The 117,091-nt window shown below is 40.6% G+C and overlaps 2 protein-coding genes across 2 annotated transcripts; one reads left to right on the forward strand and one right to left on the reverse strand.

The window, feature by feature from the left end:
- Positions 1-10,397: 10,397 nt before the first annotated feature.
- APOO (apolipoprotein O) lies at positions 10,398-67,131 on the reverse strand. Its single transcript, XM_043569646.1, has 9 exons — positions 66,864-67,131; positions 45,025-45,132; positions 43,508-43,627; positions 40,495-40,549; positions 37,443-37,538; positions 30,295-30,386; positions 26,012-26,092; positions 15,134-15,200; positions 10,398-10,657 (listed from the first exon to the last, which is right to left on the reverse strand). The coding sequence occupies exons 1-8, from the start codon at positions 66,870-66,872 to the stop codon at positions 15,165-15,167; spliced, it is 597 nt and encodes a 198-aa protein (XP_043425581.1). The 5' UTR covers positions 66,873-67,131; the 3' UTR covers positions 10,398-10,657; positions 15,134-15,164.
- Positions 67,132-67,198: 67 nt separating this feature from the next.
- On the forward strand, positions 67,199-92,599 carry CXHXorf58 (chromosome X CXorf58 homolog). Its single transcript, XM_043569645.1, has 8 exons — positions 67,199-67,390; positions 70,260-70,401; positions 71,670-71,769; positions 74,035-74,129; positions 74,490-74,601; positions 80,731-80,862; positions 89,511-89,740; positions 91,919-92,599. Exons 2-8 carry the CDS (start codon positions 70,277-70,279, stop codon positions 92,088-92,090), a joined length of 966 nt encoding a protein of 321 aa, XP_043425580.1. The 5' UTR covers positions 67,199-67,390; positions 70,260-70,276; the 3' UTR covers positions 92,091-92,599.
- The last annotated feature ends 24,492 nt before the right edge of the window (positions 92,600-117,091 follow it).

Below are 117,091 nucleotides of genomic sequence, written 5' to 3' on the forward strand. Positions count from 1 at the left end.
CCGTTCAAATCCTTTGCCCACTTTTAATTGGGTTGGCTTTGCATTGTTGAGTTGTAAAGTTTCTTTCTATATATGTCTGGGTAGAGTCTCTTATCAGATATATGACTTGCAATTATTTCCTGCACTCAAAGGGTTGTCTCTTAATTTTCTTGATATTACTATTTATATATAGCACAAGAGTTTTTAAATTTTGAGGTAGTCTAATTGATCTGTTCTGCCCCTTTGTGCTTTTGGTGTTGTAACTAACAAACCATTGCCAAACCCAACGTCACGATTTACTCTTTTACTGAGATTTGCTGCTCTGTCGTCTTCTGAGAGTTCCAGTTTTAGTTCTTACATTTAGGTCCGTGATCCCACACAGTTTCCTAAAAGTCTTACCTATTTGGTCGTGCTTTCCCAGGAAAATATTTATGGCACCGTCAAAAGACAATTACACTGTTGTGTTTAAAACCAAATGTGCAATGTGTACTCCTCAGCATTCTAATCTAGGCTGAGAACAATATTTGAGATGAGCCAGTACTCTCTCTGTAGGACAAAGAAATGCTTTCATAAGTACGTCACTTTTCAATGGAGTGCAGTTTATGACCTATTTACTTATGAACCAGCCCAAACAGCCTGCCTCCATAGCGTGAGCGAAGGAAGAAAGACTCTATTGTAAGAATCAGAAAAAATCCAATCACTAATTTGGTCTAAACAAGGGAGCTTAGAGCTTTCTGTGGCTTTCAAAAGCTACTTTCTCTTTGCTTGAAAAAGATGAATAAAAACTGTTTTTTAATGTCTTGTGACCTGGAAATATTTAATATAAATATAATAGTCCTTTTATTTATATTTTTCCTCTAAAGCTGAGGGGAAGATAGCATAACAGAGATGAAACAAATACCATCTCAACATGCTGTTTCAGGGGGTACCCAAGATTACCTTTGGAGGTAATCACTACATTTGGAGTATGTACAAATTACTACATTTGGAGGTTCACTAAAATGACTCACAGGACTCAGCATATAGTTGTGATTAGGCTTACGTTTATTACAGCAAAGAGTACACAACAAGACCAGCAAGGGAAAAAGACACAGGCAGAGGTGGAGGACATCCATGCACAGGCTTCACGGGCTCTCTCCTTCCCTGCCTGGGAGGGGATACATTGAACATGTTCCTTTTCCCAGCAGAAAAAATGCAGCCACACCTGTGTAAGTAATGCTTCTACCTAGGGAAGCCCATTAGACTCAGCACCCAACCTTTTTATTGGGGGCTGGTCATAGACAGTCCTGGCCCAGCAACTAGCAAAATTCCCAATTCCTAGAAGGACATCAGGTATTTGTCATAAATCACATCATTTGCACAAACAATATATGTGTCAGGTCTGGTGCCCAGCTTTTTACCAGACTTGGGAACTTATGAGAAACTGAGTTTCCTAAGTGCCAAGCATGTAAGCAGGCCTTTCTAAAGATGGCAGTCTTGTGCTTGCTATGTTAACTCTCTTCTTTACAGAGCCGGGGCACTCATTCAAGCTCTAATTTAAAGTTTACTTAAGGAAACATTCGAATTGGTGTCTACTAATATTCAGGATTTATTATCATTTCAGTGAGTTGAAGTTTATCCTAAACATGAATTTTATTAAAAAAAATTTTTTAATGTTTATTTATTTTTTGAGAGAGAGAGAGAGGCAGACTGTAAGTGGGGGAGGGGCAGAGAGAGAGGGAGAGAGAGAATCGGAAGCAGGCTCCAGGCTTTAAGCTGTCAGCACAGAGTCCGACATGGGGCTCGAACTCACGAACTGTGAGATTTTGACCTGAGCTGAAGTCGGACGCTCAACTGACTGAGCCACCCAGGTGCTCCCTTTTTTTTTTAATTTTTTTATCTTATCCATGAATTAAAAAAAAAAAAGTAAGTATATGACTATAGTAAATACTGTATAGCGGCATATTTAAGCTACTAACAGATTTTTAAAGGTCAGTAGCACACCTTATTATGCAGATAGGTATTAATTTTAAATAAAACATATCTATTCATTAAAGCAGGGCCTGAAGGATCTCATCTGGTACTACTCTAAGGCAGATGTTTAAATTCCTATTTGTACTTTAAAGTAATAGGATATTAAATCTGCAAAAACATTAAGAATGAGCTGGGGAGAGGGTGCCTGGGTGGCTCAGGCCATGATCTCACGGTTCACATACTTCTGCATGGAGCCTGCTTGGGATTCTCTCTCTCTCTCTCTCTCTCTCTCTCTCTCTCTGCTTCCTGCCCTCTGTCAAAATAAATAAACTTAAAAAAAAATAAAAGTAAAACCATCCATCCAAAACCAATGTCCCGTTTTAAGAAGCTTGTTTCCTCTGATTACTCTTCTTCCTTCTCTAAAAATGTTCGTGTACACAAAAAATGTAAAACCACTGCCTAGGTACAGTATGTTCACATTTTAGACAAATATCCTTGGGTACTTTTTTGCATAAGATCAATATACAGAATTACTATCAGATAGTTAATCTGTACTTTTTAAAAAAAATTTTTTTTAACATTTATTTATTTTTGAGACAGAGAGGGACAGAGCATGAACGGGGGAGGGTCAGAGAGAGGGAGACACAGAATCTGAAACAGGCTCCAGGCTCTGAGCTTTCAGCACAGAGCGCGACGCGGGGCTCGAACCCACGGACCGTGAGATCATGACCTGAGCCAAAGCCGGCCGCCTAACCGACTGAGCCACCCAGGTACCCCAGTTAATCTGTACTTTAAAATGAGGCTGCCCTGGGGCGCCTGGGTGGCTCAGTCGGTTGAGCGTCTGATTTTGGCTCTGGTCATGATCTCGCAGTTTGTGAGGGTTTGTGAGTTTGAGCCCCTTGTCGGGCTCTGTGCTGATAGCTCGGAGCCTGGAGCCTGCTTCGGATTCTGTGTCTCCTTCTCTCTCTGCCCCTCCTCCGCTTGTGCTCTCTGTCTCTCAAAAATGAATAATTGTAAAAAAAAAATTTTTTTTAATGAGGCTGCCCTATAATTATTCTGATTTGTTTAGTGTGCTTGTTTTGTCTTCGTAAACTGTATTACTTCTCCCTGCACACTATAACACAATACCTAGACCATGCACTCAATGGCTGCTTAATTTATCCAAAGGGGAAGAGTCACAGAGACTGAAGCCTTTAGAGAGTACAGAGCTCAACTTCCTCTGTTTTTAGATCTGGAAGTCAGAAACAGAGGGACACACACTCTCGGACAAATCCAGTGCTTATGGGTTCCCTCAAAGGCTTGAATAAAACCAAATCATAATGCAATTTTGAACTTTAAAGAATACACTCAGCACACATTTTGCTATGATATGTCAGTACCTTAGGTCAGCACTGTGGGAACATGAAGAAAAGATACTTGTCTTGACCTCAGGGAGAGCAGTCTACTAGAGATCTAGTAGAACTGGTGTGAACTAACAAGGGCACAACATGCATGAGGACATATGAAATCTAGAAGGCGATCTGGGAGTTCAGAGAGAAAAGGTTTTCATGTCTGGAAATTTAGTTCTTTAGAAATGTAAGAGTGACGGTGAATTCAATAGGAGTAGAAACAACTTCAAAAGGTTTTGTCAATCTCAGAGCCTGCCTAGAAAGGAGTAACAAAAACAGAAGGTGTCCCAAAGGAAACACAGCAATCACACAAAGCCATCTATTACTAGTAGGTTAAGCATCTTTAGGTCAGTGGGGTCCACAGAGAGCCAGGAACACAAAGTGAGGAGCAGACATCACATTTGCCTGATAGGATAGAAAGGGGATGTAGAATGGAGGACACATCCGTCACCACCCTCACCAACATGAGGCAAGCGGGGTACACAAAACAGGGAAGGCCCCGGGGGCACTATGACCACCTCTGGTTCGAAAGAGCAGCAGGAAGTCTCACAGTACACTAAGTAGTCTGCTTTTCTTCACGGAAACAACATGACTTTGAATCCCAGGGAACATGCCCCTAAACATTCTTGAGTAGTGTTGTAATGGAGGGTTGCATGCCTGAAGAAGGATTCAGAAAATAAATCAGAGAGATATGACCCACAAAATGCCATAGATAAAAGTGACACCATAACCTTCTAAAAATTTTGAAAATGGAGAGAAGTGTATCATACTGCGTTCATTACAGGAAGGGCCCCACTGAACACGCAGAACCAAAGTTTACAAAGTAAATATGAGATCCTAATGTTAACTTCCTTGCTTTTCTTGGAATTCTTTTTAAAATATTTTTGTTGGGGTGCCTGGATGGCTCAGTTGGTTAAGCGTCCGACTTCAGCTCAGGTCATGATCTTGCAGTTTGTGAGTTCAAGCCCCACATCGGGCTCTGTGCTGACAGCTCAGAGCCTGGAGCCTGCTTCGGAATCTGTGACTCCCTCTCTCTCTGCCCCTCTCCTGCTCATGCTCATGCTCTGTCTCTCAAAAAACATATAAACGTCAAAAAATTTTTTAAAAAATATTTGTTACTTCTATTTGGGTCAATATTATACGGGCACAGAGTTTCAGGAGTCAAACGGTTCCACTAAGCATGTTGCAAAAACCAGGAGTCCCATTGTCTCTCTCTCCCTATCCTTTCGCTGTGTGCTAATGCCAACTTATAAATCCCTCTGTTCCAGCGAATAAAAATTAAAAATAAAATAAAATCCCTCTCTTACTGTCTTTCTGGGGTCTCAGGAGAAAGTCACATGTGGATTCAGACACTCATTAACTGAGGGCCATTTTCTCCTAATTTAGAAGAGATAGGGAAAATAAACCAGACAGCTGATACTGAAAAGCTGGTATTTTCCTTGTAGCGAACAAGGTGTTTAAAATCCGAGCGTTGCATCATCTAAACATTTGAAGGACTCGCTACGACTTCCCTTTCCAGTGTGGAGAGCCATCTCTGGATCCTATCTGTTTCTCCATCTCTGCCTTTACTCTGTTGTCCACCTGTCCTCTACACTCCCAAGACAAGCCAGCGCTGAAGGGAGAGTCTTCCAACGTGTACCTGAGAAGAGAGAGCTCCCAGCTCCGCAGATGCTGAGTCTGCAGACTATTTCACAGGTTGGGGGCTGCCAGGAGAAGAGTCACTTCCTTAGCTCTTCTTTTGCTTTCCAGAGTCAGAGCTAAAGTGTAACAACAAAGTTCTAGAATTGATTAACAAGACAAAGGCCCTTAAATGTGAACTACAGGTCACTCATTCAGCGCTGCCAAAAGAACAAAACGTAAATCAGTGAAACACTTGCTCCACAGAGAAATTTCTTTAAAAAAAATTTTTTTTAACATTTATTTTTGAGAGACAGAGAAGAAGTGGGAGAGGGGCAGAGAGAGAGGGAGACACAGAATCCAAGGCAGGTTCCAGGCTCTGGGCTGTCAGCACAGAGACCGACATGAGGCTTGAACTCAGGAACTGTGAGATCAAGACCTGAGCTGAAGTCAGCCACTTAACTGACTGAGCCACCCAGGTGCCCCCACCCAGAAATTTCTTTGGCTATCATTTGCTAAACATAAATAAGGCTGAACTTTGGTCATGTCTAGAGTCTGCCCTAACTGTACCTTTAGAACTATGTGCTTAGCCAATTGTGGACTTGAAATCTGAACCTATCAAAAGGGAAACAAAACATCAGACAGGAGGTATCCAAGGTGAAAACCAAAACTGCAAGCAAGTTACTTTCAGCTGGTGGTGAATGAAACCATTATTTCTTTTTTTAAAAATCATTTTATATTTTTTCCATCATGATAGGTGTATTCTTTAATCTCCATCTTGTTTCACCCATCCCTCCACACCCCCTCCCCTCTGGTAACTATCAGTTTGTTCTCTAGAGTTAAGAGTCTGTTTCTTGGTTTGTCTCTTTTTTCTGGCTCGATTGTTTTGTTTCTTAAATTCCACATGTGAGTGAAATCATATGGTATTTGTCTTTCTTTCTCTGACTGACTTATTTCGCTTACCATAATACTCTTTAGCTCCATCCATGTTGTTGCAAATGGCAAGATTTCATTCTTTTTTGTGGCTGAATAATATTCCACTGAATATATATACCACATATTCTTTATTCGTTCATCTACTGATGGACACTTGGGCTGCTTCCATACTGTGGCTATTGTAAATATTGCTGCTATAAACACAGGGGTGCATGTATCCCTCTGAATTAGTGTTTTTGTATTTTTGGGATATACCCAGCAGTGTGATTACTGGATTGTAGGGTAGTTCTATTTTTATTTTTTTTTTGAAGACACTCCATACTGTTTTCCACAGTAGGTGCACCAGTTTGCATTCCCCCCAACAGTGCATGAGGGTTCCCCTTTCTCAACATCCTCACCAAGACTTGTTGTTTCTTGTGTTGTTGTTGGTTTTAGCCATCCTGACAGGTATGAGGTGATATCTCACTGTGGTTTTGATTTGTATTCCCCTGATGATGAACATCTTTTCAGGTGTCTGTTAGCCATCTCTATGTTTCTTTGGGAAAATGTCTGTTCATTTCTTCTGCCCATTTTTAAACTGGATTATTTCTTTTTGGGGTGTTGAGTTGTATCAGTTCTTTATATATTTTGGATACTGACCCTTTATAGGGTATGTCATTTGCAAATATCTTCTCCCATTCTGTATGTTGCCTTTTAGTTTTGTTGATTGCTTCCTTTGCTGTGCAGAAGCTTTTTATTCTTTTTTTAAAATATTTTTTAATCTTTACTTATTTTTGAGAGAGAAAGACAGAGAGAGAGCGAGCAGGGGAGGAACAGAGAGAGAGGGAGACACAGAATCCGAAGCAGGCTCCAGGCTCCGAGCTGTCAGCACAGAGCTGGACATGGGGCCCAAACTCAGGAATGGCAAGATCATGACCTAGGCCAAAGACAGACGCTTAACCGACTGAGCCACCCAGGCGCCCCTTGTTTTTCTTTTTCAAGACTGCTTTGGCCATTTGGGGTCTTTTGTGGCTCCATACAAATTTTAGGATTATTTGTTCTAACTGTGAAAAGTGCTGTTGGTATTTTGGTAGAGATTGCATTAAATGTGCAGATAGCTTGGGGTAGTGTAGACATGTTAACAATGTTTGTTCTTCTAACCCATGAGCATGGAATGTCTTTCCATTTCCTTGTGTCATCTTGAGTTTCTTTGATCGGTGTTTTATAGTTTTCAGAGTATAGGTCTTTGACCTGTTTTAAGTTTATTCCTAGACATTTTATTGTTTTTGGTGCAACTGTAAATGTTTTCTTAATTTCACTTTCTGCTGCTTCATTATTAGTGTGAAGGAATGCAACAGATTTCTGTACGCTGATTTTGTACCTTGCGACTTTACCGAATTCATTTATCAGTTCTAGTAGTTTTTGGGTGGAGCCTTAAATGTTTTCTATATATAGTATCATGTCTTCTGCAAAGAGTGAGAGTTTTACTTCTTCCTTACCAGTTTAGATTCCTCTTATTTCAAATATTTACCTTTAATTAAAATTAAGCTTTGGATGAGAATTTAGTCCCACAAATATATTGCTGGTCCCTCTGACAGAGGTTTTTGCATTAGACTGGATGGGTGCATTGGATTAAAAAGTGAAAACTTTTACACTCACATTAAATCATTCAGCTTATATAATAAGCATGAATACTGTTGGTCACAAGGAAAAGCGTTTCTCTACACATCAAACCTTTCCCAGAAAATGAGTGCAAAGTGCATTAATGTGGACAAGGAGGAAAACATAATCTGTCTCTTTTGGGCTGAAATTAAGGATTCTGAACTTTATCTTTAAACGAATAAAAATCAGTAGTACTCACTACATGGCCTAATTTTAACTGTCAGTTTGCTATTTAACCACAAGCAAGTCACACTATTCCATCTGTATATGTGAACACAAACATTTTACCTACAGTTTGAATTTCCTTTAGGCCATATGAATATAATGTCAATGATCAATTAGGCAAGTACTTCACATTACACAGGCCCCCTCTGGGCTGGGATCTGGCAGTGCACTTACCAATGAAAGCTGTTAACCCAGTGGCCCAGGCACCTGCTACTGCACTGCCAAGGTGGGAGGTCCCTCAGCTGGCCTTGGTTCTTCCATCTACTACTGTTTTGATTTTGTCCAAAGGGGTACCACAGGTGGTAAGACCGATGAAGGCATTCTTTACCACCTCTGCTCCCTTTCCCCCCATTGAAACAATTGCTTTGCAATCTTGATTTACGACAAAGCAATCTCTGTTAGGACTCCAGCTACCACATCCTCACAGAACAGACCACACCACATTTGTCTCTTCAGGGGAACTTAAATCACTCTGTATGGTAGAGAACATTCCCTCTAAAGTCTCTAACGCTATTCAAATAGAATTGTGCCGATTAAGTTGCAGCTAAACTGGATTGAGATTCATAGTGTTTTTTAAAAAATTTATTTATTTATTTTGAGAGAGAGAGACAGACAGCGTGAGTCAGAGAAGGGCAGAGAGAGAGGGAGACGAGAGAATACCAAGCAGGCTCCACACTGTCAGCCTGGAGCCCTATGTGGGGCTCGACCTCAAGAAAACGTGAGACCATGACCTGAGCCGAGACCGATGTAGCCACCCAGGCGCCCCTTGAGATTCATAGTTTTATCATAAGGGGAACCAGTCATAAGAAACAGAATAAAAAGTGTAAATGCAAGTAGAAAGCATTACCTCAGGACAGAGAAAACCAGAGTATAAACGTACTGAGATCAGGAATAAGCCAAGAAGACACAAACACACACTTTGAAAAGTATAAAGAGCTAGAGAAATGCAAGATCTTACAATACGCAAATTGTTTCTTCCCTACAGTTCAGGGTTCGTGGAAGGCATGAAAATATAAAAGGCAGATAACACTGGATACAAATCACCCTGGAAGGAAAAGATCATAGCATAAAGGGCAACTGAGTTACCCTGGTTGGAAAGTCATGAGCTTGCTGTCGTAAATGCAGGCTACAAACTACTCGGAGCCGGCGCTGTGACCCCCCACGTCCATCTCCCATCTTGCAAGAGTTAAGAGGTTTCAAAGCAGTGTTTCAATATCAACTGAAGTGTTCAAAATCGGAAGTAATACCTTACAGTTAGGAGGCACTCAAATACCTTTTGATTAATGATCTGTAGAGCATGCTGTGTTGTGAGCCATTTCTTCATCTTCTCTAGATCAAGCAATCCTAAGAATGAGGAAACTTGTGGAGTCTCTGCTTTCTGGGGGTGATATAAGAAGCCAAGCCAATGGGAAAAGCCTGAAATAATAATGGTATATTTATGAGTTATTAAATTTAGGCACAGCTTTAATATATTTGGATGGCTGGCACAGTAACACAAAAGTATTTCGGCAAAAAAAGGAAATAAAGATTTCTGGGTCACTACAGGGATTATTCTAGGGACAAATATGCTTCAGCTCATTAGTCCGGTAACAATGCTGGCAACATTCCTGCCATTTTGGCTCCATCAAATGTATTTAATATTAACATGAGCACGTTTTGTTTCTGTAGTGCTATCTTACCAAATGCTGTCAAATTTGGACGGTCACCAATTAGGAATTAAATTGACACTACAAGAATACAAAGACAACTTTTCATTTCCAATCTGACTGAAATTTGGAAATTGTCAATTCTCTTTCACATGCTCTTCCCCTGCTGTCCCATCAGCACTGAAAATAGAGTTCAGTGAGCTGCGCAGGCAGGGGCTCCAAAAGTGAGTACAAGGCCTATATACACAGAACCCACACATGCAACCACATACCATTCCTCCACCGACAGAGGACAGAGCCCACTTCGTCACGCCTCTTGCGCTGACATTCAAGAAGTGGAAGATCTGGATAAGCTGGGAGGCAAAGGAACACAACAAGGGGTCATGGTTACTGTTTCCTTTGTATGTGTTCTAATTACTGTCATGCCAACTATTACTTACAGGTTTTGTTCTCATACTGGCCATCGGAGCATCGTCTCTCAGCTCTAGAGCCACCCTGCTCGACTCGACAGTTGTGGGGCTTGGACCGTGAAGATTGCCAGCTGGTACTGCTCTGAGAGGAATTAATGGTTTCCTTTTTTTTTTTAATTAAAAAAAATTTTTTTAATGTTTATTTTTGAGAGAGAGAGAGAGAGAGAGAGAAAGAGAGAGAGAGAGTGAGTGTATGAGTTGGGGAGGTACTGAGAGACAGGGAGACACAGAATCTGAAGCAGGCTCCGGGCTCTGAACTGTCAGGACAGGGCCCGATGCAGGGCTTGAACTCGGGAACGGTGAGATCATGACCTAGGCCAAAGTCAGACCCTTAACTGACTGAGCCACCCAGGCACCCAAGTTAATGGTTTTCTTAAACACACACACACACACACACACAGACCCCCATGTGCACACACACGTATACTCAGAGAGACACGACACAACATGCATATACACCAATATACACCACGCATACCACACACATGGGCACCAGATACGCTTGAACTGTCAATCAATAATATAAAAAAAAACGCAGAACAATTTTTTTAACTTGGAATTTTAATTATGTATATAAATAGCAACATGAGAGTGACGAGCTCTAAGGCTGGACATTATCTCTAGGTGAAAAGATTTCCAATTAGTCCACTTGGAGTATGGTATCACCCAAGATAACAAAGAAGTCTCGTTTAGTTTTTCCTGAAGAAGAAAGCCAATTTACTACATTCAGTACTGACTTCTCTGCCATTTTTTCTGTAGAAATACTGGTTTACCGCATGGAGTTTCCAATGTTTACCTATAACTAAAAGAAAAAGAAAACCATAAGTAAACTGCTAAAAAAAAAAGAGAGAAACTCTAAAACTTTGCTTTTTGAAAATTCATTATATTTAAATTGAGAAGCCATATCAAATATTTACATTACTCATTACCATCATATGACCGCGAGGATCATAATGAGCCAGAGAAAACTATAATTATTTCCATTTTATAGATGCATAAGCTACAAATCAGAAAGGTTTTGTGTTTCTTCCAAACTACATTCAGATTCTCCACTGGCTGTGTACCTGAGCACAATGAAACAGATGGATGGATAAATGAATAAAGATTAAATGCCTAAGTGGTACAGCACACACATCTCTCCCCTTCTGAAAAACCAAACGATTACATTTCCGCCCACGTGATGAAGGAGAGCATGATTCTATCACTGTTGGTCTGACGTATACCTTTCTTTACATCACCCCATTGTTCTCTTCTGGAGTGGAAGATACATCCTCCAAAGACACACCAAAGACCAAGCCAATTCTTCTCCAGATTGCTTCTTTTCCTAATATGTAATGAATCTACTTAGCAATTTTGGGTTTATAAATATTTTAGAGATATAAATATATCTTTTAGATATAAATATATCTTTTAATATAAAACCAAAAATTCTTAAGTTAAACATGTAACCCTCTAGCTTACCTTTTCTATCTCAGTTTATTCATGTGTTTTGGACTTGTCTAAGAATTCAATACATTTACTGCACTGTCAGAACTACAAACTGAGGTGCCTGGATGCCTCAGTCGGTTAAGCATCCGACTTCGACTCAGGTCATGATCTCAGTTTGTGAATTTGAGAGCCCCGTGTCAGGCTCGGACTCTGGAGTAGGCTTTGGATTCTGTGTCTCCCTCTCTCAGCCCCTCCCCTGCTCGTGCTCTGTCTCTCTCTGTCTCTCTGTCTCTCTCTCTGTCTCTCTCTCTCAAAATTAGATAAACATTTTAAAAAATTAAAAAAAAAAAAAGAACTACAAACTGGAAACAACCTATATTGATAAGGATTCAATAGGCCATGGTAGTCCATACTAGGAAATTAGTAAGCAGCTAAGAGGAGGAATGTGAAAGAAAGATCTCTAAGTACTAAGAAAAATATGTACATAATATATTAAGTGAAACAAGGCAAGTTATCTCATTTGTTCAACACAGCTAAACACAGCACTGTCTATGAAGTATTCTTACCAAAAGTCAATGTAAATCTGATTAAGCCTTCAGATCTATCGTTTTATGGGAAATGCAGAGAAGAGCAGAACCAACAGATAAACAGAACAACACTAAATGGATGCACTCAGCCACAGCCAGGATGTGGGATTCTCTAAAGGATAAATAGGTCTGTTTCTCAAAAAATGAATGGCAAGGGGAAAATGAAGGAGAAGGAACTATTATAGTTTAAAGGGGACTTCAGGGACCTATCAGTCAAATGTAATGGGGAAATGTTGTTTGGATCCTGATTCAAACCAAACAAATGCAAAAAGATAATCGGAGAGATCTGCATACTACCTGAATATGAGATGATATTAACAAATTAGTGTTAATTTCTTTAGGTGTGATGATAAAATTGTGATGTGTTCCCTCATGGAGGTTTCAGTGTACTCGCAAAACAGTACAAGGAATATAAGCGCATTGTGTCAAAAAACCAAAAGCAGGTATGGATGTGCACACATCTACACACAGAGAAAAAAGTCTGGAACGGTATGCCAAACTATTAACAGAAATTATCTCTGGGAAAGGAACAGAGGTCAAGACAAAGTTTAAAAATATTTATCTAATATCTTTACAACAAATCTGCACCACTTTAATAATTGAAAACACCATCTCCAATAGAGATGTAAAAAAATAAAGAATGAAATCAAGGTTGTATGTGCAGTAAGCTGAACTATGGCCCAGAATATTTGGGAAAGATGAAATTGATATTTAGGTAGTTTCCTGGTATTTCAAGTCTCATTGTCCCTGCAGAGAAACATAATTGTATTCAATGTAAAGTCTCTGGAGGGCATAGGTGGCTTCCTGGCCATTCACACTCCAGTCTCTCTTCCAACGGCAGGTCCATCCGATGCACCTTCAGGGCCGCTCCTCAGAGAGGCTGATTCTAGGGTGGGGTGGGGCCTAGGCCTCTGCCTTTTAACAAGCTCCTGCAGTCATTTGTTCGTATAACAAAATTTGAGAAGTACGGCTTGGGGTTACTATATGAAGGACTGAGATGTGAAAGAGGATCTGGGTTTGTTCTTTGTGACCCCTAAGGCAGAATCAGGACCATTGCATAAGAGTTACAAAAGGACATATTTTTGCTTAGTATAACAGCTTCCTAAAAATCAGAACTGTCCAAAGATGGCTGCCCTGAGGGATGAGCTGCCTATCAGTGGAGATGAAAAGTTAGAACACGCAGGGCTACAGGGTATTTATGCTTGAGGCTGGCTGGGGGGCCAGATGACTTCTCTCAAATTCTAAGATCTTATGACTCTCTGTGTCTCCAAAACTATGCAGACAGCTTGAGAAAGACAAACCTCAGGCTGAGGGCTTTTGTGGATTGTAAATAGCAGCCATGATTTATAATCAATGTAGCAGTGATTTTTAAAAAAAAGATATAAAAGAAAATTCATATTCACTGCAGCCAGTTTTAAAATACAGAAAGTTAGGGGCACCTGGATGGCTCAGTCGGTTAAGTGCTGACTTTGGCTCAGGTCATAATCTCACGGTTTGTGGGTCCTCGCCCAGCGTTGGGCTCTGTGCTGACAGCTCAGCACAGATTCTGCTTCAGATTCTGTGTCTCCCTCTCTGCTCCTCCCCAGCTTGTGCTCTGTCTCTCCCTCTCAAAAATAAATAAAAACATTAAAAAATTTTTTAAATATAGAAAGTTATATAGAAGAAAATCTACAGGGGCGCCTGGGTGGCTCAGTCAGTTGAGAGTCCAATTCTTTTTTTTTTCAACGTTTATTTATTTTTGAGACAGAGAGAGACAGAGCATGAACGGGGGAGGGTCAGAGAGAGGGAGACACAGAATCTGAAACAGGCTCCAGGCTCTGAGCTGTCAGCACAGAGCCCGACATGGGGCTCGAACTCACGGACCGCGAGATCATGACCTGAGCCGAAGTCGGCCGCTTAACCGACTGAGCCACCCAGGTGCCCCAAGAGTCCAATTCTTGATACTGGCTCAGGTTGTGATCACTGATCTAGCAGTTGTGAGATGAAGCCCTGCCTTGGGCACCTTACTGAGCATGGAGCCTGCTTGGGATTCTCTATTTCCCCCTCTCTCTCTGCCCCTTCCCTGCTCACACGCTCTGTCTCAAAATAAATAAACTTAAAAAAAAAAGAAGAAAAGGTATAAAAAACATCCACAATTCTACTATCCCAAGATATATACTTAATTTTTTTGTTGTATTTCCTGGTCTTTATCCTTTCTAAAAGTGTATTATGCTATTTTTTTCCATTTAACAAGTTTCCATGCAATTAAATATTACTGAAACGTAACAACATTCCTCTTTATGGATATACCAGAATGAAGTCCCTTTTGTTTTTTTAAAAAATTTTTTTAACGTTTATTTATTTTTGAGAGAGAGAGAGACAGAGCGTGAGCAGGGGAGGGGCAGAGAGAGAGGGAGACACAGAATCTAAAGCAGGCTCCAGGCTCTGAGCTGTCAGCACAGAGCCCAACACGGGGCTTGAACTCACAAACTGCGAGATCATGACCTGAGCCGAAGTCGGATAGTTAACTGACTGAGCCACCCAGGCATCCCTGAAGTCACTTTTTATAGCTGAGTATTTAGACTATCTGCAAACTCAGTATGATCTTATCAGGAGATTGCAAGTGCTATCATATAATTTTTAATACATAAAAAAGTAATATTAATATAACTAATGTTCTGTACTTAGCTGGTACTCATGAGTAAATGTTGACCAAATGAATGAAAATAAACAGCGAATTGAGTATAAGACCAGAAGAAATCACACTGATTTTTCTGGCTTCACTTGGCATCCTAATTTTCTCCAGCTTCAGATTACTCAATCTTTAAAGAAAAAATAATTATACCTATGATTTCCCAATGGCACTTATAATATCTCTATATAATCTTGAGTTTCTCTACAACCGTCATGCATTCAACAAATGTTTATTTAATGACTATTATAATGAATACAAGGGTGCCTACCATAGTAAAGTGTTATTTGAGAAAACATAAAGCTAAGAAATAATGGCACTTTTCAACTGTTTGAAATAGTTTTGTAGTTTGGTAGCCAAATACCAACTGTCAAGTTCTAGCTTGCCCAAAAACCCAGATACTTCTCAGGAATGAACACATAAGTGAAGGCACCAAAGCCCACAATTAAAGACAGAAGAAAACAACACCCTGACCTTTATGTACCTATATGAAGTTGAAACCGCTATAATTGATTACATTAAATTATGGACAAGTCATTTCAGCTGGTGCTAACAATGCTGAAAAGAACTACAGAGTTCCCTTGTTCTTTACCTGATTAAAATGGGCAGAGCCATGGAGCAGTCTACTTATTCCCAGGTGAATTCTTCACATTTCCTGGCTTATGAAACAAAAAATAAGAATATTAATACAGTTTAAAAAGAAACAATGAAACATTTAAAACAAGAGTGGAATGTCTCAAAGTGCTCATCTTCAGTATCTGGCTGAATACAACATGAAATATTATTATAAGGCAACATGACCCATTTCTGAGTTAACTGAAGGAATTGCTAGGGCTCCCTGAGGGCCCTGCTGTAATAAATCGCTATTAATCCTCAGCACAGAGAGTCAGCCAAACGGCTGATTCTATAAAATATCAAATCAAGAGTGAAACGAGTTCTTTACTACTTCATGCCACCATCATTGTTAAAGAATAAAATAAAATAAAATAAAATAAAATAAAATAAAATAAAGAATAAAGCTATTCTTCTCTGTGTATCATCCACCATAGGGGTCAAATCACACAACATGTTTACTGAGAAAGAGGTTATAATTGGACCACACCCATTCTGCCTGGCCACCATCTGGGAACGTATAATTAGGTCACGTCAACCACCAGAAGTGATGGAGGAAAGTTTCTAGTAGGAAATGTTCATGTGCTAAATGTTTAAGGCTTTCCTTTCTTTCCTATATGTTTTCAACACTCTAACTGTGAAAACATGTTAATAAGAACTGATGTCCATCAAGGAGCAGAGCTCTCTTGAGATGGCAACCTGAAGACAGCAGGCTACAGGTGAGGAGGCGATGGGGCTGGGGTTCTGTGGTCTAGACTTGGTGCAGATTCTGATGGTAGCCTTCTTGTAGTTAGCCAGGAGAAAGGAGGAACACAGACCTAACCCCGTCATTTCAGAGCATGGCTTCTAGGCAACTCCAGGCTTACTGGAGTGGTTGAAAACTGGTCTCTAAGCACGGTGATCATACATCCTGGCTTGCCCAAGTCATACTAGTTTATACCCAGTGTCCCAGCATTAATTAACGGTACACCCTTTCACTCTCAAGTGTATGATCCTGACTTGGATGATAAATTATACAGTTACCCTATATACAAATCACATCCACTTGACAATGGAGTTGTGGGAAACAAGGCCCTATGTATTGCTTGGTGGATCACCATACAAAAACCATGTCTACTTGTTGCTCCAAACAGAGCTCTATAGGACTCAGTACTGTGTACCTTACTCTATTCCTCAAGAGGCACGCTAACACACACACACACACACACACACACACACACACACACACACACAGGCCTTCTTGCTGTTGCTCTTCCAATCTGCCAAGCTCTTTCCCAGGATGAGAACTTCATAAATGTATCCCTTGACCTAGACTGGTCTATCCCAATTTCTGCCTGGCTAAATGCTATTCATCCTTCAGATCAAGGCTTTCCCTTGTCACCTACCCTTCCATTTAGATGAGAACCTTTTATTCACATTCATAGCACCCATGTGCTTCCTAATTTGTATAATTCTTTCATTCATGTTTGAATCATTCACTAATATATAAGCTTCGTGGGGTCACAATATCCCTAGGACCTCCTAGCACACAGTATTCAAACATTTGTTGAATAAACAAATGAAATGCAGTAGAACCTAGCGATCTGATGAGGGTAAAAAAAAAAGTTTGGGTATGTAATTAATGAAGAACAAAAAGAGACTTAAAAAAAAGAGGCTTATGAAGCTAAGTACGATAACCATGTCCAGCAATTGGGTCTGTCATAAAAACCAAAGAGTTCTCTACCTAGTTAAATATATTTTAGGTCTGAATTACCTTAACCTAATGCTCGCCAAGTACTTGTAGTGATAGTCTTATACATTCTACTATCTATATTCACCAACATCTCAATCTCAAAAATCTAAGATGCTAAATACATAAGCTTTTTTATCTTTTGGACATTAAGAAAAGGAGCACAGGGGCGCCTGGGTGGCGCAGTCGGTTAAGCGTCCGACTTCAGCCAGGTCACGATCTCGCAGTCCGGGAGTTCAAGCCCCGCGTCAGGCTCTGGGCTGATGGCTCGGAGCCTGGAGCCTGTTTCCAATTCTGTGTCTCCCTCTCTCTCTGCCCCTCCCCCGTTCAAGCTCTGTCTCTCTCTGTCTCAAAAATAAATAAACGTTGAAAAAAAAAGAAAAGGAGCACATAAAATATTCTTCTAGTTGAGGAAAACAACTCTGTTGCTAGGAAATTTTTCTTGTTTGGTTACGTATCACTTACAGTGTAACAAAACATGACTAAAGAAATATTGAGGCCTTCCACCCTATCACAAATCAGACCTCTCTTGGCAGTAACTGCCATGATCTCAGAAAAAAACAACATGCTGACTTCAAAAGACAGATTGTGATTTAGCACAAGCCAGAAATTAAATTTGTTTTTGCATTTTCAGACAGCTGTATTTGAAATATTTTATAACTCATTCTCCTTATGAGTTAATTTTAATACCTATCAGTTTTCAATATTTTTTAAAGTAATTAATACATTTTATTTAAGACAACATATCTAAAATACTATCATTTCATCATATAATCAACACAAAAATGAGATAGTTTACGATCTTTTTATTTGTACCATGTCTTCTAAATTTGTACCATGTCTTCTATTCACAGCACATGCCTCAATTCAGACCAGCTATATTTCAAGTACTCAATAGCTAGTGGCTGCCATATTGGACAATATAGGGCTAGAGGAATAAACTAAATAGCACTGTGATGGTTAGTTTTATGTGTCAACTTGGCTAGGCTACAGAAGAAAATTTTCTTACCACATCCATGAACATGGATGTTAATCTCTATTAGCAAAATCAAAACATTTATTTTAATCAAAACATGCATTGCTAATTAGTATGCACTGCCATGTGAAAAGAGATTTCCAGATAAACCTCGAGGGTACAGCAGCCCACTGAAATGTCTGAGCCCCTCGTCAGTTGATTATTTTGATCAATTACTTAACTTCCCCAAATGCAGTTTCCTCATTTGTAAAATGGGGATAATAACAGAACCTGCCTCACAGACTCTTTGTGCACAAAGAGTTTAGTACCCAGGGCCAAGCTCACAGCAAGTGCTCAATAATCATTACCTACCCTATGTAAAAGGTCACTTAGAGGAAATAAAAGGTAAGGATAAATGACCTGTTAAAGACTCCAGTGACATTCCAGTTCACTGGATATGGTACAGGCAAAATCATGCCTCCCCCAAACATGTCTGCATCCTAATCCTAGAAACTATGACTGCTACTTTCCACAGCAAAGGAGAATTAACATGGCATTGGGATTCAGGCTGCTAATCAGCTGACCTTTCAACAGGGAGATTATTTTGGATTATCACATGGGTTCCTGTAGTCAAAGAAGGAGGCAGGAGACAGGGTCAGAGAAATGGAACGTGAAAAGGACTCAACTTGCAGTTGGTTGGCTTTGAAAATGGAGGAGGAGGGCTGTGAGCCACAGAAAGCTGCAGCCTCTAGAAGCTAGGAACAGCCCTCAGTTGGCAGCCAGCAAAACAGATCTTGATCCTACATCCCCAAGGAACTGAAGTGAATTCTGTCAACAATCTGAATGAAGGAGGAGATGGATTCTCCCCTGGAGCCGCCAGACTTCTGACCTATGGAGTCTAAGATAATGTAAATTTGTATTACTTTGAGCCAATTTGTGGTCATTGGTTGTGGCAGGAATAGGAAACCAGAACACTGGTGGGGGGGGGGGGTCTCTTGGCTAATGCACATAAGCCCAATGGTTCCATTTTCCATCAAGAGATACTATCTTCTCAAGCAGAAGCAAAAATGTGCAGTGTCACATGACATCTATCATGGCTAGCATGTGCTAGAGTTATTTGATGGGTTTCTGACATGGATAAATTCATTTAGTCCTCAAAATGGCACCATGAAATACTACTCCCATTTCCCAGAGTGCCGCAGCTACTTCCCAAGGTTCCAAGGGACCTTGTAAGAGGCAGGGCGGGGCGGGGCGGAGCCTGGAGCACCCACTCCAGAGTCCACTCTCTTGGCCATCAGGCTATGCTGCATTCTGCCTTGTCCACCTTTCTGATACCAAAGTGTCATGCCTTTCAATAAAAGGAAATGCTCCCCACCACCCAGTATTTCCATCTTTTTATTTTGCTAAGTAATGAAGCTTAAAAAAAAAAAAAAGAAAAATCAGTGCCTGGTACTTTTGTTTCTTAGAATTTCTAATAGCAAAAGCTAAAGAAGGCACAAAATCAGAACAAATTTAGCTTTATGGAAAACCCACCATATTGCCCTTATTTTTATTTGTATTTTATTGTGTTGAGGACACTTAACATGAGATTTACTCTCCTGACAAATTTTTAAGTGTCTGATACGGTACTGTTGACTATAAGCACTATGTTGTAGAGCAGATCCCTAGAACATATTCATCGTGGGTGACTGAGACGTTATAGCCGTTGAAGAGTAACCCCCCCATTTCCCTTCCCCCCCGGCCCCTGGCAACCACCATTCTGCTCTCTGGTCCTATGAGTCTATTTTAGATATTTCATATAAGTTGAATCATGCAGTATTTCTCCATTAGTGATAGAAATATCCAAGAGGATCATTTTGAAACCACGTAAGTTACTCAGAGCAAGACTTGAGTGTGCTTAGCAAGCTGAGGAATTTGGAATGGAGGAAGAGAAAGCAGGGCATATTTACTCAGGGTGGTGGCTGCTGCTTCCCTTTCATTTTCCTGCTGAGCCAGCAGGGGACTGAACACAACTATTAAAAGCCCAGCTTCAGAAGTTCTGCTCAGTTTTCACATTAGTAACAGGTTTATATTTCTTCATGTATTTTCCTGCCCTTTAACGAATTATGAAGATTTTACTTTTTAGTTATTGTTGGCCTTTAACAGTCATTCTACAATTCCTTCATAGTAACTTGTTACATCTTTTTAGAAACCTAGTGAAAACTAAACATGCCATTTGCCGAGACACACTGCTGTGTTTGACTAGTTAGAGAAGAACTCCAAAAGGGCCATCTGTGGGCCTGGGGCCTTGCATCCACGACTGGCTTCCATCTCGGACACTCAGACGTTGGGCTGATACTAATCTGAAAGGGTTTCATATTAGCAATGGACAATCAGTAAATAGTTGCAGGCTTTTATTAAGCTCCTAGATTCAAAGAGTGAAAACCACAATGGAAAAAAAGTCAATAAAACCAACTATATTAAGAACTTCTGATGCTCAAAAGACACCTGAACTGAAAAGACAAGCCTCAAACTAGGAGAAGACAGCTGCAAACATGTGACCAAAAACATTAGCATCTAGGAAAAAAATAAAGAACCCTTATAAATCATTAAGAAAGGAACAAATCAGTCATACAATAAATGGCCAAAAGACATGAGTAGGTGTTTCAAGAAGAAGAAACCGATAAACGTGAAAAGATGCTCAACCTCATTAGTGATCAAGGAAATGTACATCAAAACTACAATCAGAAATTCTGAGGAGTGCCTGGGTGGCTCAGTCAGCTAAGCGTCTGACTCCTGATTTCAGGTCAAGTCATGATCTCACGGTTTGGTTCATGAGTTCTAGCCTTGCGCCAGGTGCTGTGCTGACAGTGCAGCCTGTTTGGGATTCTCGGTCTCACGGTCTCTCTGCCCCTCCTGCACTCACTCTCTCTCAAAAATAAACAAACAATGGGCTAAATGGGAGATGGGTATCAAGAAGGGCACTTGTTGGGATGAGCACTGGGTGTTATATGTAAGTGATGAATCACTAAATTCTATCCCTGAAATCATTATTATGCTATATGTTAACGAACTTGGATTTAAATTTAAAAAAGGAAAAAAGAAATAAAATAAACAAACATTAAAAAAAAAGAAATTCTGAGATGATTTTGACATGCCAGATATCAAGGAAACCATCACAGACTACTTGGGGCTCATGTCAAAAGCGCTCAAAGCCAACTTACTAGCCAGAGGGACGATTTGAATTTTAATAAGGAATAAGAATTACAAAACATTCAAATCAAAAATGTATAAAGCAATAAATTTATGATGATATTAAAAAAATTAACTGGTCACTGTATGTTAGCCAACTTGACAATAAATTATATTAAAAAAAAACCCAACTAACTGGTGACCTTCTGAGGATGAGTGGGAACCAATTCATTATTTTGAAAATTGGAAACATAACAAAAAATGTTATGGAAGACAGGAAGCATTTGTCCTGTCTTTCCTATAACTGGGTAACTAAATGGCAGATGAGGGAAGTGGTTCTTTATTTAAATATTCCAGCTAATATGTGAAAAATGACATGGCAGAGGTAGAATATAGCCATTTTCTAACCCCCGGTGAATCAAAGGGTCTCGGCATTGCTAACACCAAAAGAGCAAAGCAAAAACTAGACTTATGTGCCTATGTAGACCTACAGCCTTGCCAACAGGTTCAAACACGAACCTCATCAAGCAATCATCTGGATCCAGCTGCCAATCTGCAGGAAATGCAGAGAAGACAGGAACACGGTCAACTGCACCTTATGTGTGACATCAGCAAAGCTTAAACCAATGGAAACTCTCTAGGTCCAATATGCCAAGTTATTTTAAGTTTACTTATTTTAGACAGAGAGAGAGAGAGAGAAAGCAAGTGGGGGAGGGACACAGAGAGAGAGGGAGAGAGAATCCCAAGCAGGCTCTCAACTGTTAACGCAGCAGAGCCCGATGTGGGGCTCAAACCCATGAACCGTGAGATCAGGACCTAAGCCAAAGTCATATGCTTAACCAACTAAGCCACTCAGGCACCCCCTGCCAGGTTCTTTTAATAGATACGTTGTAAGGAAAATAAAAAGGTGGAAGGGGAACCTGTAGATTTAAAGTGATTTAAAAAGAGGGGGGGAAAAGACTTAAAAGGGTTTATATAAAGTCAGAAACACTAACAGGCAAAACTAAAGTGACAAGGTGATAAAACCACAAAGGAAGATAAGGAAGTTATTACTCTAAAAGGGTACTAGGTAATTTTGGATGGAGGGAGAGGACTGTAACTGGAGTGGGCTACATGGAGGGGGTTCTGGGGTGGTTGGTAAAGTTCTTTTTTTTTTTGTTTTGTTTTTACATGATGGTCACAAGGGTGTTTGCCTTATACTAACTCACTAAGCTGTAAGAAATGAATTGAGCACCTTGAATCTGGCGCCTTAGACCACTTGGCCATCCTGACACCCTATAAGAAATGAACTGAAAAGTTGTTGCAAGAACACATATTATTGGGGCAACCAGGGAAACCTGAATATGGACTGCATAACTAGGTAGTATTTATGTAAATATTTATGTACCTTTCCTCAGTGAGATAATGATATTGTGATTATATTAGTGAATGCTCATGTTATTTGGAAATACATGCTGAATTAGGTATGAGTGGCAAGTGCAATGATACCTACAACCAACTCTCAAATAGTTCAGAAAAAGAAAATACAGGCATGTGTGAGTGCCTACACACATGCAAAGTAAGAGGCAAAGCAAATGTAGCAAAATGCTAATTGCTAAATCTAAACCAAGGGCAGAGTCATTGTATACTATTTCTGCAAGTGTTCTGTAGTTTTGAAATTTTTTTAAATAAAATTGGAGAATAAAGCAACACACACACACACACACACACACACACACACACACACACCCCAGAGTGAAGAACTATTTTAAAGCTACCACAGTGACAACCGCTTTGTAAGACTACTTGGTATCATCTAGTAAAATGGATGTGCAGACCCTATGAACCAAGAAAGCTCTGAATAAACTGTGACACATGTACAAAAATGTTCAGAGCTGTGTGTGCAACAATATACTGAAAATCACCAAACTAGTCATCAACATAGGTATTTTCCCCCAAAGGAATATTCTACAGCAGTGAAAATGAATAAACTATAGCTATATATGGCCCGTATTAAGGGGACAAAACAAGTTACAAAAGAGTACATACAGTTAAGACTCCATCTAGATATACTCTTTATATTTATTTGTATGTATATTTGATATCTTTATATTTTAAAGGCAAAAAAACAGACAAGTTCAACTACAGTGTCTTATGAAAAACAGGGAATGAAAACCAAAATTCTGGAGAGCAGTTCCCTCTGGGGAGGCAGGGCAGGACATGGAGGGCATGGAGAACTTGGAAGACATGGGCAATTTCCTATCTTTTAAAAGGTAGATGGATGGTTGGTATATATGTGGTCATTATACTGTTGGATTTTAAACTCTGTGTGCATGTCTGTAAACAGAGTTTATTTATTTTTCCAAAGATTTTTTTTAAGGTAATCTCTATACCCAATGTGGTGCTCGAACTCACCACCCCGAGATCAAGAGTTGCATGCTCAAATGAGCCAGCCAGGTGTCCCTGTAAAGAGAGTTTAAAATCCAACAGATACTGTCTATCTCAAAAAAAAAAAAACAAAAAAAAACCCAAAAACAAAAAACAACACCCTAGACCACACTAGGATGATATTATTATTTCTGGACACACCCGTCGTTTCTGCACAGTTCTGACAAAGAGTTTACCACAGACTTATTTAGGGCCTTTGAAGGTAAGACAGCTCCATGGCAAATAATATAATGGAGAACTGGGCCATCCATCATTAATACCACTGAAGATTGCAGGGCCCTGTTTGAAACACAATGTCCACAAATTTCTTTGACTAGTTGAGTATCACAAGCACATCAGATTCTGTCTCTATCTCTCTCTGACACTCCCCTGCTCTCACTGTGTCTCTCTCTCTCAAAAATAAAATAAAAACATAAAAAAAAAACAAAAAGAATCACAAGCACGTACATTTGTGAGATCACTACAGGGATAACTAAGCACAACCATGCATAAGACTACATCTAATTGAGACTGCTAATTTCAAGCCTGACTTGAAAACCAATTTCCAAATAAGCTAAGGAATAAACAAACAAAAAACTCAATCATAAAGTGTGCCCCAGGTCCCTTCAAAGAGACAGTCCCTGAGCCCCAAAGGATTCCTCTTCCAGAGTAGCTTAAATCTTTGCTCTCAGCAATAAAACAAAAACGACCAAAAGCCACAAAATCCAAGAAGGAGGGTGAAGAGCAATCAATGAAAAACAATGGCATTTCACTATCAAACAGTTCCCGAAATCTAAGTATATCAAATTTTGATTAGAGCCTTCTGTTCTTCATCTATAATTGGTGTTAAATGTTGAGTCAACATCAATTTTATTACCTTCTACTGAGAACAGACAACCATCAGGAAAATTAGGCTTTCAGAGTAAACAAATGCAAGAACATTACATTCTCAAGGACTCTGGAGAGGGCAAGGGCACAGAAGACCAGAGGTAAAAAGGCAGACCAGCCATGAGCTAATTACACATCTTTACTATATCACTCCCCCAAGACTCGCATATAAATGTGAGTAGTGTTAACATCTAACGTTTTCAAATTACCATAAAATGCTGGCCTGTTTAACTTGCATTCCAGCCACAGTCCCGTTGTTTCTGCCCTGGGCTGGATTCTAGAGCAGAAAAAGCTCTTTCCAAGCTAGCGGCTCTGTGGGGATCCCCTCCTCGGCTTTCATATGCAGTGAGTCTGGGCTGCCAACGGGCACCTCAAGTGAGCACTCGGAGGCTCCTAGGAGACACGCCCCACCCCCACCCCCCGCAAATGGCTTCAGCTCACGTGTATCTGCGCTAACACCACAGTGACCACTTGGAACGGAGGATGAGTTTCATTTTCCACCTTTCTTTCTAGGGCTGTGTATAGCTTACCTGACATTCTATTTCCTTTCCTACATAAAACTCAGTGTGGACTTAAGGAATTCTTTAAACAGGAAAGCAAGCTTCCAAAAAAAATATCAGAGGAATGAAAACAAAACTAAGAGTGTTTATTCTTTAAAGGGAATTGCCAAACGGCACTTGATATTAATACAAAACTTCCTCGCCAAAGCTAGCTTGAACAGGCTCAATAGAGACTAATTCCTTTAGATACCACTAATAAAAAAATAAGTCTTAATATTTCATTGGAAGATGATTTATGTAAACAACGAGGAGGGCTTATAATTTATTCTATAATGTTACATCCAAGTTCCAGTTCAAAATTCTGGATTTCAATTTGGAGATAGTTCTTCATATTTTCAAAGAGTTTTTTTATTTGAGATGAGAGAAGTCAAAAAGAACATTCTTCAATCTATAACGTAGAAGGTATATTAACGTAAGAACCCTAGTTCTTCCTTCTTGCGCAATGCCTCCAAGTGCTTGGAGGAAACACCATGCCTTGTTCTATACCCGTTCTTCATTATCAGAGTAGAGTGTTCCAGCAAACATGGGCGACATTCAGTCAGCTATGTAGCTGCAAGAAGAGACGAAAGACGACACCTTACAATTACACAACCTCCTTCCTCTTCCTCTTATCCACCCATGAGTCAGCACAGAGAATTTGGTCTGTAGCTGGAGGCTGATCCCCACTACGCCACAGCTCATGCCCTGAACTGGGCCAAGAAGGCTAGGGGATGAAGGGATACAGTCCTGCTCAGGGAAAGGAGGGGGCCTATAACAAGTGAAATAGTAAGAGGAGGAGCCTTGTTTGGTTAGTTGTTTTTGCCTGGGAGCACAGTATGTTCCCTTTGAATGCAGTTTTGATAAAACTTTCAGATAATACGCTACACTTTGAGCACATTATAAATATGATAGAGTGGAAATTATGATCTAAGACTGCAGGGGAATGCATTTTATGGTCACCACTTATTCAGCCCTGCTGATAATAGCCGGATGCACGGAGATTTTTATTGCTCTCCGACAGAGGCCACCAAAAGAGAATCTGAGCTAGAAGCAAAATGAAAACAAACAGTAGAAGCAAGAGCAGGCACCAAGGTTATCAAGAATTTTACAAAACCCTAGAAAACCATGTATTTACACCAAAAGGAAGATAATGAAAAAGATCTTTCTCACCTTTTGAAAGTTCTCCTTCCACAAATCTTCTACAACTATGTATCCTCGTAAACCCCAGTCATATAATTTCTCCCCACTGACCTTGAAACAAAACATAAAAGATCCATTGCTATTCCATACATGACTGGTTAGAACCAGAATCTTCCATTTTCCTTTTTACTCTTTTCAAAACAGCTGTATTTAAGCATATGACGACCCCAGAAGTCTTTGGACATACACATTAAAACTGTGCAACATAAGCAAATAAAACGAGTAAGAATTGTAGCATAAGAAGAAAACATAGTTTGGTTGTGCAGTTATTGTTTAAAATAATTTGCCATAAATTACAGGTGTATAAGGACAAAAATGTAGGAGGTCAGCTGCTGGTATATGAAATTCCTGAAAGTGAGACACAGAAAGAAGGCTTCTGCCTATCTCATCTAGTGCATCATGGCCAACCAAGTCACATTGGCCCAGCTGAAAATCACTCATTCATTGTAGGGGCTGAGGTAAAAAATAGGTGAGCCCAATGAAGATGTTCGTAGTTCTTCCAGGTCGCCTAAAACAAAAGGCTTCAAGTTTCTATAGGGATTTTGCCTCTTGATCCAAGATCCCTTCTACAACATCCTGAGAGGTAGGTCCCAGGGTCAGAAAATACTTTGGGGCCAAGGAACTCACTACTTAATATGATATTGTAATAGCATGGCACCACACTATCAGCGTGGAGTTCGACGTGGGGTTTGAACTCATGAACTGTGAGATCATGACCTGGGCCGAAACCGAGAGTCAGACACTCAAATGACTGAGACACTCAGATGCCCCTAGTATTGAGTTTTCTTTTTTGTTTTTAAAGGTTTTTATTTATTTTTGAGAGACAGAGAGAGACAGAGCATGAGCAGGGGAGGGGCAGAGAGAGAGAGAGGGAGACACAGAATCCGAAGCAGGCTCCAGGCTCTGAGCTGTCAGCACAGAGCCCGATGTGGGGCTCAAACCCACAAACCATGAGATTATGACCTGAGCCTAAGTCAGAGGCTTAACCAACTGAGCCACCCAGGCACCCCTAGTATTGAGTTTTCTTTAAAAAATGCTTCTAGTGGGGCACCTGGCTGGCTCAGTCAGTAGAAGGTATGAAATTTCTTCAAATTTCTGAAAGCAGTTATTATTCTCTTTCTAATTGTTATAATCATTGATCTACATATAGCATTTTAGTTTACAAGGTACTTTCACATGAATTATCTCTATTCTAAATAATAACCCTGTGCAGTAAATAGGCAAAGATTTTAAGGAAATATTCAGAGGTCAAGTGACTTGTCTAACTAAGGTCACAGTGTTAGTAAATCCAGTGGTTTTACTAGCTGGTTTCTTATAACTTAGAGTCTTCTAGTTCTTCTAATTGTTCTTAAAATATATGATACTCTCAGACCCATCGAGCATTTACCATGTATATAACACAATTCTTGGTGTTTTAAATTTCTGAGAGGAAAACAAGATTTGCCATTTAAAAAGGGTTTTATTTTTTTTTTAATTTTTTTTTTCAACGTTTATTTATTTTTGGGACAGAGAGAGACAGAGCATGAACGGGGGAGGGCAGAGAGAGAGGGAGACACAGAATCGGAAACAGGCTCCAGGCTCTGAGCCATAAGCCCAGAGCCTGATGCGGGGCTCGAACTCACGGACCGCGAGATCGTGACCTGGCTGAAGTCGGACGCTTAACCGACTGCGCCACCCAGGCGCCCCTAAAAAGGGTTTTATTACAGTACTTCTACCCAAATGCTACTGAACAAAAAACATGAGCAATTAAGTGGCTGGTCCAAGGTCAGGGTATTCATACACAAACTTTAAACTGTGAAAGCAGAATTAAATGACATTAAAACAGTTACAGAAGATCTCTTTCAATCACTGGTGTCTCTTTTTGTTTTATTATAGCCAAATATAAGTACAATTTACCATTTTAACCATTAAAAACCATCACCATTATCCATTTCCAGAACTTTCTCATCACCTCAAACAGATCACTAATGTTTTATATCTAGTGAAAATGAAGTCAATGGTTTTGTTCTGGCTTACTCTAAGCACAAAATAAAAGACAAAACTCCTTCCCACTGACTTTAAAAATAAATTAGAATACAACTCATATTTTCATTCCACTATCTTGGCTGTGAATACAAAAGATCTTTTGCAACATATGCTGTGGCACCTAAGATAAAAAAGGCCTCTACTCAGGGGGAAGCCACATATGCTTCTCAACCAGCAGCCAAGCCTACTGTCCAGACCCTATCCATTTACTGTTGAAACCACAAGAGACTAAGATGATGTATGATTGTTTTTGTGACACAGGGCAGGCAGACATAATTCACTGTTCCTGAGCTGGAGCTGAAGCAGGCAGAGGGATGTTAATGTCTGCCTCCAGGACTGCTATAAACAATGTCAAGCCCATGCTGTAACGATCTTACTGGGGGCACTTGGGTGGCGCAGGTCATGATCTCACAGTTCATGAGTTCAAGCCCTACATCGAGCTTGTTGCTGTCAGCACAGAGCCTGCTTTGGATCCTCTGTACCCCTCTCTCTGCCCCTCCCCGGCGTGCACTCTCTCAAAAATAAAAACATTAAAAAAAAGAGAGATCTTATTGGCATCTGCTCCTAAAGCCACCAATTTCTCATAGCCGGAGGCACTGGCCTCCCACCTACAACTGCAGCACAATCCAGAAATCCAGACTCAGTCCTGTCATGAAGACTACTCCAGGACCTCAACGTCAGATCAGTCTGGCTCAGAGCCCCGAGAGCCCAAATGTAATGACCGTACTGCTGCTCCTCCTGGGACTAAGTCTCCACGTGATAGGGCACCTCTAGCAACTGGGTTCCCGTCTCCATATGCTGTCGAGGAGTTGAAAACCTACAGCCTGTCTTGTTCTTTCCAGTTTTCCAAGAGACTCTATGTCTAGAGTTCCACTAAGTCCAGACACTACCACCCTGAGGAAGTCCAGTCTACATCGGTGGTTCTCAAACATCTCGGACATTCAAATCCCCTGGAGGGCTTGCTAAGACACAGGTTTCTGGCCCTAACACTCAGAGTGTCTGAGTCAGTCTGTCAGGGTTGGGGCCAAGAATGTACATTTCTTTTTTTTTTAAGTTTATTTTGGAGAGAGAGAGAGCAAGTGTGGAAGGTGCAGAGAGAGAGGGAGACTGAGGATCCGAAGCAGGCACCATGCTGATAGCACAGAGCCTGATGCAGGGCCTGAACTCACAAACCATGAGATCATGACCTGACCCAAAGATGGACGTTTAACCGACTGGGCCACCCAGGTGCCCTGGGAATGTGTATTTCTAACGAGCCAGGTGATCCTGATGCTGATGGTCTAGGAATCACACTTTGCGAGTGGCTAGTCTAGCTGTTATAGACTGAACTGTGTCCCTGAAAATTCATGCTGAAGTCCTAACCCACAATGTGACTGTATGTGGAGACAGGGCCTGTAATTAAGGTTAAATGAGGTAATAAGAGTAGGGCTCTAATCCAATATGGATGGTGTTATTATAAGATACATTATAAGACACACTGTGAAATGGTGGCCAACTGCAAGCCAAGGAGAGAGGATCTAGGAGAAGCCAATCCTACCAACACCTTGATCTTGGACTTCCAGCCTCCAGAACAGTGAGAAAATAAATTTCTGTTGTTCAAGCCCCTCAGTCTATGGTATGTTGTTACGGGACCTTGAGAAGACTAAAACGTAGCTTTACCCATCTCGCCTGCCACTCTGTTCTCCTACTTGACAGGATGCCACCAAGCTGAGGCCTGAAGGGAAAGAAAGAAGCAGCCAACTGAGAGCCCCGGGAAGGGCACTCCCAGCAGAAGGGACTGCCTTGCTTGAAGCCTCCAGCAAGGCAAGGGAGGCTGGCACCAGGACCAGGAAGAGGGTGCGGGGGGGCCAGAGCACAGGCTTATGCCTGCAGCTCCAAGGAGGATAGGCTGTGACCAGACACATCCAAATGGAGAATGACCCATAACTATCAGCTTTGGAGTCTGAGTCTTTAGACTTCCATGTAACTATGCCAAGAAAAGTTATCCTCATTTTCTTTAACTAATATTCAAATGAGAGTGCATTCTCTGAACACTGACGTGATTGGAAGGAGGGCCAGAACTGAGGCATGTAGTGGAGAAAAACATTTAAATTGGTGGTAGTTCATCTATGTGTGCAAAGAAATTTTAGCCTACTGCTATAAAAGCTGCAAAATAAGAAAATTAAGCAATAAACCCAAACAGACATAAGCAAGAATAAAGCACACCCCAGCTTACTGGGCCTACTTACCTGGACAAACACGATGGCTTGTTGTGGATAATAAAGAGAGGCAGCTAATCCCATGAACCCAGGGGGATACACCAACTTCTTTATTTTTGAACCTATTAAATAAAAAGTTGTAGATACCATCAGATGAGTCATTATCCTTACCATCACAATTTGTCCTGGATATCTAACAATGAATATGACTTCTTTTCTTTGGTCCTACATTAACAGAGAATGTGCCCCAAAATGTCATATGCACTGGAGAGAACCACACATTTTCATAGCTCTACTGAGACATAATTCACACAACTCACCCATTTAAAGTGTATATTCAATGGCTTCTGATGTATTCACAGAGGTGTGCAGCCCATCACTACAATCAATTCTAGAATATTTTCATCACCCCCAAAATAAACCCCATATCCATTAGCAGTCACTCTCCACATTCCCCCATTATCCCCATCCCTAGGGAAGCACTAATGTACTTTCTGTCTCTACATGTTTGCTTACTCTGGACGTTTCACATAAATGCAGCTATAATATGTGGTCCTCTGTGAATGGCTTCCTTCATCTGCACAATGTTTTCAAGAAAACCACCGCTTCTAAGGAAGCAGAAACAAAGACTGATCTGAAAAGCAGCACACAGCACTTTGGTTTCTAAGGTTTATGTTCTTTTACAGTAAACTGGCTTCCTATTAAGTACCGAACACAAGTACTGCCTTCCTCTTCTTTCTAATGCTCCATGAAAATAACAGTAAAAGAATAAAATACAGATAATAAATCCACAACAAAAAGGAAATGTGTGGAGGGGCCACTGGGAGATAAGAAGTGTCATCTAATTTTCCAGAAATGGTGGGCGAACAGAAGCAAGAGGACACACAGCTGTGAAGTCCTGAGGAGGCGCTGCAGTGAAGGGAGCAGAGTGTCCCCTGCAGCCCAGACATGGCAGGTCCTGTGAAGGATGGAGAAGGCAGCCAAGCATCAAGATGCGGGGGTGGGGGGTCGGGAGAGATGGGGCAGGGAGATGGGGGGATTTCGGACGGACACAAAGGCGAGTCCTGTGCACAGCCTAGGTGACTCTCTCCTTCCTCCGTGCCATCTTAGTGCAAAAGTGCTTGTGGCCAGTCTAACCAGGCAGACTTTCACAAAGGTGGAGAAGTATCTCTAAAGGAATGCCACGAGTTTCCTGCTGAGAACCAAGATAGCTCGTGTGCGTGCACACGACAGTTTGTGCCCAAGAGTAGAGCCCTCCTCATTTGGGCCCTGGGTGGAGGCACCCTCCATAGAGAGGCAATTCCCTTCCAGCTCACTCTGAGGTAGAACTTGCTGGCCAGCAAGCCTCATCTATACACTAAAAGTTCTTGTTTTTATTTTTTACATTTTTAAAAATTTATTTTTGAGAGAGAGAGCGAGTGAGTGAGCACAAGTTGGAGAGGGGCAGAGAGAGAGGAAGACACAGAATCCAAAGCAGGCTCCAGGCTCCGAGCTGTCAGCACAGAGCCCGATGTGGGGCTTGTACTCACAAACCGCGAGATCATGACTTGAGCTGAAGTTGGACACTTAACCAACTGAGCCACCCAGGTACCCCTACACTAAAAGTTCTTAATAGCATTTCAATCACCTTGCTCTTAAACATGACTGTACAACCAAGGACCACCAGTCATTTGAGGAAAGCCTGCAACATAAAAGAGGAGATCAAGACAAGCAAGAAGGGGGAAAAAATGACCTGGTAGGAAACAAAAGAACTTAAAAACCAAGTTAAACGTGTTATTAAGTATCACTGAATGAATTTGATAAATTCAACAAGCTACTCCATTAAAAGAAAAAAGAGTTCTATGAAAAAGGAACATTCAGAGAACAAGAAAGAGGTACTTGGAAATGACAAAAGTAAAAAAAAAAATCAAAAGGAGTAAAATAAAATAATAAGATAATAAAAGAGATATTTAGGGTTGTTTAAACAGCTCCACTGCTAATTAATGAGTTCAGGGAGGAAAAAGAATAAGAGTAATGAGAAACTAATTTTCAGACTTGCAAGGATTTGGAAAGTTTCCCTCCAACAAGGGCTTTTTTGAAAGTGACTTGACCACGTAGTTCAACAACATGGCAAAGAAAACCAAGGAGAAGATGACATGGAACCCAAAAAAAGGGGGTCAAATCCAAGAAAGCAGGAAGCCACGTCCCAAGACCACAGCTGTGTTGAGCTTCAGTCCAGACTGCAAGAGGATGTATGAGAGAGGTCTTCAACTACCTCCATTTTGACCTCAGTCTGCACTTGCCTTTTTTTTTAAGATTTTGCTTTAAAGTTATCTCTACACCCAACTTGGGGCTTGAACTACAACCCTGAGATTAAGAGTCACATGCTCTACCAATGGAGCCAGCCAGGTGACCCTCAGCCTGCACTTTCTAATTGATTAAATTCCTCTTTCCAGCTTATCTCTTAATTCAGGCAAAAGACTCTGAGCAAAGCATCCTCTGATGGGAATATGGAAGCTACCCCCTTAAGCAATACGGACCCCCCTGAGCCAGCAAGACCCCATGTGACTGACCGCAAGACACCACCTTGACCCTTACTGACTACCTGCACTTATCCACCGACCTTTGCTCCACATTTCCCTTACGTAAACCTGGAAGCATTTTCAGCATTTTGGAGACAGTCTCTGAGACACTAGTCTGCTATCTTTCCGGTGTCAGCCTCACTTAAATAAATTCCTTTGTTTCACCACCGCTCATCTCTCTGCCTATGGATTTTGTCAGTGGAGAGTAACTGAACCTGGTGTGTTTATGACCCCTGAAGACAGGCACTCTTGCACCCTTGCGTCCTGGCTACGCGTAGAGCCCTGGGAAAAGGGGAACGGGAAGAATAGAAGCAGAATGCAGAACCAGGAGAAACCTGAGAATGAGGTTAAGAAAACTAGTGGAGAGTGAAACAGGAGAATTCTCTAGAAATGAACTTGGACCTAGAAAGTCTCTGCTGAGAGGCACAGGGTTTTTGACATGGGCCACGGATAGATGCAAGCACAATGTATGTTACTGACACTTATGCAGTAAGAAAAACCTAAGTGTTGCTTATTGGTTTGAAACTTTAATTTTTTTTTACGTTTATTTATTACTGAGAGAGAGACACAGAGCATGAGCAGGGGAGGGACAGAGAGAGGGGGGAGACACAGAATCCAAAGCAGGCTCCAGGCTCTGAGCTGTCAGCACAGAGCCCCCAACGCGGGGCTCGAACTCACAAACTGCCAGATCGTAACCTGAGCAGGTTACCCAACCTGAGCAGTTGCCCAACCAACTAAGCCACCCAGGCGCCCCTATTGGTTTGAAACTTTAAAAAGACATGTCTCCAAAGATGGAACTAGGGTCACAGGAGACAAATGTTATTAATATAGACTCTTCTTGGATTGAAAGGACATAGCAACTCTAGAAGAGAAAATGCTGTTATATCCCTGGTGTCCCACCTGTAAGCTCGAAACTTTAAGTTCCTGAGCAGCTCACACAAATGGGGACCAGGTGAAGGGCAGGAAACCCGACATCCAGCCATTTTTCGGTCATCTAGGGAAAACTGGCACGTGGCAGCTCTTGAACCTCTAGCTCCTGATGGGAACCCACAATGAGCTGAGGGCCCCAGAAGTTCATGAAGGAAGCACGATCCCCTGCCTCCGCCCTCGTCTCCGTGCCCAGAGCTCCCAGGAGGCCAGTGGTGTGGGCTGTAACTATCAGCACTGCCAGGGGAAAATCAATGGCTGCCAAAGCCGAGGGTGCAGGGAGGAGCCACAGAAGGCAATGACAGTGGGCAATGACTGCCTGCCACCTGTGAGTGACCAGGCCAAGTCCACTTCCTCTGAATGATCAACCACTCACCTCTCTTCCGAGAGAGGTGCCTCTTGTCGCCGCCAGCCACGGCCATCCTCATCAGCTGAGGAGGACTACCTTAGCAGTTATGCTCAAGAAACCCTATGATATGACCCAGCAGTCCCTCTTCTGGGTATACACCTGAAGGAAATGAAATCAGGAGCCCAAAGAGGTATCTGGGCTCCCATGTTCACTGCAGCATTAGTCACAACAGCCAAGATGTGGAAACAATGTGTCAATGGAGGAGTAGGTAAAGAAACTGTGGTAACCATACGAATGGAATATTATTCAGCTTTAAAAAAAGAGACTCTGTCATTTGCAACAACATGGATGAACCTGGATGACATTATACTATGTGAAATAAACCAAAAAGAGAAAGAACAAAAACTGCATGATTTCACTGATATATGGAATCTTAAAATGTCAAATGCAGGGGCACCTGGGTGGCTCAGTTGGTTGAGAGTCCGACATCAGCTCAGGTCATGATCTCACAGTTTGTGAGCTCGAGCCCCACATGGGGCTTGCCGCTGTCAGCAAAAAGCCTGCTTCAGATCCTACGTTCCCCTCTCTCCTTGTCCCTCCCCGGTTCACACCCTTACTCTCAAAAATACATAAAATATTAAAAAAAAATTTTTTTAAGTCAAATGCATCGAAGCAGACAGCAGAAGGGCGGTTACTAGGAGCAGAAAGGTGGAGGAAATGGGGAGATGTTGGTCACAGGGTACAAAGTTGCAGTTACGTAGAAAGAATAAGTCTAAAGAGTAATGTACAGCATAATGACTATAGTTAATAATATTGAACCTTGGAAATTAACTAACAGAGATTACAGGTGCTTTCATCTCAAGAAAAGGTAATTATGACAGAAGATATATTAATTAGCCTGAATGGAGTAATCATTTCACCATGTAAATTTATCAAAATGTCATGTTGTACACCTTGAACGTATATAATTTTTATTAAAAAATAAAATTTTTAAAGAGACAAAAAAAGAAAAGAAAAGAAAAGAAATCCCACCAGGAGGGCTCTTCTGGGCCCACCCTGCTGCTGCCAGAATAGGGGACCATCTACCCGAGGGGCCCCAAACCACCGACCATCCACTAAACATACCTACCATCCCGCTCATCTTACTGAGTGACCACCTGATGCTGCTCACGTCAGGCCCTTCTACCCCAGCACCCTGAGGAAAAGGCCCATTGTTGAGTACATGTGTGGGAATGTATACGTGCACATGTACTTTTCTGAAAAAGAATTAGGGTGTTACATTATGTTAAACCTATTGAGCCCTCCCAGGAGAAGGAAAAGGAGAGAAGAACAAATAAACCAGCAAGCAAAAACAAAGGAATAGAACCCGCAGCAGTGGGTGCCCTTATGCTGCTGTTGTGCCCAGGAGAGTGTAGTCCGCAGTTCTCCTCGGGATGGTCATCCCAGTGGATGTGCAGGGGGATAAACGCTAGGGAGCACAGCAACACGCCCGGCGGAGGAGGCTTTATTTAGGGCCATGCTCTAACCATGTGGGGGGCGGGGGGCTAATCTCACTTGATTCCACATTCCTGACTCCCTAACAGTAGCCAAGATTCCAGAACCCTGGCCTTGGGATCTTCATAATTTCCAAACACTGTCTAAATAAGACAGGAATGCTTTTTTGGACAGCTTTACAAAAAGGAGGGGAAAGAAGTTTGGGGGAAAAAAATTGGTTCAACTCTTTTTCAAGTCGATTAGTAAAAATGAACTCTAACTTTAGTTCTTACATATTCTGCACAAGATGGGAGGAAGGCATGGAAACAACAACAGGACTTCATTCCACAGGTTGTCTCTAGATTCTAAAATAACAGTCAAGGCATGTACAGAAAAACTTTTTAAATGGTTCTTTTTTCTTTAAGTGAGCTCCATGTCCAGCGCAGACCCAACATGGGGCTTGAACTCAGGACCGTGAGATCAAGACCTGAGCTGAGATCAAGATGTGGACACTTAACCGACTGAGCCGCCCAGACACCCCCAGAAAAGCTTTTTAAAATAGGAGGAATGGGTACCAAAGCAGTCACTGTAGTTAATCTTTTATGAGGGTCTGATCATAGGGTTCATAAACTCCCTATTTTGGAAATTCTGTAAAGTCTGAATTTTATAGTCAATGAAACTTCAGTAGTTTATAACACATTCATCTCATTATAGTGAAGTACCTTATCATCCTTTATTTCCTATAAATGTTTTGCAATCCAGCAGTATGGTGTAGTGATATATTTCAGTTGACATTTGTTAGCTTTTAAATGTTTTTAAAGTTTTAAAACTTTTTAATTTTTTTTTCAGCGTTTATTTTTATTTTTGGGACAGAGAGAGACAGAGCATGAACGGGGGGAGGGGCAGAGAGAGAGGGAGACACAGAATCGGAAACAGGCTCCAGGCTCTGAGCCATCAGCCCAGAGCCTGATGCGGGGCTCGAACTCACGGACCGCGAGATCGTGACCTGGCTGAAGTCGGACGCTTAACCGACTGCGCCACCCAGGCGCCCCTTTTTTTTAATTTTTTAAATTTTTTTTTAAAGTTTTAAAACTTTTAATAGCATCACTGATAACCAAAACTATGATACATCAGGAAATTAACAAATTCACTGTTCTATTTATACTGTGATTAATACCCACATCCAATAGTGAAATAAACAGAAACAGTTTCTCAGGTGTGACAGACTTTGGTTAACAAAAATTCACTCTTTGTGTAGCAAAGAAAGACAGTAATTTGATCAAGAAAATGTGCCTATAGGGGCGCCTGGGTGGCTCAGTCAGTTGAGCGGCTGACTTCGGCTCAGGTCATAATCTCACAGTTCGTGGGTTCCAGCCCCGGGTTGGGCCCTGTGCTGACAGCTCAGAACCTAGAGCCTGCTTCCGATTCTGTGTCTCCCTCTCTCTCTGCCCCTCTCCTGCTCACATTCTCTCTCTCTCTCTCTCTCTCTCAAAATTAAACATTAAAAAAAATAAAAAGAATAAAAAGAAAATGTGCCTATAAAGGATAATGATATTATTTTTTTAACCAAGAGTATATAATTTCTTCCATTTCATATTTTTATAATTTCCATATATGCTTAAAATCAAATACACTGGAGAAAATAACCATATCAATTTTATATATATATATATATTCAGGAACCAACTGAATTTTAAATTTACATATATATATATATATATATATATATATATATATATATATACACACACACATTTCAGGAATCAACTCATTACTCTGACAACTAGCAAATGAAAAGAAAGAACCAAATACCTCTTATCTATCCCTTATGAGCTGTTTAAAACACACACACACAAAATTGCACCTACCTCTAGCCAAAAGAAGTCCAAGAATGCCAGCAAAACCAATAACACCAAGTCTTGGAAAAAATCCAGGAGGTGCATTTTGGAGATATTCATAGCTGTCTACAATAGAATCAGACCAGGAAACAGTTCCATAAATTGCCCATTAAAAAACAAAAAAATCTTACATATAACTAGTATATATAGTATCAAATGCTTCTCAAATAATGTGTTCTTTGCTTAATTTTAATATGCTTTTTTTTCAACACATTCTTTTTATGTGATATATAAACGTGATTTACTATTCACATGGCAAGTATTCAATTTTCAAACACTTCTGGTCTGATGACCTACTGACAATAAAGAAATGTCCAATTACCTTCATATCCCTGGATGTAACAGATTTGAATCAACTATTCACAAGGGAAGAAATACTAATACAGGGATTCCTTGTTGTCCAAACACAGAAACAGAATAGACTTGGACAGATCTGTCGCTATCTTGAAACTTTGCTTCAAGTTCTCTAAAAGTCAGGAACCAAACACATGAGACTCTCAGGGATTAATGTCTCCTTTGCTATGTGAATTCATTATCTGAACTCAAGTATAGAATACATTTGGACAATAAAGGAAACTTGTAGTGCAAGTATACGTGGGAAATAGACAATGGTGATAGAAGAAACGAACACAAATAAATGCAATATGTGAGCCTGTGTGTCAGGCCTCAACACGCCTTATGGCTTCATTTGAAATGATGCTTCCTCTCCTGTCCATTGAGCCAGTCTCACCAAATAAGAGCCATCTGTATTCCTAACCTCCTCAGAAAAGCCTTTCCTATTATACTTATCAGACCACGCCTCTCTCTCTCCTCTGATATCCCATCATAGTTTTTCTCTGTACCATCATCATTTGGTACATAATCCTACGGCACCTTGTGTTTAATTATTCAGGGGTGTGTTTTAGGTCTCCTCAAGGAGAACGTATGCTCCTGAATGGTGGATCGCTTAGACTTCTATGTTATATTCCCTCAGTGCTAATAGTGGATGTTCATCCCAGAGATATTTACTAAAAGCACTGCTACGTGTTGATGGATACTGAATGAATTAGCAAATGGGTTTCAGAGAGGCTGTAACTTAAAAAGCCTTCATGTCTCTCTCTCAACCCCATCTAGAGCATTCCCTATCTGCTTCCAGTTTCCGGGACATGGAACACTGAGTCACTCCTCCAAGCCTTGATCATGCTGTGCCCTCTGTGCGGAATGCTACCCAAGTTCCACCCGCACATCTTGGTGTGGCTAACTCTATTCCAAGATTCATCTCAGAAATTCTTCCCTGACTCTTCCCATCCCTCCAGTCTCTACCAAACTAGTCTCCTTCCTCTGCCCCTTCAACAGTGCTCTGTGATTGTCTCTGTATTTGTGCCAGTGGTGAGTAATTGATGATATGTGCCTCAGTGGCTGTGACCACTGTCTTAATTGGCCGTGATCTTCAATGCCTGCTGTGATGGTGACTTAGTAAATGTACACGAACTGAACTAACCAGAATACTTGGTAATTTTCTCCCCCGAAAAAGAGCAGATACATGCCAGTTTTCCATTTCCTAGGTTATTTGGGAAATGCAGTGATCATTTTAAATACTACTCTACGGCTTGTGCTATTTGTATAGATTCCTGTCTGGCCTTTTATTTATTTTGCCTTTAACCTAGTTTTCACTTTCCATCTTTTTGTCTGGGTCATCTAAAGCAATGTTCTACTCCCCCTCCCTTTTTTTTTTTTTTTTTTTTTTTTGCCTACCAGCACGGAGTTTTCAATTTGAGATGTGCACACGGAGAAGTTGATAGAAGGGCACCCAAATGGCCTTGGTGAGCTGAGGTGAAGTGGGTAAATCACAAAGAAATGGAAAAGGAGATAAGCTAAGAGACTGCAGTGAAGCCACAGCCCAGCTTCTGGTAACATGTCTTGGCTGCGACTGCCGGGAAATGGACAGATCGCCTTGGCAGACGACAACACAACTCATAATGGAATGTTTCTTCTGAAGAGCTTTTGTAGTAACCAGTCCAAGAGAAGGAAAACAAGACTTACACTGCCAATAATGCCTACTGCTATGAGTCACTGGGAAGTGACAGGTAACAATGGAAAGATCTCCTCAAGCACAGGAGTTCTTTAGTTTCTTCAGATTAAAAATGAAGATAAGAAAAGCACACAACTGTTAGGGTTATGAGGATTATACATTAATATTTTAAAGCACTTAGACTAGTTCCTGGCAATGTAATAAAAACTAAATAAGTGTTTATAAAATTAACAAAATTAAGATGTCACTCATACATGATATTATTCATGGATGTTAGTAATCACATATCAGCACATCAACACTCTACAATGATCCTCTCAAGGAAATAAACCATATTCGTGCTTGTTTTATTCAGTCATACAAACAAACACTTGTAAAAACATGAGTTTTTCTTTGCTGAGATGCCCAGTAAGGAGAATAAAATAAGATCAATGTCTATTAATTCACTGGTTTCTGATGGACACTAGTCAGAATATAGACTATGAACCTAGTTTATAAGTGTATGGCATAAGCTGATGTGAAAAACAATCAAGGACAATAAAAACCCAATGAAAAAATATAAGAACACTACTTATGCAATAAGGCCTTCCCTAGGCACACCAGTCTAGTTCCTTCTTGCCTCTAAAGTTCTGTAACATGTATTGACAGCCATACACATGAGCTAACCTGATTCTGAAAACCTACTGATGAGTCAGTGTGGGTTAGTGTGAGTTAGGGCATTGCACTTGGAAACAGATGTAAAGAAAAAGTAAAATCCAGTGTATCTGAACTTGTTAGCCCAACAATCCTTGAAGAGATCCTGAAGAGACTTCCCAAATGTTTACGGGACACTAGTTCTCTGAAATCTGATGAAAACAATAGATCTTCTTTCCAGAAAAATCCACATAGCTCTAATATTCTGCATACAACTTTAAGGAATTCCAGATCTCTTGGAGCCCATCCATGGGATCCCAGTTAAAAAGTCCAATGTTAATGAAGAAACTGATTACGTCTAATTAAAAATCAACTTACCTAACCCCCACTGAACCAAGCTCTGCATCTTGGGTTTAGTTTGTGAGTACATTTCCTAAAGAGGTGAAAAGAAAATGAGTGAGAAGGATATGCTGATTACAGAGAAGCAACAAATATAATCATCTTTACTGAATAAATTCTCATGTTAATAACACTTTTTTTTTTAAAGAGAAGCTTTCTTTTTAAAAAAAAAAAAGTTATTTATTTATTTTGAGAGAGAGAGAGAGTGAGCACAAGTAGGGGAGGAACAGAGAAAGAGGGTGAGAAAGAGAATCCCAAGCAGACTCTGCACTGTCAACATAGAGCCTGATGTGGGGCTTGAACCTACAAACTGCAAGATCATGACCTGAGCTGAAATCAAGAGTCAGACACTTATCTGACTGAGCCACCCTGCTGCCCCAATAACACTTTTTGAACAAAGGGATATAGTGTCCATCTGGGTATTTTTATGTTCTTTTTTTCTTTTGTAATTTCCCCTTCACCACAAATTGTTCAGAACAGTTTATTATTACCACAGGAAGGAGATTTCACGTAGAGTGATTTCAACAAACCCAGCCTTTTTATTCTTCTATTACATTCTGAGAGAACAGGCAAAAATCAATCCCCTTGATAATTAAAGTGGCAATTTTTTCCTGTGAGATTAAATTTGTCTTTCATAGTAAGTCCATTTCCTGATATGCTATGATTTTAGAGTCTGTATGTGAAAACTGCCCATCTGGAGCAGGAATGACCAGTTTGAACGGGACAAGGGAGTCTGTATCCATGTTTTGAGAGACACCCCAATCCTGGAGTAAATGAAGTATTAACATTCTCTTAATAACAATGACAACAGCAACAACAACAACAACAACAACATGGCTTTGTACATGAACATCATATATCCTAAAGAAAACAAGGGACTAGCTAGAAGGTACCCCACCTTTAAGAAGTCTACAATAAAGACAGGAAAAGAGACACAGGGGTATCAGAAGGTATCAGAACCAGCTGCCACCTGGAAAAGGATTTGGTTTATTTAATTTGGTCCAAGTCAGAACAAGTTAACCTAATACTATTAAATGCCCTTAAACAGTAAGTGATGAACCACTGAATTCTACTCCTGAAACCAATATTGCACTGTATGTTAACTAGCTGGAATTTAAATAAAAATTTGAAGAAAAATAAATAAAATAGACTTACAGATTAGTAGGAAAATTAACAAAAAACAATAAATACTGAATTCAGAGGAAGACATAAAGAACATGAAAAAGTTGAATACTGCTTCACTAAAATCAATTATTGGTATTTTATGCCCATAAAAAGAAAGAACAGCTATAGATACATATCCAGAGTGATGACCTATTTCTTTTGTTGACATAATCTTTTCACCATTAAGGAAAATTAAATTCGTTCTTAAATAAAGGGACTAGAAATTGTTGGGCTGAAAAAGGAACCGGGAATTAGAAATATATTTATTGAATAAGGCTTCATTCTGTATAAAAATAAAGCTACTGTAATCACAAAACAGTCTTTTTATATAGAAGTCATGCAAACATGTTGATAACTATTCTATCATCTAGAGAGGTATTTTGCTGCACTGAGCATCATGCACAGGTGAAAAAGTAAAAAACAAAAGGCAATCTTAAGTTGAAAGGTTAAGAGACAAAGTACTTTTATAACCAAAAAAAAAAAAAAAAAAAAGAGCATGAAATAAGAGTAGTCCTGTGGGGCGCCTGGGTGGCTCAGTCAGTTGAGCGTCCAACCTCGGCTCAGGTCATGATCTCACAGTGTGAGTTCGAGCCCCGCATCGGGCTCTGTGCTGACAGCTCAGAGCCTGGAGCCTGCTTCGGATTCTGTGTCTCCCTCTTTCCCTGCCTCTCCCCTGTTCACGTTCTGTCTCTTCCTATCTCTCTCTCTCTGTCAAAAATAAACATTAAAAAAAAAGGTTTAAAAAAAGAGTAGTCATGTCTACATGATACAAAAATATTTGCACAAATTTGCTGACCTTATCTTAACCAGATGGTTTAAAAATCTTCTAGAACAAGAGAATAAAGTCTAAGCTTTTTACAACATGTTATGTAAAAGTCTTCAGATATTCATAACTCAATAATATGGTTATGATACTTAAGTATACTGGCTTAATTTATATTGGTGATAGAGTCTATGCTTACTATTTTCTTCTAAATTGGTGAAAAGAATTCAGCACTGGCACAGACAGTGGAATTACAAATTTTAAAACACGTTCTAGATGAAACTTCAGTTTGTAAATCTCAAGCAAAGTAAACCTAGACCATGTCACACACATCTAACACACTTTTTACTAATCTATTATCATTTTGAAATCCAGATCACGTATGACAAATACTTTAAGTATCAAAGCCCACAAAAGTGTTCTGTAGAGTGTAAACTTCCATTTCAGATGTTAAAAACTGCAAAAGTGCTTCCACAAACATAATAACAAGGGCCTGATCTAAAACCTGAGCAGTGACGGAAGCCAATCTGCATATGTAGCTCTTCGGTGGCTGGGGCAAACAGTTCAGTACTCAAATATGTAATCCCACACATTTTTGGTTACCTACCCTCTGATTATAGCATTCAAGATGCTGTGTAACCATTCCTGTTAAAATGGTACTCATTTGTAGAATCTCGAGGGGGAGAAAAACTTTCTAATTCTGATATAAATGTTGACACTGTATCCTTTTCCTTCTACTCGAGTTCCAGCCCCAAATCTCCCTCTGGGAGACAATGGTGTTTTCATAGCTGCGACCAAGAAGATAGTTACCAGCCCACTCTCTAGCCAAGGTGCTACACCCTGCCCGGTAGGAGGGAAATCCTCTCTGCAGCTATGGCAACAGCTGCCACCAGGAAGCTAGGGCTCTCTGTCCCCCTCAGAGATGGCACTGGTGAACGCTGTCAGTGAGGCATCCTAAGTTAGAGTCTTCTATTGTGCCTTTTTCCGAAAACACGCAGACAATATAGAGATTTCACTACTGACTCTAAACAATAAAGCGTCACTCCACTTTCAGAACAGCTGTACCTGACACCAACTTGTGTATGGCTCGCAATAGTGTCGGATATGTGAGATGCTTTCTTCAAGTTGGGTCCTTGGCTCATCCACATATTTAGATGGACTCTCGGGAACGGAGTAGAGTGAAAGCTGCATATATTAAAAAACAAAACAAATAGAAACAAAAAGGTATATATAGCCATGAGAGAATGTAATCAGTTGGCAAATCGGTAACCATCATATTCCTTTTTTTCTTTTTAAAAAAATTTTTTCTTAAGTTTATTTATTTATTTTGAGAGAGAGAGAGAGAGAGAGAGAGAGAGAATGAGCACAAGCGGGGTAGAAGCAGAGGAGAGACAGAGAATCTCAAGCAGACTCTTCACTGTCAGCACAGAACCCAATGTGGGGGCTTGAACCCACAAACCTTGAGATCATGACCTGAGCTGAAATCAAGAGTCAGACACTTAACCAAATGAGCCACCCAGGTGCCCTAGTAAACATCATGTTTCTAATAATTCACAGACTGCAGTGGCTCTAAGGGTTACATGCGCCCTGAAACTTCCCTCAGAGGATCTTCGCACTTATGCGTAAGGACAAGGCCAAGAAGACAGGACTATGAGGTATCCCTACCTTCCTCCCATTCTAGCGGTAGCAGACAAAGCAACCCCCTTCATCCATTTTACATACTGGCATTTGGGATTTCACCTTAGGTTCAGTTTGGAAAAACAATTCTATTACTCTAACGTGGCGGGGGGGGGGGGCGCTTAAAAATTGAGTTCAAGTGATCAGTCTGGTGCTAATCTAAGCAGGACAGTAAGTTTCTTCCCCACCCAGAAAAGAAACTGTACACAGTCACTAATGGTTGCCTTCTTCACCCTCAAAAAATGCCAATGTTGCCAATGTCCCAAGGTCTGAGAAGAAGAGTGTAAAGGGCAAAAGATAAACTAATTAGCTTTAGGTAAATACCATTCAAGTAACCTGGCCCATGATTAAAGGTATATCTTTATGTGACTATACACTAAGTCAACAGAAACCAAATACCCAAAATAATCAGTGGGAAGTAAAGACAAAAAAGAATATAAACAATGGAGAGAAGATTTCTTGTTTTATTTATCCAATATTTATTAAGCATTTATTTATGAGCCACTAATCTGGCCAAGAAGAAGAATGAACGCAGGTCTTTAATTTGTTAGAAAGGGAAAAATGCAAATGTTTTCTTGGCTTGCAAAGCAGTCTAGGATGAGGCAGATCACTTAGAGCCGAGTTGTGCTTACAATCTACTGGGACATAGCAGATTCCCCATACACACACAAAAAAATTAGGCAATACTCTTTAATTATGCCCTTAACTAAGTACCATGAATTAAAGTTTATTTTTTGAAAAAGCTATACTTTAGTAGCTTCCCATGAAGAAAAGCTGTAAGGAAATATATTTCCTCCTTTTACATGTCCTCTGAACTGTCATATCTCCTGACAGACCATTTGCATACTTCCTATGGTAACTAAAGCAGATGTTCAAAATATATCACAACACGAATGGCATGTTACCTCATTAACCTTCACGGAAGTTTTGTGAGGTGAATCCTTTTTAGGTGATGCATAGACTTTGAAGGTGAGCAGACTCAGGCTGGCTGGCCCCACAGACCTCTGAATTACCTGAAACACAGAAGCAGTCTTAAGCCTTCTATCAATGCAACAAACTGAATGTGCATAACATGAGCATTTTTGTAAACTCAGCAACTTCTGCCCCTGGAAGGCTTATTGAGCTTTATGAGAAATAGACATATTCCTGAAGTTTGATGGAAGTCAGAAACTAAAAATGTGCACTCAAGGACTTCAAATTTTAGCTCACCTTTACCTTAATTTCCAAGACAGTAGTTCCTAAGTTTCTCTACTTAGCCTGTCAAGTAAAATAAAAGACACACACACACACACACACACACACACACACACACACGTGTGCACTTTAAAAAATAACAGAGAGGGGCGCCTGGGTAGCTTAGCCAATTAAGTGTCCGACTTTAGCTCAGGTCATGGCTCACGGTTTGTGGGTTCAAGCCCCACATCAGGCTCTGTGCTGACAGCTTGGAGCCTGGAGCCTGCTTTGGATTCTGTGTCCCCCTCTCTCTCTGCCCCTCCCCCCCAAAAAGAAACATAAAACATAAAAAAAATAACAGAGAAATGCTATGGAATGAATTTAAAATTATAAAATAGTCTCTCTCTCTCTATTTCTCTCACATACACGTACCCTCCACCAACAACAATGGAAGAGGTTTCTAGATTTCTTTATTTGAGAGACAGAGAGAGAGAGAGAGAGAGAGAGAGGGAGAAAGAGAGCGAACTGGGGGAGAGGGGCAGAGGGAGAGAGACAGAATCCCAAGCAGGTTCCATGCTCTGCATACAGCCAGACGTGGGGCTCCATCCCATGACCCTAGGGTCATGGCCTGAACTGAAATCAAGAGTTGGACACTCAACTGAGTGAGACACCCAGGCGTCTGAACAATGGAAGAGGTTTCTAATGATCTTACCTAGTGATTCATTGAGCACAGCAAAGATTATTTCTGTAATTCTAATAAGTAAACTTTGACAAGCTTTCCCTTTCCATTCCCATTCAGATTCTCCCCTGATCTCAGTTCCCCAACTCAGTATCTTTTTGCACCTTGCTCTCCCTCACTGGGTCACTCACACCCGGGGCTTCAACGTGAAGCCACTGACTCCCAGATTTGCAGTCCCAGCCCGGAGCTCCTTCCTGAGCTCCCAACCAGTTTATCTGATTATTACTGGACGTTTCTACTTTTTCACAAGCAGGTCCAAAATGGACTCGTCAGGATCTTGTCTGTGTCTCCAACTCCACACTTGGCCTGACGGGTGTCTGCTGTGGAATGAAGTCAGAAGGCTTTTTTCCCCCAGTAATAAACCCCTACATTTACACAGTACTTGACTAGCTAGCATCTTTACCCCAGACTTCCCCCTTCTTCCCCTACTTCCTCTCAGGCATGGTGTCACCACCTAACCCGACCACCCGATTCGAAACTATGAGGTCATCTTCACTACCACCAGCCCATCCAATTGGTCATTAAGTCCTGTTCATTCTGACTATTAAATGATCTCAATTCACTCTCTCCACTTTATCCCCTCCGGTACAATCTTCCCTTGGGCCCTCATTTTTTTTCTTGGATGGTTTTAGCTGCATTCTAACTACTCACCTGGCCCTCTGACGACTCAAACCACTACAATACACAAGGATGATCTTTGTAAACTACAAACTGATTATCTTCTACTCTTATTTGAGATCCTTTGTTATTTATTATCTAGGACTTCTATGGGGCCAAACCAGGCCCATTATGATCCGATCCTAACGACCTTCTGTCACTTCATCTCTCTGCCACTCTGCCTTCTCCCGCAGCATACAAACTCCCTAGATTTCTCCCATGCTGTTGCTCAGCTTCCTGGGTTTAAACACGCTGGTTGCTCTACCTGGAATGTCTTATATTTGCTTTGTCTTTCTGCACAACTGCCTAACAGCAGGGAGATACATTGCTTTTTTTCTTTCTTTTCCCCTTATTTATCCATCTATTTATGTCTACCAAGTTCTCCCTACTAGATTAGAAGCCCTTTCACTGTGGTGCTGTGTCTTACTCTGTCTCCCTAGTGCCCGTGACTGTGCCTAGGACATAAGAAATGCTCAGTAACTGTTTACTGCCTGCATGAAAAGATGGAAGAGAGGTGGGAAAAAAAAGAGTGATTGACTTGTTCTCACTACATAGGCATGATTTAGCCACATGGAAATCATATTACTGAGATTTGCAGTGCCTGCAATGTGAAAGACTAGGCTATTCCATAATATTCACAAAACATATGATGCTAAAAAAATAACAAAAATGTCTGTTGAAATGTATGCCTGCAGTTATACACAAAAAGGGAAATTCTCATATTTCAGAAGCAAATAAAGAGCTAAGCGCTATTGAAAAGAGTGACTATGGGGCGACTGAGTGGCTCAGTTGGTCGAGCACCCTACTCTTGATTTCGGCTGAGGTCATGATCCCAGGGTGGTGGGATCAAGCCCTGTGTCCGTGCTGAGTGTGGGGCCTGCTTGAGATTCATTCTCTGTCTCTCTCTCTCCCCCTCTGCCCCCTCCCCTGCTCACACTCTCACTCTCTCCAAAATGAAATTTTAAAAAAATAATAAAAAAAGAATGGTTATGACTTTAACTGGTTTAAAAATAGTTAACATACCCTGAAGTAGTTAAGTATTCACCTTGAAAGGGCTTGATTTCAAGGCAATATTGCCACAAATTTCTTTTGCTTCCAGGGTAAAAGTCAGTGTGGTTGCTCCTGGCACCCCAGGAGAGTGCCTATTAGGCTGCTGATATCTGGAGGTGCCAACTCAGTGCTCTCTGCCCCCTGGGTCTGGCAATGCTACTTTGAACTGGGGACTTTCCACTGAGCCAGCCAGCCCCACCCCGGACTTTGATTCCCTTCCTATCAGCAAGAGCTGGTGCCTCGCCCTTTCCCACTGCCCATCCAGCACTGGGGCCTCCAAGCATTTGGGGTTCATACTGTCCTCTACCTTCATCTTTGTTTGATGTAATGCCTCACGTTGACCTTTTTAATTCTAAATTCCAGCTTTCAGTCCTTAATCCTATCTACCTCTCACATATTTCATTTTTCACCCCATGGCCTTCTGTTGTTTTAATTCAGGTCTCTACCTTTACGTTCTTAGTGATTATTATCACTCCCTTTCATCTTTTCAATCTCATCGTGTTTACTTTTTAACATTTTATTGGACTCTTGATTACTCTGACTTTATTTTTCTCTCTCATCCACTTTTCTAGTTTTAATATTAAGCAAAGACTGGCTCTTTATTGCTCAAGTTGCTTTCTTCCCCTTCTCCCATCAGTCTTCCGCCCCCTCCATAACCACCTTCACTCCCACCCATCCCACAGCAAGAACTGTGGACACAAGGGTGGAGCAACCAAACAAGGCCCCTCCAGCAGCTGCTCTTTCAGTTTCCCCGAGGGTCTCAACAAATAAAACAACAAAAAAAAACCACAAACCTCACCCCAGGAGACTTGGGAGATCTACAGATTAACACTCCCTAGGGCCACAATTCTCTTAGCAGAGAGCACATAATTTACTTCAGGGTGTCTCAATCTCAGCATTATTAACACTGGGGGCTAAATCATTCTTTGATGTGAGGGCTGTCCTGTGCACTATGGACTTCTCAACATCCCTGGCCTTTACCTACTGGATGCCAATAGCACCCCTCCCAGTCATGACTCAAAAATGTCTCCAGACACTGCGAGAGACACCTGGGGGGCATCCCACCTCGCACCCCCCCCCCCCACCACATTGAGAAGCACTGATTTGCTGGAACAAATATTATTTTCTGACATCTCTAACCATCCAGACTTCAAGAAAATCCGTGTGTTAAAAATCCAGGGCCTTGGGGGCACCTGGGTGACTCAGTCAGTTAAGCGTCTGACTTCGACTCAGGTCATGATTTCATGGTTTGTGGGTTCAAGCCTCCGTCGGGCTCTGTGCCAACAGCTCAGAGCCTGGAGCCTGCTTCGGATTTCTGTGTCTCCCTCTCTCTGCCCCTCCCCCACTCACACTCTCTCAAAAATAAATAAACATTAAAAAAACATTTTTTTAAGCCAAGGCCTCAGATATAATACACAGTGATAGATATCAGAATAGTCTTGCCTGGGAGGCGAAGCATGGGGAGGGGATGGACTTACTGCAAAGGGGTACACAGGAACATTCTGGGATGACAGAAATGATCCATACCTTGACTGGGGTTTGGGTCACAAAAGGTATATATACATTTGTTAAAACTCAAATTACTGTAAGATCCGTACAACTTAACATCTGTGCATCTCACTATATGTAAACTATATCTCAAAAAACCCACGTGCACCCAAACCGCACCACGTTTGTGCCAAAATGAGTGGGAACTGTGGGCCAAGAGCGATTCCTAAGGAAATCTGACCATGTTAAGGAACCAGGTGCTAGTGACCTTTGTGACACAAACCCACCTAGGGAGCCTTGATAACAGGTGCAGAGGCAGACGAGCCTGATGCTCCTGTTAGTGAGAGACTATCCCATCTTGCCTTGTCCAGACCAGATGTTATCACAAATGGGGATTCTGGAGGGGGGGCTGCCAGGTGGCTATCATAACTTGTTAGAGCTCATATTGAGTATTCAGGCCAACCCATTTGATGTAAGAATTTGAGAAGGGAAAGGCTGTTTCAGTGGGCAGAGATCACTCCAGGAAAGTATAAGAGTGAAAGAGGAGTCAAAGAAGAATCTTCTGTTCCCCAAGGGAGAAAAAGAACACTAATCTGGAAGTTAGGTGTCTTGAAGAAAGGTGCAATCAACTTCCAAGGTCTGGGTCATAATCACTAAAGCTCTGACTTTATCACCTTTTCTCCCACAGACACTACTGTTGGGTTGCCTCGTGTGAGACAGGAACACAAACGTATTCTCTCTCCATGACGGGTCTGGACCCATTATGGTACGACCAGACTGAAAATACCTCCTGAGAAGTGAGATCTTCCATGGATCTTTTCTGACGAGGAGCTGGAACCTCTAGGCTGTGCCTACACCTGGCCTAAGCACCACTGTCCCAAGTGAGAGTCCTCGAGAATTTTGTTTGCAAGGTTCACTCTCTACTCAGGGCAGATAGCTTAGCTCAGAAAGTGGGTACATATGCCCCTTCCAAGAGATCAGACATGCTCTAATTCAGATTAGATGACTTTGGCTTGATAGACTGAAGTCAAGCCCACTCTGTTAAGAGCTGCTTCTTCAATGAGTACTAAGTAGAGCTACAGACTCACTAGATGCAATAGCTTCACTGCTTTAGATCCAACTTATCCTGTTAGATGGGGGTCTCAAAGTAAGGACTGCAATGTGTTGGCTTGTCTGAGGTTCTGAATACAGCTGTAAGAGACCCTCAGTCTTAGAGAAAACTAAAATTTGACTCAGATAAAGGTGAGCTAGTGACCCCCTAGCTTTGCAAACCTCAGGGGGGTTTGGAGTTCCCCGGCTCGTGCGGCTAAACCTTCTTTCTTTCTGATTCTATTCCCCAGCAAGATATCTTTTTTAATTTTATTTATTTATTTATTTATTTATTTATTTATTTATTTATTTATTTATTTTTAAAGTTTATTTATTTATTTTGAGAGAGGGAGAACACATGAGGTAGGGAAAGGGAGAGGGGGTAGGGAGAGAATCCCAAGCAGGCTCCGCACTGTCAGCACAAAGCCCTGATGGAGGACTCAAACCCACAAACTGCCGACTGTCAAGAGTCGGACACTGAGCCACCCAGGTGCCCCTCCCCAGCAAGAGACCTTAAACTCTCCCTCATTAAGGTATATTCTCCAACTTAGACATTTGCGTTGTCTTTCAACATTTGGTTTTCCATAGCCCAGAGAGGGTTACTCATCAATGTAAACTGACCACTAGGATTGGCAGTTGGTTGGATGGGGCCCTAACAAAGAAGTGTTGTAAATGGGGTAAGGCCACCATTGCCTTACAGCCTCTCTGCTTCTTACTCTTTCCACTGAAGGTCATCAAAAACAGAGGAGAGCAAAACAAACCTGGTTGTGGAAGCAGGGGTACATGAGCTCTAACGATTAGAGGAGCTCAACAACGATCTTATTTCAAAAACAAGTATTTATTGCATACCTACTCCATGTAGGCACAGTGCTAAATATGCCACAACACTTAAGCAGTCACGGTCCTTGCCTTACGGAGTTTCCGGGAAGGTAATGAGTTTACTCAAAAAGACTAGGGTCACAATTTTAAAAATAAATTACAAAACAAAAAAAAACCCCCCTCAGGCCTAAGATTGAGTTTATCCTTCAGCTACAGCAGCAAAGGAGATTCTTGGACATAGTCAACCAAAATATGAAACTGGTGAGGTCATAAACACTCAGCTCATAATGGGTACCCAGAAAGCTAAACTGTCCTTGTTTTGCAAATAAAGGTGGACTACCCTGGACTCTGTAGCTCCAGGACCACTTTCTGATTGTGTCCCAGTAAAACTACCTTACATTATTTTTTAACATTTTTAAATTTATTATTTTTGAGAAACAGAGAGAAACAGAGTGTGAGCGGGGAAGGGCAGAGAGAGAGGGAGACACAGAACCTGAAGTAGGCTCCAGGCTCCGAGCTGTCAGCACAGAGTCTGACGCGGGACTTGAACCCACAAACTGTGAGATCATGACGTGAGCCAAAGTCAGACACTTAACCGACCGAGCCACCCAGACGCCCCTAAAACTGCTTTAAAGACAAATAAAAACCTCAAGCTAAATAAGCCACTTTGAGAATTACTCAAGCATGCTCATGAATGGTAGGGCTCACACCCTGACAACTTACTTTCTTTTTAAACTTTATGGAGAATCCAGTATATAGTCTCTCCCATTTTTGAGAAGTGTGATCCTTTATTCTTCCCAAATTACAGATCTATTATTTTATTAGGCTCTTCATTTACAATATATACCAGTTTCCTTTTTTGATAAAATGTAAGCCTCGCTTTGCAGGCCTGTGTACACAAGAGACTTCAGAATCACTTGGGGAGTCTTTTTTTAGGAGTATAGATTCCAACACATTCCCTCCCTGCCCTGCCCCCTACCCAGTGTCTGATTCAGTAAACCTCTGGGGGGCTGAAGAATCTATTCCCACAATCAGCCAAGTTTAGGAAATCAGTATTTCACAAGCAGATGCTTGGGGAACAGTTATTAAACTTAAGTTTGTATAAACACTCAAACATACTTACCTTTAAAAACATTTGAAAGAATTAAATGAAAACTGTCCTAAACATAAAAAGAAACAGTGACTGGCCACCTACTGGAGAAGTTATGGAATTTATTTACATTGAAGAAAATGTTTCCCATCTTAAACACCACACAACCAATACCCTCCACCCCTAATTCTCATTCTACCACCCATCCTTCTCTTTCTTCATTGACAAATTTACTTTAAAAACAGTCTATGGTTAGGAGGCAAAATAGTGGATACCACTGGGGTGCCTGGTTGGCCCAGTCAGAAGGGCATGCGACTCGATCTCAGGGTCATGAGTTCGAGCCCCATGTTGGATACAGAGATTACTTAAATAAATAACTATTTTCAAAAAAAGAACAGTGGATACCCATAGCAAGATGGGGAGTGACCAGAAGGGCCACGAGGGCTTCTAGAGTACTAGGTATGCTAGTATGGTCAATTTGTAGAAATTCACTTGTGATCTGTGCACTTTTCTGTATGTAAGATTTCATTACAAAGTTAGAAAAATAGACTCTTACTTGCCTCCTCTACTCCATTCCCTCCTCCCTTTACTAGTCAAGGTACCTGAAATTGTCCTTCCCAAGCCCACCAGTGGCCTCCCAGTTATGAAACTCCAATGGACATCTGGCATCCTGGATGCACCCCGAAACTGGTGACCCCTCCATCATCTTCATACTCTGTTCCCTCAGTTGCCAGGATTCGAATGTAGCTCCATTGTACATGCTTTGTAGGGCACTCCTTCCCTCTCCTTTTGGACCTTCTCTTCCTCTGCCCATTTCAAGGTTGGTCAGTCAGAGTAAAACCTTAACCCTCTCTCCTTCTCGCTCTAGAGCAATTTCATTTAAATCTAAGTATTTAACTTCCACCCTACAGCTACTGATGCCCAAATCTGTATTCCCAATCCCAGCCCCTCACTAAGCCTCAGGCATGTGTGGGACTCCCCAAGAACATCTTCAGCAAGTGTTTCATTGCTACCTCATAATGAACTTCCTTTCTCCAAAACCCTGTTTTTCTCCGAGTTTCCCCACCTCATTTAATGGTCCTACAAGCCACACGAAGGATAACATCAAAGTAACTCTTTAATGAAACAATGAAAACAGACTTCAAAGACGGTAAGATGTGGTTGCTGCCTCCACAATCTAAAACAGTGGACAAATAATTATACCACTTGTGATGAGCATACTAACCGACAAAGGACAGGAGGAACACAGAGAAAAGAATAATGTACCACAACTGGAAATTCTGGAAAACCACTGCAGAGAGAAGGCAGCCTAAATAATCAGAAAGTTTACACATTTCTTTCCTTCAGCAGCCACCCAACAGACTTAAGACTTACTGTGATTAGGACCAGCCTCTGTAAAAAGTAGTAACAAAAGAAATCAAAAGTTTGGAATCTGCGGATGATTTGACACACCACTATCTTTCCAGCTATACACATGAGTAGATATGATCTCTAAACAGAGCAAATACAGAACCATAAACCATGGCTGCTGCTTTAATAATATAAAAAATGTTCTATATCAAGAAGTTCCCTTTTAATATCAAAGTCAGATGTGGTTTTGATAACATACTCAAAATAATTTGGCATCAAAAACTGCATAAATAGGGGTGACTGGAGTTCAGTCAGGTAAGCATCTGACTCTTGGTTTCGGCTCAGGTCATGATCTCACGGTTTGGGAGTTGGAGCCCCATGTCGGGCTCTGCGCTGGTGGCACAGAGCCTGCTTGGGATTCTCTCTCCTTCCCTCTCTGCCCCTCCCCTGCTCATGCTCTTTCTCTCTCTCAAAAATAAGTAGACTTTTAAAAACTGCATAAATAAACCCAGTGTTTTAATTATTACATTTTAGCTATTATATAACTCAGGGGTCATCTAACCTGTACACCAAAATGTGCAGCTGCTTTCAAAGTTATTACACAAGACCATTTTTATACCAGTCACTGTGGAAAATAAGTGCACGTGGGGACATTTTTACAGTAAATGTCATTTAAAATTAGATATTCTCCTATTTATAGGAAATGAGGCATAATTATGTATTTTTCCTCCAAATGTTACACCAGCTCTTTGATCTTCGATCAACCTTTTCTGCAAGAATTTCCATCTGAAAACATTTTTCATTAAAAACAAAATGCTTTTAATCTGATTCTTTTCAGTTGTTTCAGAGATAAAAATCTGAAGTGGATTTTTTAAAAAAGGCCTATGAAAACTAACAATACTTTTGAGGAAATTCTTGTTTCAAAAAAAAAAGAACATAAAATGAAAAATAAACTATGTGAAAGAATTAAGGGTAAAACAAAATGATGAAAACAATCAACAATTTTGCCCAAATCAGGCTACATTGCTGCCCTTAGTAATGTGTTGTAAACTGAATTACAAATAAAGAGAAATTAAATGAGTCTTTATTCGTGAAATAAAAAAAAAAATGCCTTCTTGCCGTAATGAGCATTCTATAGTACCTGCTTTTATATAGCAATCCTTTCTCATCTGAAAGGCCACACACAAACTGATAATAGAGGCTTTCTTTCTCTCAGAAGGGGGTTAGAAGAATACAGACAATGGGATCCTGAAATTTATCTTTACTATTTTGACTTGAAAAGGAACAGTTGGGGCGCCTGGATGGCTCAGTCCAGTTGAGTGTCCGACTCTCAATTTCAGCTCAGGTCATGATCTCACGGGTTTGTGGTATGGATCCCTGTTTGCGCTCTGCACTGACAGCACGGAGCCTGCTTGGGATTCTCACTATTCCTCTCTTTCTGCCCCTCCTCTGCTCATGCTCTCTCTCTCTCAAAAATAAATAAATAAACTTTAGAAAACTGTATAAATAAACCTGATGTTTTAATTATTACATTTTTAGCTATTATAAGTTAGCGGTCATATAACCTATCCATTAAAATGTGCAACTGCTTCCAAAGTTATTACACAAGACCATTTTTATACCTGTCACCGTGGAAAATAAATGCATGTGGGGACATTTCCCATGCTGTCTCTCAAAATAAATAAACATCTTATTTAAAAAAAAATTTTATTTTGAGAAACAGAGCGTGCACACACAGGGTAGGCACAGAGAGAGAGAGACAGAGACAGAGAGAGAGAGACAGAGAGAGACAGAGACAGAGAGAGACTTCCAAGCAGGCTCCTCACTGACACAGTGCAGAGCCAGATGTGGTGCTCGAACTCACGAACAGTGAGATCATGACCTGAGCCAAAATCAAGCGTCAGATGCTTAAACAACTGAGGCACCCAGGCACTCCTAAATAAACATTTAAAAAAATAAATAAAAGGAACAGTTATTCAGTATTAACTTATACACTATTTTTAAAAAATAGGTATTTTCTCACCCCCTATCCCTTAGGATGGCCACTATCAAAAAACAAGAAAGCAGCAAATGTTGGCAAGGATATAGAGTCAATGGATCCCTTGTGCACTCTGGGCGTGACTGTAAAATGGTACAACCACTCAGGAAAACAGTGTGGAGGTTCCTCACAAAAATTAAAAATAGAGTTACCATATGATCCAGCAATTCCATGTCTGGATATTTAACCCAAAAAAGTGAAAGCAGGGTCTCGAGGGTATATTTGCACACTCGGCATTCACAGCAGCATTATTCACAATAGCCAAAAAGTAGAAGCAACCCAACTGTCAAGGACATTATGCTAGATAAAATAAACCTGTCACCAAAGACAAATATTGTATGATTTCATTTATAGAGGTATCTAAAGTAGTCAAATTCACAGAAACAAAAAGTAAAATGATGGTTACCAGGGGCTCGGGGAAGAGGAAATGGGGAATGGTTTAATGGATATAGACTTTCAGTTTCCTAAGATAAAAAAGTTCCGGAGATTATTATGTATCCATGTGAATATATTTAGCACTGCTGAACTGTACAGTTAAAAATGGTTAGGATGGTAGGGTTTTTGTTATGTGTGGGGTTTCTTTTTTACCACAATACCAAAAAATGAAAATAAAAAAACTGGTTAAGATGGTAAAAAAAATAAATAAATAAAAATATAAATAAATAAATAAATAAAATAAATAAATAAATAAATAAATCAGAAGCGCCTGGGTGGCTCAGTTTGGTTAAGGGTCCAACTTCGGCTCAGGTCATGACCTCACAGTTTGTAAGTTCGAGCCCTGCGTCAGGCTCTGTGCTGACAGTTCAGAGCCTGGAGCCTGCTTCAGATTCTGTGCCTCCCTCTCTCATTACCCCTCCCCCATTCTCTCTCTCTCTCTCTCTCTTTCAAAAATAAATACACATTAAATTTTTTTTTAATTACAGAAAATCAACGCAGCCAGAAAGAAAAATAAACAGTATGCCTCCTCAAAAATGTTTTCTCTTCAAAGTGGTAACTCTGACAGGTCAAATAGTGAGTGAGAATTTAGTGCAACTATTTATATAAGAAATTAATAAAGGGAATTTACTTTTGATATATGATCATACGGCTTATACTTCTAAATGCTTTCAGATCAAATTTTGAGGCTGAAGGAAAAGCAGCCTCTGTATATTTGAAATAAAAGCGAGAGAAGGAGATTAGAAAATGGCACTGTTTAAAGGGGAAGAGGGATTTGTCAGTTTTTTGAAAATATGAAACTGAGGGAATGTGTAAGTATGCCCAGAAACAGATCTGAAAAGATGTGAATAGTGGTTAGCTGTACAAGTGGTGGGATTAAGGGTGATTCTTCAGTATTTTCTGTATTTCCTATAGTTTTCACAACATACATTGATTTATTTGGTATTATGCAAAGAACAAAAGTGGCTGTTCCTGAGTATATTCTAAAGAATTTGCCACAAAGGATGAAGGTAACTCCAAATGAAGAGGGACAAAAATATTTTGATCCATGAAGACATTTTTTTAATAAATCTATCGATCAGTGATGCCACGTTTTGGAAGAAATATATTGACAGGATAAATGAATCTGTCCTTCCAAAACGGCCACGTGGATGGGCATTTATTTGCATGTATAAATTTGGGAGCGTTTACACTTTCCCAACAACAGAAACCGCAATCATTTCAGTATGTTTCATACTAAACAGGTTAGGAAGCTAGTATTTTAAGAGTTCAGACTTGAACCTACAAAGAGAAAAACGGTTTTCCAACCATGACAAACACAGAACTATTTTATGAGAAACTCATTTCTGTAATTCTGTAGTAGAGTAACTGGTATCTCCCAGTTCTTCCTCATCCACTATAAACAAACTGTGATCTGAGGAAATAAGGCTGTCGTCTTCAAGATTAACATTATCTTGGCCTAACATAAAACCAACTTCTATTTTATCTCTGGAGGGTAGAATTCACCACAAAATTAGGTCAGCAAAGCAACTATGTTTCATTGGCAACTGTTTCATATTCTACTCTTTAAAAATAGTTATCGGTTTTTGTTAAATTCATGCAAAAATAATTAACTTGTCTGATAAATAGGAAGGAAACCTCAAGGCCAATGAGTGAGATCACTGTTCCTTCAGGCAGGTTTTGAGTCATCTGGTTGGGCTGTACTGGTTTCACAGACTTAGAACACACATGACATGTAATCTACCACGTTTCAAATTTATCTTGAACTTCCTCATTCAGACAGAAATGTACCACTGCTTACCTAAACCCCCATAGATATCCCCCCCCCCCTCTCTCTCTCTCTCTCTCGGAAGGCACCCCAAGATGAATCTTTTCAATCCCGAGTTAAAGGGATACAGGTAAGAAAAAAATCAGAGGGAACAATTTATTTCAAGAATTGTCTTTCAAACGCTTCTATGTTTTAAAGTAACTAAAAAAAAAAAATCTACACTTTCTAAGAGGAAGGGCTATTCTGTCAAAGCAAAGTCTATCTAAACCCAGGTTTCATTTCCTCAGAAACCACTGTGCGCACGGGGGACACCGGAACCCACTGACGACAACTGCCTTCAACCTCATCTCATTTATTCACGGCATTTTTCGTCCTTAAGGGAAAAACTGCAAAACTGTTTTATGGGGAAAAAAAAAAGCTGCTGTGTTAGGCTCTATTCAGCTGATGATAATCCGGATTCATAATGAAAATCTCTGCAAAAACACGGAACAAAAACAAGAAAAGTCAATATTTGGACTATACACAGCAACTTCTAACAGTGCTCCCCAACGAGGCAAGTCCACAAACAGACTCAGGGTCAATATTTGCCAAGTGAGGTAAGCCATCAACAGAGGATTCAGGAAGCTTGTTGGAGTCCTCGTATCATTTGGTGCTTACTTACTTGCCCGTGTCATAATACAACACGTGAATCAGCACCTCTAAGGGGAGAGAAGATTCATTTCAGCAAGCACAAAGAAAAACATTCTGTTATTTCACAAGGACTGACATCTGTGGGATGGGGGAGAAAAGAAAAAGAAACCTTTACTATTTTCATTTATCCTATTTAAAAAGACTGCTAAATGAATGAACAGACATATCTGAAAAAAGAAACCGATGGATATCCCTTCCCAACCAGAGCTATTAATACACACTTGTGAATCTATCTCTGGCTCCTCATTGTCACCCAACCAAACAAAGACATCCTTAAGTCGGAGCCAGTGTGGGCTTTGAATAAAACACACGGAGTTGCTTCAGAGTCAGAAAGAAGTAGGAAGACAAAGGGTGACTATTTAAAGTGCCTGTAAAACAATATTCAAAATACAACTGTATTATAATGCTATTATCATAAAAACTCAGCTTAATATTCAAAGTTAGAGTCTCTTAGCATGTCAAAAACTCTCCAACCCTTGCTCTAAATTCTTGCTTCTACAACTATTTTAGTATACAACGAACACAAGTTTTAAAACCCGCTACGTTAAGAAGTTGGCACTGTTTTCTAATATAACTGGCATGAAGCCACGCACAAATTAGGAAAAACTCAAAGTAAAAAAACAAGTAACTTCCAAATTCTAAGACTGAACTTCAGACTGAAATGTCTTTCCCCGAAAATATCTACATAAACCTTCATGTTGCATGCACAAACCATAAAATTCCACTTAAGCATTATTGGGGAAAATCAACTCTTTAATTCTTTCATTTCAAAAATCTTTTGGCACTTTCCTGTCATATTATAAATAAGTCAAGTGCCAAGTTTTGGAAACAGATACGTTTCTTTGCTATAGAGATGTCTTATGCATCTAATTACTCGCAGTAATTTTAAACGTACCATATAAACAAATATCAAAGTTCATTTCTTAGCTTCTAAAAAGTTCCAGTGTAGCCTAGAAAAGACATAGGTCTTGAGCAGGTATACATAGAGATCCTCGAGTCATAAATGTCTACAAATATGCATAGGCCTCACGGGGTAATAAATTCATTTACCATAAATGTCTAGTCCATTATCTACTGTTCTCTCTCTGCTCCCCATTCTTTTAAGGTACAATTCATCTACTTCTTCCTTCTCCTCTTCCAGTGTTAGCTGCACACAGGGGGCCATTAGCATTTTAGAAGGAAGAGTGTTATAGTGTCCTGAGCAGAATTCAGTTCTAAATGAGAAGTGAATTTATCCAAGTTTCATCTACTTGTGACAGTCCTAAGTTCAGGATGCTAATCTGAAACTCTAGATCACTTCAGTAGACAGATGTGATACAGGAGGGGCTGAAAACAGCTTACGTTCATACAGCGCTTCATTTACCATTCTTGTCACATGTGATCTTATTTGAACCCCCAACAATCATGTGCAAAATGGAGGGGCATATTACTGTCCCTACAGTACCATGATAAGGGGACTCAGAAACTAAGAAACCTCATTCAAGTTGATTAGCCAGAAACCAGAAACAACGATAAATTAGAACCTGGGCCCGTGCTTTCTGACTGCATCAAGGGCTGGGTAGTTTTTCTTCTTTGTGATCTACCATGCGACATCTTTGAAGGGTAACAAACGGGAAAGAATCCAATTAATCTTGCACATAAATATGTATTTACGTGAGTAAATATGTATGCATTATATATATATATGTACACAGTAAATATATATGTGTGTATGTATAAATATATGTATTCACTATAATTTCTCAAGAAGACCTTTGGAGATGTTTAAATTGTAGGAGGGAATCTTTATTATCTTTCAAAATATGTGCCATTTAAAATAATATTCAAGTAAAATAAAGTTGCAGCATTTCTTTTATAATCTACAGGTGATTTTCCTTTTCCATTTAGTAGTAGTATTCTCCCCTCAGTTTTTTTTTAAATTTATTTATTTTTGAGAGAGTGGGGAGAGGGGCAGTGAGAGAAAGAGGGAAAGAATCCCAAGCAGACTCCGCACTGTGAGTGCAAAGCCCACTGTGTGGGCTGGGGCTCGATCTCACAAAACATGAGATCCTGACCTGAGTGGAAATCAAGTCAGACGCTTAACCGAATGAACCACCCAGGTGCCCACTCCCCTCATTTTGTACTACTGATATACTATTCATGATAAGAAAACTAATTTCAGAAAATAAGATGGGCGATAGAGGCATTACATCAAGACCAAACAGCCACAAAGAGTATGTGAGGTAATAATGCCCTACAACTAAGAACACAGTCACCTCAGGCTGTTCTAAGCAGGGAGCTCTGAGGGCAGGTCACATTTTTGCCCTTCGGGAAGAAACTGCCACAGTTTTCAGGAGGTCAAATTCTCTCCCTCAAGGCGTTCCATCTCCAACCCTCGTCTCTCAACCAATGTCCATACCCTTGGATTCCATGTCAACTGGTCACTGCATAATAATGTCCACAGACACTTCAACGAGTCCAATCTCTTCAAAATCAAATGATCATCTCTCTCCCCCAAATCCACATCAGCCTTCTTCTACGTTCCCATCTCCCTGAATAGTTCTAACAGCCACTCAATTTTCCAAGCTAAAAGCCTGGGCAGCACCCTCAGATTCTCCTTTTCCCTCCTGTGCCACATCTAATCAACAACCAAAATTTGAAATTAAAAAATACTTTTGGAAAGCCCCAAGACTGTGCACCACCATAACACTACTACAGCAGCCTCCTACAAGAAGCCAACTAAAAGTAACAGCTCACATTTATCAAGCCCTTACTTTAGGCCAAGCACTGTGTTTGGGTCTGAGTTAACTTAATCCACACAAAAATGTGAGGCTGGTGCTAGTCTTAGCCTTGTTTTTTACAGATGAGGAGACAGCTACAGAGAACTTGAGTATCTTTCTTGCCCATAGTTAACACGGGGAAACCTGTCTTAACACAATGCGGAACTTGTACTTCTGTGTCCTTGGTTTTCTGCTCTGCTGGGAAGGCCCTTCCAGTTGCGTCCCTCTGCCCAGCTCCAGAGGTCAGAACAAGCATGTACTCCTCTACAAAGTCTCCTGATGCCCCCTGCTGGTGCTCATTCCTCTAAGTTAGTAGCTGTCAAGGTTGGCTACTCACCCTACAAAGTAGGTGACGACATCCCAGTCCTAGAGATCCTGATGGCATTAGTCTGGCTGCAGCCCAGGCAGCAGGACTTGCCCTCTAGATGATTCTAATGTGTAGCCAAAGTTGTGATCTACTGCTCTATATCTCCCCCAACCCTTTTACATCAGAGCACTTACTACACGACATCAGAATGGGCAGTTTCTGAGCCACTAACCTTAGTTTCACTCACCTGGTGGGGTTGGGGTGGGGATGGAGCTTTTTCAATCAGAGGTTCCAGGACCTCACTTAAAAAGTAAATCAGACCTTTGGCGCGCCTGGGTGGCTCAGTCAGTTAAGTGTCCGACTTCGGCTCAGGTCATGATCTCCCAGTTCTTGGGTTCAAGCGCTGCATCAGGGTCTGTGCTGACAGCTCAGATCCTGGAGCCTGCTTCTGATTCTGTGTCTCCCCTTTTCTCTGCCCCTCTCCCGCTCGCATGCTCTCTCTCAAAAATAAATAAACATTAAAAATTTTTTTTAAAAAAAGGTAAATCAGACCCATGGACACAGGGCCCTGTAAAATGTCTCTCAAATAATTCTTGTGTGCAGCCAAATCTGCAAATTGTCTCCTAGGTAAGAACTGGGAGTTTTCATTTGTACCCACCAGGGTGTAGCACGGTGCTCACCATAGCTGGACTATGATAAACATTTGGGTAATGAATGAAATCTAGTAACACAAATCTGGGGATGGGGTGTATATATTCAATTCCAGCAGCAGCACCCAGAAAAACTGCTTCCTCGAATAGAACTGGGCAGCTTTTCAAATGTGTTTTTTAATCCACCAGTGCCCCCTACTGACCTGAAGATGGATAACTAAATCAAAACAATGGTTACAGTTCAAATATTTTAATTGTATGTGCGCATAACTAGTCTCTCACAAACACGCGCGCACGCGCGCGCGCACACACACACACACACACACACACACACACACAGTACTTTTTCCACCAACACCTATACTATCAATCCCTATTCCCTTCAGTCCTGGCTGACCCAAGCTGATAACTCTCAAACCCAGATCAATCCTGCCAGTTGCTAGTCTCCACTTCCAGGAAGCAATCATGATAGAGCTCACGAAAGCAGCTCTCAGCAGAGCAATCAAAGCCTCTTACTGATCTTTTTTGTTCCTTGGTCACTGCCTCTTCCAAATCCCACCATATTCATAAAACCACTCACCTTTGGAAAACACAAGAAACCATTCATCTACCAATCTGCCTCACTTTATACTATTCAAAGTATGATGGGGGAGCAGCAGCATCTATACCATCCAGAAGTGTGTTAAAAAAGGGAGACTCTGAGGCCCCACCCCAGATCTACCAAATCAGAGTTGCACGTACAAATTTTGAGAGGCACTGGTTCTCACCTTCCTCAACTACTAAACCTGACATCGCCATTTTATGACAACTATTTTTCTAAGTGACTGCTTTGCTATCTTGAAATAAAATTCATCACCCACTACATGCATAAGTCGAAAAAAAGAGAGGCCAGTATCCTGATTTGATGGTAACATAATGGAGAACAAAAGGAAAAGATTTATAATAGGAATTATATTTCAGTATATAAATGTTCAACACAACTAAATTAAACATGTGCAGCACAATCCGAGTTCCCAAAATGTATCCCAATTGGGTGGTACTGTCCAGCTGAGAACCACTGGTCCACCATCACTCCCACCCTTTTCCTTCTACCTCATAGGAAGAAGGCAACATCTTTCCTCCTTTTTGAAGCTGAGGGATTCTCTCTTAGAAAAGCCTCCTCCCTGGGGCGCCTGGGTGGCTCAGTCAGTTAAGCGGTTAAGCGTCCAACTTCGGCTCAGGTCATGATCTTGCAGTTCGTGAATTCAAGCCCCCGTGTCAGGCTCTGTGCTGACAGCTCAGAGTCTGGAGCCCACTTCAGATTCTGTGTCTCCCTCTCTCTCTGTCCTTCCCCTGCTCATGCTCTCTCTCTCTCTCTCTCTCTCTCTCAAAAATAAACACTAAAAAAATTTTTTTAGTTTCTATATATATATATAAAAAAAAGAAGAGGCTCCTCCCTACATTCCTCCCTAAGGCCATAAACACTGTCAAATCTTGAATAGTGGAACAACCACAAAAACAACTCTATAATCTTGACCTAACAGGCCTCTCCAGTTACCTACCATATTCCTCTCTCCTTCCCTTAAAGGAGAAAATCAAACTTATCAACCCCACCACCAATGTGTCCATTTACTCATGTCTCAGTAACCAGCCCACGTTAATATAGCTTTCACTTCTATCAGTAAACCCACATGTATAAAGGTCATGGAAGCTTTCCAAATTGCCCAAATTAATGAGCACTTCTCCAAATTCATCTAACTTATCTTTCTGTAATGGACATTGTTGACTGCACATCTGAATTCCATTCCCTGCTGTGTTCATAAATTCATTTTTCTCCCCGGTGATTGAGATAAATTGACCCCATCCCCAGTTGATTTTGTTAGTCTCGGCCAATCAGAGCATGGCATTGCCCTGGCAATGGTTATCAGCTGAGGGGCAGACATGTGACTGAAGTTGGTCCAATCAGAATGAAGGAAGAGGGTAATCCATGCGTGGGAGTTCTGTCCTCTCCCTTGCTCTAGTGAATGAGAAAACGTGTTACTACTGCCTGTTACGCTGCAACCATAAGGGAAATCAATCTTACTATGAAAAGCCAAGAAAAGGACCAGGTCCTTGATGACATTGTTGACCCACTGGAGTCCACCCATCCTCTAGACTTTGTGAGAGAATTCTCCTTACTATTTAAGCAAGTAGGTTTTCCCAACTGAAAGCATCCTAACATAGTCTGTCCATGAAACTTTTTTCCCTTGATTTTCTAAACGTCACCCTTTTGTACACCTACTTACCAGATTTCTAGCCTCCCCTCTTCCTCTGCCTATTCCTTACACTTAGGTGTCTGCCAAGGTTTGTTGTGACCTTTTCTACTCAAACTACATGTTTGACTAATTTAACCTGAGATATACTAGTACTTCCTACTTGGCTTTCAAACCTAAATGTAAATGTCTCTTCTGTGAAGCTTCCCCTGAAGTCCCCAGGGGTTCTATGCCCTTTTGTTGTGCCATACATCTCCTTGGCAGTCTGGTGAGCCCTATGGACCCCTACTCAAAATAATGCTTCTAACTGTATAAAATGCCAACTATACTTCAATAGTTAGAAAAACATTTTTAAAACTCAAAATCAGATATAGGAATATAGGCTTATTAGCTCATTAAATAAAAAGACTTAACAGTGAGTCTTATAACTACTGTAATATTGAAGTCGTGATGATCACAAATGATTGATACCTTGATATCTGCAATAACTGTGCTACGAAAATGTCTATGATATGTATTGGTCCTGTGACTTCCACTGATGATGAGTATTGCTAATACTAGTGTGCTTTATTGCTGTACTAGCTTATTAAATTAATCACTCCTAATGAACCACATCTCCTCATAGCCAGAATCTTGAGTAATGTCCCCATATTGACTCTGGGCTTGGCCATGTGACTTGTTTTGACATCAGCACATGTGATGCAAGCAGGTAAGTGTTTGCACAATCAGACTTGCCCTCTTAGGACCTAGTGACCATGTGAGGAAGCCCAAGGTAGGCACAATGGAGGCACCAAGCCCTCACACATGACAATAAGGCCACCTTACAGTCTAGCCACCAGCCGAATTCAGCCAATGGGGGATGCCAGCAGAACTGCCCAGGCAGACCCACTGACTGTGAGACATAACAAATCATTATACTTTTAAGGCACTGGTTTGCATTGGCTTGTTACCTAACAAAAGCTAACTGATACAGTTACGTACACTTGTAACTGAAGGAAATGCTACATTTCAGTTGGCAATTGGTGAAAATGAAGTTTTTTCACATCAGGGTTTAAGGACTTCCCTGAATTCTATCTACAGACCCTCGAAGGGGCTGAAGACCACAGGTTAAGAACACTTGGTGCAGAGGGGAACCCCCGAGGCAAAGGAGATCCTGCTCTCCTTTCTACTACCACAGTACATTGTTGATACCCATATAAACGGATCACAGCACATCTTTTGTTGTTGCAACACTAAAACTGAGCTGAACTCCTTGCACACAATAGGTGTTCAACACAAACTTATCAAATGAATGTAAACTGCTTATGGGATCTGTCCCGTAACTAAACTGTGAGCTGCCTGAAAACAAACTAAAAGCAAACACTTAGATGGCACTTCTATATGCCAAAGGCTCTTCCAAGTGCTTTAAACATACTTATTTACTCCTTATAACAACCCTATGAAGTATATGCTATTCCCCCAACTTTACAGACAGGAAAACAGGCACAGAAAGGTTAAGGGATGTGCCCAAGGTCACCCAGCTGGAAAGTGGCAATGCCAAGACTGGAAGGCTGAATCCATGTTCTGATTTTATAGCGTGTCCTAATGTGCCCTAAGCACATTGCAGGAGCACAATAAAACTTCTAAATGAGTAGTACAATTTTGAGATTTCATTAGCACTATTTTACAGGTGCTGTGCTTCTTGAAGACTCAATGTTGTACACTAACTTCTGGGAGCTTATGATTTGTTTTCACGATAGAAAACATCATTTATTTTTTTTTAAATAGAATGATGGCTTCAAGTTTAAAACGCAGATTTTTGAAACAAAGTCTTCACTCTGAAAGGCGATCTCTTTCAAAGGAAATGAACTCGTAAAATGTAAAACAATGGGGTCGACTTGTCTGTACCAAATAATGTTCACTTGAGAGGGCAACAAAGTTGCAGCTTACCACCCTTCCAGCCATTCCCACATTGCCATACCAACTTCCCCAAATCCTGCAGCAGCTTCTCCGAAGGTGACCCTCCCCCATTCACACGTCAGGTTCTGAAACCTGATCCTGCCAGGCAACCAAAGCCGAACCCTGCAGTGCCCTGAGCTGGCCTCTCCTTACACACGAACCCGAGGGCACCATCGGGGGTGTGTGTGATTATTTTTGGGGGGGACTTTAACTTTTCAAAGTGTTTTATTCACGAGAGCAAGACCCACAGGGCCCACCCACCCATCCCGGGATCTCACGCCTCCGCCCAGCAACCTTTCGCTCCTAGGTGACCGGTGAAAGAACAGCTGGGTCGGGACGCAGCTGGCCCAGAGGCGAGAAAAGCCTCAGGGCGAGCCGGGCCTGACCCCCGGAGAGGCCCACGAGAGCGCGGGCAGGGCTTCACAAGGCCGGGAGGGGGCGGTGACAATTGTGACCCGGCTCCACGCTCTCACCTTGAACATGTTGCTGGCAGAGGTGGCTCCCGCGGGGTCACCCCGGCCTCGGCCCCGCCCACTACAGAGAGGTTGCTACGGCGGCCGGGTAGGGCCCTGATTCCTCTGACCGCAAGCGGGCCGCTGTTCGGGTGACTGCCGTACAGCCAATTCGATCCCGCGAAGGCTTAGTTCGGAAGCCTGGTCTGGTAGCGGCGTCGCCGAGCTGCAGCGCGTCGCTCCTCAGACTGCCTGGGAACGCAAGCCCCGCCTCCAGGAGGCTCCGCCCCTGCGCCAGCCGTTGCTAGGCGGCAGGAAAGCGCCAGCTCCGTGTGGGCGACACGCGGGGGCGCGAGGAGGGAGGTGCCGGGCACCGCGCCGCGCTGGGAATCGGCCTTCGCTGCCGCGATTGGGCGCCCAGCGACTTGGGCTGGGAATCCTCTGCTCCGAGGACGCCGGGCGGGGGCGCTCGACGGGTATCGAGCTGCTTCGAAAGTCTCATGGCCGGAAGTCGCCGACCTCTGGGGCCTGGATTTATCTCACAAAAGGTTTTCAGATTTTTTTTTTTTAACCGTGGGGTGGAAGTTCCTAAGGTTTTAAATTTAATATAATTTGCCATGTCCTTTACTCTCGAAAGGCCCTGACTTTTTTCCCTTTAAAATACTTAAGCGTATACCCGTCCCTGGGAATCACATGTCCCTTCATACTACTAGAAATAGGTAATAATGAGAATACTTATCTTATTAACAAGAATAGCAGAAACTACCATAGTGTTTACTATGTGCTCAGCTCTAATCTAAGCTCCTTACACATATTCATCTAATCTTTCCAACAACCCAGGTAGATGAGTATGATTATTAGTTCCAGTTTAGTAGATTAGGAAACCGAGGCACAGAGAAGTAATTTGTACAAGGCCACACTGAAAAAGCAGGAACCCGGGATCCAAACCTAGGTAGTCTGCCTTTAAAACCTGTGATCTCGCCTAAATAATTGTTATAGTGTCTCATAATGAGGGTTTGATATTTCAATCTGTATTATGCTTCCTCACCCCATAGAAAGTGTAAATTCATCCAGGCAGGCATCTGGAAGATTTTTGTGGTTTGTGTGGTGGCATGTCGCTGCCTTCCAACCCAAGACCAAAGACAAGTGTTCAACCACTTGTAATTGTAAAGTTGAGTATATCTCTGATTGCTGCGAGGAAAACTCACAACTTGGCACAACGGGGCATCTCACTAAGGGGGTGCTAGAAAGATGTATAATAAGATTTGGGCTTTGGTTGAGTCATGTGGGAGCGAATTGAAGGAAGCCCGGCTTTGCTCTGGTTTGGGTGTTGTTAGGAAGCCAGGGTAACACCAAAGCCCAGCTGTGAGTGTCAGTCCAACTCCCAGATGTTATGGGCTGATTTTCTCTTGATCCAGACATTTGTATATTCCAAGCCATCCCCATCCAGATGCCCAAGGACAAATATTGAAAAGACTCTGAAGGCTCTGTATCAGTAATGGAATGTCACGTGTATATAAAAGTGTGAGGTATAGTGATAAATTAGGGTAAGAGTTCTTAATTCAGAGGGTGTATGAACTTAGATGGGGAAAAAATTACAACTTTATTTTCATTCATGTGTAGCTGAACTTTAGCATTTCTTTCAATTATAGTGTAGGCAGTAAAGCACAGTAGTATCAGCAGTACTGGCGACTTTCTCCCCAGTAGAAAGCACAGATATTTTCATATAATGGTACAGTCGTAGCAGACATCTTGACATAGCATTTCTGCTCATTATCTCTTGACGAGTACAGTAGTTTTGAGAACTCTCATTTAATGCATAAAGAGGACAAATTCCTATAGTTTTGATTTTGAAAATGTTTTCACAGTGATTTCAATATAATTGTGGAGTCCTTTGTGATCGTACATGTTTTATGTTATGAATTTATAAAACATAATTCTTAGGGGTGCCTGGGTGGCTTAGTCAGTTAAGCAACTCACTCTTGATTTCAGCTCAGGTCATAATTTCATGGCTCGTGAGTTCGAACCCCACGCATGGAGACTGCTAGGGATTCTCTCTCTCTCTCTCTCTCTCTCTCTCTCTCTCTCTGCTCCTCCACGTGTGCACACACTCTCTCTCTCTCTCAAAACAAATAAACTTAAAAAAAAATAACATAATTCTTAGAAGGAGTCTGTCCAGGGGCGACTGGTTGGCACAGTCAGTTAAGCATCTGACTCTTGATTTTGACTCAGGTCATGATGTCAGAGTCATGGGATGGAGCCTGCTTGAAATTCTCTCTCTCTCCCTCTGCCCCTCTCCCCAACTCATGCTCTGTCTCTCTCTCTACAAAAAAAAAAAAAAAAGAGTCTGTCCATACAGGTCCATGGCACCAGAAGAAAGGATAAAGAGTCCCTGCTTTGGTAGAAGAGACTAAGCAGTGACTTCGAATTTCGGAACTGCATTCAAATTGGAGTAATGTGTCAAAGGATGGAAAACCAAAGGTGGAATCATTTAGTATACACCCTCTCACTTTACCATGGAGGGAGCTCAGCTACAGAGAGGTTAAAGAACTTGCCCAAAGTCTCACTGCTATTTCATGATAAAACCAGGACAGAAAGTTCTCAGGCAAGCATGTAAAAACCCTGCACTCTCGCTAGGCACGGAAGATTCCATAGTTAGCAAGATGCCTCCGGCCCTCAACAAGCTTATTGGGGTGACCGCCAAGAAAACAAATTATGATGCAATATGAGAAGTACTGTAAAAGAAAAACGTGTATGGTATTATGGGACCTTGGAGACAGGGTGAGCAGTTGTATGAAAAAGAGAGGGCGGAAAACTTCAGAGAAGAGGCATCAATTAGCTGGCGTCTTGGAGCCTGAGTTGATGTTTGCTGGTGGTGGAGACGTCACTGCAGGGAGAGGAAATGGCATGATCAGTGGTACAGGTGTGTAAAACATTGACTAATTTTGGGGACAAGTTCTTGTTCTCAAGAGAGGAATGCTGATGAAAGTTGGTATTTTGATGTTTGAGAGATTGGACACTAGACAGAAAAGTCTGGAACACCATTCTAAGGAGTGTGGACTTCAGTGTGGAGGAAATGAAGTGTCCCGGAAAGATTTTAAGTTAGGGAGTGAGAAGGCTAGATTATTGCTCTACGGGATTAACTCAGCTGCAGTGTGGAGGAACCCAGAAGGACACACAGACTGGAGACTGAAGGCCAGTTAGAAGGCTATGGATAGATCCACTTGTCTTTTCCATATACCTCAGAATATTTTTAGTACATAAAGCATGCAAACTGTAAGCAACATTAAGATCCATGTTGCCTTCCTTTGTAAAGGGTTCTGTTATTAGCCCAACAACCATATGGCAGTTCAGTTTTGTCCAAACAGTGCAATAATATAGATTATGACCTCAAATGCCGAATCTGTGTACTTTCAGAGTACTTCGTCAGGAAAATGAAGCACTGGAAGTGCTTCTCAAAGGCATCAGTTACTGATGTTCTGAAACCAGATAAGCCATGCTCAGGAAAAGACCACAAAGTGCATTTGTCAAATACTGTAAAGGGAACGGCAGTACAACAGTAAGTAGCTGTCTTTCGCTCTTTATCATTTTCCACCACGGGTCAGTTTCCATACGGTATTTACCCAGCTAACATCAAACACTTCTTGTTTTATAAATTAGAAGGGTTTTTTTGTCTGTTTTAAAATTACTTTTGAATTGAATAGTAATTATAATAATTATGGTATTTCATAATTTGCAAAGCATGCTAACACACATTTCTTTGATCCTGACAACTGTGAAGCAGTCTTATTATTACATTTTATAAGTGAGGAAGCAGCCACTGGGAGAAGGTAAGTGATTTGCATAAAGTTAACTAGCTAATGAATGGCATCAGCTAGGATTTAAAGCTTTGTTTCTATACTCCAGGCCTTTTCAACTCTGCGTCTTGTAGTCTGCATTCGCCAGCTAATGGTGACTTTATATAAGAGTACTTACTTGGGGCGCCTGGGTGGCTCAGTCGGTTAAGCGGCTGACTTCGGCTCGGGTCATGATCTCGCGGTTCGTGAGTTCAAGCCCCGCGTCGGGCTCTGTGCTGACAGCTCAGAGCCTGGAGCCTGTTTCAGATTCTGTGTCTCCCTCTCTCTGACCCTCCCCGTTCATGCTCTGTCTCTCTCTGTCTCAAAAATAAATAAACGTTAAAAAAAAAAAAGAGTACTTACTTCTCTTTACATGAAGCCTTGTGAGGGGTAATGATGGGATGGGGGGGTGGATGTTGGGAAAGGGTGGTCCCTACAATTAGCTAGTGCTGACACATGATCAAAAGTAAAATAATTCTTTTACCTGACCTGACGGGGTGAGCCTGGTTCAAGCAAAGATCAAAGAAGGTAGTTTCTCTTTTTGGTGCATGGTTGTCTGTTCCCAGAAGAAAATTGGACCTACCATAACTTTGAGTATTCTGCATGCTATTTTCATTGACTTGGACTAGTCGGACAGTGTTTTAAAGAACTAACTGTAATGGAATCATTTTAGGTCACGGATGTTTCAAGAAATCAGATTTGTCCCTTCACACGTTTTTATTTATAATATATATACTTTTGCTGATACAGTTTTAGCTGGGACTTTTTTTTGATCTCAAGGGAAATATTCTCAAATATTTTATATCCTCATTCTGACTAGATTCTGCAAATGACCAGTTCCAATTACCGCATCGAAATGTTCCTCATAGGTCAGTCTTAGGATGGGGGATGGGATGGTACAGGGGGAAGAAGCAGAAATTGAGAGTTCCCCAAGATTTTAGGAAAATGGAAACTACTTCACTCATCTTAACCTCTTTTTGTTCCCTCTCAGAACTAATAAAGATATTTCAGCCCAAAGGATACAGAGAGCTTGGTTATCTCATATGGACAAAACAATATTTCAACTCCTAAAGCACACGATTCGTGCAGCAGTATGTATTTTGCTTTTTGTTTTCTCTGGAAGATTTAATTACTTACAAGCTAAAAGGTGTGTGAAGTAAAGATAGAACATGTAACCTTTTTTTTTTTTTCAACGTTTACTTATTTTTGGGACAGAGAGAGACAGAGCATGAACGGGGGAGGGGCAGAGAGAGAGGGAGACACAGAATCGGAAACAGGCTCCAGGCTCTGAGCCATCAGCCCAGAGCCCGACGCAGGGCTCGAACTCACGGACCGCGAGATCGTGACCTGGCTGAAGTCAGACGCTTAACCGACTGCGCCACCCAGGCACCCCACATGTAACCTTTTTTTGATGTCCTATTTGAACCTAATAATAACGCATGCGGTTCTAGGATTGCCCTAAATGAATATTTCTGGATTTATTTGTAAATGACATGCCTATTATTTCCTTTTCTGAAACCAAAATAAGATCTTTTAAAAATTTCGATTTCTTATTTGAAGATGTGGGCCAGTGATCATCAACAAGAAAAATCTCTGAATTAAAAGTGTCCTTACCTTCCAGCCAGCAATCTCACTTCTAGGAATGCTTTCTACAACACATGTACAGTTTCATCGCAGTATTGTTTGTAACAGCAAAGAAAGTAAACCATAGAGTGTTCACCTATGGGATGCTAGTTAAATAAGCCTTGGTGCTTTCGTAGTGTTAAACCTCGCAGCCTCGCATGTGATTCTGCAATACAAACAAAGGCAGCTAAGATAGCTCATTAGTGAAAAAAGGCAAGTGCAGGGCAGTGTGAGTAATATGGTCCTATTTAAGTACAAAACAGAAACAAAAGCAAAAACAAAAACACCCCAAAGGTGGGCATGCCCCACCTCCACTCTCCAAAAGAACAACTCTGGCAACGCCAGCGGAGTATTAAGCTTTCCTTCATACAGTACCAAGTATTCTAAGCATATCACCCCTGATTACAGTAGTCTGTAATTAGTGATAGTCACATTAAGGGAGTTTTAGCAGCTCTGAGCAGCTTGTACACTTCTTCACCATCTGAGCCACAGACCCATTTCTGATGCCAGTAAGCAGAATACCTCAGGGAAAACCCACTCAGGTAAGTGGGTGCCGGTTCAGGTCCATTACCCGTTCATTGTCTTCATGTATGGCACTGGCATTTAATTATCATAATACTGGTTTTGGTATAACTTTAGATGCTTAGGGTAACAGAAAAAAGGAAATTAATTAATTCTTTTTTTAAAAAATCTGTTGTCCTGACACTTCAAGATCCTACCTTACATTAATAATGATTTGTCATTATAAAAGGCCTTTGGTGTACTTTTTTATGTGATTGTCATAGGCATAAAGGTTGGCCAGGTCATATGGGGGCAGGGGGTGGGGGCTTTAGAGTCAAAGAGATCTATGTTTGCATCCTGGCTTGTCCATTTATTACCCGCATGCCTTTGAATAAATTACAGACACCCCCAGAGTTTCAGCCTGCTCATTGGAAAGCTGAGAACAATAATGTTTGAATAATATTGCTGAGGTGTAAAGATTAAATGAGGTTATGTATATAAGGCGTTAACAGAGCATGTGGTATATAAAAGGTGCTTAGGGGCGCCTGGGTGGCGCAGTCGGTTAAGCGTCCGACTTCAGCCAGGTTACGATCTCGCGGTCCGGGAGTTCGAGCCCCGCGTCGGGCTCTGGGCTGATGGCTCAGAGCCTGGAGCCTGTTTCCGATTCTGTGTCTCCCTCTCTCTCTGCCCCTCCCCCGTTCATGCTCTGTCTCTCTCTGTCCCAAAAATAAATAAACGTTGAAAAAAAAATTAAAAAAAAAAGTGCTTAAAAGCTAGTGACATTACAGTTATTTTCCTCATTTTACAGTGATTCATTCAATATCAAATATTTGTTAACCACCTGCTGTATTCCAAGGACTGTATTAAATGCTAAGAACACATGATAGAGTAAAAAGACAGTATCCCATACCTTCACGCCCCTTAGAGTCTAGTGGAAGACACAGATTAGTTTATAGTTAATTAGAGTACATTGTGAAAAGTGTTGTCAGAGGGAAAGAACAGTGCCTGGGATCTCAAGGAGGGACACCTACTCAAACTTGGAGGCTAAAAGGATGAAGTAACTGACTCAAGGCTACACGGGTAATAAACGGAGGAGCCAAGACTAGAACCTGGGTCTTTAGAACATCAAGTCTGATGTACTGTTCACTTCACCATGCCACCTCTGTTATTTTCAGTAAATTACGTCTGGGCAGGGTACCATTTTCCATTGATAGCATCATCATCTATTTCAGGAACTTCGTGTGACACATCAAATACTGAAGGAAGTGAGCCCCTTAGAGGCTGAGCTTGTGAAAGATCCTAGCATGAAGTGTAAAGTTAGATTCAGGTAATATTTCTATAGTGATTTATTTCAAGAAGCACTTAGTTAAAATGAAGAAAACTTAGAAATTTATTTTCTTAAGTCCTCATAAGTTCTCAGGGTATAATTACAGAGTAAATGTGTTCTTCTTATTTTCATTTATTATGTGGAGAAACAGAGACATGACTCTTGGGCCACAAGTTGCCTTGAGAGTGGCTCCTTTTCCATGATGTGTCCAATCTGACACACGAATGAGAATAGTTGTGAGCCCACACACCAAAGTGTGACTCTTTCACCTCTGTAATCCATTTTGTTACCTGTTACGGAGGAGAAGTAACTCAGCCCCAAGCCTGATGCCAGATGACTAATTTTGGGTCTTTATTTCAGATTTAGTGGTGAAACATTTCCACCTGTCATCGTATTTAAAATTTTTCTTCATACCGAAGGACATGGTTACAACTATTTCAGTGGAAAAAAGTTCTTAAAGCCATCAAGTGAGGTGATGTTTCTTTCACAATGTCCATTTTATGTTGCTTTAGCTTCTTTTTTTTTTTTCAACGTTTATTTATTTTTGGGACAGAGAGAGACAGAGCATGAACGGGGGAGGGGCAGAGAGAGAGGGAGACACAGAATCGGAAACAGGCTCCAGGCTCTGAGCCATCAGCCCAGAGACCGACGCGGGGCTCGAACTCACGGACCGCGAGATCGGGACCTGGCTGAAGTCGGATGCTTAACCGACTGCGCCACCCAGGCGCCCCAATAGCTTCTTAACATCTACGTAGTATCTAAATTGCACTTGAAATGTACAGACTAAGTTATTTCACCATTAAACAGCCCAGCAGGCGGGTAATATTTTTTTAAGCATTGTTTCAAGAGTGTCTCTGTTTATCAGCTAAAAATATTTGGAATGAATTCCTTATATAAGGCTCTAAAAATACTCATCACTTTTCTTTGTATTAAAATTTTGGGGGCGCCTACGTGGCTCAGTCACTTAAGCGTCTGAGTTCAGCTCAGGTCATGATCTCACGGTTCATGGGTTCGAGCCCTGCAATGCCCTGAGTTCTGGGTATATATACCAGTATATACACAGTAATTCTATCTACAGCATAGGAATCATCTGAGAATCTTGTTAAAATGTAGTTTCTGAGGTGCCTGGGTGGCTCAGTTGGTTAAGCGTCTGACTTCAGCTCAGGTTATGATCTCGCAGTTTGTGAGTTTGAGCCCCGCATCAGGCTCTCTGCTGTCAGCACAGAGCCTGCTTTGAGTCCCCTGTCCCCCTCGTTCTCCACCTCTCCCCCACTTCTTCTCTCCCCCCCCAAATAAATAAATAAACTTAAAAAATGTAATTTCTGATTCATTAGCTCTGGGACAGGATGTGTGATTCTGCATTTCTAACCAGTTCCTAGGTGCTACCACTACTGCTGGCCCACGGATCCTACTTTTAATAACAAGGATCTGCAGTGTAGGTTTTGCTCCTTTGGCCTTTATACACGACAATGATTGAGGAAAACATGTGCATTCTTATACTTAGCCTTTTATAAACCGTACATCAAAGGTTATTTTCCTGTAGCCTTCTGGAAATAGTTTACATGAAAAGTAAGGCCCATCTGAAATCATCAATAATGGAATGTGTTCAGGATAGAAGACCATACAGCCTGGGAGTTTTCTTTTTTTTTTTTAAATATATTTATGCATTTGTTTTGAGGAAGGGGGGGGGCAGAGAGGGAGAGAGAGAATCCCAAGCAGGCTCTGCACTGTCAACATAGAGCCGTATGCGGGCCTCAAACCCACAAACTGTGAGATCATGACCTGAGCCGAAATCAAGAGTCAGACGCTCAACCAACTGAGCCACCCAGGTGCCCCTGGGAGTTTTTGATCAGATTCAGGATGTACGGCATTTATTCTCTGAAGAATATTAGAAAATAAAGAGACTGCTTTTCTCTGTGTTCTCAGGCAATATCAGAGAAAATTTAATTCAGTTTCAGAATGTATCAAACGGACTGTGTGTTTTCATATGGAATATGGTGTTCCGGAAACAATATTTGTTCATTTATATAGAATAACTTCAAATGCAAAAGTTGATATTTATCCTACATCTTGAGGAATAAAGTCGTGTTACATTTATGTACAGAATGAGCTTGTTGTTGTTCCTATAAAATATCATCAATTCTTGGTTTTTAGAGGTTACATAATGAGACTTTTCCAGGAACTGAAATTCTCTTGGATCTGCCCTTGGTGGCTCCTACTGTCCACAAGCTGGAGCAAATGAAAAACATAGAGGTCGTGACTGGAAAGCACTGTGTGTATATTAAAACTCATTAAAATGCTGTATAATAAATTCAGTTTTTTTTTAATTACAAAGTAACTGTTGGGAAAAAAAGGAAATAGCACAGAGATTTTTTTAAAAAGAAAACCACCTCATGCCTTTTCTCTCTGTGTTGTGACTTTCGCTTTCCTGGGGTGATCACTGTTAATAGTTTACTGTGTCTCCTTCTTTTGTTCCATAAAAAATACTCACACAAATATATTTTTAAAAATTTTTGATCTTATAAAAATGTGATAGCACTATTTAGTTTGAGTTTTTCACTAAATATTCTAAGGGGATTTAAATGATCAGAACACAAGAGAACAGTTTAGAATTCCTTTTTCCCTTTAGTTCAACTTTGTAACAAACTCTGCTAACACTTGGATACATGGTTGATAGAAAACCTGTAGAAGTAGAATTTTTCTCACTATAAGTCTACTCAGGTCCTTTGAATGTAGAAATTGTGTGTTTAGCAAACTGATCCAACTTTTCTAAGTTCACTTTCTCTTGTTTTAAAGATTTTATTTTATTATTATTATTTTTTAAATGTTTATTTATTTTTGAGAGAAAGGGAGAGAGCGGGGGAGGGGCAGAGAGAGAGGGAGACACAGAATCCAAAGCAGGCTCTGGGCTCTGAGCTCTCAGCACAGAGCCTGATGCAGGGCTCGAACTCACTCACCGTGGGATCATGACCTGAGCCCAAGTCAGATACTCAAATGACTGAGCCACCCAGGTGCCCCTTAAGATTTTATTTTGGAGTAATCTCTATACCCAACATGGGGTTCGAACCCACGACCCCAAGATCAAGAGTCACATGCTCTACCAACTCAGCCAGCCAGGTGCCCCCACTTACTTCTGAATATGAAATAAACAAGTCAGTTTTAGTTCAGACGTGTAATCTAAGTTCACTTATGAAGAAGGGGAGTTTCACAGAGTTTTGTTATTGTTCTGTCTTTTCCTTAGTTGTTATTTCCATTTCTAGTTTCATTTCCTTACCATTTCCCGATGGTATTTCTCACGTATTCACACACACACACACACACACACACACACACGTAAAAACAAGTGAAAGGATGTAGAATAGCCTAAACCACTTTAGAGAAGGACAAAGATTTACATTAGCTGATTTCAAGATTTAAAAAGCTAAAATGATCCTGACAGTGTCATGATGGCATAAAGAGACACATAGATCAATGAGATAGGATAGAGAATTCAGAAATACACCCGCTCATAGATGATCAATTGATTTTCATCAAAGGTGCCAAGTCAGTTCAAATGGTGCTAGAACAATCAGATAGCCACGTGTACCAAAAAGAGATCTCATTTCAGTTACCTACTTCGATGATCTATTTTCAGAGCAATGCTTATTTTCAGAGGGTTGTCACTATAGTTCATCCTCCCAACTATATTTAGAATATTCTAAAGCCTTGCTACTCAGAGTGTGATCTACAGACCCGCAGCACTGGCATCCCCTGGAACTTATTAGCAATGCAAAATGTCAGCCCCCACCCCAGACCCACTGAATCAACACCTGGATTTTAACAAGACCCCCCCCCCCAGATGACCCTACGTACAATGGAGTTTGACAAGCACTAAAGTTGCCCGCTGCACACACCATGGCCTGGAATGCCTCTGAGTAATTGCCTGTTCTCACACATTAATATCCAGCAACCATTAGTTTCAACTGAAGATCCCTGTTCTTTTTGAGGATTGGGCATTTAGGTAAAAAGGAAAAACATTATTATTAATATTAGCTGCCCTTATTGAGCACTATCAAGTACTATGTTAAACATTTCGTGTGCATTATCATTGCATTCTCATAAACTCTAGAATGTACAGCCTGTTGTCATCCTCAGTTTTAAAAGACTAAGTAACTTGCCAAAGGTCCCACATCTAGAAAGCGAAGGAACCGTTATCAAGACCCAGTAATCCTGACTCCAGAGCCTGCATTCTTAACCAATCTTGAGTCAGGAGGCCTGCTAAATGTGTTCTCTTCCACGGCCCCCTGATAACTCTGGTGAGGTGCATGTTACTCCCATTCTGACTGCAAGGAAGCTGGAACTTGGAGGGGCTTGTCAGGGGCAGAGCTGAGGCTTGCATACTCTCAGTCTGTCCGCTGCCCTGTGCGCACTTTGAGGTTGAAACAACACCAGCGGTTGTGGTGGTTTTATTAATTCTGAGCCTGTATATCACTGTACTGCTCCAAACCAGAAACACGGTTCCTGTGCAGGGATGCCAGCTTTTGCTAGTTTCGAGAGTGTCAATTTCCAGGCGGGCGGGGAAGTGACTTCAGATAGCAGAGTAACTTGACAAGCGCAGGTGTGGATCTGGGCCAGCGGCAGGGCTGTGGGGGCTTCTGAGCCACAGTGATGCCAGGTACCAGGGGAGGTGTCACATTTAGAGATGCCCCTCTTGGGCCTTTTGAGTCACCCACTAAGAATGGAACCTGCCTCTTGAATTCTAGTCTGATTGGCTGCTGTCCTGGGCTTCTTGCCCAGTTTCCGCCCTTCCCCTTCACCTGGGTCTGGGCTCTTCTCTCCCATCCCTTCCTACCCAGAAGTACTTTCCCGAATCTGGCCTTACGCGGCAGATGCCTGAGAAAGAACATCCTGGCCGTCGGAGGACAAACTTTTTTCAAACCCCTGTTGCAAGTGGGCAGCGAGCCTGCCCTGTGCTGCCAGGCATAGGGTTTTTTTGGCTGGATACTGGGCTGGGCCCGACACAGCTGAGCCACACAGCTGAGGTGCTGTGCAAATAAGGAAACCAGGGCTGGGAGGGATTGTGGGTGGTGGCTGAGTGGAGTAGAGTGGGGAAGAACTGACAAGAAATACCCTTACCAAGTAACTTGAGCTAAAGTAAAATATAGTTATATCTAAAGAAATCCTCAGAGCAGAAATTATATGGCTTTCAGACTTGTTCACTGTACAATTTATTTGCTTTTACCTCTAGTATCGTTGTGAGGATGGTTAATGAGAACCCACAGGAAATTAATTGCAAGAAAGCATAATGGAGATACGTGCCACTACTGCCTTCTCTTTAGAGGCATAGTGTATAAAGAAACTAATGAAATGGAAAACAAAGATGATCTGCCTAAAGGAAGGTTCCATCACATAAGCTGTTTCTGTCCCTTGCAGGTAGCGCATTAGGAATAAAACTACAACCATTTGAATATTCTTTCCTTTTCCATACGTGTCTGTGTTTTAAGCTTTGGAATTAGACAAACTTAAAAAGCAATATTCTTAATAACAAAAGTGAAAATTGAAATGGGAAATACATTCAGGCTCATTGTTACATTGTATGTTAAGTAAAAAAGAACAGAGATTCCAAATTTCGATCTCGTCTCAGCCAGCCTCCTATCAGCCTTATAACATGGAGTTCCCATGCTTTCACAAATACACATTCTGAGATACAAAGGAGAAGAGAGACTAATCTGGAATCTAAAGATATTTGGATTTTCATCTACACCAGTCTCCCTTCTCATAAGCATATGCTTTGTGGCCAGAAGCACAGATATGTAATATAAATATGTGTTAGAAGAGTCAGCACATACTTATGGGGGGTGGGAACAAGGGTGGGGAGTACTTAAGTCTCTACTCACAGTCTATGTATAGCGCTTAGCAAAGGATGGGTGTATGTGGAAGGGTACGGTGCAAATAGGGCCGGATGGGATCTGGTCCTCCGCACTTACTGTCATTCCTGTACCTCTGCCCTCTCAGGTGCTTTCCTTGAGTATAAAATGCTGACACTTCGGACCGAAAAAAAAACTGCTTTGCTACTCTCTGGCCCCTGAGAATGAAGTGTGAAACAGAGGGAAGTCTAAGCAATCTGAAACGTCCCTGTTTCCATTTGGGGGTGAGGGATTAGCTAACACATGAAAGAGAGGCACCCGGTGACACCTTTCAGAGCAGTTCCCAGGGCGACCTATGTAACAACCAAGGATGTTTTCTTTGCCCTGACAGCATGAGTGACGTTAGAGATTTGTTTTGGTTTGGTTTGGTTTTTTAAGGGAAAAGAATGGGTTTTTTTTGAGGGGGGGAAACAGATTAAAAAAAAAAACATGTTTCTCTGAGAATTGTAAACTCATTACTGCTCCACCTACATTTTAAAACTATGTAGACATGGTTATGGAAACAAATTTTAAGTGGTTTAAAAATTCCTATACAGTCTTTTCTTTGTAAATACAGTATTTTTATTGACCAGCAAGCTGCCAGAAGGAAGGAACAACATTTGATGTGTTTGTCAGAAACAACATGTGAATCGTGCACTGGTAATTACTGCTATTATACTACTGTTTTAAAAGTCTATTTTCTATTCTCTTTATAGGCAGTGGCCGATGCTTGCAAAATAATGGGGAAAAGGAGATTTTGTCATCAAGTTATGGAAGAGGAACGTTTTTTCCAGAAGTTCAAAATAACTGATGAAATTGATATTGTCACCCTGCAAGATTACATGCAAGTAAGGAATTGAGATTTAGATATTAGAAACAACAATTAAAAAAAGCCTCTGGCCTTGTACTCCAAGAAGAAAGGATCATACATGTTTTTCACTGTAACAAGATACATACAATGTAAAATTTACCATTTTATCATTTTATTGTTGATTTATTTTCAAAGAGAGAGCGAGCACGTGTGAGTGAGCGAGGGTGGTTGGGGCAGGGAGAGAGGGAGAGAGAGAGAATTGCAAGCAGGTTCCACACTGTCATTGCAGAGCCCGACGTGGGGCTTGAACTCACAAACTGTGAGATCATGACCTGAGCCAAAATCAAGAGTTGAATGCTTAACCAACTGAGCCACCCAGGCACCCCCAAAATTTACCATTTTAAATGGTACAATTCACTGGCATTAAGTGCATTCATGATGTTGTGCAAACACCACCCTCATCTAGTTCCAGAACCTTTTTGTCACCCCAAAGGGAAAGTTCGTATCTATTAAGCTGTCACTCCCCATTCTTCCATCATTCCAGCCCTTATCAACCACGGATCTGCTTTTTGTCTCCCTGTCTCTGCTTTACCTATTCTGGGTAGTTTCTGTTAATGGAATCGTATAATATTTGGCTTTTTACATTTGGGGAGTGATAGCTACTGAATGTGGCCTTTCTTTTGGGGGTGATGGAAATGTTTTGTGGTTAGATAGTAGTGATACAATGTTTATTTAGACTGAATTGTATACTTTAAAATGGTTAAAATGGTGAATTTTAGATTACGTGAATTTTATCTCAGTAAAAAAGTCAAAAACTCAAATACATGGTACTAAAATAGTGCAAGATGGAGATTTGGCCTGGTAATGAAGGGTCCGATTATTGTTTGGATGCTGTGTGCTTCTAGTAACAGAATGTTCCCAGCCACAAGAGGCTTAGACAACAAAGGACGTTTATTGTCCCATGTCCAAAGTGCACAGGTAGGTGGGTCCTGGGCTAGCTAATGCAGCAGCCCCAGGACGTCAGGGCTCTGGGTCAGCTCATTCCAGTGCTCTTCTCTTCCTTCACATGGTAACAAGATGCCTATCACGTTCTCAACCTCCTTCAAAGGCAGGAACAAGGGGACTCCTAAGCGTAATTCTCCTTTTTATCTCAAGAAGAAAAATCTTTGCCAGAAGCTCCCAGCAGACTTCCCCTCGGGTTCCTTTGGTCAGAACTGGATCACATGCTCCCCCTAAACTAATCACTGATAAAGGGACGTGGGACCGTTTTCCATGATTGACTTAGAAAAATCATGGTTCATATGCTGGGGCCCTCCTTCCTGGAACATATTACTGTTCCATACTTGGAAAAAAAAAAAAAACAGGGCTCTGGAGGCAAGGGAGAAGTGGGAAATGCTTGACGGGCAGGCAATCAACAATGTGTCACAGCCTCAGTCTGGGGCTGAGCAGGTGCTGCGCCCCAGGCAGAGACTCTGTGGCAGGAAGAAACGCAGGGCCTGAAAGCAGGTCTGTGGGGCTGGAGAAGAGAGAGCAGAGGGTTTGGCATGTCGGTGGCCCGGAGGGCTGGTAAGAGAGCTTCAGGCAGGCCTTTGGACCATAGTGAGGTGTTTTTCTTTTCTTTCATCCTGTGTCCAACTAGAAGCTGGTACAGTGTGTTAAGAAATGAGGTAATCTAATCTAGTAAGTGAAGAGACCCATGTGGCTGCAGTGTAGAGGATGGATTTGAGGACAGACAGCAAGAGCTTTCTCCTAGTTTGGATGCTTCTGCTGTACTTCAGGAGAGATGGTGGTCTCTTGGTTGAGGGCCATGAGGCTAGAGACACAAGAGATAGTTAGAGAATAAAATGAGTGGAGCCTTGGTGACAGGGAGTCAAGCTAAGGGAAGGTGTCCGGCACAGCTCCTCGGTTTCTGGTTTGCATAACAGGTTGGACAGCAGTGCTAAATCAGTGAACGTAAACTAGATACCTAAATAATAATAATAGCAAACGCTACTGTAATACCAACTCCTTTTGTTCTCATAACAATCCTAAGAGGTAGGTACTATTATTACCGCCATTTTACAAGTCCTAAAGAAACAAGGGATCCCAAAATTCTGGCTCATAATAATAACTATTCATTCACTTGTGTCAGTGTGACACATGAAATTACTGCCGTGCCTTAGAGACTCCCAGTTGTGTTTTCTTTCCTTTAGAGCCTTAACCTGGAAAATGAGAGAATTGAACCGGGAAATAAGTAGCGCTTGGGGATGCTGACTGTCTTTGCTAAGGACATGGGTCACGTACTTGCAGACTGTGGCTAAGCCAAGGATTGGTGTCATAGAAAGAAGTCCCCAGATAGACATATTGGGAGAGAGAGACATGATGATTGCTGACATTTATTGAGCCCTTTATGGACACAGCACTGTTTTTAGCTCTTCATTTGCCTATTATCTCCTTCAATCTTCAAATTTGTGAATTATGTGACCCTTTAACAGATGAGAAACATGGAGTTTAACAAGATTTTTAAAAACCTGCCCAAGGTCACATAGCTAAGTTTAGAGCAGGTCATTGATGGTTCTGAGGTGTCTACCCATTTTACTGCTCCACTCTCAGCAAGTAAAACAGTGCTCACTTCACACGGTAGTGCGGGGCCCTAAAAATGACCATGCACGGGTGCCTGGCTGGTTGGTTGGTGGAGCATGCAACTCTTAATCTCGGGGTTGTATGTTCGAGCCCCACATTGGGTGTAGAAATTTCTTAATAATAAAATCTTTAAAAAAAAAAAAGATCGTGCAAGCTGAAACTGTGCAAAGCAAATTTAATAATCAATGGGAAAAATCATGATTGTGCCATGCCTTTAAAAAAATCTTGTCAATGGGCCACCTGGGTGGCTCAGTTGGTTAAGCGTCTGACTTCGGCTCAGGTCATGATCTCACAGTATGTGGGTTTGAGCCCCTCGTCGGGCTCTGTTGACAGCTCAGAGCCTGGAGCCTGCTTCAGATTCTGTGTCTCCCTCTCTCTCTGCCCCTCCCCTGCTGTTGCTCTCTCTCTCTCTCTCTCAAAAATAAACATTAAAAAAATTTTTTTAAATCTTATCAAAACATTAAAAACTCTCTTGCTATCTGTTATATAGGAAAATGGAAAAAAAAGCAAAACATTTATCACCCTATAATTTTAAACATTAGGAACATTGAGGATCAAGAGTGTTTCATTTCTTTGTAAAAAACATATAAACTGTAAATATACTAAATACCATTGCATTATATACTTTAAATAGGTGAATTGTATGGGATGTGAATCCCAATAAAGCTTTAAAAAACAGTTTATCAGGAGTGGTTTCAACTGCACTTGCCTCTTCTTCTCGTGTAACTTACAATACGTAGTGAGCATCTTTTCTATGCCTTGGTGAATTGTCCTACTCCTTCCTAAGTTTAGATTACCTACCAACATTTTATCCTTTGCACTTTATTTTTAAAAATTTTTATGTTTGTTTCTTTATTTTGAGAAAGAGAGAGAGCAGGGTAGGGGTAGAGAGAGAGAATCCCAAGCAGGCTCCACACTGTTAGCGCAGAACCTGGTGTGGGGCTCGATCACGACCTGAGCTGCAATCAAGAGTCAGACGCTCAACCGACTGAGCCACCCAGGTGCCCCTGTCCTTTGCACGTTAAAAAATTTTTTTTAATATTTATTCATTTTTGAGAGACACAGAGAGACAGAGCGTGAATGGGGGAAGGGCAGAGAGAGAGGGAGACACAGAATCTGAAGCAGGCTCCAGGCTCTGAGCTGTCAGCACAGAGCCCGGTGTGGGGCACGAACCCATGAACCATGAGATCATGACCTGAGATGAAGTTGGACGCCTAACCGACTGAGCCACCCGGGCACCCCTACGCTTTAAATGTTGTGAAATCTCAGAGTTCTTGTAATGTGAAGTATCTTTTTTGTCAGCGTCACTTCCTCTGGGCCAGCTTCATCCTTGTTGTCACAACCACTTTCCTCATTTATGCTGGTAAATTCACCTTCACCAAGTTCCTCTAGCTGCCCAGCCACAAGCTCTTGAATGACGGCAATGTCAGTATCCCCTTGGTCACCTATTTCTTGCAGAACTCCATTTACATTTCCAACATTATCACTTTGTGTTTCTCTGTTGGCCTGTTCTTTTGATTATCTTTTATTTTTGTTTTATTATATATATATTTTTTGGTAAATGTCACATGGGTTTATCACCGGGAGACAAAGAGGCGATACAACTACATACTTTGCTGTCTCTGTGTGAACTGAACAAAACAGATCCTCGGTGACCAATCAGTGACACATTTTGGAAGAAGCGACCTGATTTGTCACTAATCACTACACACATCTGTTATTTATGTAGTGACCTATGGACTGAAGAGCTCTCAGCAAAGTTTGCATTTTATACAATTACTAACTTACACTATGGAAACTGAAATTGAAAGTGTTGTTGGAGGACTGGGCTTATTCAATCAAATGGTAGTAATTAAAATTTGTACCTGCCTAAATAATCAAAAGAAAGACTGCTTGTGTGTGTGTGTGTGTGTGTGTGTGTGTGTGTGAGAGAGAGAGAGAGAGAGAGAGAGAGAGATACCCTAAATGCCTAGCTGATATTCTATTTCCCAGCATTGTAGATCCTCTGGCCCTATTCCATTTATTTACTTATTTATTTTTTGTTTAAAGTTTTTTTTTAAGTTTTAAATTTATTTTTGAGAAGAGTGTGGGTACACAAGTTGGGGAGGGACAGAGAGAGAGGGGGACAGAGGATCTGAAGCAGGCTCCACTGACAGCAGAGAGTCTGATGCGGGGCTCGAACCCATGAACCACGAGATCATGACTTTTGCCAAAGTTGGACACCTAACCGACTGAGCCACCTGGGCTCCCCTGGCCTTATTTTCCTTTCTTTCTTTCTTTCTTTTTCTTTCTTTCTTTCTTTCTTTCTTTCTTTCTTTCTTTGACAGAAAAGTACCCTTTTATTGAGAGGTAAGACTAGTGTATTTACAATATTCCATTGTTAGATCATATAAAATGACTGAGACTTTTTAAAGCACCAGTATTCCAGGAATTACAATTTATAAGGGGAAAAGAAAAACATTGCAAGAATGTTTGTGTTACAGAAAATACATTTGAACAGTGCCAGGTACACTTAAGGCTAGGTAGTATTAGACCTTTTCATCCATCTGTATAGCAATAATCAAAGTACATTTTTGTCACAAAGAAGGCTCATTTTGGAAAGGAAGAAACAATACAATGTACAGTGATTTCTGTCAGAAGACTAATATGTTTAAAAATAGAGACTCATCAGTGGTTCTGAATAAGAAATAGCACTGCCAAGCAGTCCCAAACTCAAATTTGAGATTAACTGTTGGCTCTTTGAAAACTGAAAACTGCTCCAGCCCCTCAATCTTACTAAGGACTGGGAAATTATCAAATCCTTTACACAACTTCTTTTTTTTTTTCTTTACACAACTTCTAATAATGCTTATGAAATAAGATTTTGAAAAAGTTATCTGTTACGGTGCAAAGAACATTTTGGTAGAAATTCATGTCTACAAAGGAGCTAAATAATACAAATGTTCATTACATTTACAGATACTGTTCTTGTTCTAAAAAGGTAGAATTATCTAGCCACTGAAAATAATATGGATCAGTCAAAAATATGTAGAAGAGTCCTACAGGGCAACTTGTATAAGTCGATCCCCAAAATATGTATATATCTGACACTCTCCAAATGAGGATATTACTTTTTTGAAGAACATTAGACACAACACTAGGTCTTTTATTATTCCATGAACTATTGAGGTAGGAGTCTCATTTTGTCAATATCATCTAGTTTCACTGATTATGTCATAAGTCAAATGCCAGTACCAAAAGACAGTAATCCACAAGACTGAACTATTAAACTGTGGACCAAGTCTTTCCTTCTTTTGACAAGCAAAAATGGGAGTTCTTTGTGCATTGTGCATACAAAAATAATGCAATCTATGATATATTTTGTAGACATGTTTGTAAATAAAAATCACATATTTAAATTATAATTTTGCGCATTAAAAAGCTTTGCAACTGTTAAAAAAAAGGTAAATAGTGCAGTCATTAGTGGTAAAACAAATAGTACTATGGCTGTTGAAATGTGTTCTTACATCTACCAGAAAAGTTGTCAGCTTGGAAAACTACTAAGAAACAACTACTGTTTCTTACTGCCAGTCAAGCATCAATAGTAGAAAAAACAACACATTTTTTTAGTGTCATGTTTTTAAGAAACTATAGCCCATTTAATTACTGTAAACTAACTTTAGCATGTGAATTCAGATATTTTCTCCATGAACTCAAGACAAAGCATCTTATGAAGCATTCATCATGTGTATTGATTTTTATGTTATGAAAAGGCTAAAAATAAAGGAAAACTCGGCCTTACATGAAAAGCCCTTAACAAATACCTATAAGTTTAACCTTTTAACATATTACATCTTAAAGTAAACATTACCAATAGTTATTTGATTTATGAAAAGCAAAATAGTAAAACCACTGCTAAAATAGAAAGAAAGAAAGAAAGAAAGAAAGAAAGAAAGAAAGAAAGAAAAACACCATGACATGGAAAAATCCATTAGGTTTGCATCATTTAGTATCTTAAATAAAAGACTATTCGATGTAACAGACTACTTCATAGTCAAGAACTCTTTTTGTTAGATGCTTACATATAATGTAGGATACAGATAATCAGGTCAGACTCTCAAGACACATGAGTAGTTCTGAGTGTTTGTTTATGAAGAATAAATGACCTTTGTGTATTCCAACAGTGAATATCTAGTTCAGATTTTCATCTGGTTTTAAAATATTAGGAATCAGAAGAACCACCAATGTTTTATTTTAGCCATACGTTTATATATAAAAAAAAGGTGATTCATCCATCAAAACTAGGTTTTTCTTGGGTTTAATACATTAAAATGACATAATCCAAGCTAATTCATGCATCACTTTCAGAGACACAGTGCAACTAGAAATATTTTTGCCATTCCAGTGGGTATTTCTTTTTTTTTTTTTTTTTAATTTTTTTTTTCAACGTTTTATTTATTTTGGGGACAGAGAGAGACAGAGCATGAACGGGGGAGGGGCAGAGAGAGAGGGAGACACAGAATCGGAAACAGGCTCCAGGCTCCGAGCCATCAGCCCAGAGCCTGACGCGGGGCTCGAACTCACGGACCGCGAGATCGTGACCTGGCTGAAGTCGGACGCTTAACCGACTGCGCCACCCAGGCGCCCCTCCAGTGGGTATTTCTAAAAAGCAAATGCCTATGCGTGTTCCTGCACCCTCAAAATAAAAAGGAAAGAAACAGGCACTGCAGTTCTCCAAGGACGGCTGTGTTTCACACATTGTGGATAAACAATAAAAATCGCCTTCAAGAGTTTCAATAAGTATTGTAACATAGATTTCATCTCCTTTAGTTTGCTTGCTGACTTCTCAGATCACTTGATTAGAAGCCTGTTCTCAGTTCTTCTTTGTTAACTGCTATTGGTACTTTGTAGACTGTACGTTTTAAACTTCTGTAAAGAACATTACAAGCTATTTCATGTCATTTCATTTTGTGCTGAATATTCCTCAAAGGATTTATAAATAATACAATATTTTAAATGAGTCTTCAGTTCACTTGTTGTTATACCATATTGTTGCTATCAACTTTATCTACAAATGATCTAATTCCAGGTAAATTCAAAAGGGATCCAAGGACTGGCACTCTTCTAATAAAGCCAGTGACCACAGGAAAGAAGCCCATTTCCAATAGCCAGTAGTGCTTTGTCAAAAAAGAGAATCATGGGGCGCCTGGGTGGCTCAGTCGGTTGGGCGTCTGACTTCGGCTCAGGTCATGATCTCAAGGTCTATGAGTTCAAGCCCCACGTCAGGCTCCGTGCTGACAGCTCAGAGCCTGGAGCCTGCTTCTGCTTCTGTGTCTCCCTCTCTCTCTGCCCCTAACCCACTCGCATTCTGTCTCTGTCTCTCTCAAAAATAAATAAACATTAAAAAAAAAAAAAGGATCATTCCAAAGAACAGGAAAAACACTCCAAATCTTGTTAATCCCATTCCAACGTTCTGGGTGTCCGTTAGGGAGATCATGGCTGCCGTGGTAAGGGCAGTGGCTAGAGCATCTCCCCTATTTTTATTTCTTAAATGAACATTTTATAAGGTTGAATTGATTATATATATTTGAATTTTAACCTTCCTAATTTGATATTTTAAATTCAAAAAATAAATAGCAGTGGGATTTCTACGAATACTATAAATGAAAATAGTGAAATTCGCCCCTTAGTACCAGAGATGAACTCATTATTTCTGAAAAGGCTTATGCAAATGTCCTCTCAACCTAAGCATGTTAGGAACAAGTACCACCAGGTATGCAGATCATATATTTGCCATTAAAATGTTTATGCATTAAATAAAGATTTAGTGAGTGTGGTACTGTGTACATGATACTGCGTGACAAGGACCCTGCGCACTTCCGGTGGGAAGCTAAGTACACAGATAACTAAAACATCAAGTAGTCGGTAAGAAGCCATAGAAGAACGTTGCTGATAAAGTTCAGAGATGGGATCAGGGAATGCTTTTTGATGAAGTGACATTGGACACGTGAACCTTGAGAAATGTGTCTAAAAACATTCTAGAGTACCCACAACCAATCATTCTTACCTGTTGTTTCCATATAGTACTCCAGTCTTCTGGATGAGACTCCTGCATCCTATGGTGGCAGAAATAACTACTGGCGAAAATTAAACCTCAAAAACATCCCCAGGACGATGATAATATATGACATAGTTCATTATGCAGAGTCTGGAATAATCTCACACCGTCTACAAAAAGAAATGAAGTATCTGTTACAGAAGCCACAAACGGAAGAGATGCGTAAGCACCAGCTACGGATTGTTTCTGAAGTTAGGTAAAAGTGACATTTTACCTGGGTTGTGATACTAGGGGCATTTCTGAAAATGTTCACTTTCTGCCAAATAGCTCATGAAAGATGATAATAATAGGGCATATGGGAAAAACAGGGTTGGGGCAGATTGCTCTAAACTTCTGCATCTTTGTAAACAGAACACTAACAAAAAGGACAATTGGAACCTGGGGAGATAACTTGCACCAGCAGACAGGCAGCTCAGGATGGCTGGAGGCCAGCACAGAAAATATAAAACATGTAGAACGATCGAGTGGAAATTCTGGCATCTCTTTAATGAGAGCAGGTAGTGGGCACGGTGCTAGCGCAGATGGAAGTGTGGCCCTGGGCTAGTGTGGCTGCCTTGTAAGCGGACACGAGAGGCCGGGCAACCTGCCAATAACCGAAACCCCCTCAAGGTGGGGAGTATGGTGGAGCGCCGTAAGGGTGGATCGTGAGCTGAGGGGTGCCACTCTGGGGAGAGAGCCCTAGATGCAGGTGCTAATTCTCGTTTTCATAAATACAGCCAAAAGGGCTCCCGTTGCCTGTGGCACACAGGGCTGAGGACCTTCTTTCCTTTTCTGCCGAAGGTTATAATTCTCGTCTTGCTATCCCGGCTCTCCTTGCTGAGGACAAATTGCATATAAATTACAGTGACATTATTCCCTTCTTTAGCAATAACATGTGAGCCAATTCACATTATAGAAACTCATGTTGTAGCAAAATAGACTGTATTATGATCTGAAACAGTATGGACAGAATACGACTGCTCTCATTATATTCCTTTTTTCTTTCCATTACAAGTTTCACCTAGCCCATCTTATTTACAAATGAAGAGCTTTCTTTCTTGAGAAAAAGAAAGAGGTAATCAGATTGAAGAGGATGTATTGGTAGTCAATTTCCACAGAGTCATACTTGAAAGGAAAAAAATACTCGTGGAAAGGAAAAGAAGACACTGGTGACCCAGTATCAGGCAAATGCGCTGGATTTTTTCAGGGCTAGAGATGAGTGGTGCTGCCCCAATAATATAATTTAGCCCATATATTTTATGATCAAGGGTATACATTTGCCAGACAGATGGCCTGGTGTAGGGGGCAGTCTGTCATCATGAAATAGACTTTCTCTAACTCATCCATATAAGCACTGAATATAGAACTTAACCCTATTACCACCAAGGCCAAATAAATGATGTAATTTTCTCTGCCACCATGTATAACCGTGGGCTCCTTGCTATTTGAACCCTTGCCATTGATTGTCTAAGATGAGTCACTGGAAGAGCCAAATTAAGTAGCCAAATTCTAAGTCAATTAAAGAGGTAAAAGTATTTTCTTACAGGTTTCTATGAATGCAGTATTAGTTTGGGATCTCCTGGGAGATCAAAGATTTGAGTATGAGTAGTTTATCTGGGAGGTGATCCCCAGAACCATCCATGGAAGGGAAACAGGGAGGGGCAGGCTGCCGAAACAGTGTGTGTCAGCAAACAGGTTATCTCTGCGGGTAAGTGGAGTTTAATCCCTCCCGGGAATGTCCAAGCCACTGTAGAACACGTGACTCAACTTATCCTGCGGGGGCAAGGGAGCTGGGATATGTATACGCCAATGTGCAGCAGTCATTGGCTAAGGGCTGCTTAGGAGGTGAGGTAGTAATTCTCGGGCACTTTCTCCACACATGGGCTCCTGTTTTCGCAAGCAAGCCCTCGGGCTGAGTGAGGCCAATGCTGTCAGTTGGAAGCTGGGCCTATGTGCTTTGCAGTGGTAAGGCGTAGGGCGTGGCACCACCTGTATCTGATCCCAGCACTGATAAAAACAGCTTGTTTTTGGCCATTATGAAATTTACCCGTTTTTTGGTGTTAGTATATGGTATGTTAAAAAAGATTCAAGTGGCTACTACATGGTATTTTCCAGGAAAACGGATATTAGATTGATACCATGTTTTATCATTTTCACCGTCATTGTGGTCCATGTCCTCATATATACACCTTCATAGGTGACAGATAAGGAACTGTGCTGTGGAATTTAAGCAGAAATGATAACTTTGGCCTAAAAAATTACATGCAGTACTGCTCCAAAAACTGAGGTCTATGATACATTTGCTGGAAGATGCTTTAAAAAAATAGGGAACTTGCTTTACATTTAAATGTTATTTTGTGCATTTTTTTCTGTCTATAATACAAATCTTTTCTAGATGTCCTTCATCCTTTCCAACTATCCAACCTTCGTATGGGCCCTACCAACAGCAGAGTCAAATTCAACATCTGGGTCGTCGATCTAGGCAAGCTCAAATGAAAGTTGAAAAAATGAAAAAAGCTTACAAGATGGCTAAAGAAAAAAATGCTTCTGTGGGGACTGTAAGTTGAACTTGTACTGAATTCATTGTTTTGTACACTATTCAAACTGTAAGTAATTCTACTTCTATAAGTAGAATTTTCCTTATCTCCAAGGTGAAGGTTGAAATGCCTTTGGTATCTACTTAGATAGTCTAAAGCTATGTTCCTCTTGGTGCCCCATGTTTTAAAAATTCTTCCACAATAGAGCTAACCTGATAAATATTGGCTGTTTGGGCTCCGCATCAGTATGAGGTGGTGAACGACAACAGCAGCAATGAAAAACTGTCGTCTCTGTATGTTGACGCTGTCAATTCAGCACGATGCTAATGGTGGTTTTGTCAAAACAAAATCCATTTCTATCTAAACTTACAAAAGCAGTAGGTGTAAAGTCGCCCTCAGTATATTCCTACATTGTAGGAATATTGACAACCAGCACGTATTGATGTGTTACTTTGTAATTCTTAAAGAATCTGCTCTAAGTTTTTTACGAGGAGGCTAAGTATAAACAGTCACTATAAAAACAAAGTAGTAAAAACCAGTTTTTTTCCGTCTTTTATTTATAATTCTACCTAGGAACCACAGACAGATACATCACATACAAAGCAAAAAAAGACAGTCATCTTCTCCTCCCCATCTTCTGACATCATGAAAGTTGAACCCATGTCAGATGAGGAATTGAAAAAAGAAGAAAAGGAATTATTTGCCTGGTGTCAAGGCTTGTGTATTAATAGTTCTCCATCATATTAATGCACAGCTAACTGATAGAAACCCAAATCATTTAACAATGTGCTTGTCTTGCTAATATGAGTATTAAAGGACAATGAAATGTCCACAAGCCCTCAGGATGCTCTCTTAACCAAATAAATGTGTGACCGATTCTTAAGCCCTTTTTGTATTACTAGAAGTACAAATATTTTTTACTGACAAAATTTTAATCTGAATAAATTATTTCTAGTAGATGCCCTCGAACTATCTGTATACAGTTTGAGTCAAGAAATGATGTGCAGGGGCGCCTGGGTGGCGCAGTCGGTTAAGCGTCCGACTTCAGCCAGGTCACGATCTCGTGGTCCATGAGTTCGAGCCCCGCGTCAGGCTCTGGGCTGAGGGCTCAGAGCCTGGAGCCTGTTTCCGATTCTGTGTCTCCCTCTCTCTCTGCCCCTCCCCCGTTCATGCTCTGTCTCTCTCTGTCCCAAAAATAAATAAACGTTAAAAAAAAAAAAAAAGAAAAGAAATGATGTGCAAATTAGTCCCTGGAATTTTTATTCAATTTTGATTTTCCTTCATTTTTGAAAGAAAAGCATCTGAACAGGTCATGCTTAGCATAAATATCAGAATTCACAGAATAAAAGGTTGCTCTTGAGTCAGCTTCCAGTTCCTTTTTTTTTTTTAAACTGGCATGTTGTCTTCACAGAGCACCTTGTGATAGACCTATTCTAAATTATAATAAAAATAATAATGAATTTTTTGCTACAGTAGGCATGACATAGCATACCTAATCATTATCCAGGATCCTAAGGACCTGGGGCAGAATGTTGTGCATGCTTTCAACTTGTATGTGAATATTTTTCAAATATTAAAATTGTTTTGAGGAATATTCATCAATTTCCTTTTGAATTGATAATTTTATTCCTGATATAGTATAAATTATTGATACTTCTTGTGATCTAGGCTATTGGATTATATCAAACCTTACCAGCAGCTATGATAATTAAACAAAGTGTATTCTTTATTGAACTATAAAAATACAATTTTTTATTTGGTTTACAATTTAAAATGTGAAGATCGACTGCTGATTTAACTCAGGCAAAGCAGCCTATAAATGGATCTCATTTGCTTTTAAAACATCCTCTCTTTTTAAAAAAATTTTTAAATGTTTATTCTTGAGACAGAGACAGAGACAGAGCATGAGCGTGGGAGGGACAGAGAGAGAGGGAGACGCAGAGTCCAAAGCAGGCTCCAGGCTCCGAGCTGTCAGCACAGAGCCCGACGGGGAGCTCGAACTCACAAACTGCGAGATCATGACCTGAGCCGAAGTCAGATGCTTAACGGAATGAACCACCCAGGTGCCCCATAAACATTCTCTCTCTCTTTTTTTAAATGTTCATTTATTTATTTTGAGAGAGCGAGCACGAGATGAGGATCGGCAGAGAGAGAGAATACCAAGCAGGCTCCGTGCTGTCGGCACAAAGCCTGATGTGGGGCTCAAAGTCACAAACTGTAAGATCATGATCTGAGCCAAAATCAAGAGTCGGACGCCTAACGGACTAAGCCATCCAGGTACCCCTGTTAAAACGTTCTCTTAAATGATAAGGAATATTGGAGTAAATGCATATGATTCCCACTAGAATATATTTAATATAAACATGTACTCTTCACTATAATATATTATCATTTGATATCCAAAATTAGGATGGACAATCCCCTTGTTTTCAGACCTTGTACTGGACACTGGTTGAATAGAAAACACGTATTGTCCTCATGAGTCATATGTACTGTCATTCATTAAATTGGGAGGCAATCCCTCATTCAATCAAATGTATATCCGGTTCAGTCTATCCATAGTATGTGTAACAACAAAACTAAGGAAGATTTGAGATAACAAGATGAAAGAAGAAGACAAAGGAAGGACAGAGTCTTTACATTTCAGGGCACCCACTTCTCATATTTCATTGGCTCTGACTTTGTCCCACTGCAATGCCTCGCTACAAGGGAGACTGGGAAATGTACACTTGTTTGGGGCAGATATGTACCCAACTAAAATTCTATTGTTATGAAAGAAAAGGATAATGGATATTAAGGCATAAGTAGCATCAGCTGCCAGACAGAGATCATGTCTTCTATTGATTATCTTAACTCACATTAAACAGTGTAACCACATCACAGAAAATCTTTTTAAAGGTAGAATTACACATGATCTCATCACTATAACAACTGTTTTCATTTGCTTTTATCTTTCTAATCTAAATACACACATATTTGGGGGCACCTGGGTGGCTCAGTAGATTAAGTGTGTGACTCTTGGTTTCAGCTCAGGTCATGATCTCACAGTTTGTGGGTTTGAGCTACACATAGGGCTCTGTGCTGGTGGTGAGGAGCCTGCTTGGGACTCTCTCACTCTCTCTCTCTTTCTCAAAATAAATGAATAACTTAAAAAATAAATACACACATATGTTCACATGGTGGTAATCATAAGTAACTTACAGATTTAAATTTTTTACTTAATATTATATCTAAACATAGTGCATTTAAAAAATAATTTTTAATGGCCACATGGTAGCCCATTGGGTTGATGTGGCATAATGTACTTAACCATACCCATATCATTGGATATTTCAGTGATTCTAATTTTTCACTGTTGTTGGTGATTAACACTAGAGTGAACATGTTCATACAATCTTTTTACTTTTGGTTATCTTTCTGTTACTTATTTTTAACCTAATTGCCCTGTAATCAGAGCACATAATTTGATACCAATTCTGGGAAACTTACTGACTTTATAGCCAAGTACATGGTCAGTTTTCATTCATGTTTCTTGCACTCTTAAGAAAAAAGTGCAGGGGCTCCTGGCTGGCTCCATCGGTTGAGCATCTGACTTCGGCTCAGGTCATGATCTCACGGTTTGTGAGTCTGAGCCCCGCGTCGGGCTCTGTGCTGACAGCTCAGAGCTGGAGCCTGCTTCAGATTCTGTGTCTCCCCGTCTCTCGGCCCCTCCCCTGCTCATGCTCTGTCTCTCTGTGTCTGTCAATAATAAATATATGTTTAAAAAATTTTTTTAAAAGTTCACATTTTCTGTAGTTGGATACAAGTTTCTATTTGTGTCCTTTTGGTTGAGCTTGTTAATTGTATTATTTACATTTTCTATATACTACTAATTTTTGGTCTGCATGACAACAATTAGTGAGCAAGGTATATATAGTGTTTTCTCCTCATAATTCTGTCAATTTCTGCTTTATGTTACTTAAAGATATCATCGGATACATTTATAATTTCAGAATGAGTGTCTCTTCCTGGCAAGTTGAACATTATGTTTATGTAGTTACTATCTTTATTCCTAATAACACATTTGCTTTGAGGACAATTTTGCCCAATATGGACAGTCACCCTAGCTTTCTTCTGCTTAGTGTCTACCTGGAATATCATTTTCCATCTTTTTGTATTTTCAACCTTTTTATGTGTCAGGGCCTGGCTAGACGCTCACCAATTCCATTTCTTCTTCCTGGGAAAACACAGGACCACATTGCCCAGCTCTCTGCAGTTATGTTGGGACCACTGAGGCATGTGGGCAGAAGAGATCTATGCCACTTCTAGGCTTGGCCCCTAAAATGTCATGCATAGACTTATATGTGCTCTCTCATATAAGGCAAGGCAAAGGCAACGAACTCCAAGATGGCAGAACTAGGATCAACAGATCCCAATTCCTATGTCACTGATTGAAGGAATGACAGCCAGAGCAGCAGCCTGGCCTAATGAACTATGATGTGAGCAAAAATGAAACCTTGTTGTGTTAAGCCCCAGTGATCTTAGGGGTTGTTTATTCCAGCAGGTAATATTAATTAAAAAAAATGTTTTTAGGGGCCCCTGGGTGGCTTAGTTGGTTAAGCGTCCGACTTCACCTCCAGTCGTGATTTCACAGTTCGTGGGTTCGAGCCTGGCGTTGGGCGCTGTGCTGACAGCTCAGAGCCTGGAGCCTGCTTCAGATTCTGCGTCTCCCTCTCTCTCTGCCCCTCCCCTGCTCATGCTCTCTCTCTCTTTCTCTCTCTCAAAAAAAATAAAGACACATTAAAAACATTTTAATTTTTTAAGAGTTTATTTATGTATTTTGAGAGTGACAGAGACAGCGTGAGCTGGGGAGTGGCAGAGAAAAAAATCCCAAGCAGGCTCTGCACTGCCAGTGCAGAGCCCGATGCCGGGCTTGATCTCACAATCTGTGAGGTCATGACCTGAGCCGAAACCAAGAGTCGGACACTTACCCGACTGGGCCACCCAGGTGCCCCATTAATTATTTCTGATATACCAATGTCTTTGTATTTTAAGTTCTCTAGGATATAGCAAATATCTGGATTGTTTTGTTTTGTTTCATTTTAGTCCAATCTGAGGATATCTTTCTTTTCAGTGGTGAGTTTAGATCATTTACACTTTTTTTGTGGTTTTAATTAATTGTCGGTATGTGGAATCCTGTTTGCCAATTTACTTTGTAATCTCTATCCTGCTTTTTCTATATCTTCCCCCCCTTCTTATTTTCTCTTAGATTATTCTTTTGATTGCACATTTCCCCTCTATTGTTTTGGAAGTTAGACACTCTTTTTCTCTTGTTAGTGATTATTGTTAAATTTCAGTATGTGTACTGAAAATCTAAGTCAACAGCTCCGCCCTCCGTCCCAAACTATCCAGGGGCCTTAGGATGGCTAATCACCATCCTTTTGTCTTAAAAGTTATTGTTACTCAATATTTTAGCACCATCTTATTAACTTCCAAATAAGACATTATCGTTGTTGTACAAATCTCAGACTTTCTTCCTGGGATCGTGTTTTTCTTTATCCTAATGTATACTTTTAAAAGTTCCCTTAATGAGCCTCTTTTGGTGATAACTCTCAGGTTTGGGTTTTCTGAAAAATGCCTTCATTTCACCCTATTCTTAAATACATAATTTAAGTAGGTATCAAATTCTACCTAGACAATGGTTTTCTCTCAGCAAACCAGTCTAGTTGTTGCTGCCAGACTAGTTATTGTTCCTTTTAGATGATCTCTCCTTTCTCTCTGACAAGCTTAAAAATTTTCTGTTTGTACCTTGTGCTCTTCAGTTATGCTGCAGACTGATTCTTCTGCATTCTCTCTCTTCTACCTCCATTTTGTCTTACTTTACTGTCCTTTGAGACAGAGGTCCTTTATGCAGAAGTCTCCATTCCAATTCACTACCTTCCCCGAGTCCAGCATCTTGTCTCCCACACACATGAGGTCATTAAAACCCAAGACTTTAGGTTCCTGAGAGTGGCGAATGTGTTTGTAGTCATCAGTCATGACCACAGTTAGTTTGGCGCTCCCTCTGTTTTTCTCACTCCTGAGGATTTTCCTTCTTACAAGCCCAACAATACATGTTAAAAGATGTTTTTTCTGGGGGCGCCTGGGTAGCTCGGTCGGTTAAGCATCTGACTTTGGCTCAAGTCCTCATCTCACAGTTCAGGAGTTCGAGCCCCGTGTCGGGCTCTGTGCTGGCAGCTTGGAGCCTGGAGACTGCTTTGGATTCTGTGTCTTCGTCTCTCTCTACCCCTCCTCTGCTCGTGCTCTGTCTCTCAAAAATAAATAAACGTTAAAAAAGAAAAGTTGACCTTTAAAAAAAAAAGATGGGTTTTTTTTCTGTATTTTTTTTTTTACTTTCTATGGTTTTTGCGGTCGAATGGTTCAGAATATTTAGTCCACCATTTTCTCATTAGTGAAAGTCCACATCGTCGCTTCATTCTGTTGAATTCTATCCTCAGGATAAAATCTTGAGAGTGGCACTACTTACCGCATCAGAGATTTTAAACATTCTTATAGCTGTTCATATGCATTGTCGGATGGCTTTCCAGCCATTCTCTTTGTGAGTGGTGACCACTATATTTGTTTGTTTATCCACTTCACGGAGGCAGAGTGGTATCAAAGATGATGGGCTTTAAATCAACCAAATTTGGCTATCCCTCTCCTCATCCCATCTTTATCTATCCATCCACTAGTCACACGTATAGAGATTAGAGAAATTCTTTCCTTAAAAGTTTTGTTGTGGTTTGAGATGCGAGAGAATTACGAAAGAAGGCATCATTTGAGAAGGAGAGAATGAAGATGCACGTAGAAGAACTTCTGGTTAATAATGCTGGCTTTACTATCTATCTCAGTTTCAGCTCCACCCTCAAACCCCAATAAAATAACAGTAAAGAGATTTTTTAAGGCGTAAACCTTCAATAATAATAGAGAGAAGAGCGACAAAATTTTGTCGGTTGGAAAACTTACAAGTGGTCGTTGACATAGCAGGCCTGAGAAACTATATCTTAAACTGACCTTGAGGAAAGCTAAGAAACAAAGCACTTTATACCATGGGACCCCCCACAAGACTCAGGAATTGGCAGTAACAAACTAGTTACCTTTGGAAGTGAAGGGTGAAGGAAAAGGATTTGGCTGAAAATCTGTGTAAGCAATTAGAACTCCAAGCCCCTGTTATGGGTTGAAATGTGTCCTGTCCTCTCCCCCAGAAAAGATATTTTGAAGTCCTAACCCTCATTACCTCAGAATGTGACCTTACATGGAAAGAGAGGTGTGGCAGATGTCATCAGTGAAGATGAGGTCATACTATGGTAGGGTGGGCCCCTCATCCATTAGGACTGGTATCTTCAACAGAATCAGTTAAAGTAGGAATTGAAATGGTTGCCTCTAAGGATCAGGAAATGGTGGAAAGAGAGGCAAAGTCTAGTAGATTTTACAATTATCATTGTAGAGCTGTTTGACATTTAAAACTCTCTGCAAGTATGCATTTGATTTTAAAAACCAAAAAAAAAAAAAATTAACACAAGAAAGCAGAATTGTTGGGACGAAGACATGAGTGTGCCAGGGTAGGTCATGCTTAGCTGGCTCAAGCTGGTTGTGAAACTTCTGGAAATTTCATAAGCCACTTGTTAAATACAGCCATTATTAAAAATGACATTGTATAAACTTACAATGAAGTAAACTATCGTATTAAAGGCACAGTTAGTTATTCAAAACTCATCACTTCCTAATTATTTTACTACATTTTACTATGACCCTCTAATCTCAATGTCGTTTGTATGTATTGCATCTGTCTGGTAGAAATGCCAAAACAGCGTGCTATTGGACATCTCTTCTCCCTTCTGTGTTGTGCTCTCATGTTGGCTGCTGATTTCTTCAACTTTTTAGTTAAGTATAACACATTTGTAGGAAACTGTATAAAACAAATACACAGTTTAATGAATGACTGTAAGTAAGGCAACAGAACTTTGTAAGTGCAATCCATGTCGGCAAAAGCACCATGGCTGACCACCCCAGCAGCTCCCCACTTGCTCCCCATCTCCTGAGAGTAGTCACAATTCTGACTTTGATGGTAATCATGTCATTGCTTTATAGTTTCGTCACGTAAACATGCATCCACAAATGACAAACACTACGCTTTTGTTTCGCCTATTATTTTTATATGGCTTTTACCTCTTTTTAATCTGTGGGTCCCCCATCCACCTCTTTTCCCCCCTTACAGTTTATTGACAAACTGGATTGTTTATCTGTAGCATCTCCCATGATCTGAATTTTGCTGATTGAATTCTTCTGGGATAGCTTAACATGTTCTTCTGCCCTCTGTGTTTCCGGTGACTTGGTAGGTGTATCTAGACACTTGCTCTTTATTATTAACAACAATGACAACCAAAATACTAATTCAGCAACTATGTACTGAACATTTATTAAATGTCTGAATGGGGCACTGTGAAAATATTTTTATTTTTTAAGTAATTTTTTAAAGACTTTCATTATTTCAGGCAACTGACAGAATCTTCTTGAGGGACAAATTGTTACAGTTTGCGCTGCAACGTTAGCTTTGTTGCCAAATCAGAAGGCATCTCCAAAAGCGGTAGGCCTTATGTGCAAAACATATATTAGCTAACAAAGGGAATCTTGGTAATAATATAGAATTCGCGCAGCAATGCCTTCCCGAAGAAATTATTAACTGTTGAACCGCTTGTACAGAAACCTCTGTCTGTTTTCAAGGCTGATTTTAGCGCTAGTACATTTACCAGGCACTGCTGCCGATGATTGCAAATTTCATAGGAACTATTTGTAGGGACTCAGCAATAAAGGATTTTTAAAAAGAAAAGGAGGAGGGGCACCTGGGTGGCTCAGTTGGTTGAGTGTCCGACTTCGGCTCAGATCATGATGTCACAGTTCGTGGTTTCAAGCCCTGCGTCGGGCTCTGTGCTGACAGCCTGGAGCCTGCTTCAGATTCTGTGTCTCCTTCTCCCTCTGTTCCTCCCCCGCTCACACTCTGTCTCTCTCTCAAAAATAAATAAAGATTTTTTTTAATTACAAAAAAAGAAAAGGAGGAAATTTCATTACATATTTCTAAATAATCAGAATCTTAAGTTTAAAAAAGGACACCGAATAATAAGATTTTTTTTTAAATTTTTTTTTCAACGTTTATTTATTTTTGGGACAGAGAGAGACAGAGCATGAACGGGGGAGGGGCAGAGAGAGAGGGAGACACAGAATCGGAAACAGGCTCCAGGCTCTGAGCCATCAGCCCAGAGCCCGACGCGGGGCTCGAACTCCCGGACCGCGAGATCGTGACCTGGCTGAAGTCGGACGCTTAACCGACTGCGCCACCCAGGCGCCCCAAGATTTTATAACTTGCTGCTCTCTACAACTTTTTCCTATGATAAAGCAATAGTAGTCTCTTTAACTAATGCTAATTACTTCTAGAATAATACAACTTGAAGAAATGTTGATTTGCTTAAAATCAAACATCAAGGCTTCCTGCTTATGAACAGTACTTGAGTAAAGTATTTTAACTGCAGTTTAATTTAAAATAGATTTCTGGCTTATTTTCGTAGTTTCCTAGTGAGTATCTTATATATACATATACATATACGTATACATATACATATACATATATAATGTTTATAAAATTAATGAGGCTTTAGGAACACAAGCTTATTTCACTTGTACTATTAAATCTTTGCTTGCAAGTAAGGTAAGATGTTCAGATTTGTGGACCAAGAAGATAGGAAAGAGTGAAGATTGCCCAAAACCTCAAATTTTTCAACCCTACTCTATCATTTTACAGTATTATCTTCAGCTATGATTCATAGAAATGACATTAAGTTTAAAATATTCATGTGTATCATTTTTTAAAGTTCTCCAAGAGGAAGTCATTTCCTTCTGTATTTTTGGAAAAGTGAATATTCATTTCTGCCTCATAATATTAAATTATGACAATCCTTGGCATGCAAATTAACCTGTCAAATTATATTCTCCAAAATTCTCTAACACGTGCAGAGATATGCAAACTTCTGAAAGTGAAAATATTGAGATATGATAGTTATGGACCAGACTGAAAAAATAAATGGCACAAGTTACACCATTCCATCATGGAATATTAAGAAAGAATCAAACACAACCTGAGCTTATTTGGGATCAATAATTATTACGGGTTTCTATAAATAAAAGGCCTCCAGTGTTCAAAGATGTTGGATCAGCATTTCCGGAAGTCCATGACTAGTGCCATGATACTATCTGTCCTGGTGAGGTTTATTATGACATCATCTCTGGAGAAACTTTAAATATTAATCCTTAGGTTATTCTCAGCATGCAATCCATTACTTTTTTTTTCTCATTGAGAATGCTTTCTCATTTAGCACAAGTAAGTTAATGTAATTCTTGTAACATACTAAAGACAGTAGGATCAGAGCATAATAATCAGGTTATATCAGTTTCAAGTAAGAAAAAATGCTCTATGCAGAGACCATGCATCGCCAGTCTCTTTTTGCCTTGCCCAATTATTTCTGAAAGCATGGCATCAAATGAATATTATTTTTGACAAAAATGTTAGGGTGTCACTCCTAGGAACATATCTCTACAGCTTCAACAGTTTCGGAATAAATGAAATCATGGTGCTCATATTTTCCTCCTAAAAAAATACAACTCTTCCCCTGGAAGGTAATTTTTCTGTCTCCAAAATGCAATTCCCCTACCCAGCTGGGGCAGGTGCTGTAGACATGCTGCCCATGTCCCTCTGCCTTTACTACTTTGGTACACACAGCCTAACTGCCAGCTTACCAGCCCCTGGCTGCCTTTCTTTTCTTATTCATAAAATTCTGTATACATATTTAATGGCCTCGCTCTTAAGTTTAAACCTGGGAAATTGTGATTTTGTAAATTGTCAGCATAGACAGCCACAAAAAGTAGACAAGAGTGGATTGAAAGACAAATGCAAAACCTGGAAAAGAAATAAATATTGGGAGCAACGGTAAAACTGGTGTGGTTGGTGGTAAGCAGACCAACATTTGTTCAGGGAATTTTCCCACTGGAGCCCACTGCTTCTGGGTTTTACGCGGCAAGCCACAAAGTGCCAATTTATACCCCTCCGGAGGGGCTCTCCCTCAGTGCTTGAAATGAGTCGGTGTGTAAATATCCCAGCTCTTTCTGTCTTCGGTGGAGAACTGAGGTGTGTGTGTGTGTGTGTGTGTGTGTGTGATACTGGTTCTCAGAACCTCCCCAGCACATTAAATTCTAGTCACCCTTAGTGGTAACAAACTTAACGCATACTATTGTCTGTCTTGTCTTCCTTGTCTTACTTCTCTAATAACTTCCTCATTCTCCTACTGAGATTTTCGTTTGTGTGTTTTTGTACTACTTGCACTGGAATCCTTAGAGTCAGCTTCTGGGGAAAACAGACCTAAGGCTCACCAGCCATTACTGCTTTGGCTCATTCTTTCCTCAGTATTTGAATTCAGTTGTCATTTCCTGAGTTTATAAGGCAGTGAGGAGAGCAAATGTCAACTTAGGAAATGACTCTTCAGCTCCTTCTGACCATCCTATCTTCTTTTTTCTCTGTGTCAAAAATAGTCACTTTAATTCCTTTGCTAATCCTCCAAGGTATAGATATCTACAATTGAATTTGGCTACCTAGAGAGAAAAAAAATGGAGTCTCTGGTGTCTCTATAGTCATATCAAGGTCGCAATCAGCACTTGGTGGTTTCACAAGTTTCCTCCAGATTTAAAATTCTACGAGTCTTAGCACCAATTCTATAGCAACCATTCTTGAAAATTGAAAAGGAGGGAATACTTCCCAACTCATTTCGAGGACGATAGAGTACCCAAACCAGACAAAAGCAGTACAAAAAAGAAAACTACAGAACAGTATCACTCATGAACTTAGACACAAAAATCTTCAAAAAAAATTAGCAAATCAAATCCAGCCATGTATAAAAAGAAGAATACACCATGACCAAGTAGAGTTTATGTAAAGGTTCAGTGTTCACAAATCAATTAGTGTAATCTATCATATCAACATGCTAAAGTAGAATAATTACATGATGATATAATTGATGCAGAGAAAGCATTTAACAAAATTAAACACTCATTCATAATAAACACTCTGAGCAGATTAGGAAATAGGGGAACTTCCTCAATTTCATAAAGAGCATTCTAAAAAAACCCAATTCTATAGCTAACCTCATACTTAATGGTAAAAGACTTTCCTCTTAAGATCAGGAATACGGCAAGAATGTCTACTTTCACCATTTTTTAAAAATGTTTATTCACTTTGGAGAGACGGGGGAGTGGAGGGGCAGCGAGAGAGGGGGAGACACAGAATCCAAAGCAGGCTCCAGGCTCTGAGCTGTCAGCACAGAGCCTGATGCGGAGCTGGAACTCATGAACAATGAGATCGTGACCTGAGCTGAAGTCAGACGCTCAACCGACTGAGTCAGCCAGGTGCCCCTAACCACTCTTTTTTTTAAAAAAGTTTTTATTTATATTCCGGTTAGTTAACATACAGTGTAATGTTAGTTTCAGGTGTACAATACAGTGATTCAACATTTCCAGACATTCAAGTGCCCTCCTTAATGCCCATCAGCCATTTATCCCATCCCCTGACCTGTCTTCCCTTGGTAACCATCAGTTTGTTCTCTATAGTTAAGAGCCTGTTTCTTGGTTTGCTTCTCTCTCTGTTTTTTTCCCCTTTGCTCATTTGTTTCTTTTTTTAAGTTTATTTATTTATTTATTTTGAGAGAGAGAGAACAAGAGCAGGGGAAGGGCAGAGAGAGAGGGAGAGACAGAGAATCCCAAGCAGGCTCCACACTGTCAGCACAGAGCCCGATGCGAGACTGAAACGCATGGACTGTGAGATCGTGACCTGAGCCAAAGTCAGGTGCTTAAGTGACTGAGCCACCCTGGTGCCTCCGTTTGTTTTGTTTCTTAAATTCCACATATGAGTGAAATCATATGATATTCATCTTTCTCTGAATGACTTATTTCACTTAGCAATATACTCTGTAGCTCCATCCATGTCATTGCAAATGGCAAGATTTTGTTCTTTTCTATGGCTGAATAATATTTCATTGTGTGTGTATGTGTGTGCATATATATATATATATATATATGTATATATGCCACATCTTCCTTATCCACTTATCAGTTAATGGACACTTAAGTTGCTTCCATATCTTGGCTCTTGTAAATAAAGCTGCTATAAACATAGGGGTGCATGTGTCCCTTTAAATTAGTGTTTTTGTATTCTTTGGGTTAATACCCGGCATTGCAATTGCTGGATCATAGGATAGTTCTATTTTTAACTTTTTAGGAGCCTCCATACTGTTTTCCACAGTGGCTGCACCAGTTTGCATTTACTTAAGCGTTCCTTTTTCTCCACATCTTTGCCATCACCTGGTGTTTCTTGTGTTATTGATTTTAGCCATTCTGGCAGGTGTAAGTGATTCTCATTGTGGTTTTGATATGCACTTCCCTGATGGTAAGTGAGGTTGAGCATCTTTTCATGCGTCTGTTAGCCATCTGTGTGTCTTTTTGGGAAAAACGCCTATTCATGTCTTCTGCCCATTTTTAAAATTGGATTATTTGTTTTTTGGGTGTCGAGTTGTATAAGTTCTCTATACGTTTGGGATACTAACCACTCATCAGACACATCATTTGCAAATAATCTTCTCCGATTCCATAGATGCCTTTAGGTTTGTTGATTGTTTCCTTTGCTGTGCAGAAGCTTTTTACTTTGATGTAGTCCCAATGGTTTATTTTTGCTTTTGTTTCCCTTGCCTCAGGAGACATATCTAGAAAAATGTTGCTACAGCTGATGTCAGAGAAGTTGCTGCCTGTGTTCTCCTCCAGGATTTTTGTAGTTTCAGGTCTCACATTTAGGTCTTTCATCTATTTTGAATCTATTTTTGTGAATGGTGTAAAAAAGTGGTCCAGTTTCTTTCTTTTGCATGTTGCTGTTCAGTTTTCCCAACACCATTTGTTGAATAGACTCTCCTTTTTCCATTGGATACTCTTTCTTCCTTTGTCAAAGATTAATTGACTATATAATTGTGGGCTTTCCATTCTGTCCTTTTGATCTATGTGTCTATTTTTGTGCCAGTACCATGCTGGTTTATTTTATTTTATTTTATTTTATTTTATTTTATTTTTGAGAGAGGGAGAGAGAATGGGGGAGGGACAGAGAGAGAGAGAGAGAGAGAGAGAGAGAGAATCCCAAGCAGGCTCCACGCTGTCAGCATGGAGCACATGTGGGGCTTGATCCCATGGACCATGAGATCACGACTTGAGCTGAAATCAAGAGTCAGATGTTTCACTGACTGGGCCCCCCAGGCCCCCCAGTACCATACTGTTTTGATAATTACAGCTTTGTAATATGACTTGAAGTTCAGAATTGTGACGCCTCTAGCTTTGCTTTTCTTTTGCAAGATTGTTATGTCTGTTTGGAGTCTTTTGGTTCCATACACATTTTAGAATTATTTGTTCTACTTCTGTGAAAAATGCTGTTGTTATTTTGATAGAGATTGCATTAAATGCATCAATTGCTTTGGGTAGTATAGACATTTTAACAATATTTGTTCTTCCAACCCATGAACATGAAATATGTTACCATTTCTTTGTGTCCTCTTCAATTTCTTTCATCAGTGTTTTATGGTTTTCAGAGTCCAGGTCTCTCATCCCTTTGGTTAGACTTATTCCCAGGTATCTTAGTATTGTTGGTGAAATTGTACATGGGATTGTTTTTCTTAATTTCTCTTGCCGCTGCTTCATTATTGGTGTACAGAAATGCAACAGATTTCGGTACAGTGATTTTATATCCTGCGACTTGACTGAACTTATCAGTTCTAGCAGTTGTTTTTATGCACTCTTTAGGGTTTTCTATATATAGTATCATGTCATCTACAAATAGCGAAAGTTTTACTTCTTCCTTACTGATTTGGATGCCTTTTGTTTCTTTTTGTTGTCTGATTGCTGTGGCTGGGACTTCCAGCACTATGTTGAATAGAAGTAGTGAGAGTAGACATCCTTGTCTTATTCCTGACCTTAGGGGAAAAGCTCTCAGTTTTTCCCCATTAAGGATGGGTTCGCTGTGGGTTTTCATGGATGGCCTTTATTATGTTGAGGTATGTTCCCTCTAAACCTACTTTGCTGAGGGTTTTTATCATGAATGGATCACTTTCACTATTCTTATTAAGCATAGTACTGGGAGTCCCAGCCAGTGCTTTACTGAAAAAAAAGAAAAGGAAAGAAATAAGATCAAAAAGAAAGATTGAAACTGGGCTGTTTTGAGATGGCATTATTGTCTACATATACAATCCGAAGGACTCTTACACAACACTTGTGCTAATGAGTTCAGCGAGGCTGCAGAGTACAAGACAGACAAAAATCCATCTATTCTTTTTTAAAAAAAATCCATCTATTCCTGTAAACTAGCAATAAACATGTGCAAACTGAGAATTAAAACAGGGGCACCTGAGTGGCTCAGTCAGTTGGGTGTCTGACTCTTGATTTCGGCTTGGATCGTGATCTCAAGGTTCATGGGTTCGATGGCACAAAAACAGACACATAGACCAATGGAATAGAATAGAAACCCCAGAACTAGACCCACAAATGTGTGGCCAACTAATCTTTGACAAAGCAGGAAAGAACATCCAATGGAAAAAGGACAGCCTCTTTAACAAATGGTGCTGGGAGAACTGGACAGCAACATGCAGAAGGTTGAAACTAGACCACTTTCTGACACCATTCACAAAAATAAACTCAAAATGGATCAAGGACCTGAATGTGAGACAGGAAACCATCAAAACCCTAGAGGAGAAAGCAGGAAAAGACCTCTCTGACCTCAGCCGTAGCAATCTCTTACTCGACACATCCCCAAAGGCAAGGGAATTAAAAGCAAAAATGAATTACTGGGACCTTATGAAGATAAAAAGCTTCTGCACAGCAAAGGAAACAACCAACAAAACTAAAAGGCAACCAACGGAATGGGAAAAGATATTTGCAAATGACATACCGGACAAAGGGCTAGTCTCCAAAATCTATAAAGAGCTCACCAAACTCCACACCCAAAAAACAAATAACCCAGTGAAGAAATGGGCAGAAAACATGAATAGACACTTCTCTAAAGAAGACATCCGGATGGCCAACAGGCACATGAAAAGATGCTCAACGTCGCTCCTTATCAGGGAAATACAAATCAAAACCACACTCAGATATCACCTCACGCCAGTCAGAGTGGCCAAAATGAACAAATCAGGAGACTATAAATGCTGGCGAGGATGTGGAGAAACGGGAACCCTCTTGCACTGTTGGTGGGAATGCAAACTGGTGCAGCCACTCTGGAAAGCAGTGTGGAGGTTCCTCAGAAAATTAAAAATAGACCTACCCTATGACCCAGCAATAGCACTGCTAGGAATTTATCCAAGGGATACAGGAGTACTGATGCATAGGGGCACCTGTACCCCAATGTTTCTAGCAGCACTCTCAACAATAGCCAAATGATGGAAAGAGCCTAAATGTCCATCAACTGATGAATGGATAAAGAAATTGTGGTTTATATACACACTGGAGTACTACGTGGCAATGAGAAAGAACAAAATATGGCCCTTTGTAGCAACGTGGATGGAACTGGAGAGTGTGATTCTAAGTGAAATAAGCCATACAGAGAAAGATACCATATGTTTTCACTCTTATCTGGATCCTGAGAAACTTAACAGAAACCCATGGAGGATGGGAAGGAAAAAAAAATAGGTTAGAGTGGGAAAGAGCCAAAGCATAAGAGACTCTTAAAAACTGAGAACAAACTGAGGGTTGATGGGGGGTGGGAGGGAGGGGAGGGTGGGTGATGGGTATTGAGGAGGGCACCTTTTTGGATGAGCACTGGGTGTTGTATGGAAACCAATTTGACAATAAATTTCATATATTGAAAAAAAAAAAAAGTTCATGGGTTCGAGCCCCGCATCAGGTCCCTTGCTGATGGTGCAGAGCCTGCTTGGGATTTTCTCTCTCTCCTTCTCTTGTCCCTTCCCCACTCGTTTTCTCTCTCTCTCTCTCTCTTTCTCTCAAAATAAATATATATTGTTTAAAATCATGACCCCCTCAAAAAAAAAAAAAACACCCAAACTAGGTAGGAATCTAAAAAAGAAAAAAAAAACATGTAAAGGATCTGTATGCTGAAAGGTTTTAAATGTTGCTGAAACCAAAGATTTAAATAAATGGAGCGACATACCGTATTCATGAATTGGCAGACAATATAGTAAGATGTCGGTTCTCTCCCAACTGATACACAGGTCTAACACAATTCCTATCAAAATCCCAGCAAGACTTTTTAATAGATATAGACCAGCTCACTCTAAAAGTTATGCGGAAAGGCAAAGGAACTTGAATAGCTAAAACAATTTTGAAAAAGAGAAATAAAGTGGGAGCAATCGCTCTATCAGATGTTGATACGCTCTATAGCCACAGTACTCACGACAGTGTGATGTTGGTGGAGGAGAGACACATAAATCCATGGAACAGAACAGAACCCAGAAATAGACCGAAAAAATCTACCAAATTGGTTTTTGACAAACAGGAATAAGCAATTCAATGGAGGAAGAATAGTCTTTTCAACAAATGGTGCTTAAACAACTGGACATCCATAACGGGGGTGGGGAAGAACATTAACTTGGACCTCACACCAGTGTTTTTCTTATTTGGAGCTTGTCTCATTCTCGTTAATTTTTCATATGCCATTAATAGTGCTTCCAGTAATCTTTTAAGAAGGGACATGACTCCTTAAATGTCCAAAAATGTTTGCCTTTGCCCATGAAGAAGAGCTGGAACAGGGGCTGACTTACAGAGTCACATTACTTTTTTGACAAAACTCCATGTTTTCTCTCCTTTGGTTTCAGACTTGAAGATCCATCCTGGTGAAATTAATAATACTTAATAGTGTTTTGGTCAGACTGAGATGAGAGATCAACGATGATAATGGACAAAGCAGTATTGAAAGGACTTTTTAAATTTAAGTTTTATGTTTTCTCACCTTTTATTTATTTCCTCCCTGACTTTACCAAAACGGTTCACATTTTAGCCAAATGTTGAAGGGCAGTGACTGAAGAAATTTAATTCTGTGAGTAAAAGGTGTATAGTTTTCAAAGAGGAGAAACATAACAGCCTTTTAATCCCTATTTTTCTGCTTCTGATAACTAATAAATGGTGGGTGCCTAGTCAAGCATGACTGTGATTACAATCTTCACATAGAAAATTGGGCCAGGGAAAAATATTCTCAATACATAATACACAATATACAAATTTTAATTTAAAAAATTCAACTGCTTTGTTGAAGTGTAATGGACATACAGTAAATTGCATGTAGTGAAAGGACACAATTCGGTAAGTTTCAACATACGTGCATAGCCATAAAACGATCACCACAATCAAAATAGTGAACATATCCTCCAACATCCACGTAAGTGTCCTTGTGCTCCTTTAGTCCCTCCCTTCTGCCTTTCCCAGCCCCCACCACCAAGCAGCCTCTCATGTGCTTTCTGTCGGTATAAATGAGTTTGCATTTTCTAGAGTTCTGTATAAATGGAATCAAATAGTAAGTGCTCTTTTTTGGTCTGGCTTCTTTCACTCAACAGAACTTTGAGATTCATCTTGTCGTTGCACGTATCAATGGTTCATCTGAGTAGTATTCCATTGTTTGGATAGACCACATTTTATTTATCTGTTCATCAGCTGATGGACATTTGGATAGTTTTTACTTTTTGACTCTAAGGAGCAATGCTGCTATGAATATTTGTGTCCAACCTTAACTCCCTACCTCTGGAAACCACTGATCTCTCTTGTCTTTATAGTTTTGCCTTTTTCCAGAATGCCATGTAAATAGAATCACACAGTCTGCAGCTTTCTGAGCCTTGCTTCTTTCACTTACCATAACATATTTGACGTTCTTCCACATTGTTGCATGCTTCAGTAACTCATTCCTTTTTAATGATGAATATTATTCCATCTTACTGATGTACAACAGTGTGTGTACCCACTCACTCGTTGAAGGATATCTGGGTTGTATCCAGTTTTTTACTATTCTGAATAAAGCTCCCATACACATTAGCGTGCGGCCTTTTGTCTAAACACGTTTTCATTTCTCTTGGATAAATAGGAGTGGGATTGCTGAGTGGTGTGGCAAGTTGTATTAGTTTCCTATTGCTGCTACAACAAATTACCACAAACTTAGTGGCTTCGAGAAACACAAATTTATTCTCTTACAGTTCTGGAGGTCAGAAGTCCAGCATGGAATCTTAAGTGGCTAAAATCAAGGTGTCATTAGGGCTGATTCCTTCAGGGCTCTGCACGAAGACTCCTTTCCCTTGCCTTTTTCAGCTTCTAGTGGCCACTTGCATTTCTTTTTTAGGTGGAATACAGGAGGATGAATGGAGACCCTTCTATCTTCACAGCTTATCACTCCAATCTCTGCTTCCATCATCACGTCACTTCCTCTTACTCTGACTCCTTGTATCCCTCTTATAAGAACCATTGTGATTACATCAGTCCCACCAGATGATCCAAGATAATCTCCTCGGTTCAGTATCCTTAACTGAATCACACCCGCAGCTTGTTATTTTTACCATATAAAGGGACTTTAACAAATGCCAGGGATTAGATGTGGGTATATCTGGGGGGCTATGATTTAGCCTATGTGTGTTTAACTTTGTAAGAAATTGCCTAGCTGGTTTCCAAAGGGGCTGTAACATTTTGCATTTCCCATCAGCAACATATGAAAGTTCTAGTTGCCCTACATCCTTGCTTTGCCCTTGATATTATCAGTTTTTTACTCTTAGCCATTATAGAGGGAATGGGGTGGTGTTTCATTATAGTTTTAATTTCCGTTTCCCTAATGACTAATGATGTCAAGCAACTTTCCTGGTATTTTTTGTCATCCATACATCTTATTTAGTGAAGTTATCTCTTACGACTTTTTAAATGTTTATTTATTTATTTTGAGAGAGAGGGAGAGAGCTTGTGTGCATACGGAAGAGCGCAAGTGGGGGAGGGGAACAGAGAAAGGGAGAGAGAGAATCCCAAGGAGGCTCTGCACTGACAGTGAAGAGCCCCACTCAGGGCTCGATCCCACAAACCTGTGAGATCATGAGCTGAGCCAAAATCCAGAGTCCGATGCTTAACTGACTGAGCCACCCAGGCGCCCCTGTTACAATTTGGTTTTTTTACTGTTTTTCAGTTGGGTTGTTTGGGTTCATATTATTGAGTTTTGAGAGTTCATCATGTATTCTGCTTACAATATTTTTATCAGATATGTGTTTTGCAAAGATTTTTCTCAGGCTGTGATTTGCCTTTTACCTTTTCTTATTTTTTCCTTTTCCTTTTCTTAATAACTGTTTTTGCAAGAGCAAAATTTTGATGAAGCCCTATTTATCAGTTTTTCATGGACTGTCCTTATAGTGTCAGAGATGACATCTTTGTCCAACCCAAGTCACAAAGATTTTCTTCTGTGTTTTCTTGTAAAAGTTTTATTGTCTTACATATCACATAAAGGGTTAGTATCCAAAATTTGTAAAGAACTTACCACACTCAACACCCAAAAAACATAACATCCAGTGAAGATATGGGCAAAAGACATGAACAGACACTTCTCCAAAGAAGACATCCAGATGGCCAAAAGACACATGAAAAAATGCTCAACATCACTCACTATCAGAGAAATACAAATTAAAACCACAATGAGAATACCACCTCCCACCTGTCAGAATGGCTAACATGAACAACTCAGGCAACAACAGATGTTGGTGAGGATGCGGAGAAAGAGGATCTCTTTTGCATTGTTGGTGGCAATGAAAGCTGGTGCAGCCACTCTGGAAAACAGTACGGAGGTTCCTCAAAAAATTAAAAATAGAACTACCCTACGACCAATTGCTCTACTACGTATTTGTCCAAAGGATACAGGAGTGCTGTTTTGAAGGGGCACATGCACCTTGATGTTTATAGCAGCCCTATCAACAATAGCCAAAGTATGGAAAGAGCCCAAATGTCCATCAGTGGATGAATGGATAAAGAAGATGTGACATATATATACAGTGGACTATTACTCAGCAATCAAAAAAAATGAAATCTTGCCATTTGCAATGACATGGATGGAACTAGAGGGTATTAAGCTAAGCGAAATTAGAGAAAGACAAATATCATATGACTTCACTCATATGAGGACTTTAAGATACAAAACAGATGAACATAAGGGAAGAGAAGCAAGAATAATGTAAAAACAGGGAGGGGGACAAAACAGAAGAGACTCTTAAATACAGAAAACAAACAGGGTTGCTGGAGGGGTTGTGGGAGGGGGGTGGGCTAAATGGGTAAGGGACATTAAGGAATCTACTCCTGAAATCATTGTTGCACCATATGCTAACCAACTTGGATGTAAATAAATAAATAAATAATAAGTACAATAAGTAAATAAGTAAGTAAATAAATAAATAAGTACGTAAATAAAAGTTTTATCATCTTGGGTTTTACACGTAGGTCTGTGATCTATACTTAGTTCATCTGTGCACCTGATGTGAGGTGCCAAGTGAAGTTCTCGTTTGTTTGTTTTGCATATGAAAGTCCAGTGGTTCCAACAACATCTGTTGAAGACATTATCTTTCTAGAAATTGCACCTTCACATTGGTCAAAAATCAGTTTGGCCATATATGTGTGTGTTTATTTCTGGACTCTCTGTTTTATTCCACATCCCCATGGGTCTACCTTTACCACACTGTCTTGATTACTCCCGCTTTATATCACAGCTTGAAATCAGGCACTGTGAGTCTTCCAACTTTGTTCTTTTCCAAAACTGTTCTCACTCTTCTAGTTCCTTTGCTTTACCATATAAAGCTTAGAGGCAGCTTCACAATTTCTACAAAAAGTCTTTCTGGGATGGAATCTACCTATCAATTTGGGAAGAATTGACAGTGTGTTATCTGTTATTGCATAACAAATGAGCCCCAAAGTAAGCAGTCTACAACAGAAAATGTTTATGATCTCACAGATTCTGTGGGTCAGGAATCTGGAAGCAGCTTAGCTGGGTGCCTCTGCCTTAAGGCCTTTCACAGCGTTGTGATCAAGTTGTCAGCCAGGGCGGAGGTGAAGGCTCAACTAGGGGAAGTTCTGCTTCCAAACTCACATGGTTGTTGGGAAGATTCAGTTCCTTGAAGGTTATTGACTGGAATCCTACCTCAGTTCCTTGACCTGTGGGCCTCTCTGTAGAGCAGAGCAGCTGACGACATGGCACCTAACCTTCTTCAGAGCAAGAGAGTGAGAGAGTGCTCAAGACCAAAGCCATAGACCCTTTACAATCTCATTTAGGAAATAACATCATTTTTGCCAACTTTTTTTTTAGTAGAAGTGCATGATTAGATATAGCTTACCTTCCAGGGAAGGGAGTTGTGCAAGCGCATGAATGCCAGAAGGTAGGGACCTTTACGGGCCATCTTTTAAAAAGAATTTTTTTAATGTTTATTTATTTTTGAGAGTGAGAGAGAGAGAGAGAGCGCACCAGCGGGGGGGGGGGGGGGACGGTGGTGGGTACAGAGAGAGAGGGAGACACAGAATCCAAGCAGGCTCCAGGCTCTGAGCTGTCAGCACAGAGCCCAACGTGGGGCTCAAACCCATGAACCGTGAGATCATGACCTGAGCCAAAGTCAGACGCTGAACCGACCGAGCCACCCAGGCACCCCCCATTATGGGCCATCTCAAAGGCTGCCTACCACAGACATTCTAACAATGAGTCTTACAATGTATGAAGACATTATTTGTCTAGGTCTTCTTTGATTTTTTTCATTGATGTTTTGAAATTTCAGCATACATATCTTGCACATATTTTGTAAGAATGTGACCTGAGGGGGCGCCTGGGTAGCTGTGTCGGCTAAGCGTCCAGCTCTTGATTTCTGCTCAGGTCATGATCTCACAGTTTGTGTGATTGAGCCCCGGATTGGGCTCTATGCTGACAGCGTGGAGCCTGGTTGGGATTCTCTCCCTCCCTCTCTCTGTCCCTCCCCCGCTCATGTGCTCGGACATGTTCTCTCTCTTTTTCTCTCAAAATAAATAAACATTAAAAAGAATCATACCTAAGGATTTCATGTTTCTGGTACTTTTGTAACTAGCACTATTTAAAATTTTTATGTTGTGTTATGTTATGTTATTTTTGAGAGAGAGAGAGAGAGAGTGCTCGAGTGGGGAGGGGCAGAGAGATAGGGGGACTGAGGATTTAAAATGGGCTCTATGCAGACAGCAGAGAGCCTGACGCAGGGCTTGAACTCATGAACCCTGAGATCAGGGCCCAAGCCAAAAGCAGACACTTAACTGACTGAGCCACCCAGGTGCCCCACACTATTTAAAATTTTGAATTTCAAAGAATTTCAAATTGTTAATTGCTAGCATACAGAAATGCAGTTGATTTTTGTATACAAAAATGACCTCATGTCCTATGGCCTTGGTAAAGCCACTTTTTAGTTCTAGTAGTTTTTTGGTAAACTCCTTGGATTTTTCTACATAGGCAAGTTGTTTGTCCATAGAAAGTTTCATTTCTTTTCTGATATGTGTGCCTTTTCTTTTTCTTGCCTTTTTTTAGTAGCTAGGACTCCCGGTCCAATGTCGAATATTGTTCACTGTTCCTTCTTATGTCTCAGGTGTTCTTCCCAGAATCATTTTTATCCTTCTGGAAGATGGGGCGCCTGGGTGGCTCAGTTGCTTGAGCGTCTGACTCCTAGTTTTGGCTCAGGTCATGCTCTCACAGTCGTGGAATCGAGCCCTGCGACGGGCTCTGAGCTGGGGTTGGAGCCTGCTTAAGATTCTCTCTCTCGCTCTCTCTGTCCCCCATCCCGGTACGTGCTCTTTCTAAAATAAAAAGTTCTTTTAACGACATCTTTTTGTGTCTGAAAATACCTTTAGTTCACCCTCACTCATAAGAATTTATTTGCTGGATTTAGCATTCTAGCTTGATACTCCTCTCGCCACTTCGAAGATACCATTCCTTTGTCTCCCGGCTACTGTTACTGGAAAGTCTTCTGCTTGTCTTTGTTATCCTGCAGGCTTATTAGGATGTACTTAAATATGGGTTTATTTTAATTACCCTCCTTGGAATTCTTGGGTTTCTACATCTGACGATTGGTGTCTTTCATAATTTTTGAAACCTTATCTCTTTGTATGTTGCCTTTTCCTCGATTATTGTTTTTCTCTCCTTCTAGAACTCTACTTGGAACATACATTGAACCTTATCTATACTCTATTTCTCTTCACTCCTAATACTGTTTTCTATCATTCTGACTTTTCGCCCTGTATTGGTAATTTATTTAGATCGATCTTCTAATTCTTTAATTTTCCTTTTAGTCCTGTTTGCTGCTTATAGCATCCTTTGAGTTTCTACCTTAAATTATTACTTTTTATCGTATAAACTCCTATTAGATGTTCTTTCAAATCTGTCCAGTGTTCATACTCCCTGCATCCTTTTTCTAGCAACCCTATCTTTAATCCCTTATACACAATTAACGTCGTTGTTTTATACTCTGTATTTGAATATCCCACTGTCTATGGTTTGGTGTTTGTGTCTGCGTGCCTGATTCTGTTTGATGTTTGATGCTGATGTTTGATGTTTATGCGGACCCTTGGGGGTTTAGTGATTTTTTTTTAATTCTGAGTTTGTAACTTTATGGTAATTCTTTGAAGTCTGTAAATGTATTCCTCCAAAGAAAAATTTCTGTTTTCTTCTGGCAGTTTTCTATGGGTACTACCAAGGTCCACTTTGAACTCTGCTTTTGGCACAGGGTTCATTTTGGGTCACAGAGATTCCGGTTTGGACCTGGCCCACACCTGTGTCAACTTGCTTGTATTTGGATGTTCCCATAGACTTTGCTTCTTACGGCTCTGTCTGCAGGGTGGGCTTTTTCCAGTTGAACTTCTTGAGGCTGGTGCTCTTGGGCTCTCCTGCCTTTATGAGAGGGTCTCCAAGCTGACCTCTCACACTGCTTGGGCTC

The sequence above is a fragment of the Prionailurus bengalensis genome, chromosome X, assembly GCF_016509475.1.
Source record: "Prionailurus bengalensis isolate Pbe53 chromosome X, Fcat_Pben_1.1_paternal_pri, whole genome shotgun sequence".
NCBI classification, from domain to species: domain Eukaryota; kingdom Metazoa; phylum Chordata; class Mammalia; order Carnivora; family Felidae; genus Prionailurus; species Prionailurus bengalensis.

What these genes read in the sequence shown, in the direction of transcription:
- CXHXorf58 (XM_043569645.1), top strand. Translation starts at nt 70,277, where the DNA reads ATGAAGCACTGGAAGTGCTTCTCAAAGGCATCAGTTACTGATGTTCTG. An exon ending in AAGTGTAAAGTTAGATTCAG is followed by an intron (nt 74,130 to 74,489) that starts GTAATATTTCTA and finishes TCTTTATTTCAG; the next exon opens with ATTTAGTGGTGAAACATTTC. An exon ending in CCCTGCAAGATTACATGCAA is followed by an intron (nt 80,863 to 89,510) that starts GTAAGGAATTGA and finishes GTTTCCATATAG; the next exon opens with TACTCCAGTCTTCTGGATGA.
- APOO (XM_043569646.1), bottom strand. An exon ending in CATACACAAGTTGGTGTCAG is followed by an intron (nt 40,550 to 43,507) that starts GTACAGCTGTTC and finishes TCACCTCTTTAG; the next exon opens with GAAATGTACTCACAAACTAA. An exon ending in AAGCCATCGTGTTTGTCCAG is followed by an intron (nt 26,093 to 30,294) that starts GTAAGTAGGCCC and finishes TTTTGTTTCAAG; the next exon opens with GTCAGTGGGGAGAAATTATA.